The sequence below is a fragment of the Haliotis cracherodii genome, unplaced genomic scaffold, assembly GCF_022045235.1.
Source record: "Haliotis cracherodii isolate W230 unplaced genomic scaffold, xgHalCrac1.p SCAF_10, whole genome shotgun sequence".
In the NCBI taxonomy this organism is placed as follows: domain Eukaryota; kingdom Metazoa; phylum Mollusca; class Gastropoda; order Lepetellida; family Haliotidae; genus Haliotis; species Haliotis cracherodii.
The window spans coordinates 42,871,074-43,015,252 of record NW_027266265.1 but is presented as its reverse complement, the minus strand read 5'-3'; the positions used below and the strand labels follow the sequence as shown (position 1 = coordinate 43,015,252).

Sequence of the window (144,179 nt, the reverse complement as noted above, 5' to 3'; positions counted from 1 at the left end):
GGTATCACTATAAGCAGACACAAGCATATGCATGTCACTATATAGATGAGGTGAGGTGAAATTGGGTTTGACGTTATTGCACTTATATAGCGACGTGCATGTACGTGTGTGTGTTTGTGTGGCTGATTGTACTAGTCCGGACTGATGCCGATTTATAGTGCCAGCCCACTGAGATACCATGCGAGACTTTAACATGAATACCCCACTCAGACACATTATACTTACTCCGAGCCGACCAGTCCTTGTTTTTAGCCCCTTAATGCCGAGCGCCAGACAGGGTAACAACAAGTGCCATCTTTTAACGTCTTTTAGTATGACGCGGCCGGGGATCGAACCCCGGACCTTCCGCTCTCTGGGCGGACGCTCTACCACTAGACCACGGAGGCGGTCATGTCACTATATAAGTGCAATCATATTGAACGCGACGATAAATCTCACTCAACCTCACCTCACCTCACCTCACCTCACCTCATCCCCTATTTCTAGCATTAGGTTACGTCACAAAGCTATGGCATGAGGTTCTCCGTGAACAAAGTCTCTAAAATTCTATAAAAATGTGTAAATGACGCATTTTTAAATAAATGCTCAACCATGATTCACAGTTTTACATAATACAAACGGATAAATCGTGCTTTATTCGCAAAGAAAGTTGTGGTACTTAGTTACCTGCACTAGATGTCTTCCGGGAGATCTTCCTAAGAAGATAAAACACTCGTCCTTCAATACGATCCTCTTGAGAACGTATGTAACATTTTTGGGGTTTTTTTATGGGTATTAAAACTGCTTGTTCATTCGCCAGAGGTCAATCGAAGTACTTGTCATATTCGTTTTATTTTTGCAGGGATCTATCATCAGTGGAGATTTGTTTCTGTTCACGAAATATAAGAACACGTATCTCTTCGATAGAAGGTACATTTTAGTGAGTGAGTTTTGGTTTTAGGCCGCTTTTAGCAATATTCCAGCAATATGGGCTTCACACCTTGTACCAATGTTGGGAATCGAACACGGGTCTTCGGCGTGTCGAGCGAACGCTTTAACCACTAGGCTACCCCACCGCCCCTGAAGAAACATGTAACTACAGTTGAAACATATATCACGATGAGGCATTCGTTTTGGGGTTTGTAGACTTCTTTCAATTGACTGAACGGAGATGTGAAATCTGAATGAATTGCTGAAATGACATATCGTTATAATAGTGTCTTTGTCACAGGTGTGTGTTTGAACATCCTAATGTTTATCGACAGAAAGCATAGTGGTTTTTTTATGAGTGGAATAATACTTTTGTCTTACGCAAGATATATTTAAACATGTTAGAAGTAATTTAACGTCAAGTGGATATCAATTTTTATAAATATTCTAAAATAATACCATTCCAATGTACACCAAGGTGGTTTCACACATGTGCCCTTTTGGGAATCAAACATGTTGCACTGGCATGGCAAACTATCAGTTCATCCGCAGACAAATCCATTCTCCATTAAAAGTGAAGGCATTGTATGAATAGCCATAATTTACACGAAACGCTACTGGTACAAACCTATAATTTTATTTCAAAATGATCGTGATGTATAGGTAACGGATATTTTTTTAATTCCTGATGGAGGAGACATTAATATATATGCTAGCGACACAAAGCTTCCTATGTATAATGCATGCATGCAGAACTGCCAGTATGGATATTTTCCAACATTATCAGGCCATTCCTAATACCAAACAAATTCACAAACATCCCAGTTGACTTATCCAAACATTATCTCCAACTATATCAGTGCGTTCTATATAATTAGATTTAGTAATGATCGCAGGCACTAGTTAAAGTTACATCAGCAGCATTTCGCGAAGCATGCACAGTAATGATCTGTGGCATTACGTGAAGAATATGCCAAAAGGTGGGCCAAAGAGACCTGCTGAATGTGTTTCAGAGTGGGTAGAGTCGTAATGTTGTCTTTGGTAGAATGCACAACCTCAAAAGAGATAACGGAATTAGAATAAACCCCTTCAGTCCCAGCCAGCTGTCATCCAAAGTATGGCTGCCCTACATGAAAGGTTTGTAGCTGTTCCCACTGACAAGGCCACACATAACATAACCATTATATGTAAGCATCACTACATTAATTGTTTGATCAAAGAACTTTGCATAAATGACAGAAATCTGCCACAACCATGCATCAGTACTGTCAACTTTTGATTTGACTCAAAAACCTGAAGACATGCCCATTCCTCTTTTGTACTGGATTCCAAAGCTCCATAACAATCCGCACAAAGAGATATATGTTGCTGGGTCCAGCAAATGTATCACCAAATCCCTGTCTCAAAGACTAACCATAATCCTGAGTACAACCAAGGCGTTTCCTTATACTAAAATTCACAGAAAGTATTTGAGACAAGTTCAATTAATACCATGTTGATTCCCAAATACTCAAAGGATGTGCTTGACTTGACCAAGTTCCATTCTGTCAAAACATTTGATTTTTCAACTCTGTACTCCACTATCCAACATGGCAAACTTACGGGCTTTTTTACAAAACGTGGTGAATAATGATACAGATACAGTATCTATATTCAGAGGCTCAGGACAATTTGTAAAAAATGAAAGCAAATGCCATTGTGAAATGTATTGAGAAAACAATATGTGAAATGTTGGACTTCGTCATCGATAATATCTACGTAAAATGCTGGATCAAGATATTTAGGCAAGAAGTAGGCATTCCCATGGGCACCAATTGTGCTCCCCTTCTTGCGGATCTGTTTGTCTGTGCATATGAATCGGAATTTCTGCTCGGATTGGCTAAGTCACAACAAGGTAATTTGGCCAAGAAGTTCAGTTTAAGCTTTAGGTGTATCGATGTCAGATATCGTTCAATAACAATCAAATTGCCAATTCCCTTTCACTATTTATCCTCTAGGAATCAAACCAGTGAGACCGCCTCATCTGTTTCATATTTATGCATAAAGAGTCAGAGTAACAAAACACTCTCCTCAAGACTGCATGACACGAGGGAAAACTTCAACTTTGCAATAGTCAACTTTCGCTTCATGTCGAGCAATGTTCCAGCAACTCCAGCCTTTGGTGTTTACATTTTACAACTTTTGAGATACAATCGAGCATGCTCTTTCTACCACTCTACGACTATTGCTCAGAAGTTGTTTGATCAAGTGTACAACTTTCAATGCCTTAGTAAAGCTTGCAAAAGGTTTTATGGTAGACATGTGGAGAACATTTTTAAATTTGTCGCATCAGTGATAAAAGTTTCCTATTTTGATTTGTACCATATGTTTCTATGTGAACAATTGACTTGCCTCTGAATGTGTTTGTGACGGGTGCCACCAGTGGGCCAGGATACGCTCACCTTTTCGCGAACACCTGGTCTGATCACTATTTAATGGTGATTCATGGACACATGCTCCTGATAAAGTGGGAATCGTACAATCGACTCAGCTTTGTGCAGAGCTTTCTATTGGAAAGGGGTTCGTCGCTTTTTTTATTGAGTTATAAGGTAATCATTTGTAGACCCGCGTATTGGGAACCCAACAGAGGAGGGATGGGGCGATAGAATAAATGTGATGGTGTCTACGGCACAGGTGTCACAGTGAATTTATTGCACGAGTGTTTGTGAACACCTGGCATCATTTCCATTTGATAGTGATTCATAAACACATGCTCATGATATAGTCGGAATCGTACAATCGACTCACTCTGCTTTATGCAGAGATTTCTATTGGATATGGAAAGGGATTTGCGGCTTTATTATTATTATTATTTACAGATTGAAATAAAAAATGCAGCAAAGAGGGTTTTGGTGATCCTGGCACTGTCAGGCTGGTTAGGCTCATCATCAGCTCAGGGGCCTTGCCCCCTCTACACGCAGCCCAGACAGCGAATGGGACTTCTCCCAGGAAGCGTTGCCTAGTCAAACCAACCAAGAACTTTTCGGAGAATGTGAAGACTATAACACTGCAGCCTTCTGCATTACCCAGATTGTCAGAAGGGCTGTATTCCTTGTAGAAAACCCGGGTACTCACCCAATGTCGGTCAACAGATTGGGAGGTACCAAACCTCACAAAGGCACCGAGAACAATGGGGAGTCGAACAACTTGATACTTGGTAATATTAATATTCTCGAAGTATTTTTCTGTTATCGCAATTTTTGGTGATTTACAATGTCTATGATTGCGCCAATGACTCTACATGACCGAAGGCATTATATTCGTTTAGGTGTCATTAATATAGCATGACGTCCTCTTGTCTCACCACATCATGACCTCTGACATCTTGACTTTCAATTTCAGGCAATGCCTAAACATTATTGAAACACGAATCTTAAAGAGACATCTGTGGGTAATTTAAATGAGAGCTTTTTGTTCAATCTTCATCGATACAGAAAACCGGAAATGTTAATGTTATACTTAATAGCAAATGTAGTTGACGACATTCTCCAGATTTTGCATTTTCTATTTGGAAGAAACACTTCACAACCTCATTGCCAAGAAACATCAATTTTCTAATTAGTGTCGTTCTTATGAATATTGAGGTTCTGCATCACTTTTTAAGTTTTGGCCGTTAGGATTTTTGCCACTCGCAGGAACCATTTAATTGATTTCATGTCGAAATGTTGAGAGTTATGCTTTTGAGGCTTTCATCTCCTTTAAGCAACTTTGTGATAGACAACATTGAACATTTTTTTTTTAATTTCTCTATTTTTCCAACACGCCATTAACTTGTTTTGAAACATAACTATGAATCGTGGTGTCATATATTCCGTGCGCCAGGCACAATGTTCAGCTTGAAAATATTGTTTTCAAAGTTGTAGTGACACGAAAAATATTGAATAATATCACAAACATCACATGTCATGAAAAACACAGAATATGCATTCAATGAAGCCAAATGGGTGATATATAGGGACGAGATGAGATTAATAATTGCCAAACATCAGCGTTCCTTGTGTTTGACAGGAAGTCAGTCATTCGGTATGGACGAATTTCTTACACATAGCTGTCTTGTGAAACGAATATTTAAGAAGTTCAGTGAGCATTCATTATTATTTATTTCAATCGTGATCAAAAACATAGGCCATAGGCGACGGATATAACCTTCTTCAAAAATACAAATCGTGTTTTTGACAAATTATTTGTCGTAAGACATCATTCGAAAGACCTTGCCTTTCTTCAGTTTTAATATTTTCAACAATTGTATCAATAACTGTAATTTTAGGACGGGGCCAGACTCTGGCCATTGACAACAGAAATAACTGGCGGCTGTGGTACACGACACCGATAATCTTGTATTATGATCCTCAGATACATATCACTGACGTGAAGCTCTTCAGTCAATATGCCTGTACGCTGTAATAACACTAAAATACTGTGAACACCAACGTTTTGGATCGCTTCTACTTCTAGCAGCCGCTGGTTGTCTAATCCTGACATACATGTTGCTGTTTATTTATTCCCCCTCAATAAACCATTCACAAATAAAAGCAACATCCAAAGTTTCATCTGGAACACGGGTTTTGCAGAGTACGTGCCGCATGGTTGGTTGGTTTGTTGTTTAACGCCGCACTCAGCAATATTCCAGCTATATGACGGTGGTCTGTAAATAATCGAGTCTGGACCAGACAATCCAGTGATTAATATCATGGGCATCGACCCACGCAATTCGGATAAATGGCATGCTTCAACCAAGTCAGCGAGACTGACCACCCGATCCCGTTAGTCGCCTTTTACGACAAGCATAGTCACCTTTTACGGCAAGCATGGGTTGCTGAAGACGTGCCGCATGCCTGATATGTGTCATGGGTTCAAATCCTAGATTTGCCCTGATTATGACTTATGGTTCGCCAGCACGATGCCTGTTTTCCCTGGTTTCATTAAAGTGGTAACTGTCTAAGGCCTACATCACTTGACCTTTACTCCAACATTTTGCACACACGACATGCCATAATAATACTGTTTAACGGAGCGCTACACCAAAATCACTCTCGGCATCACTAGATATTTGCACGTCTTACCTGAGCAGTGTAGGCCTTCTTAACACTGATACGTGTATACACATGTTTCATGTATCAATTCCTGATAAGAAACCTTAACATTCGACACTGCACAAAAACACATGCACCCCCACATACAGTAAATATATTAAGGAACGCTACCAGTAAATTGGTTCAACATCTGATGAGACCTCGGATGGATCGTATGTCAAACAATCGATGGCTCCCAAATGCATCATTGAGAGTCTCGCAAACAACCTTGAGTGGACTTTAAGGATCTATGTCAATGACGTACATGTAGCTTGAGTAATCACGTGTGATGAGGTTCTGTGGATTACAGTACCTTGACCCATTCATCACTGGAGGGAGGACAATATTTCATATGACAGGACTTCATTACAGAAATAATTCCTTCAGAGCGGGTGTCCACGTGCCCACTTGTATTGGCTTGTTCTTGATACTCAGTATTCTTTCTTGTTGTGTAGCCAGAGAGAGCCTTTATTCCAACAGTCAGCGGTGGCGATGTGATGTAAATGGCCAATACACATTGTTCTCGTACCACCATGTTATTTATATGTATGAGTTGTGTTATGCGCTCCATTAACAACATGACACCGGGGTTTACCAAGAAAGTCCAAATACATCGAACCTGTCCACGGCGTGACGAGCCAATAGTTTAACCACTGGGCCACATCACCGCTCCAATAAGTCATCCATGTCCGTATTGATGAGTACTGGGTGTGTTGATGAAGATTAACGGGGCCCCATTTCACGAAGCGATCTTAGACTGTTAGCCTATGTTAAGTAATGGGACTTATGGCAACCGTAACGCTACGATCGCTTTGTGAAACTGGGTCCAGGTTGTTTCCAGCCAGATGCTTTGTGAAAAAGTAACTGAAACGAGCGTATGTGATGATTCGTGAGACAGATATTTGCATTCCAATGTAATTAGAGGGTAGTAGATCAACATGTAGGCTTGCTCCCCCTAAACACATGGCCCTGTGCTTGTTGAGGGATGGATCAAACTTTCGAACAAGAGTATATGCTAGGTCAATGCTGTGACGGAATGGGGCTCAAGGACCCAGGCTCAATGAATGTTAATGCTTTTGTTCTCAGTGGGAAGCTCATTGATATTAACGATGCCACAACGTCTCTTCAGTTAACGCCGAGAGACGGTGATTACAGACACTGCCAGTTTTGTTTGAATTGGACGTGAGACCTTACTGGAGGGTTCCAGTGTGTAACCTTGTCATATTACTGTGTCTGTTCCTCGTCATGCGTGGTTCTGGTGTGGCCTTGTGGAGCTGTCTGGTGAACAGTGAAAGTATCAATCAATCAGTCTGTATTCATGGTACTTATGAGGCCAAAGGCCTATAGTACATTGTCTGGGGCGTGTTTCAAATTCATACATTTTCTTAGTTTCATAGCATGATAAAAAACATTGATAAATTTCTAAAAGTTTCTGTACAACCACAAGTAATTATTTTACAAAAATTGTTACAGTTTGGGTTGCGGTAGAAATAGTAATTTAGATATTTTGCTCTTAAATCTTTATACACTGGACATACACAAAAAAAGTGATATTCATCTTCAATACAATCACATTTACAAATCCTACAAAGTCCATGTTCTCTTACAATACCTTCAAATCTGCCTGTGTCAATAAATAGATCATGTGAGCCACAACGAAATCGAGAAAGAGCTGTTCTAATCTTATGTAAATTTACACTTAATAGATAAGGCATTATAGTAGTCTTAAATGTAGTGTAGTAATTTGCTTTTCTAGAACTGGACAAAGAACCATGCCATTTTTGGATGTACATATCCAGTGGAAATATCAATTATGGACATTCACACTGCACCATGTACTACACGAATGCATGCGTACGACCCACAATGGATCCGCACGATAAGCACCCTCACAAAATAGCGAATCCTTTGCTGATTGGTTCACGGTGTGGAAAACAAATATAATAATGATCTATTTATACAGCTCCAAGTTCCGTCTGGGATGCTTATAATCGCTTCACATTAATATTATCCCGGTCAGAGGATTCGATTTTCATTCTCAGCTCCCTGGGGAGTATATATCTCAAGCGATCTGTGAGGCAGTCACATTACCATCTCATCCTGCCGGATACCCGTTCACTGCTTTGTGAACAGATACATATTTCGAACACTGTGATCCGAGATTTGTGAGGTGAGGTGTGGTGAAATTGGGTTTAACGTCGCGTCCAAGATTATTGCACTTATATAGCGACGTGCATGCACGTGTGTGTGTGTGGTTGCTTGTACCAGTCCGGACTGATGCCGATTTATAGTGCTAGCTCACTGAGATATCATGCCGCAGTTTAACATGAATACCCCACTCAGACACAGTATACTGACTCCGAGCCGACCAGTCCTTGTTTTAGCCCCTTAATGCCGAGCGCCAGACAGGGTAACAACAAGTACAATCTTTTAGCGTCTTTTTGTATGATGCGGTCGGGGATTGAACCCCGGGCGGACGCTCTACCACTAGACCACGGAGGCGGTCTCCCGAGATGTGTAGCTACAGTATTGTTACTCAGCTGGATAGTCTCTGGCTGTAAGTAGGAATTAGAATAGCGTCTAGTGTGCCAGTGTCCTTTTGTCGGCCTTGATGAATCTACTATTCGAACCTTGGGCCATAGAATAAAAGCGCGTATTAGGGACGCGACTTTACAACGCCTTTGCGAAAAGGCCAATATCCTACTTTTCGTGCACACATTTCAACCTTTACACGATCTTGTTTTTCATCCTTTCCTATTCTGGATGACATTGCTCTACATCTAGATCAGAAGATGCGATTGTTTCAGTAATCCAACTTTGCGTAGGAAATTAATTTCAGTAGTTTTTCGTCAAAATGCGCTTAGTTTCGATTTTTTAGGAGTAATTTAAAGTTCAAAATAATTACTGACCGGTTAGAACTAGGGCACACTTTATACCGCTTTTAAAGTCAGTCTGTCATTATAGTGCTTGCTGAAGATGCCAATCGGGAAATCGACGTTTTCATTTATTTTGTATTCAACTTAATTAAGAATCCCTCTTTTCGATTTAGTATTAATTTCCTATTGGGCAAAGAGAGACCTTGACATCAGAATAGGCAGTGATAACTTGAGGGATCGGTGGCTGTGTGTTGGCCAACGTGTCAGACATAACAAGATTTGGCGTTGTCTGATGGCATGCCCTGAAAGGCAGTCCCCGAGCAGCGGCCATTTCAGAAGTGGCATGAGAGTAGGCTTTGTGTAACAAAAGCAGAGGGCACTTTAAATGTATGCTCAATTAATTATTTCTTTCCGATATACTTTTATTATCTCTTTGTTTGTTATCTCTTATAACCCGTGGGGGGCACGGTTCGCCAAGTCGTCTAAGGCGCCGCGATTCGCTGTGCAGAGTTGCGTCCCTTGGACACGCCAGAAACCTATGATTGTGGGTTCGAATCCCGGTTCGCTCCGATTATGTTTCTAGGTTTGTCAGCACCATACCCGTGCTCGTGGGTTTCATCGAAGTGGTAAACGCTTGAGACCTGCATCATTTCGGGCTCCCCTCCCACATTAAGCTGACACGTCGTGATATAACTGGAATACTGTTAAAAGCGGCGTTAAACCCAACTCACTCACTCGCTCACTCACTTATAACCCGTGAAGATCCGGGGCAGAATAGGTCTTCAGCAACCCATGATTGACACTTTAGGTCTTCCAACCATTTAGTACAACTCAATGACCATCTTAAAATGCATGCCAAAATGAGTTCAAATATTATGACGACAAAAGACGGTTTTATTTTTTTCCGCTTAATTTAGGATTTGCGTGTAATATGAGATGTGCTCGTTTAAGCCTAACTGAAATAACTAAACCGTTCTATCCTAAAACAGAATGACTTTATAGAGGTTTCAATCAGTGACCTTATATGACCTCTGCTTTATGCAAAGATTTCTATTGGTTATGGAAAGGGTTTTCTCGCTTTCTTTACTTATAAGCTACACACCCTTTCCCATCCAGACTCTCAATTATGTCGTTAATTTGTCAACTATGATCTGATATCAACACTGCTAGATACACACCTAATTGTTTTAGTGCTCAATCATTGTCACATCGTGTGCTCTTTTACCATTACTTTTGGGAGGTATTTTGGTAGGGGTAGATGTCATCCTTAATACTGGAACGGGTCGCCCAAACACACCATTTTGACATGTGAAAAGCATGCCCCTGACTTGATTATATAAAGCCATGTCTTAGCAGTTTTAAGACACAGTTGACATTTCACTGTCGTGAGACCTGGCCAGGAGAAATATTGTGTTATTTCGAGGATAAATGTGTGGAATAGTTACTTCGTGTTTAATTGTAAATAAGGTTTGCTTTGCCAAAAGGATTGTCCATAATGGAAATATAGCCTGTTATATATATGTTCTTTTCAAAGTTCTTAACTTCTTGTATTGAAATACATGATAGTTGTCACCTGGTAGTTAGGCATTTTTCATGATTTCAGGCCTTAGTGTGATTGCTCCTACTTGCGGTCCCTAACTCGGACATTCATCACCGACCTTTGAATGGGACTTAACCTGATGTGAAATATTGCTGACTTAACCTGATGTGAAATATTGCTGACTTTACCTGATGTAAAATATATTGCTGACTTAACCTGATGTGAAATATTGCTGACTTAACCGGAACATGTGAAATGTATTGCTGACTTAACCTGATGTGAAATATTGCTGACTGTTATAAATGTAATCGACCTAAAGCATTCTTTTCGTTTTTGATAATGTGTGCTGTATATCCTTAGTTCTGCTTTTGATATGTGACAATCATTGACGGCGTTCTAACGTTTTTATTTTCTTGTCATTTGTTGCATGTGTTGTCCGATTCGGCGTGATAAAGGAACATGGGATATTTAGCAGTTCTAAACGACTTGCTGAGGATTATCCTTTCCAAATGCCAGATATTCAAAATGGAAAATAGTTTAGTCATTCGAATTTATCCTTTATGTCATTTGCGCTCCAGATGTACCAAACGCAATATTTCAAGAACATCATGGTCTTAAGAAAGTCAAAGGAGTTGGAAATTGGTTTCAATATCTATTCTCGAAAGGAAGTGTGGTCCCTCTGGCGAGACAAATGCGTTTGTTTTCCATGGAGAAATAATATCACCTGTTCCCGAATGTTAAGGGGATTCTTTGTAAATTCTAGTTTTTATACCTCTGAATCACTTTAAAATAGTCTTTTCGTTCCATAAAACGTTGCCTGGTTGAAAGGATTCGGAGAAACTACAATTAACCTCATGTCAGACCATAATCAATCATTCTCATTTTTTACAAATTTATTAATAATTTCTTAATGTTTTTCAGAAAACTAGGATCGTTTTAGCAATGTCACTTGTTAGATTATCGATCGGAATTTCTATTTTGATACTACTCTTTTGTAATTTTTCTTTGATCAAAATAAAAAAAGATCATTACAAATTATAGTAATGATTTCGTTTGTGACAAAATAAAGTAAAGAGTGCCACAGGATACCGCCACCTGATATCATAATGATGTAATAATGGTTCATAAACACATGCTTATGGTCCTCATAAATTAGTTCCTTAGGCAATGCTACGTGGTTAATGTGTATGTATTTATGAATGAGTATGCACAACGTAACAATCTATCATGTATATCTTTTTAATATTTATTCTATCCAGTTTGGTTTGGTTGCTGTTTAACGCCGCACTCATATTCCAGCTTTATGACGGCGGTTTGTGAATAATCGTGTCTGGACCAGACAATCCAGTGACTGTATGCTATTATGAGCATCGATCCACGAAATTCGGATCAATGGCATGTATCAACCAAGTCAGCGAGCCTGACCACCTGATCCCGTTAGTCGCTTCTTACGACAAGCATAGTCACCTTTTACGGCAGGCATGGGTTGCTGAAGACCGATTCTACCCCGGATCTTCACGGGTCTTATTTTATCCAGATTATGTCCACACATGTATGGTGAAATTGAAACCTCCGGACCAATCCCTTTAATGCATTTCCTCTTGTATTGTAATGTTTTGCTGCTGACATAGATGAAAGAGTTTATTGCAATACTGACCTCAGAAGATGAAGATGTCAATAAATGCAAAAATGCACTCTGTTTGAAATGTTAAGTAGTTTCAATTGTGTTTGTTTAGGGTAAAATGAGGATGATCGCTGAAAGGTAATTCAACTCATGAAGGAAACCATCAAATGGTAATCTAACATGAAAGTCATATATACACCTTAAAAAGGATTCGAACGAAGTACGATATGGCTTCGTCCAAAATCCTTGTCACAGAGCTTTCATACCTGTAAAATGTTTCAGGATGTTTACCATGTAGATACATTTTATGAGTCCCATGATATCATACCCCTGATGAAATAATTTTCAAACTATTGACGTTATTGATGTAACCAGCTTACTCTCAGGAACAATGACTGTATGCTGTCAACATCACAGTTTTGGGTTCGTGTTTATTTCTTGACATGAATATATAGGTAATTGAATTCATCCTTTAGCATACATGCCCATTATCTTTAATGTTTATGCCTAGAACGAGCTGGGAAACTGATGAGCTGGATTCAGTTCTTTCTTTGATTTCCAATTCAGGTCGACAAGTTGTTATGCCTGTATTATCTGTACAAGAATGTGTTGACCTGTGGTCTGCAGACACCGAGTATCATCGCAGTCATCAAAATGGGGAAAGGAGTTTCAACAATTCTCGTTGTTAGCTGGACACTGTGGCAATAATGAACCCATTTTGGCCAAGCTGTTCATGTTTAGCATTGTAATGATGTCTGAGGGTATCGAAATGTCTCATGTTTTCGACTGTGTAAGAAGCATATGTTTGTGAATCAAAAAGTCATCATACCAGGCTCTTGGTGTGACACACAGTTTGTTATATTTTCACCAAAGGTGATTAGTTTTCCTGGCATATTAGCACTATTTCTGTGCTCTGGAGTTTCATCAAAGTGGTAAACGTCCAGGCCCTGCGTCTGTTTGAACTTTCCTCCTCCGTTAAGCTAACAAAACAGGATATAACTGTTTTAGTACTACAAATAATGTTTGGCTAGGACATGTAAGTGTTATATTATCTGTCACTAAATGCCTTTATTCATACAGTTTCATAATACGATTAAGCTTTCGCAATGTTATCCGATATTTGTAGGGGCGGTCGGGTAGCCTTGTGGTTAAAGCGTTCGCTCGTCACGCCGAAAACCCGGGTTCGATTCCCGACATGGGTACAGTGTGTGAAGCCCATTTCTGGTGTCCCCCGCCGTGATATTGCTGGAATATTGCTAAAAGCAGCGTAAAGACAAAATTACTCACTCACTCCAACATCTGTGCCACGTGCCACCATCCAGATGAAGATGCCAGTATCTTCATGTTATACACGGTTCAGGAGTAGGATCCTTGGCGTATTTGCACTATACCTGTCATCTTGATTTTCAGCTACGTGGAAAAGGTCTTGACCCTGCGTCTATTAGAGTTTTTCTCCTCCATTTAGCTAACACGCCATGACACTGCTTGACTTAGACATGTACACGTAAGTGTTATGCTGTCTATCACTGAATAACCCAAAGATATACACTGAAAGTCCCAATGATATACACTGAATGTCCCAATGATATACACTGAATGTCCCAATGCTTTCCCAATGCTATCAATATTTCTCCTCCCTCCAACCATCTAATTATTTTGAAGACATGCAATGTATGCATAAACCATATGAACATATGCTATCTAATTGTCTGATCATAAAATCATATGACTTATCTCCACGAATTCAAAGGGTTTCATAAATCAATAGAACATAATTTGCATTGGAAAGATATATCACGTTGCAGCAATTAGATTGCGATTTAGAATAGAAACAACTGGGACTTCTAGATTGATTGAAAGGCGATGTGACATCAGCTGTATGATGTGTCTTTCCAATATATTATCTTTTTAACAGCTAAGTATTTGAACAGACTAGTCTTTATCTGCTGAAAATATAACGGTATTTGACATTTTCTGTACGTACAGTTTTTAGAACATCAATGAAAGAAGATCTATCATTAACAAATAAAAAGATCCTTGAACCATCCATGTATCCGTAGTTTTGGATAACGCTGTAAAGATATTGATGTTCAGATATGGAACGATAATATCACAGCTTCTCCAAGACTTTTACAGACATGTTAAAATAGAATATGGTTTGGGAGGTTATATTTGTTTGTATTCACAATATGATCTATCTGAAAGCTTTAGCTAAATTTAGATGTTCTGGTCATACTTTAATGATAGAAACAGGTCAACAGTACAATACTAACACAAATTTAAACTTCTGTCCATTTTGCATAGTCTTAATACTGTATAATCAGAATACCATTTCTGCCTCCAATGTCCATTCTATGCAGATTTAAGAGACAGCATTTGTATCCATCCAAACCAGCAACAACTTAAAATGCTATTCTCAAGCTCAAATCAGCCTTTATTTAACAGTCTAGGGAAATATATTTTCTTAGCACTTAAGAAACGCAATATATATTTTAAAGATGTCATTAATTATCCTGAGTAGTAATACGGTCCACTATTGTACACCATAAGGCAAATATATATGTGTGTGAGTATATACTTGTATAATGGGCTGGTGGCCTCATTACGGAATACACAACATCAATGTAAAAAGGAGAGTGTCGATCTCAGATACTTGGGCGAATGGTGATTTCACAATTACCATATAATTACATCGTTCTACCCAAAATATACAGATGATGTTTGCCGTAAGTAGAAGATAAACATACTGTGTTTTCAATGCAGAGCTTGATCACCAGTATATTTAGGATAAATATCATTTACTAATTCTCCTTCTTGCTGATCTGTTTCTTTATGCAAATGAATCAGAATTTCTGCTCGGGTTGGCAAAGTCAAACGAAGGTAATTTGGCCAAGAAGTTTAACTTAAGCTTCATGTATCTCGATAATCTTATATCGTTCAATAAGCATCAAATAGCCAATTCCCTTCTACTGAATTAGGGGGCGGTCGGGTAGTGTACTGGTTAAAGCGTTAGCTCGTCACGCCGAAGACCCGGGTTCGATTCTCGCCACGGGTGCATTGTGTGAAGCCCATTTCTGGCGTCCCCGCCGTGAGATTGCTGGAATAGTGCTAAAAGCAGCGTAAAACCATACTCACTCTTCTGAATTACCCACCTGAACTAGAAATATAAGAGACAGGTGAGACAGCTTCACCTGTATCAAAATAATCTTATTCAATGCTTTGGGGGGCACGGGTGGCCCAGTCGTCGCTGTGCAGAGTTGCGTCCCTTGGGCACGCCAGAAACCTATGAATGTGGGTTCGAATCCCGGTTCGACCCGATCATGTTTCTAGGTTTGTCAGCACCATATCCGTGCTCGTGGGTTTCACCGAAGTGGTAAACGTCCGAGACCTGCATCACTTCGGGCTTTCCTCCCACATTAAGCTGACACGCCGTGATATAACTGGAAAGCTGTTAAAAGCGGCGTTAAACCCAACTCACTCACTCACTATTCACTGCTTTGTCAAATTGTCATTATTGTATAAGATCAATGACACTGGGGAGATTTTCAGTTCGATCCAACATGAAGGTGCTTCAGACGCCCGTGTGTTGTTCGTGACATCCTATATTGATGCATGTACATATTAGTCATATTGTTTCTTACAACCGCAGATGGAGTAGTGTTCAGTTTCGGTGGATGCAGCAACAAGAAATGTTCATGTATCGTAAGGAGCAAAATGCAGTTGACGACAGTCTCCGTGTAGTTTTTCAATTTGTGACAAACAGCTTCTCGTCTTCGAATAAAAGTGCCAGAAACTTCAATTTACCAATTAGTGCTGTTCTTATGAATCTTGAGGCTGTGCATGGTATTTAGAGTTCAGACTCTTGTTACATTTGCACCAATGTAAAAAAGCTCGTAGGAACCATTTAATTGATTTCACGTCGGAATTTTTAGAGTTGTGGTTTTGACTTTTCCCTCCCTCGACTTTTTCTTTCATTACCCTTTAAACAACTTTGTTTATGACAACATTGAACTGTTGGAATTTTTTTCCTGTTTCCCTAACACGCCATTAGCACGTTTCTGTCAGATAGTTCTTGCTCCGAGCCCTTTTAACAGCATATTGTTTGCCAAAATATGTTGATACGAATTATAAAGATAAGTATCACAAATGTCATATGTAATTGAATTACTGTTCACAGTTGCATTAGACTCACTCATGAATGTGTCGTTTTCATTTGAATAAGTTCCAGGGCCCAGGATCCAATTGACGCTGGCATTAACGAAATGGCGAATAAAGGCACCAAACTGCTATTCCTGTGTCTTTACAGCTGGAGGTGAGGTGAGGTGAGGTGAAATTGGGTTTAACGTCGCGTCCAAGATTATTGCACTTATATAGCGACGTGCATGCACGTGTATGTGTGTGTGTGGCTGCTTGTACTAGTCCGGACTGATGCCGATTTATAGTGCTAGCTCACTGAGATACCATGCCGCAGTTTAACATGAATACCCCACTCAGACACAGTATACTGACTCCGAGCCGACCAGTCCTTGTTTTAGCCCCTTAATGCTGAGCGCCAGACAGGGTAACAGCAAGTACAATCTTTTAACGTCTTTTTGTATGACGCGGCCCGGGATCGAACCCTGCACCTTCCGCTCTCCGGGCGGACGCGGGATCGAACCCTGGACCTTCCGCTCTCCGGGCGGACGCGGGATCGAACCCTGGACCTTCCGCTCTCCGGGCGGACGCGGGATCGAACCCTGGACCTTCCGCTCTCCGGGCGGACGCTCTACCACAAGACCACGGAGGCGGTCCTACAGCTGGACAGTTCATGTCTGTTTATGTTTGTTAATATATATAATCAGTTCGAGTTGTCATATTAGCTTTCGTGATATACCATGATTCTTGGAAGTTGTTTTGAAAGGATGCATATGTTTTAGATGTGTAATAAACTTGACGGTCAATGTAGGGACTTCTCTGTTACGACAATGTGGAATAAATCGGGAAAATGACGATAATGAGTTTAAGCCTCAGTGAAATATCGAAATTATTCTGAAGGGTCACATCTCAGGAAGAATTCAATCAGAACATTTCCATAAATTTCCGTTAATTTAACCCATGAAGATCCAGGTTATAATTGGTCTTCAGGAACCCATGTTTGTCATAAGAGGCGACTAACGGGGTCGGGTGGTCAGACTCGCTGACTTTGTTGATGCATGTCATTGCATCCTAAGTGCGAAGATCGATGCTCATGTTGTCAATCACTTGATTATCTTGTCCAGACTCGATTATTTATTTAGTCATATAGCTGGAATATTGATAAAAAGGGTGTTAAACAAGGAACAAATATACAAACAAGAAACATAAAACAATTTGGAACAATTAGTTAAGGAATATATATCTGTGATACATTATATGCCAACCTCCCATGATTCATACTAAGTGTCGGTGGTAGTGGGGTAGCCTTGTGGTTACCGCAATCGATCGTCACACATTATGAGTGTTTTTACTGCATACAGTTGCAACAATGTCATGTTTTATGTATCGTTTAACGCCGCTTTTCGCAATATTCTCCAGAAATGGGCTTCACACTTCGTGCTATGTAACTATGCATTTAAAGAACGTATATTGTAGTGTGTATATGGAGTACAAAGGATCTGTGTCTAATTCTACACAAATCGTCATTTTCTGACGATATATCTTTTATATCTTGTACATGGATTGTGCTGGAGGCAAATAGCGCCAAGGCATTACCTATTCCGTGTTTTGTATTCAATTCTCTAATGGATCAACTAGAAACACTGCTTTTAGTTGTCAAATATTCTCTTATATGTAGCCAGTCATTATTAGTCATATGGTTTTTTTTAAGCTCAATGTTTTTGAGATTCAGTTCATCAGCATACCATCATACAAGGACGAGTACTAGTTTCTTATTCATCGATGGACTCTTTTTGTAATATTGACAATTTTGCAAGAAACGTCCGTTCAGAATATACATTTATCGCGTTAACCTTATCGCAGAAAGCCATTGTACTGGTTCCTCTGCACAGTAATCATCATAAAATGTTTTTTATTCAAGATGTGGCATTGTCCAACACATTCTTCTTTATTAGTTCAAAGGGATGCTTGTTTTCAATGACTCGTGATGTCTTTGTCCCCAAGAGCAATGAATCATAAATATAGAAATAACCGCAGTCTTATTGCTTCCAATAGCATTTAAAAGTAAAGATATCCGCAATATTTATGATGTGTTTGAATTCATCAGACCTATGTCCTATGAATCTATTTCGTCCGATGTTGTCATGCTATACCAATAACGAACATGAAAACACACACTTTGGCCAAATCTCTTGTTTTCGAAAACACACACCATATATCACTGCATTGTCAAATGGTACACGGAGGATTCACATTTGAATTCAATAGTTGAAACATTTTAAAATATATTTTGACACAACAAAGAACAGTGATGTTCAGATGTTGAAGTAGGCCATAGCTTCGAAATGTATACGTGTCACAGGCATACTTTTCATTTAAACATTTTAGCCTTAGTTTCATTTCATCCTTTAATAGTATACCATAGATAAGTCCCTTTGTTGGCGTTGGTTGAAGTCAGTATGGTGCCTCAATAATTTAAAGCTGTCAACATCATTCTCTGGAACATGGCAGTGCACCCCTATTTCTTGACATGAAGGGGCAGTCACCCTTTTAGTCACAAATCTCGGGGCATGTAAGACTATCGTAAAGATCCGGGGTAGAATAGGTCTTCAGCAACCCATGCTTGCCGTAAAAGGCGACTATGCTTGTCGTAAGAGGCGACTAACGGGATCGGGTGGTCAGGCTCGCTGACTTGGTTGATGCATGTCATCGATCCAAAGTGCGACAATCCTTGTCAAATTTGAGAACACTTATCTTTTCGAGTTCAACAGTTGAATAATATATCAGGACGACGCTTTTTGGGCTTTGTTGAGAATTAACTTCTTTAATATTCTGAACGGGCATGTGAATTCAGCTTTATGAGTGAAAGAATACTTTCCTATTTCGCAAGCTAATGACGTTCAGGTTAATCAGATTTACCTGTAAATTCTGTTTAGGAATACCAGAAGCCATTTCACGTAAAGTGAATATCAATGTCTAACAATATTCCAAAAGGATATCATGACAATGTACACCAGCGTGGTCTCACATATGCACCATGTTGGGAGTCCGACATGTGGCACTGGCATGACAAACGACCAGTTCATGAACAGGCTAATCTATTCTCCAGCAAATGAGGATACATTGTATGAATATCCATAATTTACACAAAGAACTACTGGTACAACCTTACAATTTTATGTCGAAATTATTGTAATGTATAGGTACCCGATATCTTTAAAATCCTCATGGATGAAACATTAATATATATCGTAGCGACACAAAGCTTCCAAATGTCGTGCATGCAACTGAAGAACTGACAATATGGAAATTATCCTACATTTGATCAGGTCATTCCTGTTACCAAACAAAACAAATATCCCAGTTGGCTTAACCAAACATTATCTCCAACTATATCAGTGCGTTCTATCAAATTGGATTTAGCAATGATAGCCGCACTAATTAAGGTTACATCAGCAGGGTTTCACGAAGCATACATACATGATCTGCAAGATTACTGGAGTAATAAGGAAATCATTTGATGACCCGCGGTATTGGGACGCCAGTGGAGGAGCGGGGAGGCGATAGAATAAATGTGATGGAGCCTACGGGACAAGTGTCAAGAAAAATTATTGAACGAGTGTTTGTACTATGACGTTTTTTTACGAAGTATGTTACGTTTATGGCAATTTTCGGTGATTCCCAAGTTTGCGCCAGTTATTCTACGTGACCGAAGGCTTCACGTTCTCTTGTCTTAGCACATCATGACCTCAGACATCTGGAGACGAAGATGTTCCTGAGATTAGGTTTTGGTTTACATGTACAAAGATCCCGATGTGCCCGGTCACCCTTCGTTTATTTCAGTGGTGTCTGTAATGCATAACATTCTCTTTATGACTTTCAATTTCAGGCAATGCCTAAACATTATTGAAACATGAATCTTTAAGAGAGGTCTGTGGGTACTTTAACTGAGAGATGATTGTTCAATCTTCATCGATACAGAAACCGGAAATGTTAATGTATCCTTAGTAGCAAATGCAGTTGATGACATTCTCCAGATTTTGCATTTTCTATTTGGAAGAAACACTTCACAACCTCATGGCCAAGAAACATCAATTTCCCAATTAGTGTTGTTCTTATGAATATTGGGGCTCTGCATCATTTTTCGTTTTTGCAATCAGGATTTTCGCCACTCGCAGGAACCATTTAATTGATTTTGTGTCGAAATGTTGAGAGTTATGCTTTTGAGGTTTCACTCCCTGAACGATTTTTTTCATTTGCTTTTTAGCAACTCTGTTTATGACAACATTAAACAATTTAAAATATGTTTTTCATTTTCCCTCACACGCCATTGGCTTGTTTTGAAACATAACTATGAAATGTGATGTCAGATAATCCGTGCGCCATGCCCAATTTTCAGCTTGCAATTATTGTTTTCAAAAGATTACTATATCTACACACCATATAATTAATAATTGCTAAACACAAACGTTCCTTGTGTTTAGGGGCGGTCGGGTAGCCTAGTGGTTAAAGCGTTTGCTCGTCACGCCGACATGGGTCAATGTGTGAAGCCCATTTCTGGTGTCCCCCGCCGTGATATTGCTGGAATATTGCTTAAAGCAATCACAATCCTTGTGTTTAACAGGGCGTCATTCAGTATGGGCGAATTCCTAATGCCTTTACGCTATATGTAACTGAAATACTGTTCACGGCGTTTTGGATCGCTTCTCATGTCATACACGTTCACGTTGTGGTCTTGCTTAATACATCATTCACAGATTAAAGTTACTTTAAACATCGAGGTGGGACACGGCCCTAACGCCCCACTATTCGTTTTACAGAGTGCGTACCTTATGCGTGCTATGTGTCATGGGTTCGAATATTAGTTTCGTCATGATTATGACTTTGGTTCGTCAACACGATGCCCGTTTTCGTGGGTTTCATTAAAATGGTAATTGTCTGAGGACTGCATCACTTGGCCTTTCCTCCAACATTTTGCTGACACGACATGCCACAATAATACTGTTTAGTAATACTGAAGCGCTACACCCAAATCACTCTCAGCATCTCTAGATATTTGCACGTCTTACCTGAGCAGTGTAGGCCTTCTTAACACTGGCATGTGCACATACATGTTTCATGTATCTCGTTTCGAAATCTTCACATTCGACACTGCACAAAAAACATGCACCCACACATACAGTTTATATATTAAGGAACGCTACCAGTAAATTGGTTCAACATCCAGATGAAACCTCGGATGGCTCCCAAATGCATCATTGATAGCTCGCAAACAACCTCTTTGAATAGACTTCAATGATCTATGTCAATGACGCACATGTAGCGTTCTATTCAGTGCAGAAAAGGACAACATTTCATGTCATCGGGCTTCATTAAAGAAATAATTCCTTCTAAACTTTTGTCATTCTTGATCTTGATTCAAAGTATTCTTTTCTTATCGTGTAGCTAGTGAAAGCCATCAATTAATCAACAAAGTCAGCGGTGGCCATGGTATGTAGATGGCCGATACCCCTTCTTAATGGGCAATCTTAGCACCACGACTGTCGAAAGTCTACGTTAAACCATCGGAGTTACGACAACCGTGGCGCTACGATCGCTATGTGAAACTGGGTCTAGGTGATGTTTCCAGCCAGGTGCATTGTAAAATAGCAACTGAAACGGCAGTATGTGATAATTCGTGAGACAGACATATGCATTCCAATGTTGGTTGGTTGGTTGGTTTGTTGTTTTACGCCACACTCAGCAATAATCTAGCTATATGACGGCGTCTGTAAATAATCGAGTCTGGACCAGACAATCCAGTGATTAAAATCATGCGCATCGATCCACGTAATTGGGATCAATGACATGCATCAACCAAGTCAGCGAGCCTGACCACCAGATCCCGTTAGTCGCCTCTTACGACAAGCATAGTCACCTTTTTACGGTAAGCATGGGTTGCTGAAGACCTATTCTACTTCGGAATTTTCACGGGTCCATTCCAATGTAATTAGATGGAAGATGATATAACCGTGTAGCCTTGCTCCCTCCAAACACATGTGGGGGAAGTGATGCTTATCGAACTTTGGAACAAGAGTATATTCAAGGTCGATGCTGTAACCGAAGGAGGATCAAGGACCTAGGTTCAATGAATGCCGATGCCTATGTTCTCAGTGGGAAGCTCATTGATATTAACGATGCCACAACGTCTTTTCTATTAACGTCGAGATACGGTGATTACAGACACTGCCAGTTTTGTTTGCATTGGACGTGAGACCTTACTGGAGGGTTCCAGTGTGTAACCTTGTCATATAACTGTGTCTGTTCCTCGTCATGCGTGGTTCTGGTGTGGCCTTGCAGAGCTGTCTGGTGAACGATTGAAATATCAATAATGGACATTATAGTGTGCTATGTCCTGGACACACGATGTGTCCGCACGATATGTACCCTAACAAAATAGCAAAGCCTTTGCTGGATTGGTTGAACTTAGAGGAAAATAATTAGATAATTTATTTATATAGCTCCGAGTTCCAGTCAGGCTGCTCACAATCGCTTTACATTGTTATTACCCCGGTCAGTAGAACAGTGTGCCCTCGATTTTCATTCTCAGCTCACATTAACAATCTCATCGTACCGGGTATCCATTCATTGCTGGGTGAACAGAGGCATATATCGACCACAGTTACTTGCCAAATGAGTCACTCCAGACAGACCTAGGCACTCCAAGGCCTCCAATCCTAATACAGTAAACTACGGTTATAACGAACTCAAAGGGACTACTTATTTTAGTTCGTTATAACCGTAGTTCGTTATAAGCATATATACAGCATAACTACAGCAAATAGTCGTGACCAAAAAGTAAGTTCGTTATATCCGTCAGTTCGTTATAAGCGTGTTCGTTTTAACCGTAGACTACTGTACTCTTTTCACCTGATTTATCACTTGTGCGCTGTACACAGACCCGCGTGCCACCAGCAGGAAATAGATAATGAGGCTGGATTTGTCTGAATTAATGTCACAATGTGGTAGTGTATAGTAGATATTGGCTCGGTGATCCGAGACTTGTGCCTGCAATATTTTCGCTCAGCTAGATTGCCTGTGGCTGTAAGAATGTAAGGGTTTGGTATAGCAATTAGAATACCAGTGTCCTCTTGAAGGCCTTAATGAATCTATGTTTTCGAACCTATGTTCATAGAATTAGGCCATTCACGAGGGACGCAACTCTGTACAGCGCCTAAGACGAAAAGCCCAATGTGTCTCTCGCCTTGTGTGAATTTGAGACATTGTCAATAAATAACTACGGTAATCTACTGTGCGTGTCTAAAATATAACACAAACCTGTGTAGGAAGTCAAGACAATTGTTGTTTGTATGACCCTGCACAGATTTCATGGGACTGCAAACTGGACCCAAGCCACGCCCTCCTTTAAACCATTTCGTTTTTCATCTTTCCATGATCTGTGATGACATCGCTCTCAATCTAGAACTGGAGATGCAGTTGATTCAGGAGGAGGCAGGTCATGTTGACCTAGAATCCTTTATATAAATCCTATTTTGCAACGGAAATTAATTTGACTATTTTTTTCGTCAAAATACGCTTAATTCCGATATTTAGTTTTAGGCCGAATTTAAAGTTCAAATTAATTACGAAGCTTGCCTGTTAGAACTAGAGCACACTTTACACTGCTTTAAAGTCAGTCTGTCTTTATAGTGCTTACTAATGGTGCCAATCGGAAAATCGATCTTTTCATGATGTTTGTATTGAACTTAAAAATCTCTTTTTTCGATTTAGTAATTTCATTTCCTTTTAGGTTGTTAAAATTGGATGGAACAAAACCAAGAGGCCTCAGAATAAGAATAGTCGTAAATGATAATGTTAAATAGAGGGGTCGGTGGTTGTGTCTTGTCCAACGTGTCAGACATAACAAGATTTGCCCTCAAGTAGTCACCTTGCATTTCACAAATAGCTTGTGTGTAGGTTTTGTGTAACAAAATAAGAGGGCACTATGAATGTACTTGTATGCCCAATTAATTATTTCGTTTGGGGATACTTTATTTATCTCTTATATCAGCATTGCTTGATTGTCTAATCCAGACTCGAATGTTAACAAGCCGCCGTCGTATTGCAGGATGATTGCTGGGTGCGGGAATTCACTTATGACGTAGTTTTACCACGTGTTACTTCATGTCTTCCAGCCACTTAGTATAACTCGATGACTATCTTCAGATCAAAGCCAATGTGAGTATGACTGTCATGCCTTGTGACGACGAAAGACTTTTTTATTTAATTTTCGGTTTAATTTAGGATTTGCGTTAAAAACTCTATGTTAGATGACGCTTATTGAAATTTCTGAAAACATCTATTCTAAAACAGAAGGATTTTGTAAACGTTCCTTTCTATGACCTCTTAAGTCACAAATCATATTTTATTTGGTGTAGCCCAGTGGTTAAAGCGTTCGCTCGACACGCTACGGGTCCGGGTTTGATTTCCCACGTGAGTACTAAGTGTGAAGGCGACTTCTGGTTTCCCCAGCTGTGATATGCCTGGAATAGTGTTGTGATATGCCTGGAATATTGCTGCGATATGTCTGGAATAGTGCTGTGATATGCCTGGAATAGTGTTGTGATATGCCTTGAATAGTGCTGTGATATGCCTTGAATAGTGCTGTGATATGCCTGGAATATTGCTGCGATATGCCTTGAATAGTGCTGTGATATGCCTGAAATAGTGCTGTGATATGCCTGGAATAGTGCTGTGATATGCCTGGAATATTGCTGTGATATGCCTTGAATATTGCTGTGATATGCCTGGAATATTGCTGTGATATGCCTGGAATATTGCTGTGATATGCCTGGAATATTGCTGTGATATGCCTTGAATAGTGTTGTGATATGCCTTGAATAGTGCTGTGATATGCCTTGAATAGTGCTGTGATATGCCTGGAATATTGCTGTGATATGCATGGAATATTGCTAAAACGGCGCAAAAACCATACTCACTCACCAGCTCCTACTTAACTGGTTTCTTTCAAAACTCGTCATTTTGTGGTTAATTTGTCAATTATGATTTTTTAAGTTTGACACTGTTGGAATTTATCCAAACATACACCTAACTGTTTAGGTGCTCAATCACTGACGATTGGTTGTTGTTTAACACCACATTCACAAATATGCCAGCCTTTTGACAGCGGTCTGTAAATAATTGAGTCTGGACCTGACAATCCAGTGACTGACATCATGAGCAACGATCCACGCAGTTGAGGTACGATGACATGCATCAACCAAGTCAGCGAGCCTGACCACCCGATCCCCATTAGTTCAATCACTGACGGCCTTTTAATGTTTTTATTTTCCTGCCATGGGTTGTATTTGTTGTCCAGCTCAGAGTAATAATGGAAAATGACATACTTAGCAGTTCTTAAAGACTTGGTCAGGATTACCTTTCCCAAATGTCATTTACTCCAAATGGAAAATAGTTTATCCATTCGAATTTATCGTTTGTGAGACTTTCGCTCCAGATGTATAAAATGTTAATGTTAATGAGAGTCTTCGTGACTTCACATTTTTTAATCACTTTAAAATGGTCCCTAAAACGTAAAACGTAGCCTGATTGAAAGTATTCGAAGAAACAACGATTAAGGTATTGTCACTACAGGGTACTGTAAATAGTGAAATTAATGCGTCTCCAAAGAATACGACCGTATATCATTCTCATACTTTTAAGAAATATTTATAATTTTTTTATTGTTTCTTGGAAAACTAACATTATATTCGTAATGTCATTTGTCATGTTATCGATCCGAGTTTCATATTTCAAACTGATCTTGATTTTTTTTTACCTTATGAATTCCTTTTAAGAAAAAAAGATTATTCAATATTAATGGTTTCATTTGTGACATAAGTGAATAAAACATAATTTATCACCGACTGAGACAACTCATGTTACTACTCATTTTTGGGCGGTCGGGTAGCCTGGTGGTTAAAGCGTTCGCTCGTCACGCCGAAGACCCGGGTTCGATTCCCGACATGGGTACAACGTGTGAAGCCCATTTCTGGTGTCCCCCGCCGTGATATTGCTGTAATATTGCTAAAAGCGGCGTAAAACCATAGTCACTCACTCACTCACTCACTATTCATTTTTTTGTAAAGTCGTTATTACTAACGATCTTCTGGTAAATATACTAGATCGATTCGGAACATATAAAACAATTGTTTTAGTGCAAACCATTTCAATACTTTTCTATAAAACTTCATTTGTCCAAAATACCTATTTGTTTCAGTGTGTTTCCAAAGGGCACCGAAATTCTATCCCTTTATATACAGCAAACATTCGTGGTATCTCCTCTAATGATAAGCCCCCACGGCAAAACCCTTAATTCCCAGCGCTATCTATAAATAGACTATATAAATGTCAGTTAACACCTCCGCACGTCGCCGGATGTGACGTATGTACATGTACGGGGGTCGGTGACCTAGCCCCACGTTACGTAATTCCTCTACCTACAAAACCTAACTGACATGGTCAATCAGAGAGTGAGTTGGGCTTAACGCCGCTTTAAACACTATTCCAGTTATATCAAGTCAAGTCTCGTTAATCCGACATTGTTGGTTGCATATGATTATGTCGGACTAACAAGTATGTCGGATAAACAAAATTAGGTAGTATCAACGTTCGTGATCGAAAATTGGACAATTACACGATAGATAATGATACGAATACGTAATAAAAAAGGAAAAAGGAAATAATCATATTGTTGTGTTACATTGTTAGCAGAATATGTTTTCTAATCATGCAACCTCTAAAGTTTAACACAAAACTACTGTTACGGACTATATGACTGATTCAAAATACTTTTTAAAGCATAATCTGGAATGGAAGTCGCTAATTTGAAACTAGTGCTGCGATGCTTAAGAAAGCTGCTTTTTTAGTGGCTAATTCCGACTTCCTGTTTGTAATTTCAATGGTCGGTCAAAGTTCGCGAAAGGTCGTTCTGACGTGACCTACAATGGGATGTCCTCAGCGATAGTGAGAACTTGTATACGATTTTAATGAGATTGAGGTAATCTAGGCATGTGATTAATCCTGTTGTGTTTATTTAAAGCAGTAATTGTTTATTGTTAAGCAAGTTTATCTCTGCAGCCGTTGAAATATGCAGCTATTCGCCGACTCGTCTCGCATCAAATCACGGGGCTGTGTACTCGCAAGCAGATGACCATGGAGTACGCTGATCACTGTGTCGGATTAACGAGACTGATTAATGAGTGATTCCAGCAATTCGTTGCAAATTAGGTGTGTCGGAGTCGGAGTGCGAGACTGTCGGATTAACGGGTCTAAATAGCACTGATTAAATAGGTTCCCATCATTTGTGTCGGATAAAGCCGATTGTCGGATTAACGAGACTTGACTTGACAGTTATATCGCGGCGTGTCAGCTTAATGTGGGAGGAAAGCCCGAAGTGATCGATGCAGGTCTCAGAGGTTTATCACTTCGGTGAAACCCGCGAGCACGGGTATGGTGCTGACAAACCTAGAAACATAATCGGGGCCAACCGGGATTCGAACCCACAATCATAGGTTTCTGGTGTGGCCAAGGGACGCAACTCTGCACAGCGAATCGCGGCGCCTTAGACGACTGGGCCATGTTCTTAAAGTGAAACACAACACTAGTCGCTGAGAAAATGGCATTACAAGTCAGTATCTCGTGTGTCCGCCATGTGCATTGATGACTGCCGTGCAACGTCAGGATGAGGCGGTTGATGAAGGCCACAGGCAAATGAGCCCACACTCTGAGGAACGCCTGAGGCGTTTCAGCTGCAGTTGTCGGCCTTGGTCGAACGTCATTCAGCCGTCTTTGAATCTCGTCCCACAGGTGCTCAATGGGATTTAAATCGGGAGAGGGCAGGCCACTGCATGGTTCTGATGCCATTCTGTTGGAGGAAGTCTCTTGTTGCTCACGCAGTGTGGGCGCAGGCGTTATCATGCTGAAACCCGTGTTTGCCGCGACGTGCCAAATGAGGTAATGATCAAGACTTGATCAGTGTACCGAGCTGCTGTGACACCATTGCCTCTCTCTGGACCGATGTGCTGGAAGACCACAGGGCCGACCCTCTGTACAAGACCAATTCCACCCAACACAATGATGCTCGGATCACCCCAAGAGTCTCTTTCAACAACACAAGCACACATATACATATTAGTTTGAAAGTCAATGATAATAATGTCCTGGACAATGTTCTTTTATAGCAGGATATAGGAGGACCAGTATGATCTAAATGCTTTATCTAAACGCCTGTGCATTATGCAATACAAAAACGAATACCTAAACAATATAAATTGGTTCTTTATGCAATACCAAGTGGTTGATGTGTACGTCATATTAATGACTAAGTATGCACAGCCTAATAATCTATCATGTATGTCTTTTTTATTCTTTAATTCATTTTTATCCCCCCGATCTTTTGGGTCGTTGTATATAGTTATACCAAGGTTCCGTCCGTCCGAAAACTTGGTCCGCGCGATTTCTCTTAAACTATTTAGAGAATTCATCTCAAACTTAGTACATATACCCTGTGTCATATGGAGGGGTGCAGTCAAAAGAAAAAAAATGTTTTTATTAATTTTCCATTTTTTTATGAATTTCTCAAACCCTATCCCTATCCATTTACTAATGAAACAGAGTGACTTCCACCAGGCATCTCACACAGGGCAAGTTGAGCGTGATGGACTGGTTCTACAGCCACCTCTACAAACTCAGGCTGTATATGGAGATGGGAACTGTGGGCAAATTCATGTATTTTATGAATATCATAGCTTGATGATAGTTTTAACCTAAAATTTGTGGATTAACAATACATTGGCAGGTGTAGACAGAATTCATGTCTTTCTTCTTTATATTGTGGTACTCTTTTTTACAATAACAGGGTAAATGTATAAAAGTTTAACAATCAAGGGTATTTGTAGGCTCGATCTGGTTACATTTTTACTAATTTATATTAGTACTGTGAAAATAGCTTGCATGACTAAAGCAGAGTTGACACTAAAAAGGTTGAAGTTGGGGATATTAATAAGCTCTGCTAACTTTTTCACTTTTTCAGTTATTTCACTGAAACTTGGTATTTCCAGGTGAGCTACAGGGCCACGCGCGGCAATATGTTTAAGCTATTTAATTTGAAACTACTGACGCACTAGGCGGGTCGGGGGTATTAGTGAGCCACGCTCACTTTTGCCCTTGTTGCTTTTGCAAAGTCGGAATAGTCAGAAAATGTATCAAAATAATTACGTCCTGGACAATGTTGTTTTGTAGCAGGATATTTATAAATATCCACGGCACGTCGCTGATAAAGACAAAGACCTAATAGATGGATCTTCAAAGACACTGCGTGGAACTGACTTGGATGGGGAACAAACTAAAGACCATTATGAAGCCAAGTTGGTGCACTGCGTATGTTTAGATGACTCCTCACGGAGGCTGTACTGGAAGATGTATCTGCGGTATGCATCGCAAGCATGCAATTGAACGGAAAATGGATGATTTCACTTGGAAAAAACGTATTCCATGTTATCCAGGGGCATTTTTTCTTTCACTAAACATGGTAATTAGATGTAATTCTCCTCGTGACTTCACCACAACAACATCCCCATCAATCTGACGGCTAAATATCAATACACTGCACGAGGGCAAATGTGAAAAAGTTTATACCAATGCCAGAAGAAATATGGTTAGACCCATGGATGCGATGCTACTTTGCAAGATTAACTTCTAGAATGATACACGTGAGAATTAGTGCAGGTTTTTGTCCAATAAGCTGCTGGCGACGTCACCAACGGTGTAGTCTGTTCAATCTTTAAAGGCAGCCAAAGGTGTGATTACGTCATAATGACTCCAGTGCATCCCTGATGGATGGTATATGTATTGAGGAGTCTGACATCTGGGTAATCAGTTGACAAAAAATATGCTACTTAATTCCCTGCTGTGTTTCTTCAACGTAATGTTTCTGGTATCTTGGTGGAGACAACGTCTTTCTGCTTAAACTACATTTCTAACGAAGGTCTGGTTTTCGCGAACACCTGGTATCATCACTGTTTGAAAATGATTCATTACACATGATATAGTCGGAATCGTACAATGGACACTGCTCTTAGCAGATATATTTTGATTATAAATCAGTTCCAAATTACCGTGTCGTTTTTAATAAATGCGCTGCTCCATCGATCACTTGATTGTCTGGTTTGTTTACAGGACGCCGTCGCATGGCAGGAGTACTGCTGTGCGGCGTCAGGCAATAAACTTTCTTTTTGGGCAATTGTGTTAGCGGTGGGTGCTACGGTAGAGCAGGACATGCATTTCACGAACACCTGGTGTCATCACTGATTTTCAGTGGTTCCTTCATATTATTTCCTTGTGCCCTTTACACCAAAATCTGGAATCTGTTTCGGCGGATAATAAAGAATGGTTATAAAATACTGGCTTCGACGTTACATATCGTACGCATGGAAAGGGCTTTGTCCCTGATTTACAATGTCAAACATTCTCGTAGTCTGTTTGTATCACTTTCATTTCTTTATCGGGTGCTTTGGAGACAGTTACGTCATATAGTTGAGATCCTGGACATCCTCTACTGTCCTGAACACCGGGCAGTTTCATGTCCTGGGCATCGCCCGCTTGGATATCCAGGCCGCCAGACACTGGATGTCATTCTTATACGGGAAAGGTTAATTTCATAGCATGTATGTCGACATGTTGGTTTATTTGAAATTTCAAGCCACGCAGTTATCGAAACGAAAATGACAAATGTGCGTGAAATGTTGATGCTATTCTTTTCAAACAATGAGAGATACTTAAAAATTCTCTTTATGTAGTAAGTTGATGTATCTGACCGTTATTGGTCATTAACTGACATTATTAAACCATTCATATGTAATCCGATTTCTTTTTTCCCCAAGGACTAATTTTCTGATTTGCACGGTGTAAACAAAAGAGGAACTGCACTCTGGACATCGTAATTAACAGCATAATATAAACTATGTTCTGAATATGCTGAACAACGACGACATCTCAAATGCCACAGTAGTTAGTGAGTAAACCCAAATGAGGATTTTACAAGTATCCCTCACAACTTTTGACAGCTAACATGTGAATAAACTCAGTTCACTGAAATTTAGATAACTAAGGCACTTAGAGTGACCAGTTAACAAGTAATCAGTGAGATAATATATAAATACTGGGAACGCCAAACAGCTTCAAAGTGAATAGGCAAAGCACCTGTGAATTGCGTGGTGGCCGTAGCCTTGTATATCAAGTTTTTAAAAGCCGAGTGAAACAAAGACGAGGTGCCTGGAAAGACACTGGAAGTACTGTATGCTGCATGTTCAGCCACCATCAACACCTCTAGTGATCTTTTCGCGATCCCGAGCCTTGCGCATAACCATTGTCATGACCTGGTTGAATGACTTCCAGCCATCAACCTGAAAGGATTACCCACAGTGAAAGAAAGGATTAAAATCTTAAAGATATCCCATCTACATGGTATAAGCACTCACAACTAATTTCCTCTTATAATAAACTCTTACCTTTGGTATCCCCAGCAATACTCACCATGGTCATTGGGCAAATTTAAAATCACAAACCCTAACGAGATTCTGTCTACATGGTCACAACCGGTGATTGTGAAGATCTCATATCCTATCAACAGTAATTCATATTCATTTCCAATATCCCTTAGAATTAGCGAAAAAGTCCCACACAAAACTTTCACTTATTAATTCTTACAAAACACAAACCAGAAAGAGGGAAGTTGGGACATTTTCCTACGTGAAATAATAAGACATTAGTAGTGGTGACTGATCTCTCATAATTGTACAATCTAAAGCATAAATAGGGCGATCGTAAAAACGAAAACGTAACAAACGGTTATATTTTCAATCACCTGGAATCACTCATGTGAGCAATACTTAAAACGAATATGTCCACAATCCAAAACCAATCACTACATTAATGGCGAACATTTACCAACCCGCGACAATCATGTCAACTCGGGGGTTCCCCCAGCAATAAACTCACATCTAAATTTACACTGTTCTACTATCGGCAAGCCACAATGGCTAGACTGGACCCTCGTGGAATGGTTGATGCCAGCAAGAGTCAAGCAAGCCAACACTAATTAAGACGGGCCGACCTTGCGTTTATGGTCTGGTGAACACAGATCAATGGCCGCTCATTAACTCAAGATTCACATGCCACTGTTTTGTTTTATCTCACTATTCATTTGATATATTTGCCAACTTCAACTGAAACCCGGTCACGTGTTACACGAACGGCACACGCGTGTGCAACGAGTGACCCGCGCGTGCTCAACGGGATGCACACGCGCTGCACACCCGTAGCACACGCGTGTTCAACGGGTGCTCATCCCGTGTGCAACTCGTTAAGCAGCCGTGTCACACGCGTGTTGGGGAATGAACTTCTAGGAATATAAGCGACAAAACCATTTCTGTGATCATACGAAATCTCTGCTAAACGTTGCACGATTCCAACAATATGGAGAGGGCACGGGTAGCCCAGTCGTCTATGGCGCCGCGATTCGCTGTGCAGAGTTGCGTCCCTTGGCCACACCAGAAACCTATGATTGTGGGTTCGAATCCCGGTTCAGCCCGATTATGTTTCTAGGTTTGTCGGCACCATACCCGTGCTCGTGGGTTTCACCGAAGTGGTAAACGTCTGAGACCTGCATCACTTCGGGGTTTCCTCCCACATAAAGCTGACACGCCGTGGTATAACTGGAATACTGTTAAAAGCGGCGTTAAACCCAGCTCACTCACTCACTCCAACAATATGTACATTTGACTCACTATCAAGTGGGCGTTGACCTTTTCTCCATTGACGGACGCGACATTGTGGTGTATGCACATTGCAGCTGTTCATTCTTAAAACATATTTTCAGAAAATCAGTAATAATCAGGGAAGACGTAATAGCCATCACACCAATGGCTCCATTCACATCAAGATTTTGTTGGCAGACACATCTCTGTTTTCTTGTACCAACAATACATGACACAAATATATAATTTCAGAGGCATGGTTTAATGGAAAACATGAAATAATAACATCCGGGCTTTACATGAACCTTTTGATTTTTTCGTTGTATTTATCTGTTTCTCAGCTCAATCAATTTTGAAGAATATTTCCCCGAATTCCATTAGTAGTCATGGAAACCTTTCAGTTTATGAATCTATAATCACTCCACCAACACGTGTTCCGAATTAGTTTCAATCACCGTTATGTGTTCTTTCCCGACAAACTGTGATTGATTATTCGGTCAAACAAATCAATGTTTTCTTATATATTGTTTAGTGCAAGTCGTGATCATTATATTATTATCATCATAGTGATTTGCAATGTATATAGATATAAACGCGGGCACGGAACAAAACGAACCACACAGACTGCGCGAATCATTTTGCGATTGTGTTTAATTCAAAATGTTCAAGAACATGCCCTACCACCTGTGACTGATTTTCTTTCAGTTATGCCAACGCATGTATCATGGCCATATCGGAATACTCGACACAAACGTTACCTATTTTCTGAGAATTCCTTTTATTGGTAGAAATGATATGCTGTTTACAACTCTCCCACTTTCGAAAAAATGATTTTAGAAACCTAAATGTTTATTCATGGGTAATTCAATGTTCTCAATAGCCAGGTGCTAGATGCATACAAGAACTGAGAGAAAATATTACCTTATAACTCTATTGTTACCTCACACTGCCACGAAGAAATGGTGAACTTGTAATGGCCCTATGAGATTGGACCACAGTGGGATGGGTGACAGTTGAAATTTTTGGAACAGACACTTATGGACAGACACAGACATTCAACCTGTGTGTGTGTGTGTGTGTGTGTGTGTGTGTGTGTGTGTGTGTGTGTGTGTGTGTGTTGTGTTGTGGTGTGTGTGTGTGTGTGTGTGTGTGTGTGTGTGTGTGTGTGTTATGTGGCATGGGCGTTTATATGTAAACTAAGCGGCAAAAGAAAGTATGGGTTGGCAATTTGTAATTTTCCTAAAAACAGCGATAACTAGTGGAAAGAGGGTAGGAACAAGTACCAAAAAACACCTCACCCGAACGCGCTCGTGCTGTGACAAAACATGGTGAAACAGGTTTCCCGCCTATGGCATAAACTGCACTTGCATGTTAGCTGTATGCGGTCGTCTGCAGGGTATAAACACACTTGATGAAAGCACACAAAAGAAATGCCACGACTGTCACAGGAGCAGAGAGAGAGAGCCATCGGTATGGCCGAAATGGGGGCAACACAGGTCCAAACTGCCAGAAGGTTTGGTTGTACACCATTGACAGTAGCCAGGCTGATTCAACGGTACAGGCAGACAGGGAGGACACAGGACAGGCCTAGAACCGGACGACCCCGAGTGACAACACCACTGGAAGACGGTCAGATACGGCTCATTCACCTGCGAAACAGATTCGTAACGGCGACGGCGACGGCAGCAACAGCGTTGGGACATCCTATTAGCCAACGTACAGTACTACGACGACTTCGTGCTGCTGGAATTCGAGCGTATCGTCCTTTCCGAGGAATGGTACTGACTGCTCAACATCGACGCCTGAGACTGCGATGGGCGAGGTCAGGTTCGACGCTGGCAAGTGAGAAATTGGCGTCGAGTGCTGTTTACAGATGAAAGTCGGTTTAACTTGTTTCGAAATGACGGAAGAGAACGAGTTTATCAACGCAGAGGGGAACGTCTGGCTCCGGCGTGTATTCGAGAGGTCCATCCATTCGGCGGGGGAGGTGTCATGGTGTGGGGCGGTATTTGTGGAGATCAGAAGACTGATTTGGTGATTATACAGGGAAACCTGATCGCTGTGTTACAGCCAGTTCTGCTTCCGTTCTTACAAAACCAACAGCAGGGGACATTTTTTCAACACGACAATGCCAGGCCCCATACTGCAAGACTTTCTAAACCAGCAGAACGTTGACGTTTTGCCCTGGCCTGCCCACTCACCCCATATGAATCCTATTGAACATCTGTGGGACCATCTTGACCATCTAGAGCACGCCATCAGCCTCCCGTCAACAGACAAGAACTGCAGCAGGCCCTGAGAGACGAGTGGCAACGGATTCCAGTCCACGTCATCAGAAGACTGACGTCATCGATGAGGCGGCGTATCACAGCATGCATTGAGGCAGCTGGACGTCATACACGCTATTGAAGGCAACTGTGTCGACAGTGAACGTGTAGTGTGTCTGACAATTTGTTGGTGACATTTCAGACAACTTTTGAAAATGAAATGTCTTACCCCACCATTGTTTACCTTGAGCTTACATTACCTGTGATTGCACAATGTCATTCAAACTGTGGTTGATCAATCATTTGTTACCCCTCCCTAGATTATATTATAATTCGCAACAAAACATCTTCTTGTTATTTTTTTATCGATCATGGAACTCGACCTATACTTTCTTTTGACGCCCAGTTTATTAATACATGTCCGTATTTGCGTGTGTTCCTGACAAACTCGTTCCTTCTTATAACAAATATGTTTTAATTTTGCTGACGTAATGTACCAAGGAACATGTGCTTTGGCTAATACGTAGGGTTGCACTCTGACTGATGGTTGTCAGGTAATGAGTTAAGTAATTACCATCATTTATCCATGCATTCATCATTATAGCATCATGTTATTCTAAACTTAGCAAGGCGCATGCTTCAAATGAGTTGAGTCAAATTGTATTCGATTTATAGCATAATCGGGGAAGAATCTGTCTGCGGATCCTGACCAGGTCAAAGGATGCAACTCTGTACAGCGAATATCGGCTTGTTGGACTACTGACCACCCGTACAACAATGAATAACAATTTGTACTAACGTGGATTGTGGATAGAAATTCTTCAAAAGAAGTTGAATGTGTTATATGGCAGTGTAATTTATTGTTAAACAATGATTACAACTGTATTACATTGTTTCTGTTCAGAGACCGCCTCCGTGGTCTAGTGGTAGAGCGTCCGCCCGGAGAGTGGAAGGTCCGGGGTTCGATCCCCGGCCGCGTCATACCAAAAGACGTTAAAAGATGGTACTTGTACTTGGGGCAAAAGATGTTGGTACCCTGTCTGGCGCTCGGCATTAAGGGGTTAAAGCAAGGACTGGTCGGCTCGGAGTCAGTATACTGTGTCTGAGTGGGGTATTCATGTTAAACTGCGGCATGGTATCTCAGTGGGCCAGCACTATAAGCGGACATCAGTCCGGTCTAGTACAAGCAGACACACACATACACGTGCATGCACGTCGCTATATAAGTGCAATAGTCGTGGACGCGACGTTAAACCCCATTTCACCTCACCTCACCTCACCTCCAGCCGAGTAGACATCGCCCTTAAGGCTGCTTATTACAATTTCCAGAAATAAAATGAAACAATTGATATTTTAAGAATTAAAAAAGCTTTAAAAAATATTCAAAATAAAATTAAATTAAATATTAATGTGGTATTTTCATCTCAGGTATTTAGTGATTGCGTATCTTTGACACCACCTTTGATAACGAATTACACACAAAGTATTGAACTGCGTCGCCATAAATGATTCATGACCAATTCTCTGGCAGATAGAAATAGTCTAGTAATTACCAGCTTGTATCGATGCATCCATTACGTCGTGTTATTCTCGGCCTATCACAGCATGGCTAATTTGAAAGCCAAACTAACATTCATAATTGCAAGATGGTTTAATGGAGCAGGTAAAAAGCTAGGTAAATAGACATAATAGGGTCAATTCACAGCGTCTTATTTAAATGGTGGAACAAAGTTGCACATACATTTAGTGTTGACACAAAACATAGAAAATGCATTAATCTGGATTTAGTTACCGCATAGTGGATAGAGAGTCGGTTCGGAGAGTTGAAGATTGTGGTTCGATCCTCGGTCGTGTCAAACCAAAAGACGTTACAATATGGGACCTGTTGTAACACTGCATGGTGCTCGGCATTAAGGGGTGTCACAAGGACTGGTCGGCTCGAAGTCAGTATACTGAGCGAGGCATTCATGTTAAACTGCAGCATGGTGTCTCTGTTGGATAGGACTATATAACCGACATTAGTCCGGGCCAGTACAAGCACACACACACACACACACGCACGCACGCGCACGCACGCACGCACACACACACGCACACACACACACACACACACACACACACACGATATATAGTTTCAGTAATCTTGGATGCGACTTTAACCCATTTCACATGAATTTCGTTGTACGTATCTACTACAATCTCAAGATGCGTCATAAAGCTCCGGTGGACGCGAAAAGAACAAGTAGAGAGAGCAAGTAGAGAGAACAAGTAGAGAGAGCAAGTAGAGAGAACAATTAGAGAGAACAATTAGAAAGAACAAGTAGAGAGAGCAAGTAGAGAGAGCAAGTAGAGAGAACAAGTAGAGAGAACAAGTAGAGAGAACAAGTAGAAAGAACAACAGCATTTACATGTAGAAGTTCGAAGTCGAAAACGTTGTGCTTTCATTGATTCAATACCTCTGTGACGGTGTTACAATTACATCACGACGTATCAGCTTTATGTGGAAGGAGAATGATTGCAGTTTCTAAGTATGGATCGGAACTTTAATGGCCGATGTGTCCATGGGCTGCCGTCAATACGGACAGATACGACTTCTTACGTCCAGGCAAGTTGTACACACCCTTTTCCCCAAACCCTAACCTAACCTTCTTTTACCACTCGTTAAGATTAATCTAATACTATTCTTCACACTCGTTATAATAGGAAACAACCCTTTATAGTTATAGTGATAGTTATGTGATTCCGGTACGATTCTATGTCATTACTGGCCACGTGTTTTGCAGTCACGTTGAGGAAGTAGGTCATACCGTATCCCATTGACAGGGACATTGTGCGATGGTATGAGTAATCGACCTCTGTATATTATCTCCAGCTCAGATTGCCGGTATTTGCTTTAAAATGTATTTTCTGCAAAAACAGTAAGCAAAAAATACCTGAAATATTGAAGTTCAGTAGCTTTAAAGCATAACATTTTGCGCAACATTCCAAGCAAATTGAATTATTGTGTGTCATTATGATACATATGTGCTTTTTTGTGTTAAGAAAAAACAATAAAACCGTATGCATCACAAAGAGTTTCGTTTAATTACATACATGCACGCGTTCCAGCTGCTAAAGAAGAACATTTGGTTATATGGAGTTGCTATATGCTGTGAGGATATATGGGGCTCGATCAGCGAACAGGGCACAATGACGTCATTGAGAACATCTGATGGTATGTATTGTTTCATACACAAAGGTCAAGTGAGTGAGTGAGTATGGTTTTACGCCGCTTTTAGCAATATTCCAGCAACATCACGGCGGGGGACACCAGAAATGGGCTTCACACATTGTACCCATGTCGGGATTTGAACCCGGGTCTTCGACATGACGAGCGAACACTTAAACCACTAGGCTACCCGACCGCCCCCATAAAGGTCAAGATTGCATATCTCATTAGTCATATTAAGACTAAGAAGATGGAAACAGTGCTTGTGGAGGGTGCCACAATTGGACCAGGACACGCTCACTTGTCCGGGAACACCTGGTGTCATCACAACTTGATGCTCAGGGTATAGTTTAAAACGTACAATCGATATAATATGGAAAGGGTTTTGTCGCTTTAATGTATACACAAAGGACTTGGCAGCATACTTCGGTAGTATCATAGTTAGACTAAGAAGTGAGTGAGTGAGTGAGTGAGTGAGTGAGTGAGTATGGTTTTACGCCGATTTTAGCAATATTCCAGCAATATTACGGCGGGGGACACCAGAAATGGGCTTCACACATTGAACCCATGTCGGGATTCGAACCCGGGTCTGCGGCGTGACGAGCGAGCGCTTTAACCACTAGGCTACCCGACCGCCCCGTGAGACGTTGTACTGTGGTCTGAAAGCTATGTTCTGTCAAAAGTGGTGTCAAAGATGACCCAACAAGCCAGAAAGCATATCAATTCTTCTTTACATGTTGTTGTTTGTCCGTGTTTCCTTCACAAGACCTGTCATGTTCGGTGATACATGGAACTCGTCACACACCTCTCTGAAATATAGGAAATATCACCCTCGTCGAGCTCAATGGTAATAGTCTGGCCAACGGCTCCCCATTAGCGTCACGGTGAAAATGGATTGAGCGAAACGTCCCAATTTTGTCTACCGAGGACGTTTGCACTTCACATCCCATACTATCAGGTTTACGTTTGTTTTAAGCGACACTTTTACGTGTCTGGTGGCTTTTAATATCTGATTGCACCCTATGTTATAAAGCTAGTACAGCGTCGCGCAATCTTTTACGTGCAATTAGGAGGGATCATAGTCTTTGACGTAATACCAACCACACCAAATAACTAAAATATTCATCCAAATATTTTTTACCACTATTTTGACTTTTAAGCTCAGTGGAATCAGTTTCGGTTGATTAGTCTCTAGCGTTGACGTTTTATATCCAGAAGACTTTCATTATGTACAGTTTTACTAAATATTACTCCTAAAGGAATCTGTTTCGGCAGATAATCGTGCTGGCTATTCTCTGGCATTGACGTTTCAACTTTACCCAAGAGGACTTATTCACCATTTCCTATTTTCAAATGTCTGCATCCTATAACCTTCAACATGGGCGAGTAAGGAGCCGAACAACTTTATGGATAACAACTTCTGGTTTATTGCCCATAGCAACATTTCGATGGAGATTCATACACCGTTATAGGGGCGGTCGGGTATTCTAGTGGTTAAAGCGTTCGCTCGTCACGCCGAAGACCCGGGTTCGAATCCCGACATGGGTACAATGTGTGAAACCCATTTCTGGTGTCCCCCGGCGTTATATTGCTGGAATATTGCTACAAGCGGCGTAAAAAAAACTCACTCACACATACATCGTTATTAAACAGTTCTACATAGGCAGTTGGTCGTCGATACTTGATGTCCCGGAGTGTGACCTACATCTTCTTCATTACATTTCCTACACTATGCAGAGATCATTGATGGTTTGGCTTGTTTGTAGTGTCACATGCACTGCTTCTTACGATTCGAAATATATTGCTTTTATCTGTAAAAATAAACTATGCTGTGATAGGCCTCGAACTACAATGAACCAAGAGTGCGGTGATAAATGTTGGTAATTACTAGACTATTGCATCTTCCATAGAACGGGACGACATGAAGGGTAAAAAGTTATCAAAGTTGATGTCAGGCATTCGCAATTAGATTCCTGCACTAAAATACCTCAGATGAAAATACTACGTTTATTTTTAATATGATTTTTACATCAATGTTGTTTTACACTTTATTTGTATTTTTTAACACTTAACGTACCAATTATGTTGCTTTATATACGAGATATTGTAATAAATAACAGGACACCGCCTACTTAGCGAAATTTAAAGGAAGATGTATGTGAGGTTGAACAAAAAAGAACCCATCCAGAAAAGAAACTTCTCCTCACACCTTCACTGCCTTAAAAAGCTTGTTTCTTAAAAGTTTGTAATTGCATTAATATTTCCCAGTCGTGTGACATTTGACACCACACAAATGGACATTCCTCTTTTGCAAGAGAACTTATATCTATCACCCTGGTAGTAAGTGAAGCTGCAATTCGCTGTACATAGTTGCATCCTTTGACCGGGCCGGAATCTGCAGACAGATCCTCCCGATTATGATATAACTCAATTGATTCGAATTACATCTTATTCAGAAAGGTGATCCAGTACGGTAATCAATGGCGATCTCAAACTCCTCAACCTGTATGAGGAAACATGCTCACCTGTTTCGTGAAAACCTGGTTTCATCACAGAATCACCCAGTTATATCATTTTCATCACAATTTTGTTCTTTTCGTCCTATAGACTGGAGATAAGCGAAACTGATAACCTCTGACGTTGACGTTAATTCACTTCAGATTCTTGCAATAATCGCTAGGCCTGCGTAGTTTATATGATGCTTGCATCTAATTTGCCGCAAGCAACTGCATGCCCAGACACCAATCTGATATACGTTTTAAGAAGTACAAACTGTAAATATTGCCATCCGAAAGTTGAGATTGGTTATTCGCCATATATAAAACAGTATGACCGATGGGACCGATATTTGGCCCCAACCTTGGTTAAATTTAGACATATTAAATACTAAAGTACAATATAGTGCAAATCGAACCTTTGTGAAGCATGTCTAGACATGTGTATGGGAATTCGAACATTGGACAATCACACAATGCAGCATCACGTGCATCTATCGTCCTTCATTGGCTATATTGATAGCACTGATGGCGAGAGGTTACGGTAGTATATGTCGTGGTGTAAAGATATTTATAGCAGATGATCTGTTACAAATAATGTCCTTGTCAGCTTGGCTCTCCTGAGTACAGTACTGGTCGTATATCACAATTAGATACTAACTAACAGACTTTGGATTATCCCACCCCAGGGAATTGGCTCCCAGAGAGATCGATCTGATAATCAAGAGATAGGCACAGTTTCGTATCAAGTGTTACTGAAACTGTGCCTTACTGCGCAAGTTACTGAGGCGTTCATTGTGATTTGTTTGTTTGTTGTTTGACGCCGCACTCAGCAATATTCCAGCTATCTGTAAATAATCGAGTCTGGACCAGACAATCCAGTGATTGACATGTTTGTCGTCTCTTACGACAAGCAAAGTCGCCTTTCACAGCAAGCATGGGTTGTGTTCATTGTGAAGAGGGTGGTCATTCAAAAGAGTTCAAAATTTTAATGACTTTGTTTTGTCCATGTATAGTGTCTGGAGGAGGGGTGATGTCCCAGAGTCTACTGCTAAACGGTTCCAATCGTTGTGCAGAGCTGGTCCCTTAGCGGCAAGAATCTGCTGCTCGTGGTTTTGAATTCGCCCCCAACTGATCCGTGCTTTGTCAGCAGCATATGTGTTCAAATCTTTCTATGAAGTGGGTCACGTTGTGCTCTCCGCCCACATTATCTGCACGACGTGATGAATTATTGAAGCACTGTTCAAAGCGAAGTTAAACCAATCATTCACATCATCACGACCAAGTCACGGCCAGACATCATACAGCCTTTGAGCGTGCAGACTTTTTCTTCTAACATTACTCGACCTGCACTGTTCTCGCTGATCCTAGAAGCGACTTGCAGCGCGTTAGGCGACTGGACCACCCGTGCCCATCTTCAGCTAATTGAATCAATCCAAATGCACAATTCTTCAACAAGTACCCTCAACTTGTAGAATTTGGGGATAAGGCGTTTAGGCATGAAGTAGGCATCCCCATGGGCAACAGTTCTGGCCCTTCTTTGCAGAACTGTTTCGTTTTGCATATTAATCGGAATTTCTGCACGGATAGGCAAAATATAAACACGGGAATGTGGCCACCAAGTGTAAACATCAGGTAGATCTATTGTACTGACATCGGTCAATAATGGTCAAACAGCCATTTCACTTTCACTGATTTATCCACCTGACATAGGAATGAAGGAGACCAGTGAGACCGCCCCATCTGTTTCATATTTGGATCCATGCATAAAGATTCAGAGTGACAAACACCATCCACGAGACTGTATGACAAGAGGGATGACTTCAACTTTCCAATAGTCACACTTTCCCTTTATGTCGATCAGTATTCCAGCTGATCAAGCCTTATCTACATTTCACAAATTTCAGGTACAATCGATCATTCCCTTTCTATGGAGAGTGTCGCACGACTCTTGTTTAAGTCGTTTGATCAGGGTTACATCATTCAAAAATCTTATGGGAGATATGTGGAGGACACTTCAAAATTTGAGAGGGGCGGTCGGGTAGCCTAGTGGTTAAAGCGTTCGCTCGTCATGCCGAAGACCCGGGTTCGATTCCCGACATAGTTACAATGTGTGAAGCCCATTTCTGGTGTCCCCCGCCGAGATATTGCTGGAATATTTCTAAAAGCGGCGTTAAGCCATACTCTCTCACTCACTCAAAATTTGAGACAAAGTGACCAAAACCATGTTCCATGCAACAATTTATTGATACTATATGTTTCCGTGTCTTTTCATGTGAACACCTGACTTGTTCATATGCCACCAGTGGGTCAGGATACACTCACCATATCGCTAACATCCAGTGTCATCTCAGAAGCACGTGACTTATAAACAGATGCCTTTTCTAAAGTAGGGATCGCACAGTGAACGTTAAGATTAGGGAAACCATTCTCACGATGAGGCATGTGTTGTCAGGTTCCACGTCAATTAGGCCTAGTAAGACATGGTAGTTGACCATTCCAGTAGAGGCTTATCTTACAAATGATGTGTCAGGACAGACTTAGATGGTTGTTGCTTTGAGTAAAGGTTGTTACATTAAGCAACACTTGTTACTGACAATATTTGTTTGTTTGTTTGTTGTTTAACGCCACGCTCAGCGATATCCCAGCTATATGACGGTCTGTAAATAATTTAACCTGGACCAGACAATCCAGTGATTGATATTATACACAATGTCACACGCTGCCGGCCTGCGATGACACCCAATATAGGAAGATAATGATAACTGATCCTTATGTTGTTCGGAACCCACGTGGTGTTAAAGACTGTCTTCTGCATGTCTCGTCAGTTTCGTTCAACACATTTGACATTCAGTATCGAGTTGGGAATATTCACAGATACGTGGGTAGTGATGGAACTGAATATTGCTCAGAATTACAATAAATTTGGTATGCTAATAAACAAGTCGTTTTCACGAATACCGACTCATGAATAATATATAAGTGATATAGGCTGCGATTGGTGTCACTGGAAGACTCGATATGTGAAGTTTAAGAACGTAAAACAGTTGTATGACTAGTAGTAGGGTAACCATGTTTTGTGGGCATCTCGGTTGATATCATTTATCTACTTGATTTAGATGCAGCTCTCAAAGACTTTTGAATGAAGTAGATAGACACAGAAACATCGAGAAATAAGAATGTGTGAGCAGTGTGATTAAAGATGAGATTTATTTTAAGTTAGTTGGTCCAATATACGACTCTCTAAGAAGTAAATACCCAGAACTGCCATTGTATGTTAACCCATCAAACAAACAAACAAACATCGATCATGTCAACAAGTGATAATTACACTCATAAAAACTATCAATGTTCATTTATCATGCTATGTTAATTAGAATATGAACTGTTAAGCATACTTGCAACCACTCCCGAAAACAGAATCGTACTATGGGCCTGTTGCCTTTCAGTGTGGAATAAAACTTATCCAATTCTGCTGAATTATATCAGCACGCCCTCTCTGTATTTTGGCAAAACTTACTATTTTCGAAAAAGAACATACTTTCATTTAGTAAAATTATGTCATGTACAAGATTAGGATGTGATGCTTGGGATAACAAGAACATCTCTTTGATAATGGCACTGGAGACGCCTCCGGAAATGCACTAACTCTTCAATCAATAACATTTTAACCACGTGATACTTCCCTCTGTGTGAGGCATACATCCATTATTTCAGATGCTGCAATTTCGGCCGCAAGAACAACGCCGACAACACAATCACAATTTATTATACAAAACACGACAAAAAATTCAGCAATGATAATATAATTACTGCGACAAAATCATTTCCATATTCATAAGAATTCTCTGATAGAGAAGCAGGGCCCATCGTACAATTCCGACCAATCATGTGTTTATAAATCATTTATCAAATAGTGATGACACCAAGAGTTAGCGAAACGGTTATAGTATCCTGTCCCACCGGTGGCACCGTCACAAACACATGCAAAGGCAAGACAAGTCAATTAAGAAAATCAGCCTAAACAATTCCACAATCACAACCTCCGCAAATGAAACCACAACAGCCACACGACTTCATCAACACAACCTCAACAACCAAACATTTACAACCTAGACAACCTCACAATTACAACCCAAATGAACAAATAATGGCTGTAACATTTGTTTCAGACAGATTGTGTCCACGAGTTTGTTGAAATGCCTGGATTGAGATTAACCAAGTATACATAATCAACCGTTTCAGCTAACATGGTTTCTGTTCATTTAGTGCATCGAAAAAACATCTGACTTCTTCATCTTGAATATGAGCCAAACTAACCTCTTGAGCCCCGCTCCACAGAGCGATATTAGCGCTACGGTGATCGCATCTCCCATACAGTAACATAGGCTCACGATAGTCGTAGCGGTAAGATCACTTTGTGGAACAGGACCCTGATCGCAGTTTGTTCACATGGAGTACATATCCAGCTTGATTGATATACTGCAAACTAATTGTTTGTTTGTTATTTATTTTCAAGTAGGTGACATTTGGTGCGAAACTGGGGCTGGTGTGTTTAGCTTCCGGTAATCGGAAAAGGAGCTAGCTAAGCTAGTCATTTTTTTATATTTTTTATTGCTGCTCTAAGGCCAAACTGTGCACACACGTACAGGTAATAGCTGTTGAATGCTTAGTTATATTTAAAAAAAATATAACGTTACTATAGAAGTCTATGGGAAAACATTTGGTTGTGTGTAACCTGTAAACCCTCAAGACGCATCCAGAATCAGTCATTTCCGACACAATTACTGCGTTAAACTGTCAGGTGGCCAGCACAAGGTTTATCACAATGGTTTCACATACACGGCCGTGTGCCCAGTTCAATTTTCACTCAACAATGCAAACAAAATACGATATTGTTAATAAAATCCGTTTAAAATTAATCAGAGTAGAAAAGCCAAATTGCGTGAAAGCCACGCGTGTGTTATTTGTAAACTCTTTGTAGCCTGCCACCAATGTGTGGTCTCCTATTTAATTAACTCGGCCATTTTTATATCTCCTGTTCAAAAACACACCATAACAACCGATCTAATCACGTTGTTTTCAGAACAAAAAATAAAGAAAGAATGTTTTGAAAAAATCGATACGAAAACAGGTACAAAAGGCACAAAGATTCTCTCTGTATAGTATAAATCCACAAGAGTTTAATTACAATCTGTAGTTATCTTTTTAACTCCCTCTCCGAAACCATTTCAGATTCGCTAATATAATAACACGTACCGGCACAGTCAGTGCTGTGACAGCTGCTTATTCATACTTCCCTTGGCCCGTCTGCGATCGGTCCTCTGCTCAGCATTCCGCCGTTCCTGGTTCATTGTCACAGAAGGCGCAGCGCGGTCGGTCGGCTGCCAAGAACGCTGATCGAAACTCTATCAATCTGAGCAAGTAAGGGGGAGTATTTTGAGAACTCATTGGCGTTTTAATACGTTAGAGCGTCGTGATATAAAAAATCGAAAACAAACAGTCGGTGGATTAATCAAGAGGACAAACTATTTTCTTATTGACACAAGACGTCCTAATCGTCGTTTCAGTTCAGGCAATGCGGTTTCGTTCAAGTTCTGACGGTTTTGGTGATTGTGGAAACTTATGAAGAAGTTATTGATCGCTTGCACGGAAGGTTTTTCACTTTTTTCACGTGCAAGGTAGTTTCTTGGAAGACAGATTGAAGAAACCGGTGTGCGGGAACGATTTTTCTCTGCGGTCTGAAGGATAAATCTAAAGTTACAAGTTCTGCCAGTGTGGGGTATCGGCGAATGTGATTCGGGGTTTGTTCTCCGGAGATTTTCTTGAGTGGGAATTCTTGTTATGCAACGTCGTTGTTTGTGGCAACAGCTGATACGTTAGGTTGTTGTGTGGACAACACTACCTCTTTCACAATGGATAACCGAGCGCGGGATTTTGCCAGGCTCAATTTCTCAAGTAAGTACAGGGTCTCGAAACTAAAAACACTGAATCACCCAATGGTAACAGGAAAACATATTTAATGTGATTTCTAAACTGATTGTGTCTTTTTAAGAATGTTTTGTTGCCCGCGCGCGTGCTTGCGCGTTTGTGTCTGTGTGTGGTTGGTGGATTTGTACAAAAGATCAACAAACATAATTCGGTCACTGCTGACACTAACATTTTTGAACGTGTCTGAGTGTGTCGTGGGTAATTACTCAATTACTTGTGTTATATGATCCCCATGTTCCTCATATAATCATCTCAGATATGTCCCACAGCGTATCAGTTTGGCATCAAGTATAAAACTAAATTCTGAAGAGGTAAGGCAACCAAGTGGCTACTACATAACTGAACCTTTCTGGTATCTCAAATTATAAGTATGTACCTCCATGAGATGTCAAATCTCTTCACACTCCATCAGTATTAGATTACCCCACTTTGTGATTTAACATTTTAAACCAGAGTTGAACATTTCGTCACATGATATACATTAAGACATGTTGTAAACTGAAAATAATAAAAGACTTAAAGGGGGGCTAGACTCACGCCAGTTGGCAATCCCAGCCTGTTTGATTCAAAACATTCCAAACCCATATTTTTGTCTGCTGAGTTTTGTCAAACTCCATGAGGCATATGAATCTAGAAGTGTCCTTACAACGAAAAGAAAATATCTCAATATTACACATGGCACCACAAACAATATCTGGAGGTAGACGTTTTGTCTTCAAAATGGGTTTATCTCAACTCCTCTTATGTTTTTTTAATAGACAGCAATAATACAATCCAAACCTGACCAATATCTATCACACCCACCAGCATTACTTAGGACGACGTTCCTGTATGCCTTGCTCTGTCTTTACAAGCAGCCGCTTAGACCCTACGTCTCGACTCGGTGTGCAAATTATTTTTTCACTTCAGACACGTAATTTCCTTACCGAAACATGACATCGTCTAGAAAGGATCATAAGGGCCTTCATATGTAAATGTTGGACCAAGAAAGCCCGAGTAGAAACAGTTGTTATCAGCGAATCATGAATAAAAGATAGGTAATATAGTATATAGATCGTTTCATAGGACGAGGGGCGTGTGATGGTAATGTTTAGATAGTATAGAGTTTAGGAGGAATGAACGAATATTGGTATGGCTTCCAGTAGGTTAGTCACAATGGCAAGGTACACATTCCCGAAGACATTCTTAACTGTCCATCGGCCCATAGGTCGTTCGTTTAGAATACACAGTGCTGAAGCAACACATACGAATTCAGACGAGAATATACCCGTGTGCTCATTATTAAATGGTAGGTTGTGACAATTGTTAAAATAGTTGTTATGAAATGTATACATGGTTCCTTTAAAGGACATTTCAGTAACTAATCAATCAAGGGTGATCCCACGGTTAAGTGAAGGATAATTGAGACTAAATATAATTTGAGGTAATGGAAAATGAATTCTGTCAAACGTGTTTCTTACAGTTACTGTAGGCTTGTTCTCATACAGGCTTGATATGGCTGGTCTGGTGTAAATCACATTTCGAGGTTTCGTCTCTAACGGGATCCGGTAAGTGTGGGTTCAACTTCCAGATCAATCCTGATTGATTACTGGTTTGTCAGCACCTTACCCGTGCTCGTGAGTTTAACCGAAGAGGAAAACTGCTTCACTTTGTTCCTCAAACATGAAGCTGACCCCCGTGATATTACTGAGATACTTCTCAACTAACATTTAAACATCTGGGTATTTAGGCGAACAATTGACTTACCTTTGCATGTGTTTGTGTCTCCCAACGGTGGGGCAGGATCCGCTCACCTTTTCGCGAAAATCTGGTTTCATTACTATTTGATAGCATTCATTAACACATACTTACCATATTGCCGTACAGTGGACAGCTTTCAGTGGTATTTTTCTGATCCTTTCACATAAACTGCACCAATTTTTTGTCTTTTACACCCAGTGGAAAGTTTCGTCGGACAATCGAGACGAGTTATATTCCATGATTATGAAAAGGATTTTGTCGCATTTATTTAAACAAAACTCCAGCGATCCATTTCCATCGTTCAGCCGAATGTTCAGTTTTGCATGTACAGTTTAATCATTATTTTCGTACAATCGACACTTTTGGCAGAGTTTTTAAATGACTTTGGAAAGGGCTTTGTGGCTTTTATTTCACTTATCCAAACCTCTCCGCTTCAGGATGAATTACCCCTGTGGATCCTGTCGAGTGTTGAATAAATGATCCTATATGTGTTCATCTCGTGTTAAAGCGGCACTAATTATCACGACAAAAAAAATGCATCAATCAGAATTTGCATTAATAATGTATATATCACCCCTGTCTCCCTGACGCCCATTGGATACCATCTACAACTGAAATGAAATTAACACGGTGTGCAGACGCTTTACTTCAAAAAGTCACAAGTAGGCTGACCTCCCTCCAGTATTAAGACTCTCATAGTCGAATATGCCCTGATTCTTTACATAATTCAGCGCCAAGTGTCTTGTAGTCTTCCCAAAGGGTCAACATCAGAACCGACGAGGGAATACAGGTTGAATCTCACAGCGAGTCAGAGAGTCTAAGTCAGGAAAAAACTAATAAACCAGTATGGTAACCTTTGTAATATTGGATTAATATTTCACATTGTGAGTAGCTTGTGAAAATTCAAACAGATATTATAATATAAGGGACGTGACTTTATGTTGAGTTGATGATGCATTTAATGAGAACAATAAATTCATCTTTCGTTGGCATTGACTGAAACAAATGTGATAGCCAGAGTTTTGTTTGTTTCTTGTTTAACGCCGCACTCAGCAATATTCCAGATGTATGGCGGCGGTCTGTAAATAATCGAGTCCGGACCAGACAATACGGGTATTGACATCTTAGAATCGATCTACCTTGTGTAAGCCTCATATATGTAAACTACACACAGAATCATCGTTATTTGTTAACCCTTATATGTGTCAAGGGAGGACAACATTATAACAATAATCTGCAGAAAGGACTTATTATTCACTTATTGCTTCAAAGCCAAATTGATGATGTTTCTTTTTGTTTACTTGTTTGTTAACGCCGTATATAGTAATATTCTAACTGTATGACAGCGGTCTGTAATTATTCAAGTCGGGACCAGAAAATCAAGTTATTGGCATCATGAGCATCGATCTATGCAACTGGGATACGATGACATGCATCAACCAAGACAGCGCGCCTGACCACCCGATCCTGTTGGTCGCTCACAAGTATAGGTTGTTGAAGACCAGTTCTAACCCGGATCTTCACGGGATGGCCAAAGGGATTCAGGTCATTAACATTACCACTTTGGTGAATGACAAGAGTAAAGATATAATGTGGCCAAACCTAACCGCGAATCTGACTCGAATCCATCACGTCTAAGGGACGCAACTCCGAACGGCTGGTTGCGTCGCCTTACACCTAAACACTTCCGGTCTTCTCGGCCTTAAGAACACTTTTCTGAGAGAGGTTTGAAGCAGGCGCTCTCTTCATTACACATGTAATCAGATCTATATCATTATTATACACAGGCAGCCGTACGTAAGCCATGCTGTGCAGCTATTACAGACAGGCTGTTCCCAAAATAGAAGCTATGCATGAATTACATGCTTGTAAATGTATGCAATGCAACGAGCTAAAGAAACTTTGGGTTTTTATTCCACTTTTATACACATTTCAAGATTGCTACACTCATTTTATGGCATCATCGACTGGCCCCATGTCTGTGTTACCTTCGACTTTGTCTGAAGTCACATATTCGATCGCCCAATTATACACGAATACCCATATGTATTGTCATGATAATTTTTGAATATTAATATGATGTCATATAAATGCCAGACTGATCTCATCTGTAGTTTCCCCCATTGGGACTTGACATTTCGAGGACGGATATTTCATTAATATATATGACCCTTTTCTTAAACCGAGCTACAAATGGCTCATTACGAAGTGTTACCATCAGTCCTGTGTCTAATCTATTACCAAGATGCCATGTTTTCCAAGTAAATGTAACATTAAAGACGCCTCCATGAAAACAGACCGTTGTCATTAGCACGACGCCAATGTTAGGAAGCACACGTCCATCTCCTTTCAACGTTGCCGGCCTCAGATTTGAGTTTTTGTTTACTCGGCGTCCAATTACAGCTATCTATTGAATCTGGTCCTTGCATCTATCAGTTACATCCAATTCCTTTCTTATGCCTGCTGTTTTTATTCTACTAAATTAGAACAGGCAGCCAACGATTGATCTGACAGAGATATGAGGCAAATGAAGGATGCTACCTTGGATGTATCTCACGGAGGTGGTAGGTGTTCCTGCGCAAGTCAGTGTCAAGTCAGCGTCATTGTTCCAGCCACCAAGATACGGATAGAGTTTCTGTTTTAACCTATTTACAAAAATTCGATTACGGTCTATCAATGGAACTATAGATCTTCCTCTTCCCATACGAACCGCATATATGTGTAGGTATCGCGGGACTGTTTCACGTTCACAATGTATGCCCAAACCATTGGCAAAACTACGTCAGATATTTTACCGATCCATTGTTTTGAAAATTAAGAACAATTAGTTTAGTAGATTTAATTTATGAAAAATCACCTTTGCTAAATTCTTTAGAGTGCGTGGATCCCGGAATAAATTTGCATTCTTATTTGACAATACAAGGCCGTGAACGAACATGCCATAACTATTCATCAGCGGCACCTTTGTCTCGTGTAAAATATTTTAACGGTATCTTCGTCGTGTGCGACCGTGAATATCCGGGGTAGAAGAGGTCTTCATCAACCCATGCTTGCCGTAAAAGGCGACTATGCTTGTCGTAAGAGGCGACTAACGGGATCGGGTGGTCAGGCTCGCTGACTTGGTTGATGCATGTCATCGTATCCCAATTGCGTGGATCAATGCTCATGATATCAGTCATGATATATGTCTGGTCCAAACTCTATTATTTAGAGACCGTTGTCAGATAGCTGGAATATTGTTGAGTGCGGCGTTAAATAACAACAAACAAACAAACTTCGTGGCGTGCGACAGATTATATAATAGATCCATCTGTCGATTAACAGATTTCATTTCGTGTGACAGATTCTGAAAAGGTGCCCATGCCTCGTGTGACAGATGATGTAGTGTCTGCCAAATTCTATGTGCCAGAGTAAGGTCTACAAAACAATGTGGTGATTTAAGACGCTGGGTTGTTAAATTGAGCAGGTATTTCCCTTAGAAGCCGTGGTATACATATATACACACATCGTCCGAGAGTAACGACAGTGACAGCACAGTGTCCATCAAGCGAGAAGCGCGCACGAAGACCTGCATGTTGTGTCTGAAGACGCTGTATGTCATCCCTGCTTGTGGAACCGTGGGGCATAAAACATAGGTCATAGGGACTGCGAATATTGGTTCACATGTCAGTGGAAACATCCATTAGCATTGCGGCTTCGTGTCTACAGAATGCTGTCATGGTGTTGGCACTGCAGGCATATATTGCTGTTTTACTAATGGACTAAACAAGGTACACACCTCCCAAAAGGTGGTCATTAAGACCATTTCAGGCACAGGACCGTCACGACCATCTCAGGCAAAGGACCGTCACGACCATCACTGGAAAAGGACCGTCACGACCACCACAGGCAGAGGACCCACACGATCACCACAGGCACAGGACCTACACGACCACCACAGGCACAGGACCGTCACGACCATAACAGACACAGGACCGTCACGACCATCATAGACACAGGACCTACACGACTACCACAGGCACAGGACCTACACGACTCCGACAGGCACAGGACCGTCACGACCATAACAGACACAGGACCGTCACGACCATCACAGACACAGGACCTACACGACTACCACAGGCACAGGACCGTCAAGACCATAACAGACACAGGACCGTCACGACCATCATAGACACAGGACCTACACGACTACCACAGGCACAGGACCGTCAAGACCATAACAGACACAGGACCGTCACGACCACCACAGGCACAGGACCTACACGACTACCACAGGCACAGGACCGTCACGGCCATCACAGACACAGGCCAGTCACGACCATCATAGACACAGGACCTACACGACTACCACAGGCAGAGGACCCTCACGACCACCACAGGCACAGGACCTACACGACTACCACAGGCACAGGACCGTCACGACCATCACAGGCACAGGACCGTCACGACCATCACAGGCACAGGACCTACACGAGCACCACAGGCAGATGACCGTCACGACCATCACAGGTACATGACCTACACGACTACCACAGGCAGAGGACCGTCACGACCATCACAGGCACAGGACCGTCACGACCATCACAGGTACATGACCTACACGACTACCACAGGCAGAGGACCGTCACGACCATCACAGACACAGGACCGTCACGGCCATCACAGACACAGGACCGACACGACCATCACAGGTACAGGACCTACACGACCATCACAGGCACAGGACCGTCACGACCATCACAGACACAGGACCTACACGACTATCACAGGCACAGGCCCTACACGACCATGGTTTTGTAGGCAGGATCGTGATACGGTGGCATCCGTGTAAATACCATACATTAATACATTAATCTTGAGTCACGACCATCACAGACACAGGACCGTCACGACCATCACAGGTACATGACCTACACGACTACCACAGGCAGAGGACCGTCACGACCATCACAGACACAGGACCGTCACGGCCACCACAGACACAGGACCGACACGACCATCACAGGTACAGGACCTACACGACCATCACAGGCACAGGACCGTCACGACCATCACAGGCACAGGCCCTACACGACTATCACAGGCACAGGCCCTACACGACCATGGTTTTGTAGGCAGGATCGTGATACGGTGGCATCCGTGTAAATACCATACATTAATCTTGAGTCTGCAGGACTGTCTCTGCCTGTCTGTGATCTACGAGTAGGAACTCTCTTAGACCTTTTGAAAATGTGCTAAGTGACGCAGGATTTACCAAACTAGTGAAACCCACATTAGCTGTATAAGGATAATAATCGAGACGGCTATGGATTCTCTTAAAAGGACATACATGGTCATTTGTCTCCCCTGTTTTAAAAGCGTGTCATACGACTTTTCCTCAACTTAGTAAAGCTTTCAATAAGATTTATGGTCGACATGTGAATGATAAAAATGATATCTGTTCCCATGTGTTTTACAGGTGAACACTTGCTTTGCCTTTACATGTGTTTGTGACGGGTGGCGCCGGTGGGGCAGGATACGCTTACCGTTTCGCGAACACCTGGTATCATCACAATTGGAAAGCGATTCATAAACGCGTGGTTATGTCGGAATCTGTCGGTGACATTAAAGAAACTGTTTTGTCGTTTTTACTTGGAACAGAACTGTATTTCGCTCAAGTCGAGAACCTGATTGTGCGAGTTGCTGCCCCGTCTACCGGAAACGACAATTGAACAGATTTAAAGTTTACCTCTTATCGGCAATATCTCGACCATGTAACGCTGAGAACAGAAATATAATCTATCGCGCTTCTGGCACAGCTTCTGCATAAGTGCTATGGAACATCTTAATTGGCTGCATTATCATATGTATGCGCTCAAACAGTCTCTAACACACAAGTGTGTTCGCATGTTGAGACGTCACTATCACGTTACAGTGTGATCCTACGTCACTATCAAGTGCCAATGTGTTGAGACGTCACTATCACGTGACAATGTGTTAGAACGTCACTATCACGTGGCAATGTGTTGAGACGACACTATCACGTGGCAGTGTGTAGAGACGTCACTTTCACGTGACGGTGTGTAAAGACGTCACTATTACGTAAGTTTGTTAATACGTCGCTATCACTTGACAGTGTGTAGAGACGTCACGTCACGTGACAGTGTGTTTGGACGTTACTGTCACGTGACTATATGTTGAGATGTCACCATCACGTGACAATGTTTACTGACGTCACTATCATGTGACAGTATGTTTAGACGTCGCCATCACATGATAATTTGTAGAGACGTCACTGTCACATGACTATGTATAGACGTCGCCATCACATGATAATGTGTAGAGACGTCACTAACACGTGACTGTAGAGACGTCGCCATCACTTGACAGTGTGTAGAGACGTCGCCATCACGTGATAGTATGTAGAGACGTCACTGTCAGCAGTTGTGTGTAGAGGCGACACTATCACGTAGCAATGCTGCAATTCCACAATTTCACACCTCACGACATTTTAATCTGAATCGCATTAATGGGAGAGTTCTAACAATTGAGCGTGCTTCATTGTATAATGGAACTGAATACGATCGGCCTTCGGTAACAGTGCACTGTATCGAGTTCGAGATAAGCGGACATAATACATGTTACAAGTATTGAGGCAGTCAACGAATTATGGGGACATTCAAATACTGATAAATAATGAAGAGCGATGAAAATCGAGTTATCAGTGTTCGAGATAACACGGTTTCGCTAAATATGTCTGACAGTGAGGCGTGTTTGCGCCAGTGCTCGAGAGAGCGTAATGTGTCTCTCTAACTAACCACGGAGACTGAAGCCATCGTACAGAAACGTATATCAAGTCCTGAATGTGGGAACCAGATAACAACAGAAAATGGGGCGGCGGGGTAGCCTAGTGGTTAAAGCGTTCGCTCGTCACGCTGAAGACCCAGGTTCGATTCCCCACATGAGCACAATATGTGAAGCCCATTTCTGGTGTTCCCCGCCGTGATATTGCTGGAATATAGCTAAAAAGCGGGTTGAAGCCATACTCACTCACTCATGAGAAAAAATGTGTAACAAATGTTGAAAATGTATTTTATATCATGATGAAAAGGGGCATTTGATCAAGTAATTTATTTTTGTAGTCATTATGATGCGTCAAGCCCAAAAAGTGGATCCACGTAATCCTTCATAACATATGGTCATACTCAACTTCACAAGTAATAAGCACATTTGATAGGGCACACTGCTGTTGTATGAGATTCAGTATTGATTTCACAGACGTTGTGAACAATTTGATAGAGCATGCATCTATAATCAAGTTACTAATGCTCGCCACATGAATAAAAGATAGACATACACAAATTCGCGGATGTTCATGTTAGCTTCAGAAATGTTGGAGTGGCTCAATTGGATGCGATAAAATGCACTCTTCTCTATAAAATGCACTCTATATATAAACTTTCATGCTGTTAACGAGAAGGACAGTTATCTGAATCAAAATATTCTGTTGACTCTGCACATTGCATTCCGAAACACTCTGAAAACTGCTGGTATATTTAATGTTGAAAGTTTTTTTAATTGATATGTTTTGTGAATTTCAATTTTTGACTTGGTTTGTTTATTGTTTTTGTTTGTAACAACTAAAACGTCCAATGAATGGGTATATGCGTAGATTCATGGCGCGTTTGTGTTCTATTCGGACGACGGTTGTTGTCATTATTGGTTTTAATATTTTTATGAAATTAGCTGTGCGTCGCATCTACCAGAATCATCAACATACATCACAACCTACAGTACGCCTCGTTCCATACCCGATCGATCCCCATATTAATGTTCTGTTGCTGTAAAACATATTCTTGAAATGAAAGCGACAACACGGTTTCCATATACATAAGAAATCTCCGCTGAAAGCAGAGTCGATTGTATCGCCGAATATATCTTGGGCATGTTTTTTATAACTATCAAATAGTGATGACCGGATTTTTTCGCGAAAAGTTTAGCGTATCCTGCCCCAGTGGTGACACCCGTCATAAACACACGTAAAGGCAAGTCAACTGTTCACCTGGCAAAGCATATGGTCAAAATAAAGAATTGCATCAGACATAATTTTTGTCAATGACGCGTCAAACTTGAAAATGTCCTCCACGTGTTTACCATAAAACATTTTAAAGCTTTACTGAGGCCTAGAATGTCGTATCCTTAATCAAACAACGTCTGAGGAAGAGTCGTACGACGTAAAACTAATTAAAACGATAATGACATCACCCACACGCTCGTCCGAACAGAAAACAAACGTGCAAAGAATCTACGCATATGTCTATTCATGTTACGTTTTCTGTTTAACGGCGTATTCAGCAACAGTGCTGTTATATGACGGCATCCTGTAAATAATCGAATTTGACCAAACAAAATGATTGATATTACATGCAACGATCAACGCCCTCGAGGTACCGAGACAGGCAATCAACCAAGTCACCGATCATGACCACCCGTTCCATTGAGTCGCCTCTCCGACCAATTCTAACCCGCTATCCCCACTGGTGTTATGTCCGCCCATTCAGACCTAGACGCTGGGTGGGGTGAGGAGAAATGGCGTTTAACGTTGCGTGTGACTGCTTTTATCAGTCCTGTCTTGTATTAGTTTTGAAGTTCTAGTCCACTGAGATACCATGTCGCAGCTTAACATGGATACCCCACGCAGACACATATGCTGACTCTGAGCGTCAGCTGACTTTATCCCGAGTGACAGGCAGGGAAACACAAGTACCATCTTTTACCGTATTTTGGTATGACGCGGCTTGGGATCAACCACCGTCCTTCAGTTCTCCGGGCAGACGTTCTATCCACTAGCCCAGGGATGCGGTCCTAGACATATAGAAATGAACTAGATACATGACTATAAAACAAGATGAGAAAGTACGATAACATGCAGTAGATGGCAGCTGCATTTATGAATTAAACACGTTACTATGCAACAGTATTCACATCTCCTATCCCAACAAACGCACAATGACTATAGAGGTGCCGTGGTCTAATGGCGTCCGCCCGGAGAGTGGAAGGTTCGGAGTTCGATCCCTGGCCACGTCATACCAAACGACGTTAAACCATGGTACTTGTTGTTACCCTGTCTGGCGCTCGGCATTAAGGGGCTAAAACAAGGACTGGTCGGCTCGGAGTCTGCGGTTTCTGCGAATGGTATTTCAGTGGACCAGCACTATAAAATCGGCATCAGTCCGGACTAGTACAAGCAGACACACACACACACACACACACACACACACACACACGTGCATGCGCGTCGCTATATAAGTGCGAGGCGTGATACCCCATTTCACCTCACCTTTAAAGAGACGGACGTTCAGGCGACTTGAGAGGAAATAGAGACATGACTGACAAACAGTCTGGAAAATGACACAAAAAGCAGCAGTTGGTGACGTAAAATACATCAGTTATAGGAGACCTGGTTTACCTGTGTTGTCTGTGTGTTATCCTTCAATGATTAATGTACTACGCACTAACTAAAAGCTATGATAACAATACAAACATGGGCAAGAACACAAACCCTTACAACTGATTTATTCGTTGTGTCAGCATTGTTCTGAATCATTTAACCATATTGGTTTTCCTAGTGACGGTTATTGAGGGACGAGGGGTTCAACGAGGATTGTAGATCAAATATTGATATCACTGCATTAAGCAAAGAATGCGCTGGCAAAAATAAACTATGACCACTCAGAAATGCAAGATGATAAATTAGAAAACTATCTATCAGTTATATACACTAGAATGCCTATGATAATTAAGTGTCGTTACCTTAGTGGAAATATATAATGTGCGCGTTAAATGATCCATAACATGGCCCCCAGTTGGCGCTAATGGTCCGAAGTGTACTTGTGTTAATTATCAAACATGGACGGACACATCGAATAACCATTATCTACATTTTATTCATCAGGTTGATGTTACAGTCAGCTGCTCAGTTTGTTTACCTTTGATATATTTACATACAGAGTATTAAGGTAACTTATTTATGTTTTGTTGTGCATTATATCATGGCTCGGTTTGAAAGAACGGTTTCAAATTGTTTCATCTTTAACTATGAATCTTGATGCTAACATCGCAGCCTGCTTCATTGTCATGCCTTTGTCTGTGTGTGTTCAGGTGAACACTTGACTTGCTTTACATTGTGTTTACAGGTGGGTCAGGATACGCTCACCTTTATGAGAAGACCCATATCATCATTATTTGATAGTGATTCATAGACAGATGGTATGGTTGGTGATTTTGGGTGAAATTGGGTTTAACGTCGCGTCAAAGATAATTGCACTTATATAGCGACGTGCATGCACGTATGTGTGTATGTGTGGCTGCTTGTACTAGTCCGGACTGATGCCGATTTATAGTGCTAGCTCACTGAGATACCATGCTGCAGTTTAACATTAATGCCCCACTCAGACACAGTATACTGACTCCGAGCCGACAAGTCCTTGTTTTAGCCCCTCAATGCCGAGCACCAGACAGGGTAACAACAAGTACCATCTTTTAACGTCTTTTGGTATGACGCGGCCGGGGATCGAACCCCGGACCTTCCGCTCTCCGGGCGGACGCTCTACCACTAGACCACGGAATCGGTCTGGTATGGTTGGAATAGTACAAAGCACTCTGCTTTTAGTAGAGATTTCTTATGATTATGGAAATATTTTTGTAGGTTTTATTTATTTCCGATGTGTGTATCGGCTTACAGTACTCCATAGCGCCACTGACGTAGCCCTGCATATTGTAAGCAAGGTACCAGACATTGTCTTACTTTATAATAACCGTTAAAATTGAAATATTGAAAAATCTTCTTTAAAATGATTGCTAGGTTTTAATCACCATTGTTATGAGATCAAAGTGAGAATGAGAGAGAGAGAGAGAGAGAGAGAGAGAGAGGAAGGGGAATCCGAGGGTTCTAATACATCACCTGGTGACGTCACTATTTGAAAGTGATTCATCTTATTCATCAAGATATCCTCGGAATCGTACAATAGATTCTACTTTTATAAAATTCTTATGAATATGGTCAGGGTTTTGTCGCTTTTATCTATACATCTGTATGTTTTTGCATGAATTATTTTTCAACTTTTCTTGATGGTGCACATTGGTCCTGTGGTACCACATTCGTGAAATCCCTGTCACGGACATAGTGCCAACCAAGGGCCACAATCGGCCGATCTTGGATTCAAACTCGCAACCAGTGAGTTCTGGTTTCGGACCGAGTTTCAGAAGCTCTGTACCGCCACGCTCCGTCAAACTCACTAGAGACTAATGTGAAAAAAATTCCAAACCACATTGCAGCCAGAATTATATCGTTAATTCAAACTAAAAGTCTCCATGATGAAGCCCGATCACATAACCATATCAGAGGCGCCTTCTTCATCGAGTTTGTTGACGGAACCCGCTATGGCAATACCACTGTAATTGTGTTTCTCTTTATTAACCACTTTCTGAGATATCAAAGCCCCGCAGCAGTACAATTTAGAAATATAAATCCCTCTGTCAAATACAGAGTGTGACAGTAAACGATCAATTTCAGAATATAAATATAACCTAGCGTTTAAACCGATAAATGGGTCCAGTTGCTCTCAACACGTATTTTCAATTTTCTATTGTGTGGTTTCTAAATTGTTCGACAGAGTGCTACATAGAGGGTTTAAACAGAGAGATTACGATCGCGTGTGTGTGTGATCAGGCAGATCTATTCCCGGGGGGATCGATACGTTCCGAACGCTGTAACCCCCGCCAGCAGAACTTAACACAGAATAGTTATCGTTATGGATCCGAGTCGACTCTTCATTTAGCCTAAGTTCATAAAAACAAATGGTAAACCGTTCTGGTGCCATGTTGGTTAACGTTATATGTTCTTGTGTCCCAACTTAACAACGGTTCTTGGGTGTAAGTGAGTCCGGGGCGGTCGGGTAGCCTAGTGGTTAAAGCGTTCGTTCGTCACGCCGAAGACCCGGGTTCGATTCCCGACATGGGTACAATGTGTGAAGCCCATTTCTGGTGTCCCCCGCCGTGATATTGCTAGAATATTGCTAAAAGCGGCGTAAATCCATACTCAGTCAGTCAGTCAGTCAGTCAGTGAGTTCTCGTTGATGGCAGCGAACGTAGTATTGGTGGTTGGCTGTTTGGGGTTTTTTTGTTTAACGCGGCACTCAGCAATATTACACCTATATGGCGGCGGTCTGTAAATAATCGAGTCTGGACCAGACAATCCAGTGATCAATATCATGAGCATCGATCCACGAAAGTGGGATACGATGACATGCATCAACTAAGTCAGCGAGTCTGACCTCCCGATCCCGTTAGTTGCCTCTTACGACAACCATGGGTTGCTGAACACGTATTCTAACCAGGATTTCACGATTCGTATTAGTGACAGTATTATCTTGTAAGTTTTAACAAATTGTTCGAGTAATTTTGCGTCTTAATGCAGTACAATAGTTGACTAAATACACAGCCGGGCAAAAGAAAGTATACTCTTGAAACTTCACACATCATTCTGCTCATTACTGTGTACCGTGACATTGCGAACCCCATGTTCCTTGAGACGTCATGTGCACGTCACCTGTTGTGATATACTCATTAATATGAAGGATGTAATATCGCTTATAATACCCTATCAAATACATCACCATCGAATAACCATTTCTTGTTTCTAGCCACGATCCAACATGTGTTATACTTTCTTTGACTGTTACTTACATGTAGTTAATGTACCATCCTAACGAGGGACAGTGGTAGCCCAACTGATAAAGTGTTCTCTGATCACGCCGCATGCCTGGGTTCAAGTCCACATAGTGCCAATACTCATTCTTGCAGTGACATAGCTGGAATGTCTTCCTTAATCACTCAGTATTGAAACAAAATATCTTTGTATGTTCAATTGTTTAAATAGAGAATTTTAGAGACACGTTTTTCGTCATTGACATATGCCATATTACATGTTAAATTAGGTATAACATTAACGAGCACAAATGAGTGTTTTCTTTAGCTAAGATGTGCACTTTAGTCTTACCCGTTGTGGAATATTAAAGGAGGGGCGATGCGGCATTGCTGGGTCGTGTACATTGCCTCAGGCTCCCGTGGATTTAGGGTTAGAAGCCCCCAGCAACCAAATCTTGTACGAGGCGTCCTAGTGGATCGAGAGGTCAGGCTCGGTAACTTGGTTGATAGCGTGTCATCGTACCCAACGGCGTGGATTACTGGAGTGTCTGACTCGATTATTACAGGTGCCGTCAAATGGCTGGAATATTGCAGACACAAAACAGACAAAGAAAACATTGCATCAAGTGCAGGTCTAGATGTTGTAACTGACATCGTCCCTATGTAATTAGTGTTATCACTAACTGATAGATCCATGTCCATCAAAACTGATTAAAACACAAACTACGTGGCTTTTGAATTCCAAAAATTTACATGTGCTTCCGCGACCGAGATCCATCCTTTACCCATTCAGGTATTTTTTTTATAATATCTCTACAATCTGTAGCATGAACTTCAAAGCGAGGCGATAACATTATATGTGACATCCACTGAATTCTACAAAATTAAATCTGCTTTGAGATAAATGCATCTCGGGAGTTGAGCACCTGTCGCTCAATTACAACTACAGGATCGATACTAGCCTGTACAACAAGGGTCAATAGAGAAAGTGTAAATCACGATCGCTTCCCTGGCAGATGTGAATGACAAATATAGAGTCTACAAAATCAAATACCATCACACTTGAATTACCGCCTTTGATGTCAGGGCGTGTATTCCGACACACAAATATACCATCTGTGATCAATGATTGTGAGCCAGAGTTGAATGCTTTCAAGCCGTTGGGCTTTTGCTTAATCTACCCTGTACCAAACCCAATCACCATAAGCTTTGTGTGTTTCCCTGGTGAGGGCAAGAGTGGTTCAATCCGGCCACAATCCACTGTATAAGTAACAGTGACGACACCCTTTCCATAATCGTTTGAAGTCTCTGCTAAAATAATTGTAACCATCATTTAGCTGTGACACTAGGTGTTCGCAAAACCCAGCTTCCGAATACCTGATTAGTTCTAGGTTTTTCAGCGCTTTACCCGTGCTCGTGGTTTTCACGAATGTGGTAAACTATACTCACGAATGGCCGCCATGTTGGTGACGTCGTCCTCACTTCAACAAAGGCCTTTCTAACTAACACACACACACACGCGCGCACGCGCGCGCGCGCGCACTGCGGTTCATGAAGAACGGCTGTCATCACTATATCTTTTACGGCGATATCTTCAAATCTAAAGAAACTATCGTTTCAATTTTGTTTTCTTACTCTTAGTTTTCTGAATACATTGTCGACTCGTACTCAACCCAGCGAATAGTTTTAGTGATGACACCAGACGTTCGCGAAAGGCTTGAGCGTATAATGTCCCACTGGCGACACAGGTCGGAAACACATGAAAGGCAAGACACTGACTCCCCTGGGGGAACACGCGGAAATGTGGTACCAGTCAAATATACGGAATTACATCGGACATCATTTTGGTCATTGGTGCGTCAAATTTGGAAATGTCCTCAACATTTATGAAAGCTTTACTAAGGTTTTGAATGCTGTAACACTGATCAAACAACGTTTGTGCAGGAGTCGTATGATGCTCTTTGAAAACTTCGTAGAAAGCACACGCTCGATTGTACCTCAAATGTAGTTAAATGTAAACACCAAGGGCTGGAGCTGCTGGAATATTGCTCGACATAAAAGTAAAACTGATGGTTGGAAAGTTGAGTGAGTATGGTTTTACGCCGTTTTTAGCTATATTCCAGCAATATCACGGCGGTGGACACCAGAAATGGACTTCACACATTGTACCCATGTCGGGAATCGAAATCGAACCCGGGTCTTCGGCGTGACGAGCGAACGCTTTAACCACTAGGCTACCCGACCGCCCCTTGGAAAGTTGAATTCACCCCTGTTATATTGTTGATATTTCTTGTCACCCGGAATCTCTATGCATAGATCTGCATATGCAATAGACGAGACTGTATAACTGATCTCTTTTATTTCTGGCTCAGGTAAGGGGCACGGGTGGCCCAGTCTTCTAAGGCGCCGCGATTCGCTGTGCAGAGTTGCGTCCCTTGTGCACGCCAGAAATCTATGATTGTGGGTTGGAATCCCGATTCGCCCCGATTATGTTTCTTGGTTTGTCGCCACCATACCCGTGTTCGTGGGTTTCACCGAAGTGGTAAACGTCTGAGACCTGTATCACTTGGGGTTTTCCTCCAACATTAAGCTGACACGCCGCCATATAACTGGAATACTGTTAAAAGCGGCGTTAAAAACCAAACTCACCCACGCACTCTGGCTCAGGTGGATAAATCAGTGGAACGGAAATATAAAAAGTCAACGCCAGAGGAAAACAAGTCTCGATTATCCGCCGAAATAGATTCCATTGGACATAAAAGGCGAAAAATCAGACAGTTTGCCTAAACAGGTAAGTGTTTGTTTGAGAAGTGACGCCGCACACAATTATTCGACGACTGCCTGTAAACAAACCAGAAAATCAAGGGATATACAAAAATGGCCCCAAATGACAGACCAAGCGTCACCACGGCGCATATACTGATTTTGTTGAAACTAAACGCGATATCTTAATTTGAATTATAAGTCCAGCATTTTACATGTAAACAGTAAACTTCAGATGACAGTTTGTTTCATTTCTGACAGATTGTCGTCCCTCTTGCCATGCAGTCCTGTGCCCCGTAGTTGATGGGATCCGTTGTGCTATGAGTCCAGTGCTCGTAGGTTCCATCAAAATAAGCTTCAGTTTTGCTGGGTTGCTGACACCGCGTAATATAACCACAATACTGTATCTCAGTATATTCATGTCGACCCAATAGCCTAGTGGTTAAAGCGTTCGCTCGTCACGCCGAAGACCCGGGTTCGATTCCCGACATGGGTACAATGTGTGAAGCTCATTCCTGGTGTCCCCCGCCGTGATATTGCTAAAAGTGGCGTCGATACGTTCCGAACGCTGTAACCCCCGCCAGCAGAACTTAACACAGAATAGTTATCGTTATGGATCCGAGTCGACTCTTCATTTAGCCTAAGTTCATAAAAACAAATGGTAAACCGTTCTGGTGCCATGTTGGTTAACGTTATATGTTCTTGTGTCCCAACTTAACAACGGTTCTTGGGTGTAAGTGAGTTCGGGGCGGTCGGGTAGCCTAGTGGTTAAAGCGTTCGCTCGTCACGCCGAAGACCCGGGTTCGATTCCCGACATGGGTACAATGTGTGAAGCTCATTCCTGGTGTCCCCCGCAGTGATATTGCTGGAATGTTGCTAAAAGTGGCGTAAAACAAAACTCACTCACTCACTCTTTATGTCCACCATTTCATCAATTCTTCACCAACATATGTATTTTTTTATCCATTCTTTCATTTGTCAACACATAATTTCAAAAGAACCATTGACCTTGTTCCTGATCGTGAAGCCTTCAACTTGTCATCATGGTTCATTATGTAGACTCATTGGTAGTCCCCATCTCTTAGGTTCATTAGTACTTCCTGTGCAGCACTGACCATCTACCCGCTAAAGGCAACAATTATCACCAATGTTCCTGTCATGCCTAAAAGCTTTGGCTTTCCCTAATAACTCTCGTTATATTTGCCACCAGACAAATGGAGAGATAATATGATTGTCACTGTCATCATGGAATGAAATATGGCGGGATGGCTTCTTTGACTTATCACGGGTGTATTTAGGCCAGCGACACTTTCGTTGGCGGACCGGTATTAGTTCCGGCTTAATTGCAATGCCCGGAAATAAGCCTTAGTAATACCTATAATTTTTGGCTCAGAAATATAATCCTTTTCATATATATCACTGGGCCTTTGTACTGAATATTCTCGGGGCACGGTTAGCTCAGTGATCTAAGTAGTGGTTGGTAACAGGTTCGAATCTGAGAAATATAATCAATTTCATATAAACTATTCGACTTGTGTGCTGTATATTCTGGATCCCGGACAGCTCAGTGGTCTAAGTAGAACTTCCCCACGGGTTCGAATCTCAGAAACATTAATCTTTTTCACATCAACCCAGATTCCGAACAATGATTAGTTCTAGTTTTTTTCTGCGCTATACCCGTGCTCGTGGGTTTCACGAATGTGGTAAACTATACTTCCTTCTGTTGCTTATATTGAAGGTGCCGTTGAACGTATCTGGGTTATATTTTATATTTTGAAATTGATCGTTTACTGTCACACTCTGTATTTGACAGAGGGATTTATATTTGGAAGGCGCCTCTGATATGGCCAAGATCGGCCGATTGTGTCCCTTGGTTGGCACTATGTCCGTGACAGGGATTTCACGAATGTGGTACCACAGGACCAAGGTGCACCATCAAGAAAAGTTGAAAAATAATTCATGCAAAAACATATAGATAAAGGCGACAAAACCCTGACCATATTCATAAGAATTTTATAAAAGTAGAATCTATTGTACGATTCCGAGGATATCTTGATGATTAAGATGAATCGCTTTCAAATAGTGATGACACCATGTGATTGTATTAGACCCCTCGGATTCCCCCTCCTCTCTCTCTCCTCTGTAGCTTCTCATTCTTCTCTCTCTCACACTCTTTCTCTCTCACTCTCTCTCTCTCTCTCTGAATGTTTGTCATCACATCACTGTCTCTTTAACGGCGATATCTTCGAATCTAAAGGAACTATCGTTTCAGTTTTGTTTACTTAGTCTTCGTTTTCTGAATACATTGTCGATTCGTGCTCCACCCAGCGAGTTTTTGTTTGCAAAATGTGCTCATGTTGCAACTAGTCGATATTTCAGTGTACGAAACAGGCAAATAGCATACACATTTCTATAATTTGGAAGACACGTTAGTTTTTTTCTTTGGTAGGCCTGGTACTCGGGTATTCTCCTTGTCAGGTATGAATACCCCAATACCTCTGTTTACAGCTTTCAAAAGGTTTTATGGTAGACATGTGGAGGACATTTACAAATTTGACGCATCAGTAACAAATATGATGTCCGATGCAAATTCCATATTTTGACTTATGTTTCCGTGTTACTTCAGGTGAACAATTGATTTGCCTTTGCATGTATTTGTGACGGTGCCACCGGTGGTGCAGGATACACTCGCCTTTTCGCGAACACCTGGTATCATCACTATTTGATAGTGATTCATAAAAACATGCTCACGATATAGTCGGTTTCGTACAATCGACATTTCTATTGGATGTGGAAAGGTTTTTGTCGCTGTATTTACGTATAGAATTAAGACACACCTCGAAAGCATCAGTGTCTATTCTGTCACGTTCAAATTAACACTCACAGCGCCAAAAGTGATCTATAACGTAATGTTATCGTTCACACATCCCTATAAATTCACATGATTTGGATTGGTTGAATTGAACTTTTACACACCATCATTTAGCAGCGAATTGAATCGAACATAACAATACTGTCTGGGATATATTGAGTCCTAGTGCGGTTAGCAACCCCAGTTATTTCGCCAGTCCTTTTTTAAAGTAGAAGATGAAATTGATTGAACCATTTCCCACCGACACTATGGCTTCCATATGAGACTAGTTGCCTTTGGTAACTACTAAGTGTGTTGTTTACGTGGGGCAGTGGTTTGGATAATGTTTACACTTGATAGGAACAGCCCTAGTTGAGAGCAATTTATTGAAAATACGCTGACATCCCGACACCCAGTAGATTGGATGACGGCCAGTCCTTCAGTGGACTAACACAGGATATGTTTATGACCATCTGCTGATCGGGATGGTTAGCTAGGGCGACAATCTGATTGGTCCGGAGAGATTTATCCGTTGCTTACAAAATAATGCGCCCAGTGCATTCAGACTTGAACAGTGAATCGTGCATGATGGTGATTTTAGTTGCTTGCTTTTGTTTGGATGTTTGTTTGTTGTTTTACGCCGCACTCAGCAATATTCGACAACCAAGCTAGCGACAGCAATATCACGGCGGGGGACATCAGAAATGGGCTTCACACATTGTACCCATGTCGGGAATCGAACCCGGGTCTTCGGCGTGACGAGCGAAAGCTTTAATCGCTAGGCCACCCGGCCGCCCCTAAACAACAAACAGACAATCTTAGTGTGTCTAACGGTATATGTGTGTAGAGTGATACCGTTACGAATTGATCCTAAACATAACACTGTGCTTGAGTGGAAATGTTGGTTATTTTTAGTATACTAATACTTTGAATGGCCCTGTGAACAGCCGCGCCCCTTAGCCTAGTGAGGATCCGCTGGTTCGAATTCCAAATTTGGTCTCTTATCAGTCTCTTGACGTCAACGTCAACGACAAGTAAAGCTCTCTTCCTAGCTAAATCTAGAATGCTACTGTATATAGAGATTGTTAGCACTATGTTTGATGGGGTATTATTAATATCACATATTAGGGGGAATCGTTTCATGAGCGCCTTTGATGGGCACAATACATGTGTGTTATTCCTTATGTATAGTTTTGGAAACACAGGTAATTCGATTTGATATTCGTATTCATCTTCAATTTGAGATATTTGATGTGATATCGCATTGATTCGTATGCCTATTCAATTTATTATTCGTGTCGCTTCGATTTAATATTCGTATGCATCTTCGATTTGAGATTCGTATGCATCTTCGATTTGAGATTCGTATGTTTTTTTCGATTTGAAATTCATATGCATCTTCGATTTGAGAATCGTATGCATCTTCGATTTGAGACTCGTATTCATCTTCGATTTGAGATTCGTATGCATCTTCGATTTGACATTCGTATGCATCTTCGATTTGAGACTCGTATGCATCTTCGATTTGAAACTCGTATGCATCTTCGATTTGAAACTCGTATGCATCTTCGATTTGAGACTCGTATGCATCTTTGATTTGAGATTCGTAAGCATCTTCGATTTGAGATTCGTATGCATCTTCGATTTGAGATTCGTATGCATCTTAGGTATCATGTCCTGTACATATTTGTATAATGGTTTTCTCACGACTTACAGACCAAGAACGAAGAGCTCAATGATATGTTTTTACCAACTCAAATACGTCTCTTTGTGGCTTCTATTTCAAATCCATGTTAGGTATCATGTCCTGTACATATTTGTATAATGGTTTTCTCACGACTTACAGACCAAGAACGAAGAGCTCAATGATACGTTTGTACCAACTCAAATACGTCCCAATGAGGCTTCCATTTCACAGACTCCCATCAGAACAAACAGAATTACCAAGCGGGAGGTTTAAAGATCTCTTTATAAGACAAATCCTTGTAAATAGTAACAGTGGTTGAACTTTTATTATTTCGTTTACTCACTCAAACAAAGATGCAAGTTTCGAGGTATTTAATCATCTGAACATCTGTTAATGTCTTCTAGAAACTCCGACCTTAATTCTGTAACCGATTCCAGTTTATTGGTTCTTCGCGTGCAGCATCTGAATTTTACGACAATGGGAAATAAGATTAGATATTGCGACAAGCCAAAAACTACCATTAATACTCTCTTAGGCAGAGAGCTTATTCCCAGCACGTCATTATCTGAAAATCATTATGAGCATTTCCAAAGACCACAATTATTTCTCAAGGCTTTAACGTCTTTATTCCGCCTGCAAAAGAAAAGCGCTGGGTGAAGTATATATGTGTTGCGCAAGGCCCAAGATAAGAATGAACCATCAGAAAGCGCGTAATCTACAGGGAAAAGTTACGTCTTTCTAAGCGCCTTATGCGCCCCACAGACATCGTCATAGTCTTGTTTTATTGTCAAATATTTTCGTGTATGGCTTCTTAAACGAGACTGTTGGGAAAGCGATAACAGTTCAAATCATATAGGTGGCGGTCGGTGATTATGTCAGGAATAGGTATTAAATCCGATAATTGTGAAAAAAAATAATTGGTTGTTTGAGAATGATGACGTTTCTTGTCATCAGGTTAGATCATTGCCTGGTAATGAATGTTTTATGAGAAACGATATCGATAGTTGAAGCGTTCCGGCGTTACTGAACAATAAAATGACATCTTGGCTCAGAGGGTGTTAGCATTATGTGTTTATTGCCGTAACATCGTTGTCAAAATGGGGATGAGAATAAGTGCATGACCCCACCGAGACGTCATCACAACTTCCTGCCACTTTACAGTATATTGAGAATCTCGCCGAGTGTCAATAGGCACGAGAGTAAGATTCTATTTTTCATCCAAAAATTATTCTTTCATCATTTTCAGTTTGAAAACAGCAATAACCAATATCTTGGTCGTAAAAAATACAAATAACAAGCTTCGGTGGTAGAAAAAATAATGCAATCTGCCAACATATGGCGTTGACATAACCAGTGTCGTTTTCCCAGGATTAACAGAAATAGCCGAATGTGAGATTGAGGATAGTGGTGTCATTTGATTGTGACGTCATGGAAACCGATGACAATCACGACGGTCTGCTTGATCTCAGCAAAGCGACATCGCCTGAGGAACATATTTGTTTATGACAGAATGTACATTGATTGATTCTAAGGTTTATCATAATGATAATTTACTGGTTACAGGTTTCATGTGACATTTATGAAAGTTATGATTTGTCATAAGCTATCGCGTTAACTGCCACACCGTCTGTGATATTGTTGTGTCTGGTGCTGGTATTTAACTTTGTCATACAAACCTGATTCACTAGAAGATATGCTTCAAGTCCCTTACCAGTCATAGCATGCAACTGTAAGGATGTGTATGTGTTGAAAAGCCGCTGACTTAATAATGTGCATATGTGTAATTCGCCAAATCCATACCCTAGAGCATGCTCAAAGTGCAACATTATTACACGTTCAAAGGATCAGTGTGCACTCGATTTTCGTTCTCAGCTCCTTGGGGAGTATACAACCCAAGAAGCCTGTGAGGCACGAGAAGGTTCACAGTCACATTACCATCTCATCCTACCGGGTACCCATTCACTGCTTGGTGAACAGAGGCACATTTCTAATAAAGTCACTTGTCTATGGAGACACCACATGACATTTTGTGCTACATGTGCTTCAGTATGGGGCAGGACCCAAGCCCTTGAAACTCCCAGGAGTTTGTTCTATCCTACCTGGAATGGTTAGCTTCCTCCAAATATTAAGGGGCGGTCGGGTAGCCTAGTGGTTAAAGCGTTCGCTCGTCACGCCGAAGACCCGGGTTCGTTTCCCGACATGGGTACAATGTGTGAAGCCCATTTCTGGTGTCCCCCGCCGTGATATTGCTGGAATATTGCTAAAAGCGGCGTAAAACCATACTCACTCACTCCAAATAATAATGTCCACGTCAGACCTCTGTTGTTGTTTTGTTGTTGTTGTTTTTGTTTGTTTGTTGTTGTAGGTTTGTTGTTTTGTGTGTGTGTGTTTTTGTTGTTGTTGTTTTGTTTTTGTTGTTGTTGTTGTTGTTGTTTTGTTGTTGTTTTGGGGGGGGGGTTGGTGTGTGTGTGTTGTTTTTTTTGGGGGGTGGGGTGGCGTCATATGTAAATTCCATTAAATTCTATCATAGTTTAAAAACAAGGCCAAAAGTAGAGTGTTTTCCTATAACTATTAAGGGGGTTGAGTAGCACCATGGTCAAAGAATTAGCCCACTATGTGTTTGACTGGGTTCGATGTTTACAAAGGGTAAAGCTGGTTAATGAAGGCCCTGACTGCCCCTCATGGATTAGCACGCACGTTAATCAACCCGCGCATCGAGTTGTCGTGATTCAGATCAATGGTTTATTAAGAAGCCATCACCAGGATTCGTCATGACGTGCCGCGCCCTGTTCAGTAAATCGATGATACTTTGCATTACCTCCATCTATCAAAACAGACTGGGTGCTCGTAATATCAACATACAACATTGAACACAGTGGCTTTCACCACCGCACTGCAATCTTAGCCCTTTATCTCCAGCTGTTTTGAATTTTGAATCTGTTATAACAGAGAAGCATATGACAGCATAATGTCTTGTACAGTAAAGTACGGTTATAACGAACACGCTTATAACGAACTGACTGATATATAGAGGTTATCACGCGAGTGTGTTTGGGGGTGGTAAATATCCTGCAGTAGGAATAAACATTGTATTTAGCGAGCCTTGGCGAGCTAAATACATAGTGTTTATTCCTAATGCAGGATATTTACCATCCCCAAACACACAAGCGTGATAACCTCTTTATCATATAATGTCATTCTTTAATTCTGTGTTTCAAAATCGCTTTCCCTCTCTCACAAACATTACCGAAACATTGCGAGTTTTACTGGAATGCGCGCATTAATATTTATTACGTCACAGGGTAAGTGATGTGTCAGTCGGACAGTGACAGTAGCCAGTATAGTTCCAACTAAAATCTGTTTCTTATACAGTGGCGAAGCAACATATACGCAAAACAACAGTTGTTTTAAATTGCCTTTCGCGGCAATCCATCGGTCTATTCGCTAGAGAAACTGCCCTTTGTCAAAGGGAAACTACTCTAAACCTAGTCTATGAGACGTCACGGCCACAGTCAGATGTTGTTGACAGTCGGTCTGTTCTGTCATAACGTTAAGAAGTGTAGTCAGATGTACACACGGCGACAAAACGAAACAAGGTAACAATTCAAACATATTTCGGCTAAATACAACTATTTTAATTTGGGGAGAAGGTTTCAAGCCGCAGAGGTCTACAAGCACAGATATGGCTACTGATCCCGCTTGGCTCGGCCTCGTGCCCTCGCAAAATTGTTTCGAAATTTATATCTCCAAAGTTTCCAAAACTTATAAAATGCCTTAGCTACGTCACAGTTAGACACTGATTTTCAGTATGTTAGACTGTTTTTTTGATAATGATAGCAATTATCTCTGTAGTTTATCCAGATTCCCGATGGTTAATTCTGACTCGATCGCCGAATGACGAGGGCGACGCCATGTTTGTTTATAAACAGTGAAAGTGGTCCTACTTGACCTTTGATATTTGCATCTCTATCCGAAATATGACCCCAACGGATATCGTTTTTATCCGTTGGCTTTATCCTGTCGAGAAACCTACCCATTATATGATAAAACGAACTATATTTTTGGTCCTGTCTATTTGCTGTATATATTTCGTGCATTTGCTTATAACGAACTACGGTTTGACGAATTAAAATTTGTGGTCCCTTTGAGTTCGTTAAAACCGTAGTTTACTGTATTGTATCTGTGGAAACTACACAGCAACTAAGGAGACGCGTGGCCCAGGCCTCCAAGGCGCCGCAATTCGTTGTGGAGAGTTGCGTCCCTTGAGCACGCCAGAAACCAATGGTTTTGGGTTTGAATCCCTGGTCGACGCGATTATGTTTCTAGGTTTGTCAGACCCGTGCTCTTGGGTTTCAATGTGGTAAACGTCTGAGACTTGCATATCACTGGGCTTTCCTCACACATTAAGCTGGCACGCCCTGATATAACTGGAATACTGATAAACCCAGTTAGTAACGTGTTCTTCGAATCTTTATTCCAAACGGTGGACAGGACAAGGAGTAACATCACTGACTTGGTAGATGCATGTCATCGTATCCCTATTACAGAGATAGATGATCATGATGTCAATCACTGGGTTGTCTGGTTCAGACTCGATTAATTACAGACCGCCGTCATATAGCTGGAATATTGTTGAGTGCGGCGTTAAACAACAAACAGATTTCGATCGGTACTTATTATGAGAAGCGAACCTACATCTAAATAGTCTTTAATGATCGCAGTGTCTGTTTTAGCTACAAAGAAGGTTGTTTAGGTCTTGTAAGCTGGCATTGATAAATTATTCAGGAGACACATGGGCCTACTTCAAGTCCAAGAATCTCCATTTTTTACCGCTGCAACATTACAGACAAGACATGGTTGGATATTGCATTATTGATTGTTGTGTTTTATACAAGATCCCCTTTTCTTACATATATCTCTCATTTCATAATGACTTGAAGTCTGTTCTTTTCTCATACTTCACTGCACAACAGTTTTACATTCAGGTTATACAGCCCTTTCACTGTTAGCTGGTTTATGAGTGAGTGAGTGAGTTTAACGCCGCTTTGTTAAGTCCGAAGGGATTCGGGTTTTACATGTTTACGACTTCAGAGAATCTTAAAAGCGTGCATGGTGCTCACAAACCTATAAACATAATCAGGGTAATACGGGATTCGAACCCACAATCATAGTTTTCTGGCGTGCTAAAGGGACGCACCTCTGCACAACGAATTGCAGCGCAGTTGGTTCATACTAATATGACATTTGTTCAGAAAAGCCATCACTTTGCATGAACTAGTAAAGACACTTGGATTTCCTCGAGACTTTGATTGCCCCTCATCCCTGGCATTAGATCCCCCCCACGACCCAGTAGGACACAATGACGTGATTTTGAAAAAAAAAATATTTCCAATTTAAATTAAAAAAGATTAGATGTATGGCCTATCTCCGAAACCGTTTGAAGATTTCTAAGAAAAACCAAGCCTACTGCAAAGTCTTCGGATCTGCAATTAATTTGTCTCTTTCTGTCCGACATGACGAACAGTCGTCCTCTCGATTCAGCTATTCCAACCAAAGAGCGGTTGGTTTTCATGAAACGCAAATGAAGAGCCTGTTAGTTACGTGATAGCCTTTTTCAAAGGGGAGATAATAAGAGGCGCTTTCAGCATCAAAGACTTTACAGGCAAATCGTTTACATCAACATAAACACTGCACTCGAGAGGAACAATTACGGAACGCCGCATCAAACAAACAGCAATCGTTTGCATTTCATCCGAGTAACGATTACTCCTGATCCGGAATTTATTTTTTTGTGAAAAATGCATTACATTCATTCTTTTTTACGAAGACATACCAATTCCAATTTGATAGAAAAGGCAAGGCGGTACAAAATGGTTCAGTAGATATTATAGCTTGTTTGACTGAACCTGGACCTGGCTGTAAGCCAACAGAGTTTAAAGTTGCTGAAGTCCTTCCCAACGAATGCAATTCAATTGTCATACTTTGATTACGCTTGAAGAAATATGTATTTAACTGTCAGCTGAGAAGGCTAAGGCCCAGTCGTGTTCAAATGTTGCGGCCTTTCAACATGCAAGTAGACCAAAAACTATTCTCATCAATTCCAATTTTGAAAATGGCAAGATGAGGCCAAAAAATTATGTTTCTTGTCAAGGCAATGTGACCAGGCTTTGTTTTATTGCTTTTAACCACATTTTTGTGCACATGCTCTTGTTTTTTAACTGCGAATGAAAGAAGACAACCAGAGACACTCAAAGGAAAGTTTTAAAGTACATTAATTCCAATTACTTTGACACAACCTCATGGCGGGTATACAATAAGGGAAAGATAACTCTAATCTAACACCCTTATCTAAAATGCGGAAAATTAGGAATGGTTGAATTCGGAAACAGGGAAAAAAACATTGACCCGCTGGGTTTGAAATGACCAGCACGACGATGAGAAACATTTGTTTTTCTTTCTTCTTTTTTGGCCTCATCCTTGATGTGATCGTGGCTCCTATTTATGATCCTTGATTAGGATCATTGCTTTGTCAGCAGCATTTAATGACTCGTGGAATTCACCGAAGTATTAAAGGTCGAAGCTTTATCGTTTCGGGTTTTCATGCAAGGTTGAGCTCATATGCTGTTATGAAACTGAAATACTGTTCAAAGCGGCATAAAACACAACTCACCCCAATAATATAATGCTACAGTAAGATACACTACTGATATATCTCATGTGTCTAGTGAAATAGAATGTATCTCCCATCGAGTGACGTGGAAAAGGCGTGGACCGTTTCACGAGTTGCGCAAAATATAAAAGTATTATTCTGTTTAATTTTTATATTTAAAACATGTTGCGTCATATTATTTGATTTTCTGATAATTTCAAGCTAGTATAACTGTGTTTTCTTGTGTTCTCTCCTAGTTCGTGGTATAAAGCGTTATTCTCCTGTGCTATTTGATAGTCCTCCGTGACTCTGAAGAATCCTTGATTCTGATTGGTTAATATTATTTTGACCAAAATGTACAGCCTTTTGACACAAAAAGCTTGCGAATGAATATATCGATCTATCGATAGCCTACATATCTTTGCACAAAAATGATGAAATCTATTTTTCAGAGTCCGCACAAGTTTGTAAACCATACACCAACCGGTCACACCTTTTTAACCATTCGTCACCACTCGCCCCTTTCCGTAACCTGCAAGAAGACTCGTCCCCCTATCGATGAATGTTATGTACGAAAATACGACAAACCAATCAGAATGCGCTTACGATTTCAAGTTCTTCGTCAAAGAATCCCTCAGAAATAATTTTTGATTTTACATATGTCTTGCATCTAAAATATACCCAAGACACAGGTAAATGTGTTCAATCATACTGTATAATTCCGCACGTCCCGATGTGCTTTAAATTGCATCTGGAATATATATAATATATGGGGAAATATATGTGAACCATTGCGCAACGAGTTGACAATTGTTTTAGGTATGCCCGTTTGCGCTAAGACGGTACCCGGTCGCAAAAATGGCCATGAGAGGGGCACAAGGCGTTGAAAGCCCCGAAAATCATGAAAATTACAGATCACGAAATTGAACATCTCTCTTGTCGTACAAAACCGACTAGACTTCAGCTAAAAACGGCAGTATTTAGCCATACGTCATGGTGATTCCGGAATAATTGAGTGAGTGAGTATGGTTTTACGCCGCTTTTAGCAATATTCCAGGAATATCACGCCGGGGGACACCAGAAATGGACTTCACACATTGTACCCATGTCGGGAATCGAACCCGGGTCTTCGGCGTGACGAGCGAACACTTTAACCACTTGGCTACCCGACCGACCCGAATCCGGAATAAGGTTGTGGCAACAGCATAATTTGCGATAGTTAGTCATCATTTGTTTGGTTGTTTATTTTTCTGTTTGTTGTTTAACGCCGCAGTTAGCAATATTCCGGCAATGTGACGGCGGTCTGTAAATAAAAAAGACAAGACCAGACAATCCAGTGAATGACATCATGAGCATCGATCCACGCAATTGGGATCGATGACATGCATCAACCAAGTCGGCGAGCCTGATCACCCGATCCAGTTTGTCGCCTCTTGCGAAGAGAACAGGCTGCTGAAAATCTATTTTGACCCGGATCCTCACGGGTCAGTACATCATGACGTTATTGTTGAACGTAATTACAGGTCGAGGTTGTCATCTGGGTTCATGCAATTTGTAACCGGAATACTTTGGCAGCCATTGGCAGCGAAAGTGACAGAGACCACCTCCGTGGTCTTGTGGTAGAGCGTCCGCCCGGAGAGCGGAAGGTCCGCAGTTCGATCCCCGACCGCGTCATACCAAAAGACGTTAAAAGATGGTACTTGTTGTTACCCTGTCTGGCGATCGGCATTAAGGACAAGGACTGGTCGGATCGGAGTCAGTATACTGTGTCTGGGTGAGGTATTCATGTTATCTCAGTGAGCTAGGACTATAAATCGGCACCAGTCCGGACTAGTACAAACACACATACATGCTCGTCGCTATATAAGAGTAATAATCTTGGACGCCACGTTAAACCCCATTTCAACTCACCTGAGATTAGAATCATTAAACATTATGTTTAAAGCGTTCTTGGTACCATGGTAGAATGGATATGCACCTACGCTCGGCTTGAAATGAAAATGAGATTTATGTATTCTACAGTGAGACTAAACTGCCAGGCAAAAGAAAGTATTCACTCAGTTTGATGGTGGCTAAAAATGAAACAAATGGTGATGTATTCGATACGGGTATCATTGTTGTGTTTTGGACCTTAAGTTTGCAGTGTTTCAGCGATTGTTTTTTACAGCCTTATAACGTTTGTATTGTTTGGTGAGATCCAATTTTCAAAGCGTAAAATTCAAAATGGTAGGTTTATTTCCTAATTTGTGCTCTGTTTTAGGATTATGATGCTGAATTATAAAACATCACAGTTTCTTGGGTTGTTTTCTGCATACATTGGCCTTAGTAGGCGTCCTTTAGGGGTTACTGGGATATGAATACATAGGTCCCAAGCACTGCATGCTTGTCGTAAGAGTCAACTGAAATGAGGAACTGTCGCCCATGTTTCCCGGACTGACTGTGTCACATCCAGACCTGGCCCCGTGAATCGTGGCCGATGTTATCAACGCCTTGCTGACATGGCCGAGACTCGATTATTTACAGGTTGCCGTGATGTATCTGCAATATTGACTGTGGTTTTAGCAACTCTAACTTTACTTCTTAGGTAAATGCTAGATAAAGATTCACACTATTCTCAGTGTGTGTGTGTGTGTGTGTGTGTGTGTGTGTCCGTGTGTGTCCGTGTGTGTGTCCGTGTGTGTGTGTGTGTCCGTGTGTAGCGACTTGTGCTCTTGTAATGCCGGTTTCAGAATGCTAGCCCACCAAGATACCGTCCTGCAGTTTGACATGAATACTGACACATTATACTGACTCCTAGCCGGGCAGTTCGTGATGCCGATCATCAGGCACCACGAAACACAGCGTTCCTCAATGGCCAGTTGGTACCTTGAACCCTCTACTAGAGAACCGGACCCTCCCATATATGGATCCACATGGGACAGAAAGGGTGTGCAACCTCCTTCTTGAAGTATAACAGTCATTTACACTTTCAGATATACCAAAAGTAAACGTTAACACTACGATTGACACATTTGATGAATATTTTTTTAGAAAATTACACGTTCAATGAAGGCGCGCACACACACACGCACACACACGCACATACACACACACAACCTCACAAGCACACACACACACGCACACACGCACCACATCCTCACACACACCTTTCCTAAAAGCTGATTCCATCGCAAGTTCATTCATAGGCCATTTACAAACAACTGTCAAATTGTTTACGTTATTTTATGTCCTCTAGTGATCCAGGCGTAATCTCTATTGGAAGACGTCCAAGGACCTAATTGTTTCCTCCAGAACTCCAGCAATATCATACACCCATTACCCAGTTTTATTGCATGCCATTTACCACGGGCAAGTCTATGCCAATAGCCTTCTGCAGCGAGTGTCCGAGTTACTGCGGTATCGATGTTGTATTGAAACAACGGTGACTTGTATGGGCGTATCGTGTGACACTGGATGATAGATTATCATTGATAAATGACCCATTGTACCATTACGTAATACCGTGGTTGCTATCAACAAACTATGTCTCTGCCCGTTAAAGATATTGATTTATTTATTAGAAGCTTTAGAATCCTGCGACTTGCGTAACAAGGCCTGCCTATCGAGGTTATTGTTCTTATTGTGGGCCACAAGCAACATGCCTATGCTGCAAGCGTAACAATGATTTGTATGTTACAGCTTATTGAAATTAGACTCACTTAAAGAAAGTATTTCTTTTTTTTAATCAGAGATATATTTTATATTCCATCAATGGGACCGCCTCCGTAGTACAGTGTATAGAGTGTCTGTCCGGAGGGCGGAAGTTCGGTGATTCGATCTGCGGACGTGTCAAAAGATGTTAAAATACGGTACATCTTGTTACACTGCCTGTCGTTCGGCATTAAGGATATAAACAAGAACTGGTTGGCTTAGGATCAGTATGCTGTGTCCTAGTGGGGTATTCGTGTTCAAACTGCGGCATGGTACCTCAGTGGACTAGCACTGTACAACCGACATTAGTCTTGGCGTGTTCGAGTCATCTTCCCGAGGCAAGGGAGTTAACTGACTATAAAAGTCCTGTTTCCACCCTTGCCGAAATAGGCTGGAATTTATGTGCTCGATCGTAGCGCCACCATTGGCTATTACGAGTTATGTCCCTTCTATGTACCTCCTATTGACAAATCAGGTTCCACCTCTTATATCACTTGCATTTGCTTCAAACAAAATTGCGGCGCATAGGTCAAGACGATCTAACCGATAATCAAGATATATATTGTAATAAAACGGGTCTTACCTCGCGAAGTGCATCAAATCACGTGAACACTTGACATGCCATGAAAAGTTTGGGAAAATTGAAGGTGTCCCTTTTTCTGATCCTGAGGTCGATCGAAATCTGCACTTTGAAATCCATGTCGAACCGGATTTCGATTTAGTTACGCGATTTTGATTGGACTATGCATAGACTCGTTAGTCCAGCCAAAATATAACTCAATAATTGCAGCCTAGTTCGGCAAGGGTGGAAACTGGACTTTTACAGTCACTTAACTCCCTTGACTCGGGAAGACGCGTTCAAGTAGACACACATACACGCACTCACGCACGCGCGTGCTATGAAAGTGTAAAAATCGAAAATGCGACGTTAAATCCCAATTTCACCTCACCTCACCTCACCTCACCTCACCTCACCTCACCTCGGGACGGTCGGGTAGCCTAGTGGTTAAAGCGTTCGCTCGTCATGCCGAAGACCCGGGTTCGATTCCCAACATGGGTACAATGTGTGAATACCATTTCTGGTGTACCCCGCCATGATATTGCTGGAATATTGCTAAAAGCGGCGTAAAACCTTACTCACTCACTCACTCACTCACTCACTCATCACTGGTTTGTCTGGTCGAGACTCGAGTATATACAGACCGCCACCATATAGCAGGACAAGTGTTGGCTGTAACGTGAAACAAACAGAAGGTGTTTAAGGTACAGTAAACTACGATTATAACGAACTCAAAGGGACTACTAATTTTAGATCGTTATAACCGTAGTTCGTTATAAGCATATATACAGCATAACTACAGCAAATAGTCGGGACCAAAAAGTGAGTTCGTTATATCCGTCAGTTCGTTATTAGCGTGTTCGTTTTATCCGTAGTCTACTGTACTATCAGACCTATTTGTATCTTTGTTGTTTAACGCCGCAGTCAGTAATATTCGATCTGGGTGACGACGACCTGCATATAGTCGAATCTGGAGCAGAGAATCCAGTGATTGACATCAAGAGCATCAATCCACGCAAATGGGATAGGATAACATGCATTAACCAATTCAGCGAGCCTCACCACCCGATCCCGTTTGTTTAACACAACCTGGAATCCCCTCAGGTCTTTTTGTATCATAATGAAATGGAGAGTCGGTCTGTTCAGAAGAGCAGCTGATCTAACCACGTCATCATCCAAGATGGTGCCATGTACGAGTGAGTGAGTTGGGTTTAACGCCGCTTTTAACAGTATTCCAGTTATATCACGGCGTGTCAGCTTTATGTGGGAGGAAACCCCGAAGTGATGCAGGTCTCAGACGTTTACCACTTCGGTGAAACCAACGAGCACGGGTTTGGTGCCGACAAACCTAGAAACCTAATCGGGCTGAACCGGGATTCGAACTCACAATCATAGTTTTCTGGCGTGCCAAAGGGACGCAACTCTGCACAGCGAATTGACGCGCCTTAGACGACTGGGCCACCCGTGGCCCCGCCATGAACGAAGGACATCAAACAGTTATTTTGTCTTTCATTTCACGAGTAAGGACATGTGCGGGTACTTGTGAGATTCAAAAAATGATCACCCTATAACACAAACTGTGATTATTATGTTGGCTTGTACGACACACTATAATGGGCACGACACACTATGTATGTATGTGGTTCCGTCTCGTCAGCATTGTAATTCTAATGAAGGGAGATGCGTCATACGTTGATACACCTTGGTAAACAGCCCATGAAAGTATAATAGAACTCGTGATGAAAACGGTGTTCCACACCTTTCTGTCCAGTAATTATGGTTCCTAATTATTATATCGGCCAACATAATTAGCACAGTCATTGACATCTTGTTATCACATTTATCATTCGGATGTACAGCGAGATAGCAATTAACACTACACCTGACGTAAAGTCAAAGCTTTCTTTCTGAACCAGCATCTCACCTTATTTCAAATTAGTAGTCGGTATATACGTTGTCATCGATACGCGATGTTAATGGAGAAAATGATAGTGCTGATTAATGTAATTTGTGGAAAGCAGTTTCGCGTACAATGCTGAATAGGCTGTTAACGATTTAATGAAGTGCCTACCTACGTTTGAAGGCGTATTGTCGCCAAAACATAATGTACTCAGGAAATGTCCTTGAGGTGTATTCACCTCTGATGGCAGCCTGGTTCGCTGGGTGAGCTGCGCTGCCGCATACCCAGCGAACCAGATGATAACGAATGTCACAGAGTCGCCGTGAATTTCTATTTGTCTTTAATAACTAACTCACGTGTCCTTAATTGTTATTCCCGCGTGCGTCCTTGACGCGGTTGTCGGTATAGCATGGCGTGTGGTGAGAATTGTTTTCTGGGAATAACAAGATGTTCAGGTGACATTGTGGTCAAAGGCGCTGTGATTCGTTGTCGCCCCTTAGCCGTGGAAGGTCGTTGGCCCAGGGTTCGAATTCCAGATTCGGCCTTGTTCTATCAGCGCCATACTAGTCCTCGTTTGTTTCCTCCTACCTTAAGCTAAATGCACAGGAACTTGTTATTGGTCAGTAAATAAACATAAACACCTTTTTTTATATAAGTAGAGAAAAGGGGCGTCACTCGTCATCTTGCCGATTTCTCTACGTATACATTGGGGGTATATATTTTTATTTACTGTCCAATGACGAGTTCCTGTGGCTAACTGCTGGGTTACATGAATAACCGCATTACTGTTAAAAGCGCTTGTAAACCAAACTATCACACTGTTGGCGAACAATGAACTATTTGGATAAATAAGATATCATATGATGGGCCGGTTTCTCGGTAGGATAAAAACAACGGGTGAATACAATACCTTTGGGGTCGTTTACAGATAAATATGAAAAAAAGAAAGATCGGTTAGGTACTACGTTCAGTGTTTACAACATGGCGTCAATCGGCAATCGAGTTAGAATCAACCATCGGTCATCTGGACAACTTACCGGGACAATAAATCACAGTTCAGTTAAGAAGTCATTCTTAGTTCAGACCGGTGTGACTGAACACAAATGACATCTTGAACGTCTATTAAGTTGTTGTTTTGGGGGGTTTGTTTTGTTTTTTATAAACGTTTATATTGTTCCCAGAGTTGTAGATTAATACAGTATTCCGTCAAAGACATATTTCGGATTGCATAGAATGGCACTATACACTCTTTAGAAAATAAAAGGGTTGGAAACAAACATTGTCCTATTTCAAACCAACATGGTTGCAACACACAGTCAGACTCAAACATATCATGTATCAAGAGAGAGCTATGAACGTGTATTAAGTTGTTTAACTAAGATGCACCTTCCATCAACGTAATACGTTGTGATTGTTATAATTATCAAAATAATAGTCTAGATACCGAAAATCTGTGTTTAAAAACACATTTCTGTTGGAACTATTTTGCCTGTTGTCACTGTTCGACTTACTAATCAGTGACCTTGTGACGTAATATATTCATGCGCACATTCTAGGAATCGTTCCAATCCTTTGGTACCGTTTGTGCGAGATGATCATAATTTTTTTGTATTCTCATGTTAAATAAAATATTTAAATGAGCACCAACAATCAGTTTACTGAGGCGCGGACTGGTACTAAAGTGAGTGAGTGAGTTGGGTTTAACGCATCTTCTAACAGTATTCCAGTTATATCGCGGCGTGTCAGCTTAATGTGGGAGGAAAGCCCGAAGTAATGCAGGTCTCAGACGTTTACCACGTCGGTGAAACCCACGAGCACGGGTATGGTGCCGACAAACCTAGAAACATAATCGGGGCGAACCGGGATTCGAACCCACAATCATAGGTTTCTGGTGCGACCAAGGCTGGTACTAAAAGTGTGGTAATGTATGATTGTGCGATGCTTGGCGTTCACAGACATGGCAGGGTTGGCGTATGAATTTCATATTCTTTATTCCTTCACAGCGACCATGAATCCGTAAATATACCGTCTTCTCTGATGTTATAACTTGTAAGGGCCTCTAAAAGATATTCGATGACTTTGAGTATCTCAGGTGTTGGTTTAAAAACGGTATTTGCATCCCTGATACCACCATCTCATAAAACAAGGTAAAGCTACTTGCGAGCAAGGATCAGACATGCAGCTGGTAGAGCGCTTACGTCAATAAATAATTAGATTTTTTTGTAAACGGAAGTGTAATCAATATGATCGGTTCGTTTACAAACCTTCAATAATATCCTTGAGTTTAACTGCCCAGTAACAATAAATCTATTAACAGCTTATTATTCAGTTTGTTACAAGCAGCGATATATGGCACATTACCATGGCTGTGGTGTTTGTTATTCAGCATGTGCTGACGTTCATTGGCCTATTTATTGGGGAGCATATGGGTGATCCAGTCATCTACGGCGCAGAAGTTCTCTGTGTAGACTTGCACAAGTCTCTAAAGCAATGGTTATTGGTTTAGATAATAATTTCTAGAATATGTAAATAATAAAATGAACAAGTTGTCCCTATAAGAGACTGGAGTCATTGAACTGTCCATATTGAACTTGCCTATTAGAACATCCATGGACTTTTCTTTCAGTACAGCATTGGAGCAAAGCTATTCGCTGTGTAGAGTTGTTTCCCTTGTTCGTTCCAGGAACCAACGGTTGTGGGTTTGAATCCCGGTACCTGACTGTTTCTAGGTTTGACGCGTTCTCACGGGTTTCACCAAAGTGGTAAACGTCTGAGATCTGCATCACTTCGGTCCTTCCTCCGTCATTAAGCTGAAACGCCGTGATAGAACTGGAATCAAACCAAACTCACTCACTCACTAACTCACCGTATTACTGATTTGACGTGGATGTTTTGTAAGTGATCTTACCTTCAAATATGCGTGTGCAACAATAAATTGACTCTTATTTCAAGAAACCAACGTATACCGAATAGATTGTGTGTGTTTGTGTGTGCCTATGCGTGTGTGTGTTTTCTGGGTTATATGTGGTATTTGTAAGTGTGTTTCTATATTTCTGTATAAGATAGCTACGCGATAAATCGCAAATAACAATGAAGAACGAAATATTTCACGATAAAACATTGTTCTATCCTGACGTCGTTTCTGAAGATTCGAACATGCGCTCGCAACTTGATGACTTCGTATATTGGACGACGTTATTTGTGAGAGGGGAGTGTCGGGTGAATTGTTCCCCATAGATCTAACTGGGCAGCGCAGATAAACGGGATGGCTGAACGCACGCATCCAAAAGCGGGAGAGATATGACAATCGGTAATGGGAGAAAAGGTAGAGGTAATCGACGTTAGACTTGTGGGAATATGCGGGAAATACCCACCCGTATAGAAAATGGACTTGTCCGACATTACCGGGGTCGGATTCTTTTGAGGAAGTCATCATTATTTAAATACGGATAAATATTTTTAAATCTTGTACATTTTATCATCATCCTTAACGAGGCCGTACATCATGTTGCTATCTCATACAATGCGCCCCGGTTGTTTTTTTTTTCTCCCTGCAGTGTTTTATTGTGCGATAAATAACGACCACGAGTCGTTTATTTTCTTAAATATTTGTATATGTCCGTATATGTAGCATATAAATATCGAGGAACATGCCCCTATGTCTGCCCATACACAAGAAATGTGGATGAGGTAATCCAGATACTACACATGCCCACACGGGACACCGATCGTCTGGTCAGGTCTGGAATCTGTATGAATTTCAGAGATAGCATCATGAGTGAGTGAGTTGGTGGGGTTTACGTCGCTTTCAACAGTATTGCAGTTAAACAAGAACGCAATCCGTAAGGCCCGAGCACGTTATGGCGCTGACGGACCAAGGACCACAACTAGAGTGAATCTAGCATCCTGGAGCGTGTTTAGAAGGTCCTGGAGTCCTGCACCTTGGCTGTGAAACATCTGCATTTTTATATTCTTGGTCACTTAGCAAGACTAGATGCTAGAAATAGGCTGCCCAGAAAGTTTGAGTCAGTGTTTGTGGAATACCTGTGACAGAGATTACTTTTAAACGGTTCTACAAGTGTCTCGCGTCCTTGTAATTTGAATAAGGGACATGGAGAAAATTTATACAGTACCACAAACCACAACGTTTGGATCAGGCGCGTTAGTTGCCCGTGTCAGGCCACCGACGTTACAGCATGAGCATCAGTCCATCAAGACTATAACATGCTCAGGTATCAAACCGCCGATGTCATCAGTACACCGATGCTGTTTCTTAGGTTATCATTCCCCGGTGCTATAATTTGAATATCAGGCCACCAATGGTATAACATGAGTATCAATCAACCGATATCAGTCCCCCGGTGCTATAACATGAGTATCAATCAACCGATATCAGTCCACCGGTGCTATAACATGAGTATCAATCAACCGATATCAGTTCACCGAAGCAATGGTATGGTTATCAGTCCACCGGTGCTGTATCTTGAATACCAGACCACCGATGCTATAACATGAGTATCAATCAACCGATATCAGTCCACCGGTGCTATAACATGAGTATCAATCAACCGATATCAGTTCACCGAAGCAATGGTATGGTTATCAGTCCACCGGTGCTGTAACTTGAATACCAGACCACCGATGCTATAACTTGAATATCAGTCCACCGATATCAGTTCACCGTAGCTATGGTATGGTTATCAGTCCACCGGCGCTATAACTTGAATACCAGTCCACCGATGCTATAATTTGAATATCAGTCCACCGAAGCTATTACTTGAATATCAATCCACTGGTGCTAAAACTTGAATATCAGTCCACCGGTGCTATAACTTGAATATCAGTCCATGAGCCTGTACCGGTTCACCCATCTGAAGTATGTTTGTTTGTTTTTTAACGCCCCACTCAGCAATATTTCAGCTATATGACGGTGGTCTGTAATTAATAGAGCCTGGACAAGACAATCCAGTGATTGACATCATAAGCATCGATCCACGCAATTGGGATCGATGACATGCGTCGACCAAGTCAGCGAATCTGACCACCGATCCCGTTAGTCGCCTCCTACGACCAGGATAGTCGCCTTATACGACAAACATGGGTTGCTGAAGACCTATTCTACCCCGGATCTTCACGGGTCGTCTGTATAATGAAGTGATTGTTGCCCATGATATTACTCCATTTCCAGGTCACCGTACGGAATAAAGATTCGAAGAACACGTTACTAGCTGGGTTTAACAGAGTTCTATTCTACCCCGGATCTTCACGGGTCGGTCTGTAGTATGAGTAAATGTCCAAAGAACAAAGCAGTTCAAACTGGACCACTCAGTCTCACTGTCGACATCGGCCCTAGGAGCCTGGGTCTGAACCAAGTTTCGTGCAAGCTACATACACACGGCTTCATCTGCTCAATCAAATTGCATGATAAAATACGGTTCGAGCGGCGTTAAACACCACTCACTCACTACCTCTTAAGTCCATAAAGATTCCTGGCCAGACGACCAGCCCTCCATCTAGGGCGTATGCAGTAAATGGATTAATGGTAATGGCAGCTTGTCAATTGAGCGCTGATTAACACTGTTTAGTGGAATCGAAGCTGGCCGACAGCTGTTGGTGTTACCACGGCCACTGTCACACCCTGGCCTTCCGTACACTTTATTGAGTGTGGGCCGACAGTGTGTTGCTTAAGGAAGGGGATATATGGATGTCAACTTATTTATTATGAGGAACACAACGTTTCGGAGTATATACTTACTCCTTCATCAGGTGAATGAATGCCATGAGGCATTACTTAGACTGATTACTTAAGTGTTGGCTTCCATTGTCTATTGCTAATCACCTTATCAGCGCCAATCATCTGTTGGCTTCCTTTGTTAGCGTGTACCCTTTGTTAGTTTCCACGTTTTGTTATCTTATTAATTCTGTTGTCCTTACATGTACATGTATATGCTCTCTGCCTCATGGCATTCATTCACCCAGAGACCATATGGTCTCTGATTCACCTGATGAAGGAGTAAGCATATACTCCGAAACGTCGTGTGCCTCATAAGAAAGAAGTTGACATCCATATATTCTCTTCTTTATGTTAATCACTTCTAAATGCCTTTCAAAGAAGTGTGTTGCCTGCTATTTAAATGCTCTAGCTACTTGGATTTTGAAAGAAAATAGTGCACATGGACCAATGACGTAGTTAACATGTAAGGTGTCTGAAAAAAGACACACACACACATCACATTCCAGCACCCCCAGCCCCAGCCCCACCCCTCACACTAAAAACGAACCCCAGCCCTCTCTTGATTCTCACGTGACGAACATAAAGAAACACCCCTGTCTTTTATATTATTTAGTCCTCGTTAGCTACAGTGAACAGTTGATTGGTCACGAGGATCTAGTCACCAATCTTAACGTTTTCAATATTGTGTTGACCCGTGAAGATCCGGGGTAGCAACCCATGCTTGTCGTAAGAGGCGGCTAACAAGATCGGGTGGTCATTCTCTCTGACTTGGTTGAAGCATATCATCGATCCCAATTGCGTGGATCGATGCTCATGATGTCAACCACTGGATTGTCTGGTCCAGACTCTATTAGTTACAGACCGCTGTCATGTAGCTGGAATGTTGCTGAGTGCGGCGTAAAACAACAAACCAACCAACCAATATTGTGTTTTCCATTGTGAAGCTTTGTGCAAATATATCTGTGTTACTGTTTAGAGAGATAATGTATGCATCCATACATGTGTTGCCTGTTGTACAACACACTATATATTGTAACAATGAATTATATTATTGAATCCTATGCAGTATATATGTGTGTGTGTGTGTGTGTGTGTGTGAGAGAGAGAGAGAGAGAGAGAGAGAGAGAGTGAGTGTGTGTCTTTCTCTGTGTGTCTGTCTGTCTGTGTCCTGTCTGATATTGTAACATATTATACACAATAAACACAGTTATACACATCTAGATACATTGATTATATAAATATATTTAAGGGAAATCAAATTCTGAGGGCGCCTCAAGTCGATATCTTCTGTCAGTGCTTCATAATAGCCCAACATCATTATTGTCTGTGGATTAAGCCGACAAACACACTGCAATGATTTCTCCCTTTCTATTTTGTTCAAGGATCGATCCCTCGCTTCAGCAGGTGCTCGCCGACAGAGGTCGCTACAACCCTGATGTTGATGTCCGAGCTTGACGAAAAAGATGCGATTAGACTCCTAAAATCGTCTGCTGGGATCTACTCTGATCACTTTTTCTCAATGGAGGTACAAAACTGTCGTTTGGAATCTATATATTTGTCAGATTTGTGAGAAATGGGTCAGTTTGTAACGTTTCAAGATACGAGTTTAACCACAGACTGACTCGATTCCGTCATTTTGGATGATTCCTGGTTATCTTAGAATGCAGGAATTTGGATATTTTTTTCTGTTTCTTTCGTATGTCGATTATTTTCTTAAGAAAAACGCATGTGAGCCAAGGGATGTTGACTAAAATCAATTATTGATCAATAAAACACGTCCTTCCGATCTAATAATGAACGTATTCGTATTATTATCAGTTGACTATAGTGCTATTCATAAAGCCTGCTTTGTAATGTAGTTCAAGTTTAATGTATTATTTTACATCATTACTGAATGGTTTGTTTGAGAAAATACTGTAACATAATATATCAAATCTCTTATGTCAAGATTTAATAGAACTTATCAGTGATTTGTCTAATTCATGTAGGTATATATATGTTTGTGATATATATGTTAGGAATAACATAAGAACTTTAAATCAACAAGTCACCTTCAATACTGACCAAATTCTGGAGCTTTAATACCAAATTCTTTATTTCTTAAGACAGATTGATAAATGAAAACATGAATCACAATATAGCAGAAAGTAACTAGCTGTACAGATACATACAGCCAGCCAACCCCCATTTGGTACCCTGGATGCAGAGCCCTGTTAAATGGCACACCAGATGCCCATATTTTTTTTATTTTTTTTATTTCAAAGAGTGACAAATCACTAAAATATAATTAGTCCAAGCATGCATGGTCATCCATTCTATGGTAAAATCCCAGTCTAATTTACTGTGTTCACTCATGTGAATCGAGAGTGCTTAAATTGGCAGCCTCTTGGTAGCAGAACACTCATATGACTCAAGAGTTCGTAAATTGGCACCCTCATGGTTGGGGTATCTAGGGCCTATGGCATGGCCCATCTATGGCCAATAGTGAGTGTGTAGCATTGTAGAAGACTCCTCCCCCTATCGATGAATGTTATGTGTGAAAATGCAACTAAACAATCAGAATGCACGTATGACTTCAAGTACTTCAGTCAAAGAATCCCTCAAGAATAATTTTTGATTTTACATGTCTTGCATCTAAAAATATACCCTAGATACAGTTAAATGTGTTCAATCATACTGTATAATACCAAAAGTCCTGATGTGTTTAAATAGCATCTGGAATATATATTATATATGGGAGAAACATACGTGAATCATTATGCAACGAGTTGACAATTCTGTTAGCTATGCCTGTTTGGGCTTAGACGGGACCCAGTCTAAAAATGGATACGAGATGGGCACGAGTCACTATCCGGCTTGTGCTGGAATTACACAAGATGGTCACAAATGATTTGTAGGTAGAGTGTAAGTAGTATTAATTGATGTGATCAGTGATTCATTGGTTTCACTTTCAGTCCCTACCAAAGTACCAGTGAAGTTCCGGGGTAGAATAGGTTTACAGCAACCCATGCTTGCCGTAAAAGGCGACTATGCTTGTCGTAAGAGGTGACTAATGGGATCGACTGGTCAGGCTCGCTGACTTGGTTGATGCATGTCATTGTATCCCAATTGCGTGGATCGATGTTCATGATGTCAATCACTGGATTGTCTGGTTTAGACTTGATTATTTACAGACCGCCATCATTTAGCTGGAATATTGCTGAGTGTGGCGTTAAACATCATACAAACAAACAAACCCTATCAAGGAATCAATCACTATATGATTGTCCTTTGGATTGTATGAACCGGATGTTGATTTTGTTACACGATTTTGATTGAACTATGCATAGACTCGTAAGTCCAGCTAAGATATAACTAAAAAATTGCAGCCTAGTTCAACAAGGGTGGAAACTGGACTTTTATGGACAGTTAATTCCCTTGCCTCAGGAAGATGCAGTTGACATGAAGGGTTGTACTGTTTTGCTGTGTTGTTATTTACATGTTAGATATGGAGGAAGAACCTGTGGTCGTGGGTTCGAATCCGGATATTACCCGATTATGTTCCCAAGTTTGTCAAAACCATACCCGTGCTTGTGGGTTTCACCAAAGTGGTAAACGTCTAAGACCTACATCACTTTGGGCTTTCCTCCGAAATTAACATGCCTAAGCTGACACGCCGTTATATAACTGGAATATTGTTCAAAGCGACAGTAAACCCAACTCACTCACTCACTGAGGTAGAATTCTCTAAGTGTACTAAGATGTATTCTAATACATCAGACCCATGAAGATCCGGGGTAGAATAGATCTTCAGCAACCCATGCTTGCCATAAAAGGCGACTATGCTTGTCATAAAAGGCGACTAACAGGATCGGGTGGTCAGGCTCGCTCACTTGGTTGATGCATGTCATCGGTCCCAATTGCTTGGATTGATGCTCATGATGTCAATCAGTGGATTGTCTGTTCCAGACTCGATTATTTACAGACCACCGTCATATAGCTGGAATATTGCTGAGTGCAGCGTTAAACAACAAACAAACTAAACCAAATCTAATGCATCAACATTCAATTCCTAACAAAAATTTTATAGTCTCCTGTTGTCATGGTTATTCAAGACAAATATCCTGCTAACAGGGTTTGGTTATCACTTATCAATATGCAAATATCAGTGTTATTTTTTAACAGCTAATGCCACGTTTGTTGTTTGTGTTCATGAGCCCACTTTTGTGCTCGTAATGAAATTAAATTTGCAGGCATGGCATAACTGTAATGAATATGTTCTGAAGCTCAGAAATAGGGAAGCTGTAATTGTCAGTGTGAAATGTAATAGCAATTTTGACAATGGCAGACATTATTTGGTTTCAGGAAGGAATGGTAGGACTATGAAAACATGGTAGTTAATATGTAAACAAATATCTGCTTCCCTATTTACCATGTTTGTGAATGCATAATTTGGTTTGCCATATTTGTCAGTGAATATGCATGCCTGTCTCAGCAATAGAAACTACTGTAAATCGACATAATAAGCGCCCAGGGCGTGCTCAAAATTAGAAATAGGGGGCTCTTAATAGAATGTTATTTTAGTGGGAAAAAAACAGAGTTGAAAGAAAAATTTGTGGTTTATGCTGCCAGCCTGAAATGAGCAGGGCGCTTATTACATCGAATACGGTTTACAGTTTTGGTCAGACCTCAAAATGATAACATATTGCAAGTGTCAAATTTCTACTAGTCCTTATGACACCTTAACTATTGGGCAGTTTGGCAATGGCTACAGCATGTACAAGAATAGTGCCAATTTCTAACGCTGTATGATGGTCATGTGTGAAAATGTCATCACATTGAGTTAGTGAGTGTGTTTTTAAATGGCTGTTAGCAATATCATGGCAGGGGGCACCAGAAATGCTTCACACATCGTACCCATGCAGGGAATCGAACCCGGGTCTTCAGTATGACGAGCGAACGCTTTACCCACTAGGCTACCCCATCGTCCCATCACCATTTGATGGGACGTCAGATATGACTGCTTTTGATGTCAAGTCAGATGTGTTAGAATGTACAAACCATCCAAACTGTGTGTGCCAGGGAAAAATGGAACCCAACTATTGGTCATCAGAGATGGATTTTGCTATACCCAAGCTGCACCAGTGCAGGTAAAACATTGGTAGTGCAGGTAACTGTTATTGCCAGGTAACATTCCCCATCACAGAAGTTATATTTTATAAAAGTGGAAAACTGAATTCTTTGAGAATTTAAAATCATTGTACCATGTAGATATAGCATAAATTAATGATGATAAAATTGTTTATTAAAATATAGAATGTATCCATTTTGCCATAAAAGTCATTCCATTGCTGTTCTTTGTGTGCAACGATACAGGATTAAGACATGAATCGGTACAGGGAAGTGTGTATCGCATATCATATCGTCTGTATCGCATATCATATAGTCTGTATCGCATATCATATAGTCTGTATCTCATATCATATCGTCTGTATCGCATATCATATCGTCTGTATCGCATATCATATCGTCTGAGAATATTACGATAATGGTAGCAACTATGTTTATCTTGATCGTTGTACTGAAACATCATCAAACTGAATTGAGGTATTATTTACGGTGGCTCATCCCAGGTAGGTAGGTTTTGGTTTGGTTCGGTTTGTTGTTTAACGCTGCACTCAGCGATATTCCAGCTATATGATGGCGGTCTGTAAATAATCGAGTCGGGACCAGACAATCTAGTGATTGATATCAAGAGCATCGACCCACGCAATTAGGATCGATGACATGCATCAACCAAGTCAGCTTGCCAGACCACCCGATCCCGTAATAATATATAAGTCGCCTTTTACGACAAGCATAGTCACCTTTAATGGCAGGCATGGGTTGCTGAGTGAGTGAGTTTAATTTTACGCCGCTTTTAGCAATATTCCAGCAATATCATGGGCTTCACACATTGTACATGGGTTGCTGAAGACCTATTCTACCCTGTATCTTCTCGGGTCTGGGGTAGGTCGGTAAAATCAGACTTGTGTATACTGATGTATGTACAAGATGTCTACTTATTTATTTGATCATGTCAGAACTTCCAAGTCTAAGAGTGAAAAAAGGGCATGCCACATGCTTTTTGTCAATCATTTGAACAAGTCTTATAATTGTTGTATCAATATTTCAAAGTATTCTGCCAAAAAGGTTGTATTTGTTTGATATATTTTTTAAGACATAATTTTTTTATGTTAACCTGCAATCAACATTATCAATGCTGACATTTTTTATTTTGCCTTCTGCTTTTTCTTGTGGCGTATTGGCAAGAAAAACATAAAACAAAAAAAATCAATTGGTCTTGCAAGTTTCTCTGATAGGAGAAAGGCTAATGTCTTACTGTGCTGTAATCAGATATGTTTGCTGAGAAAACCATCAGTGGTGGTCATTATTCTTCTTCATCTAACAGGCTAAAGATGAAACAGGACGAATCTTGTTCTACTTTTGATGTGTCTGCCACTCTTCCCTATTGTTTTAGTTGCCATATTATGATCACAGCTTCATTGAGATCAAATGGAGTATTGATTTTAAAATGAGATGCAAAACGTTGTTTATGATGAAAATTTGTAAAAAAAAATGTTTGTCTGTCAGAATGATTTTATTTGATATTTTATTGTCATTTACCAGTAGTAACTCCAGGCTTTTGTTCTGCTTTGAAAAATATGTCAGTTGTATCTATTTCAGCTTATTCCAGCATTCCCGCTGGCTTTTGAAACTGACAGGACTGGCAACTCTTAAAATTACCTCCCCCCACCCCTCAATTTTTGTCAGTCCTAATTTCACCAAGTACTAAAACATATAAAAATTACATGGTTTTAATTCTTTCAAAATCATGTTCGATTACAATGATGTCATCTCTGAAGTCACTTAGTTCAATTTACACATCATTCACCCAAGGTTCAGTCACAATTTTCTCATTTTTGTGTGAATATTTTGAGACTAAACATGCTAAATTGCTACAAATATATATTTAACCTTAAAGCACAGCAAAATGTTATTTCCTTGCGCTACAAATAGTCAACGGGAAACCCTGATGGTAACAGACAAGCTGACTTTGTTAAAAAAAATATACTTATTTGAATATCGCCAATGTTTTGTTCAACAACAAGAAAAAACTTTATTTGTCGGTCCACAGGGACTGGCAGTCACATGAATTACCGGTCCAAGCCTAATTTTACTGGTAAAAAACTGGTAATAACCGGTAAACAGGAAGACTGTTATTCATGTTCAGAGCTCCAGATAAGCTTTTGGTGTTGTGGGTATTTAAAATCATTTCTATCTGGGTATTCAAATTTCTGTTACCCACTAGTTTTTCCACATGTGGGTATTTAAGTTAAATATTTAAAAACACTATTTATCTAGTCCCTGCAAACTGGTGTCGTGTGGGTTCAAGAACTTTATCATGTTTATAGGACTCAAAAATACCACGATACTTCCTCAAGAAAGTATGATGGCAAATGATCATGATGTTACGGAATGCCCGTTTATAATTTCAAAATATGTTTCTAATCGAATACGCAGGGTTACTTCACAATATTTTGATGATACACACAAGTTTTATTTATGTAGCGTATCTGTAATGTTTGTTGCATATTAGATACGCTTGGATTTTATTATACTGCATATTTCTGCATTTCTGATGTGTATTTTACACAGATACGCAGCTTATCTGGAGCTCTGATGTTATTAGGGACGAATTTGTGGATTGAATTTGAGTGGGGCATCCATGTTAAACTACGGCATGGGCTACAAGTACAACAAGCAAAATTCTGGACAAGTCCAAGCAGCCATACACACACATGCTTCTATGTCGCTATAACCCTCATTCTGTCTCTCCCCACTCACCACATAGGGATTTATCAAGACCTGATCAGAGGCAGGTAATCAGCCCAAAGTCTGCAGCAATTGTCAGTAAAACTAGGAATCGGAACCTTCCTAATTCATGTAATAAAGTTATATCTAATGTGATGGTTTGGTCGAGGTGACCAGGAAGTGGGAGAGGCTTAGTTTTACATGATTGAATTGAGTGCTTTGTTAATATACCTCTGAATGTAAAAACCTTTAATCATGTTAATAAATCCCAATTTTGAACTGAATAACAATTCTTCCCTAATTTGCCTGCCAAGGACGCTTAGCCGTTCCAGCTGTATTCCACGGGGAATATTTGACAGAAATCCCCATTCAATGCAGAAATGTACCTGTCTTGCAGAAAATCAATTTATGTGCAGAACTCACACAAAACATACAGAATTTGTTAAATACACTACAGTATTTTAACATGAGGGTCAAAAACAGGTTATAAATACGAAAAAAAATTAACAGACAGTTATTTTAACATTATTTGAATTGTGCATTGTATTAATTAGATCATTCCAAATAATTATTTGAAGTGTTTGTGTTATATGGAAAAAAGGTAAAAAGAAAATACAAATGATCTTTCAAATATTCAATGTTTTGTATTATTGCTTTCCGAAAGTGCTGACACTAGGAATTGCTAGATTCACTTCAATAAACTATTCTAGCTGTGGATAAGTTCATCAGAAAAATGCCTGCCACAAGTCAAACAGGTTCAAAACTATGAAATTCATGAACACCAAACTTATAAGTTTGAAGAACTGATGTGCACAATTATTATAAAATGGTTGCAGAATTTACTCAAATTGACTGCAAAGTTGGATTTTTTACCCCGGATTACAGCGAGACTGACTTAGTTTGGAATCCCTGACTTCACCTCACCTCTGGGGAATCTTTTATTCAAAGCAGTGGATCCTTGCACAGCTAAGGGACTTAACTCTGCATAGCTGCTTCATGGCACCTTTGCCCACTGGGCTAACTACGCCCACTGTTGAGCAAGCAATACAGGTTTTGAAATGATCATGTATTTCACTACATATCAGTCACTGACTTGAGGAGGATTTCTCCATAACATATCAGAAATGCTGTTACCATGACAGATTCTGCTTAAGCAGCCTTGGTGTCAACACAGCTAAGATGCCGAATTAGAAGCAGAAATGAGTTTGTCAAATCTTAGCGTTGATGCCAATGTGTCGGAATGATTCTTTACCACTGTGTGCTTTTGTACTTTCAAAACTACTTGTTTGCCATTCTGATCAGAGGTTATTAAGCAGATCCTGCTTTTGCAGGCTTACAAGGATTTCATCATGTTCACCATGGCGACATATTTCTTTGCACAAGTGACCACCTCCGTGGTCTAGTGGTAGAGTGTCCGCCTAGAGAGTGGAGGGTTCGGGGTTTGGTCCCTGGCTGCGTCATACCAAAAGACGTAAAAGGTGGTACTTGTTATCCCCCGCCAACTTCGGATATAGAAACGGGCTCCGTCCGTCACGTTTCGTTTCCGGAGCATACCTCATAAACCGTTTAATGTTTTTTCATGAAACTTTACAGGTCTGTCAGGTACATGCCGAACTGGTGCCTTTTGCTATTGAGAAATTTTAGAAATTTTTATTTTTTACGTTTCCATGGCAACAAGATGGACTTAGGTTCTGTGAGGGTAGGGTTCGTTTCCGGAGCATAACTCATAAAGTGTTCAATATTTTTTCATCAAACTTTGCAGGTCTGTCAGGTACATGCTGAACTGGTGCCTTTTGCTATTGAGAAATTTTAGAAATTTTTATTTTTTACGTTTCCATTGCAACAAGATGGACTTAGGTTCTGTGAAGGTAGGGTTCGTTTCCGGAGCATAACTCATAAACTGTTCAATATTTTTTCATCAAACATTGCAGGTCTGTCAGGTATGCCTTTTGCTATTGAGAAATTTTAGAAATTTTCATTTTTTACGTTTCCATGGCAACAAGATGGACTTAGGTTCCAAACTCATCTTTTTTTTACAATTTCCATGACAAGTTCCACCTAGGTTAAAAAAGGTTAGGGTTTGTTTAGATTCAATTATGTCATAAATTCTGCAACAGGGGCGGGGGATATAGCCACGTTAGTGGCAAACTCTTGTTGTTACTCTGTCTGGCGCTCAGCATTAAGGGGCTAAAACAAGGACTGGTCGGCCCGGAGTCAGTATACTGTGTCTGAGTGGGGTATTCATGTTAAACTGCGGCATGGTATCTCAGTGAGCTAGCACCATAAATCGGCATCAGTCCGGACTAGTACAAGCAGCCACACACACATGCATGCACGTCGCTATATAAATGCAATAATCTTAGATGGACGTTAAACCCCATTTCACCTCACCTCACCTTCTTTGCACAAAAGTTTCAAGAACCAAGAGAGTGTGAAGCAGAATGTTGTTTAGATATTTTATCCAGTGGTTTCATGTTATTCAGTTTACCAGTAATTGCCAGTTATTGACCTGTGTAACAGGTTGATATATCCGCCTTGCCACTTCTTCCTGGGACTGAGGTGAACAATAGCCTGAGTATTTCAGTCAATGAAAACAGTATGGCATGTGTATTTCTCAGTATACATGGTATACATGGTATAACCACCATATTTAACACTTCAGATACTTGCATCATTGTATGTGTTAAATCATATTTCTATTCAATTGACACGTGTTAAACACTTGTCATGACATCATTATATATCTATTTTGACAAATAGTGACCTGAAATTAGTGGCTGTCAATTTTGACTTGTTCATGTTATAATTTATGTATACCGTGTTAGACGTAATAAGCGCCCCGCTCTTATAAGCGCCCACAGCGATATTTGCTAATGAACAATCCCAATTAGCACCCCTTCCGATTGATAAATGTACAGAAGACTGTTTATTCGTGCATAATACGTTTGTTATATGCACCCTTAATCATGGGCAATTAAATTCTGGAAAATATATCTATCGTATATAAACATTTCCGCATAAACCATAACGTTTACGCTCTTTGAACTCTGTAGTAGTATAGGTATTTTCACCAAAATAATATTCTAATAAGGGCCCCCTATTTCTAATTTTGAGAGCGCCCTGGGCGTTTATTACGTCGAATACGGTAATAACTTTGGGTTTGGGGGGGACAAGTTCCTATGGATTTTGACTCGTCTCGGATTAGTGACCCTGTCAAACAGAAGAGAACAAATGCTGATATTTTTCCAACATCACTTTTTGACTTTAAATGTCCATCTTATGTTCAGACAACACAAATATGTGATGTGACTGACTAATGGACCTACATGACAGGATAGCGCCATGAACACACAATGCCATTTGATCTAGACTACCAGTTGTCAGACTTTCATTTTTGTGGAAGCTTCGGTGGCTGAGTGGGTTAGATCGCTGACTTTGTGTGCTGGTTATTAGGTGCCTCATTCTGGCAGTGTGACTCAACCCTTGAAAGAACTAGAATCTGTACTTTACTGAGAAAGTGTTATCCCAAATATAACATTTGTGACAGGATAGAGCCAGAAGACAATTACTGTATTCGACGTAATAAGCGCGCAGGGCGCTCTCAAAATTAGAAATAGGGGGCTCTTATTAGAATATTATTTTGGTTAGAAAAAAAAACAGAATTGAAAGATCGTAAATTTTGTGGTTTATCCTGTCAGCCTCAAATAATACAAAAGAAAAGTCTGTGTGTACTATACATGATAGATATATTTTCCAGAACTTAATTGCATATATTTAACACACAGGTGTGTATTATACATGAATAAATAAGTGTATTAGAGAACTGTCTGGTATTAGAGACCCAGCGTGTATTAGAGGAAATATAGATATGTTTTACAGTTCATTTGGGGGTGATAGATCGGCAGCCATTTTCTGTGAATCGATATGTAGGCTATCTATGTATTCATACGCACGTTTTTTTGTGAAAAGGCTTACTATATTTGAAAGGGATTTCCGTAGCAAAAAGGAAACCTCTTTTTAACCAATCAGAATCAAGTATTCATCAATGTCATGGTAGAATGATCAATCAGAAGGGGTGCTAATTGGGATTGTTCACAAGTCAATATATTAGCAAATATCGCTGTGGGTTCTTATTAGAGTGGGTGCTTATTACATCGAATACGGTATTGTAGACAGAATGTTGATCAGTCCTAATTAGTGGATTGTTTAACATGTTGAACATGTTCTAGGTGCAGATAATAGTAATTAACATAATTTGTGAAACAATGCACAACAGAAAACATGTGAGTCAAATTGTTGACTTTTTTCACCATGATCTGCAAGACAACGGTATAAGGATGTACACTGAAATGTCGCTATTACAGTATAAAGATAAGTTGTTATCCATCAATTGTATCTGCTTAGTTATAGCCCATAGGATGAAATATTTGATAGGCATCACTTAAAAGATGACGGATGACAAAGTGGAGATAATTTATGGATAACATCTTAAAGGTGTATAAAACTCAATGTCACTCAGCGATAACATTTGTATAACCTGTCCATGTAATTGTGCATGCCCCAGCCTATAGGATGGTTATAGTGATAAAAGCAAGCTCTTCCAGGTGTATAAACTCAATGTCACTTAGCTATAACATTTATATAACCTGTCCATGTAATTGTGCATGCCCCAGCCTATAGGATGGTTATAGTGATATAAGCAAGTTCTTCCAGGTGTATAAATTAAAACTCAATGTCACTCAGCTATAACATTTGTATAACCTGTCCATGTAATTGTGCATGCCCCAGCCTATAGGATGATTATAATGATATAAGCAAGCTCTTCCAGGTGTATAAAACTCAATGTCACTCAGCTATAACATTTGTATAACCTGTCCATGTAATTGTGCATGCCCCAGCCTATAGGATGATTATAATGATATAAGCAAGCTCTTCCAGGTGTATAAAACTCAATGTCACTCAGCCATAACATTTGTATAACCTGTCCATGTAATGGTGCATGACCCAGTCTATAGGATGGTTATAATGATATAAGGAAGCTCTTCCAGGTGTATAAAACTCAATGTCACTCAGCTATAACATTTGTATAACCTGTCCATGTAATGGTGCATGACCCAGTCTATAGGATGGTTATAGTGATATAAGCAAGCTCTTCCAGGTGTATAAAACTCAATGTCACTCAGCTATAACATTTGTATAACCTGTCCATGTAATGGTGCATGCCCCAGCCTATAGGATGGTTATAGTGATATAAGCAAGCTCTTCCAGGTGTATAAAACTCAATGTCACTCAGCCATAACATTTGTATAACCTGTCCATGTAATGGTGCATGCCCCAGCCTATAGGATGGTTATAGTGATATAAGCAAGCTCTTCCAGGTGTATAAAACTCAATGTCACTCAGCTATAACATTTGTATAACCTGTCCATGTAATTGTGCATGCCCCAGCCTGTAGGATGGTTATAGTGATATAAGCAAGCTCTTCCAGGTGTATAAAACTCATTGTCACTTAGCCATAACATTTGTATAACCTGTCCATGTAATTGTGCATGCCCAAGCTTATAGGATGGTTATAGTGATATAAACAAGCTCTTCCAGGTGTATAAAACTCAATGTCACTCAGCTATAACATTTGTATAACCTGTCCATGTAATGGCACATGCCCCATTTTCCTGCTTGCCATTTGGCCTATGGAAATATAGGAGCACTTTGCATATCGCTTGCCCAGAATTAATCCCAATAGTCTACATCCCTCCGGACGAATTGATCTTGTTCTGCGATACGAGTACATCCATGAAACATTAATGATATGTTAATTAATCAACGTGTACAGACAATGGACACGCATGGTGACATGATGGTTCTGTTTCAGGAGTCTATCGAGGATGCTGTCCGGGACGTGAATCCCGACCGAGTGTTGTCCCTCATCTCACCGACCAGCTATGACATCAACTCCAACCTGCAGCTGGCCGTGAGTGCATGATGCTGTTGTCTGGATGTGCATGATGCTGTTGTCTGGATGTACATGATCCTGTTGTCTGGATGTGTATGATGCTGTTGTCTGGATGTACTTAATGCTGTTGTCTAGATGTACATGATGCTGTTGTCTAGATGTACATGATGCTGTTGTCTAGATGTACATGATGCTGTTGTCTAGATGTACATGATGCTGTTGTCTAGATGTACATGATGCTGTTGTCTGGATGTGCATGATGCTGTTGTCTAGATGTACAGGATGCTGTTGTCTGGATGTGCATGATGCTGTTGTCTAGATGTACATGATGCTGTTGTCTAGATGTACATGATGCTAGTGTCTAGATGTACATGATGCTGTTGTCTAGATGTACATGATGCTGTTGTCTGGATGTACATGATGTAGGACAGTGTTACGTTCCACTTCGCTAGCTAGAAATTAAACATCAATAATTTCAGGCTGAACATCTGGCGCCACCAGTAATGTACACTACTCCATACACATACTGAAATATTATCATCCCTCACTAAGGAGTGGAAGGGGGTATAGGAATGAGTGCTGTCTGTCCGTCCATCCATCCTTCCTTTTGTCTGTCACGTTTTGTCACCGGAGCAGAACCCCAAAACCATGAGAGATATCTTAACCAAACTTGGCTCATAGATAGGTCTAGTGGTAAACTGGTGGCTTTTGATAGTTTGGGATTTTTAAAAAAAAATTCACATTAGGCCATTTACAAAAGGTTCTAGCAAATGTAGTTCACAGGAGCTAATGCATTGCACAAAACCGGATGTATATTGGCGGGGGATACGAGTATTTCATGAGTGGCGTCAAAAGAGCAAAAAAAACCATAAATCCGATGCTCCTGATGTCAATCATTGGATTGTCTGACCCAGACTTGATAACTTGTAGGCCGCCATCATACAGCTGGAATATTAATGAGTGTGGCATTAAACAACATACAAATAAAACAAATTGACATTCCACTGACTCACTCACACGCTTCCTGTTGATACAGTTGCCGCCGGACTTATTCTTCACAGCAGTGGATGGCGTCACTGCCAAGCCGAAGGAATACCGCTGTGCCGCTCAGATGGTGTACCTTCTCCGCAACATCGGAGCAAAGATCAATGTGCAGGATGGGGTGAGCAGATGAATCAGATTATATTATTATAATATTGTTCATGCATCATCTGAGCCAAAATACCATTGAAATAAATTTTTAAAAGTTGTGGTTTTTTTTAATTTTTATCACTGCCAATCCAAATTAGAATTAAAAAAACTAAATAGATTTCTAGAATCTTGCAATGCAGTAATGAGACACGTTTGCCAAAATCTACTACTTTCCAGAGGAGATCGCTTCTGCAATGATTTCCTTGACCGTAAAGTGTTTTCAGTTAGGCTAACAAAAAAATAGTCTTGGTTCTCAGGCACCGCTGCATCATCATAAAGTTCACTACATGTTTCATTTTTATTGCCATTTTTACAACAACAACAAAAAAATCTTAAATATTCCAAATCCAACGGTAGTCAAATACTGTATTCCAGTATTTTACTCATCAAGGAATATATTTATGTAGGGAGGCCCTTTCCAAAGGTTGATTGTACACAACTGTTTATTTAGTTACACATCTGTTTATTTGGGTACATACTGGTTTGAACAACAACAAAAGAAAAACACTGCCCGCACTATATATTCAAAAGCCATTGTCTGAGTACCAATTCTTTTATTTTTCTAAGCCTAAAGTGCCAATAGAATCAACTTTCTCACTAGTTAGTCAGCGATGACAAGAAGCACCACAAAATACAGGAATATATAAATCTCTTACTGTAATCTATCTTTTTTTGTGGTCAACATGGTAGAAAGGATTGGAAGGGCACGTTTTATCGAGATATTTGCTCATGGTATTTGAAAGTTGTCAACAATCATTTTTAAATGCATAAATGTGATCCTCAAACTTCCACTGTACGCTTACCGTTTGTATCATGGGCCTATGGCCCACAATACACTTGAATAAAGAACCAGATTTGTGGGACGATACTCTTATGCATCGGTGGATCATGATTTTTCTACTTGTTGATACAAGTATCAATCACTGTCGCACACAAAGTAAAAAAAAAATTGCCTTAATAACTGTTACACTAAACAGTAATTAGTAATAAAATCACTAGTGAAAACGTAAATATTTTCATCCATTGCGCCATACTTGACACTGCCAACTGTAAATCGTCAGTGTGGTGGTATTTGGCTACCCTGTGTATAAAAAAGATGGTTCACATACCACAGATACGAGCACATGCAAGTATCGTGATACATATCGGATCATGAACAAGATATCAGGATACGTATCGGATAGCACAGCCCTAATATTTGACTGGCACCCATGCTGTGTTTGCAGAACGGAGACACGCCATTGTTGAAGTACCTGAAGACTGGCAGCGTGCAGCCCGATGTCGTGGAGGCCTTCCTCCGATGTAATGCTGATGTCTACCTGTCCAACAAGGTATGCAAGGGTACACAGGGTTAGACTATAACACATTAGATTGATCATTGGTTTTATAATGGAATAGATTGATTATAAATCAGTCGTGAATGTCAAATACATTTAGGGTAGCATCCTTCTGGAAAATGACGAAGTGGACACAATTTATGGATAACAACTTCTTTAATATACTGTTATGGCAACTTTTCGGTATATGCCCTTATGCCGTTACTGTCCCTGCATGACAACAGTCTCATTAAAATCAGAACTTAGTTTTCGCTACTGCTAAACAAAGATCTGAGGACATCCCATTACGGGTCACGTCAGATCAACCTATCGCGAATTTTGACCGACAAGAAATCAACATTAGCCGATCAGAAGGCAGCTTTCTTGAGCTTTACGACACAAGTTTCAAACTGGCGACTACGCTTCGAAACATATTTTGACGTATTCTCGATTAAAAAAATTAAAACTGATTAAGAAGAATATTCCTGAATGGCTTATAGATGGCCTACATTTTATAGATATAATCATAAAACCCGTAACTGTCGTTCAGAATACTCCGTGTTAAATAGTTCATGGTTGCATGATTAGAAAATACATTCCGACTCACTTTCATGATCTGGTAAGCGACGCTCTGATTGGTTGGATGAAAGGTCGTTCTGACGTGACCCTTAATGGGATCAGATCTTTGTTTAGCAATAGCAAGAACTAAGATCTGATTTTAATGAGATTGGCATGACAATGTTATGAGGATCTGTACTGATATGTCACAACAGCAGTACAGAGGGTATATCATAGAAGTGTTGTGGAGAAATTGTGTCCAGGGTGTCATCTTTCAACTCACTCATGTCTTGTTGTGCTGCTGCAGGTAGGCGAGTACCCCCTGGAAGTGGTCACAGTGTGTCCTGACATCCCCAAGTCGGTCAAAGACGTCTTCATGAAATATGTGGTAGGTAACCATGGTTACTCATACTTCCAAAATGTTGGTTGTTTGGTATGTTACTGGAATGCCAGTATGGATTCGTTGTGGCTAATTGTAAGTATCAGGGTCACCAATGACACGTGACTTGACAGGCTTATGTTCGTGTGAGAGCGGAAGATGGGTAGTTTGATCACCTGGCCACGTTTTACTAGAAGACGGTAAAAGTTAGTATTTGTTGTTACCCTGTCTGGCGCTCAGCAATAAGGGGAACAATTAGGACTGGTCATCTCGGAGTCAGTATACTGTGTCCGAGTGCGGTATCCATGTTAAACTGGTCAGCTCGGAGTCAGTATACTGTGTCCGAGTGAGGTATCCATGTTAAACTGCTCAGCTCGGAGTCAGTATACTGTGTCCGAGTGCGGTATCCATGTTAAACTGCTCAGCTCGGAGTCAGTATACTGTGTCCGAGTGCGGTATCCATGTTAAACTGGTCAGCTCAGTCAGGATACTGTGTCCGAGTGAGGTATCCATGTTAAACTGGTCAGCTCGGAGTCAGTATACTGTGTCAATGTGAGGTATCCATGTTAAACTGGTCATCTCGGAGTCAGTATACTGTGTCAATGTGAGGTATCCATGTTAAACTGGTCAGCTCGGAGTCAGTATACTGTGTCAATGTGAGGTATCCATGTTAAACTGGTCATCTCGGAGTCAGTATACTGTGTCAATGTGAGGTATCCATGTTAAACTGGTCATCTCGGAGTCAGTATACTGTGTCAATGTGAGGTATCCATGTTAAACTGGTCAGCTCGGAGTCAGTATACTGTGTCCGAGTGAGGTATCCATGTTAAACTGGTCAGCTCGGAGTCAGTATACTGTGTCCGAGTGCGGTATCCATGTTAAACTGGTCAGCTCGGAGTCAGTATACTGTGTCCGAGTGAGGTATCCATGTTAAACTGGTCAGCTCGGAGTCAGTATACTGCGTCCGAGTGAGGTATCCATGTTAAACTGGTCAGCTCGGAGTCAGGATACTGTGTCCGAGTGAGGTATCCATGTTAAACTGGTCAGCTCGGAGTCAGGATACTGTGTCAATGTGAGGTATCCATGTTAAACTGGTCAGCTCGGAGTCAGTATACTGCGTCCGAGTGAGGTATCCATGTTAAACTGGTCAGCTCGGAGTCAGGATACTGTGTCCGAGTGAGGTATCCATGTTAAACTGGTCAGCTCAGTCAGGATACTGTGTCCGAGTGCGGTATCCATGTTAAACTGGTCAGCTCGGAGTCAGGATACTGTGTCCGAGTGAGGTATCCATGTTAAACTGGTCAGCTCAGTCAGGATACTGCGTCCGAGTGAGGTATCCATGTAAACTGGTCAGCTCAGTCAGGATACTGTGTCCGAGTCAGGTATCCATGTTAAACTGGTCAGCTCAGTCAGGATACTGCGTCCGAGTCAGGTATCCATGTTAAACTGGTCAGCTCAGTCAGGATACTGTGTCCGAGTGAGGTATCCATGTTAAACTGGTCAGCTCGGAGTCAGGATACTGTGTCCGAGTGAGGTATCCATGTTAAACTGGTCAGCTCAGTCAGGATACTGTGTCCGAGTGAGGTATCCATGTTAAACTGGTCAGCTCGGAGTCAGGATACTGTGTCCGAGTGAGGTATCCATGTTAAACTGGTCACCTCGGAGTCAGGATACTGTGTCCAAGTGAGGTATCCATGTTAAACTGGTCAGCTCAGTCAGGATACTGTGTCCGAGTGAGGTATCCATGTTAAACTGGTCAGCTCGGAGTCAGGATACTGTGTCCAAGTGAGGTATCCATGTTAAACTGGTCAGCTCGGAGTCAGGATACTGTGTCCAAGTGAGGTATCCATGTTAAACTGGTCAGCTCGGAATCAGGATACCGCGTCCAAGTGAGGTATCCATGTTAAACTGGTCAGCTCGGAGTCAGGATACTGTGTCCGAGTGAGGTATCCATGTTAAACTGGTCAGCTCAGTCAGGATACTGTGTCCGAGTGCGGTATCCATGTTAAACTGGTCAGCTCGGAGTCAGGATACTGTGTCCGAGTGAGGTATCCATGTTAAACTGGTCAGCTCAGTCAGGATACTGCGTCCGAGTGAGGTATCCATGTAAACTGGTCAGCTCAGTCAGGATACTGTGTCCGAGTCAGGTATCCATGTTAAACTGGTCAGCTCAGTCAGGATACTGCGTCCGAGTCAGGTATCCATGTTAAACTGGTCAGCTCAGTCAGGATACTGTGTCCGAGTGAGGTATCCATGTTAAACTGGTCAGCTCGGAGTCAGGATACTGTGTCCGAGTGAGGTATCCATGTTAAACTGGTCAGCTCAGTCAGGATACTGTGTCCGAGTGAGGTATCCATGTTAAACTGGTCAGCTCGGAGTCAGGATACTGTGTCCGAGTGAGGTATCCATGTTAAACTGGTCACCTCGGAGTCAGGATACTGTGTCCAAGTGAGGTATCCATGTTAAACTGGTCAGCTCAGTCAGGATACTGTGTCCGAGTGAGGTATCCATGTTAAACTGGTCAGCTCGGAGTCAGGATACTGTGTCCAAGTGAAGTATCCATGTTAAACTGGTCAGCTCGGAGTCAGGATACTGTGTCCAAGTGAGGTATCCATGTTAAACTGGTCAGCTCGGAATCAGGATACCGCGTCCAAGTGAGGTATCCATGTTAAACTTGTCAGCTCGGAGTGAGGATACTGCGTCCAAGTGAGGTATCCATGTTAAACTGGTCAGCTCGGAGTCAGGATACTGTGTCCTAGTGAGGTATCCATGTTAAACTGTGGCATGGTATCTCAGGAGGCTAGCACTAAAGAACTGGCATACGTCCGGACTAGTACAAACACAAACACACATATATGCATGGATGTTGCTATACAAGCATAATAATCTTGAAGCAACGATAAACCGCATTTTAGTTCTCCTGAGACATGTTGATGAACCATTGAGTGTCCTTGCAGTCAGTAGAGGAGGCTCTGATTTCTGTTACCGTGTAGTTTTGTTTTTTTTCACCACTTCAGGACATGCATTTTCTTTCTTTGAAAGCCAATTCATTTTGAGTATCGTATTCGACGTTATAAGCACCCAAGGCGCTCTCAAAATAAGAAATAGGGGGCTTTTATTAGAATATTATTTTGGTGGAAAAAAACAGAGTTGAAAGATAAATTTCGTGGTTTATGCTGACAGCCTGAAATGTTTATGTATGACAGATATATTTTTCCAGAATTTAATTGCCCATAGATAAGAGTGCATATAACATACGTGTACGTATTATACGGAATAAATAAGTCTTGTGTACATTGGTCAATCGGAAGGGATGCTAATTGGGCTTGTTCACTTGCCAATATATCAGCAGATATCGCCATGGGCGCTTATTAGAGCGGGGCGCTTATTACTTTAAGTGAACAATTCATAGCTTTTATAGAATTTGCAGCAAAATTATTTTAGAGAATATTAAATGGTTGGTCCCAAGTAAATGGATCAACATGTGACCCCGAAGGAGAGAAGGGACCTTATGGGTTCTAGGATACAATTGTACTGTGACGTCATAAAGACGTTTGACGTCAACTTACTTCAGTGAAGGTAGCCATGTGTGATGTCATGTATCCCTGTAATAAATATGAACTGAAGCTTGTGAATTGTAGTTTTGTGTTCCGAAGATGCTTTAGTTTTAAAATATAATGAAAAGTCTAAATGTGATTTTTCACCTATAAGGTTTCTTCTTTCATGGTTGGTCACATTTAGTGTTTTGAACAATGTCTTGTTAATCCACGCTTGCTGTAAAAGGCGACTATGCTTGTCGTAAGATGGGTGGTGGGGTGGTCAGGCTTGCTGACTTTGTTGATGCATATCCTTGTATCCGAAATACTTGGATCGATGCTCATGATGTCAATCTCTGGATTGTCTGGTCCAGACTGGATTATTTACAGACCGCCCTCATATAGCTGGAATATTGCTGAGTGCGGCTCTAAACAACAAACAAACAAATAAAAGCAATAACATGATCTGTGGAAAAATGCACCTGTTTCCGCCAGTGTCGGCTCAAACCATTCCCATGTTTTAGCCTGGAATCTGGGAGGCTGTGGAGGGGGACGATGCCATGAATGTCCGGAAGCTCATCAACCAGTGGTGTCGCGTGGACATTGAGAAGGTAAGCAGTGGAACTTCATGACCCGGGGCGTCTTCAAAACCTAGTTTCTACCCTTGCTAAGTCAAGGCCACTTTTCTTGGCTCGACCCTGGCACCACCTCACATAGATCACGAATTGTGCCCCTTGTTATGAAGCACGATATCCAGTCAGATTGCTGTTCTTATCTCATATAGCTTTATAAAGATGGCGACTACCATAGGCGACAACCTAGTTGATCAGATAACGAAAACATTCATGATTTCATCCCTGACACATGGGCAATCGTTGGGGGGTTTAAAAGATGAAAAAGACATATTCGTGTCAACAAAGACAGGCAGCGGCAAATCACTTTCATACGAAGGTGTACCCGTCGTGTATGTTGATTTTGTGAAACATTCTCTGATTGGACTATCGACATATGCAATAGTCCAGTCATATTTAGCACAGGAAAGTTGGCTGGATTTGGCAAGTGTGGAAACAAGACTTTGATAGAGAGCCTAGTGGGCACTCTTGACTCGGGGAAGTCGGGGCTGGAACTGGCCCCCTGCTACCCATGCTTGTCATGAGAGGCGAGACAGTGGATACGGTGGTCGGGCGAATGGGTACCCGGTAGGCTGAGATGGTAATGTGACGCCAAATTATTATGGTGTTCATGGCGGTTTGAACCATAAAATCACATGGTGGTCGGGTTATTTGTAGTGTGAGGTTCAACACATGTTATTTTATGGTTCAAACCACCATGAACACCATAACCATTTGGAGTCGCATTACCATCTCAGCCTACCGGGTACCCATTCACTACTGGGTGGACAGGTGCATGATTGACATGAAGTCACTTGCCTTGGGTGATTTGTAGTGTAAGGCTCAACACATGTGATTTTAGGGTTCAAACCACCATGAATACCATAATCATTTGGAAAAACGTGAAAAGAAAATAGGAATTATCTATATCCCAGTCTGCTGGGAAACATGTAACAAGTACGTATTTCTCTTTCAGAATGGCAAGAGCTTGCTGCAGCTGTCTCTGGACATCGGGACTGAGAGCATTATCCGAGTCATCAGCGGGATCCGGCCCTCCATGGTGAGTCTGTACACTGACACCTGCAGGCAGACACACGCGCACACACACACACACACGCGCACACACACTCACACTCACACTAACACACACACCACACCGCGCACGCACACCTTACCACACACACCACACCATGCACACACACACACACACACACACACCACACACACACACCACACCACACCACACCACACACACACACACACACACACACACACACACACACACCACACACACACACACACACACCACACCACACCACACACAAACACCACACCACACACACACACACCACACCACACACACCACACCACACATACACACACACCACACCACACACACACGCACACCACCACACACACACACACACACACACACACACACACACACACACACACACACACACACCATGCACATGCACACGCACACCACACCACACCACACACACACACACACACACACACACAAATACACCAGGCACGCATGCACTCACGCAAGCACACCACACACCCACACACACAACACCACACCACACCACACACACACACCACACGCACGCGCGCGCGCCACGCCACGCCACGCCACACACAAGACAGAGCAATGATGGCCACATCACACAGATCTACTGATCATGAGCTTTTTGTTTGTCATTTGTTAAGTATTACCCCAATCAGTTTTCTAGCAGAAATTAAAAAATAAACTAAAAAACTTGAAAGTTGAAATAGTTAAGGCATTATTAATTTATTTATTTAAATTGGCATTGTGACAATGTAAACAGTCCTAGAGGACTGCTTAACCAATGGTTTTCTTTATATACTCCACTGCATCTGACATTGCTAAACCCATGTCACAATAGGGTCAGTACACCAGTGTGGTTTAGGTCTTCAGAAACCCATGCTTGCCGTATGCAGCGGCTGTGCTTGACATAAGAAGTGATTACTAGGGTAGTGTGATCAAGATATTACTTGTTTTACTAAGTGTGCGACTCCTGAAAATTTTGGGTTAGAATTGATCTTCAGCATCTCATGTTTGTCTTAAGAGACGACTAACGTGATTGGATGGTCAGGTTCGCTGTCTTGGTTGATGCATGTCATCGTATCCCAATTGCGTGGATCAATGCTCGTGATGTCAATCGCTAGATTGTCTCATCTAGACTCGACTATTTACAGACCGCCGTCATATATATCTGCTAGTGAACAATCCCAATTAGCACCCCTTCGGATTGATCAATGTACACAAGACATATTTATTCGCGTATAATACGCACTCATGTGTTATATGCACCTTAATTATAGGCAATTAAATTCTTGAAAATTATATATGTCGTATATAAGCATTTCAGGCTGTCAGCATAAACCACGAAATTTACCTTTCAACTCTGTATTTTCCACCAAAATGATATTCTAATAAGAGCCCCCTATTTCTAATTTTGAGAGCACCCTGAATGCTTATTACGTCAAATACAGTAATATGAAGCAGCATTAAACTCAACTCATTCACTGACTCTATGCAGGAGTTTGCCCACGGAGTGCTGGCTGGTGACACTCTGACTGTGAAGAAACTGCTGTCCACCAGGAAAAAACACATCAACCTTAACTTCAGAAACATGGTGAGTCCGCAAGACACAGCTTCACAAGACAAGAGCGTCCACTAGCCCATTTATCAAAGTCTAGTTTCCACCCTTGCCACATCAAGCCCACTTTCCTGTGCTGAATATAGCTAAGAACAAAGATCTCTTTGGATATCGCATTTTCATTACAAAGGGCACAACTCATGACCTACGCATGATGGCGCCACGATCAACCCGAGAAAAGTGGCCTTGATGTGGCAAAGGTAGAAACTAGGCTCTGATATAGGTTAGTGGACACGCTTGCCTCGGATAGATGACAAGACATGACCTTTTGTTCATTGGTTTAAGATTTCCGCCTACCTTTGTAAAATGAGAAGTGAGAATAAAATTTGAAATTCTGCAGGCAATACAATTAATTGCAAGGCAGTACCAGGTAGGTTACAATTACTTAAACGTTATGCATTGAGACAAGGTTAACTAACACTTTTATATTCAGATAACTTTTTGAAGAACAAGATGTTACCTATCACCTATCTGTCTGATTTTAAAAGTAAATGCATAAATTCTGCAAATCAAGAAGGATAAAGGTTATGCCTAAAGACAGATCAGACAGATCGGCAGTCCTAGCAGTTTCCAATCAAAATGCAGATATTAATGTACCCCGGTACATGTCTGCTAACTCAGATTTGATCATTGAGGCCAGACTGGTAAGCTTGATAAAGGATTCACCTACATACAAGAATAATGCTTCAATCTGCTCACCCCGCTAACTACAGTAGACCCTAAGGGACATGGTGTTGTCATCCTTTAACAGTCGCAGACGTAACGTGTACGCGAGATGGCTCTGCCGTCTCTTTACGCGAGACAGGCGCGGTCCGCAGTACTCAGTGAAGCACTTGATACTGAGTATTGATATGTTAAAGTAGCCTGTTAGCTGCTACAAGTGTCTCTATGACAATCTTATTTTTATGCTGCAACTTTTCAAACTGATCTGAAGTTAGATGTAGTACAGCTCTGGTCAAGCTAACTATGACATTAGAATTGTAGGCTGATTTCTTATCTCCTTAAGTCAGAGGTGCTGAGGTGAAATGGGGTTTAACGTCGCGTCCAAGATTTTTGCACTTAAATAGGAACGTGCTTGCACTTGTATGTGTGTGTGGCTGCTTGTACTAGTCCGGACTGATGCCGATTTATAGTGCTAGCACACTGAGATACCATGCCGCATTTTAACATGAATACCCCACTTAGACACAGTATGCTGACTCCGAGCCGACCAGTCCTTGTTTTAGCCCCTTAATGCCGAGCGCCAGACAGGGTGACAACAAGTACCATCTTTTAACGTCTTTTGGTATGACGCGGTCGGGGATCGAACCCCGGACCTTCCGCTCTCGGGGCGGATGCTCTACCATTAGACCTCGGAGGCGGTCACCTTAAGTCAGAATTCCCTGACACACTTCTGTGCCTCGTCAGTAGTGAGTACTTCACAGGTTTGTCTACACTATGTTCCTCCATCACCTGTTAAAACATAATCCACTTTGCAGTGTAGTCGCTTAGTTTAACCAACATATCAAGCCTTGGACTGGTTCCAGTACTAAAGAGGAGACCCATGAAGATCCGGGGTAGAATAGGTCTTCAGCAACCCATGCTTGCCGTAAAAGACGACTATGCTTGTCGTAAGAAGTAACTATCATGATCAAGTGGTCAGGTTCGCTGACTTGGTTGATGCATGTCATTGTATCCCAATTACATGGATAGATGCTTCTGATGTGAATCTCTGGATTGTCTGGTCCAGACTCGATTATTTACAGACCGCCGTCATATAGCTGGAATATTGCTGAGTGCGGCGTTAAACAAAAAACAACAAATAAACCAAAGAGAAAACCAGCAAGTGTTTACACCATTCCCACGACATTGGTGATATTTCTTGAGCAACATGACCTGTATGCATTGCTTCAATGTCTTTCAACAGAAGGTTTTGTACCATCTATTTGAATCCTGTGAGCTATATGTAGCAGGGCGTGACATCCTCACCTTGTCAGCTTGCTGACAGGGTTAACCTCTTTGGTCATGTGGACAAGGCGCCGGGCCTCTGATCTGAAGGTCCGTGGTTCGAATCACATCACGGGACTCGGAAATTTTATGGCCGCTACATTGGCGCCCATTGAGCACGTTCATATTAAATTTGAGCAAAATAAGCCTCAGTACCCTACTATGCGGCCCGGGAAGTGCCTTCTGTTGACGGGGGAGTATGTAGCAGGGTGTGGAATCATCCCACAGATGACATCCTTACCTTGTCAGCTTGCTGACGGGGTTAACCTCTTTGGTCATGTGGACAAGGCGCCTGACCTCTGATCAGAAGGTCTGTGGTTCGAATCCCATAACGCACTCAGAAATTTTATGGCCGCTACATACACATGGCCTCATTACATCACCTGACTTAAACAAGACTCACGTCACGGCATAGCCAAACAGGTATTGATGGGTGAATGTAGAATATCGTGTATAAACACCTGTGAAGTATTGAGTTCTATATCTTTGGCTCTCAAAGGGTGTTTATGTGGTTTCTGCAAAGTCATTGTACAGCTGTTCAAGATTTCAATACCAAAAGGAGTTGCATGGCTTTTTAGTAGCTGTTTGGATGATAAATAATTCAAAGACATGTTCAGAAGTATTGATTGCTGTTGAAGACGTTTGGAATAGATTCACCTGTTAGCTGGGAGCAGGTAAAGTGTGAATGCTGATGGTAATGATAGTAGATGTCATGCTGACCTGTTCTGTGATCTCCAGGGTGACCGCGGTGCCACGCCCCTCCTCTATGCACTGGTCCAGGGCCACAGCGACATGGTGCAGGTCCTCCAGGACCACGGAGCTCGGGTCGACCTTGGCATGCGAGGCGATGAGGAGGTCAGTGTCTGTATTCTTTGTGTTCAGTCTGTGTGAGTGAGTTGGGTTTAACGCCGCTTTTAACAGTATTCCAGTTATATCACGGTGTGTCAGCTTTATGTGGGAGGAAAGCCCGAAATGATGCAGGTCTCAGACGTTTACCACTTCGGTGAAACCCACGAGCACGGGTATGGTGCTGACAAACCTTGAAACATAATCAGGGCGAACCGGGATTCGAACCCACAAACATAGGTTTCTGGCTTACCCAAGGGACGCAACTCTGCACAGCGAATCACGGTGCCTTAGACGACTGGGCCACCCATTCCCCCTCAGTCTGTGTGAGCATGGTGGGGTAGCTTAGTGGTTAATGCTCACTCACTCACTCACTCACTCACCCACTCACTCACCCACTCACTCACTCACTCACTCACTCACTCACATGATCCGGGGTAGAAATGGTCTTCAGCAACCCATGCTTGTCCTAAGGGGCTACTAACAGGCTCGCTGACTTGATTGATGAATGTCATTGTATCCCAATTAAACAACAAACAAACGAAACAAACAAACATTCATATGATCTCCATGGCATGTTCGTCTTGTGAGGATTCCACATCAGGCCATAAGCCTCGTGCTTGTCCTGAGAGCCTCTCCCCTCCTATGTGACTCCCCATATGAGGGATCAGGAGATAAGCCTCGCGCTTGTCCTGAGAGCCTCTCCCCTCCTATGTGACTCCCCATATGAGGGATCAGGCCATAAGCCTCGCGCTTGTCCTGAGAGCCTCTCCCCTCCTTTGTGACTCCCCATATGATGGACAGGCCATAAGCCTCGCACTTGTCCTGAGAGCCTCTCCCCTCCTATGTGACTCCCCATATGAGGGATCAGGCCATAAGCCTCGCACTTGTCCTGGGAGCCTCTCCCCTCCTATGTGACTCCCCATATGAGGGATCAGGCCATAAGCCTCGCACTTGTCCTGAGAGCCTCTCCCCTCCTATGTGACTCCCCATATGAGGGATCAGGCCATAAGCCTCGCACTTGTCCTGAGAGCCTCTCCCCTCCTATGTAACTCCCCATATGAGGGAACAGGCCATAAGCCTCGCGCTTGTCCTGAGAGCCTCTCCCCTCTTATGTGACTCCCCATATGAGGGATCAGGCCATAAGCCTCGCACTTGTCCTGAGAGCCTCTCCCCTCCTTTGTGACTCCCCATATGAGGGATCAGGCCATAAGCCTCGCGCTTGTCCTGAGAGCCTCTCCCCTCCTATGTGACTCCCCATATGAGGGATCAGGGGATAAGCCTCGCGCTTGTCCTGAGAGCCTCTCCCCTCCTATGTGACTCCCCATATGAGGGATCAGGCCATAAGCCTCGCGCTTGTCCTGAGAGCCTCTCCCCTATGAGGGATCGGGGGATAAGGCTCTGTGAGTCCTCACATTAGCATGGTAAGGGATGGGGACATCTGTCTCTGTGATCTCAGAGATTTACCTTGTGGTCAGTATTCAGCCCAAAATTTGCAGCAAACGTTGGTTAAAATATCCTTAACTGGAATACAACACGTTCAGATTATAATATATATTATGTTGATATTAATATTTAAATTTGGCAACATCAAAGATCAATGATTTTGTTCAAAGGCCCATTAAATAGGAAATGACTTTAATACTATCTATGTAAGGGAGATAACTCTCACCCCGGAAGTTCTGGTGTAGTTATGATAGCGTGTGAACTGTATCAGAAATGTTGACAGTTGTACATGGTTGTAAGTATAGAATGTTACCTTGATTGTGTTGTCTGTTGTCATAATGTTTATAGAATGACTGCGTGTGTGTGGAGACTATTGTTTTGTCAGTTGTATAATGAAAGTCTAACAAATAACAATGTTTGACCCGAAGCAACGAGTTCTGTTGCCTATCAATATGTTATACGTTATTGCTTTAACCAATCATGTCATTTTTGTCATTTTTATCAGAGCATATCAATGCCATTCTGTTGTAGACGGACATTCCACTGTACTTTGCTGCCTTGGGTTGTGACCCTCCGATCTGCCCCAGCCTGTTGATACAGATCCTGCCCCTAGGACCCATCAATATAGACAATCTCTTCTATAAGGTACGTTGTTAGTTGAACATTTATCAATGGCCCATAGAGTAAAATTTATGGCTCATACCTGCCAAAAATGGCCCCTAAGATTTATAAACATGGGGCTTAAGGCACATGAAGAATGTTTCCTTCCCAATTGCTGAAAGAATTACTGAATTAGCAACTCCAGTGCAGATGTTTATTACGATTATTCCTGTAAATAAATGCCTCTTTTTCAAAAGGGTTATCTCTGAGATGGCCAGAAGTAGACGCCACTAGTTTCCATGATGTTCTGTGTGGGTGGGTGGGTGGGTGGGGTGTGGGGCCTTGAGTTAGTTGGCCATGTTTTACTGCAGTCCATATGCTATGTAATGGTATTCTGAATAATGTTGTCAGCAATTGCTTTTTATGAAATTGTTTTCAATGTTTAAGGATTTGGCTACACAAATTAATTTCATGACCAAAAAGGCTCAAGGTTTGCACTTACATTGATTTGGTGATACCCTGGTACACTGCCTCTATAATTTACGACCCGTAAAGATCTGAGTTAAAATAGGTCTTCAGCAACCAATGCTTGCCATCAAAGGCGACTATGCTTGTCGTAAGTGGCGACTAACGGGATCAGGTAGTCAGGCTTGCTGACTTAGTTGATGCATGTCATTGTATCCCAATTGCATAGATCGATGCCCTTGATATCAATCACTGGATTGTCTGGTCTAGATTCAATAATTTACGACGTTAAACAACCAACAAACAAACAAACATGATTTACAGTATTGGACTGATGGCAAGTAGTTACAGCATACTTTTCAAGGACAGTGTGAAAGGTATGTCAACTGTAGAATGACATAAGTGTGGCCTAAGACCTGCCCCTTGTTTCAGGGCAAGAACGTGTTGTTCCACTGTATTGACATGGATGTGCGGCCGGAGGTCGTGGAGGGCATCCTCATGAAGGGCTCAGCGTATCTCGTCACACAGAGGATCAAGGTCAGTGGGACACAAGCTTTCACATTCTGTAAATCTTGAAATTAAGACAACTGCTGACTCCTAGCCAAAAATGCGACTCAAAATTAATGCAACTCCCCCCTATCCCATCCCCAGTGGTATGATACATATTTGTACCTTAATCCAACCATTTTTCACATTTAATTCACGCTTACAGTATTACTATTGAGGACTTTGCACAAACTTCTTTGCCCCCCTCCCCCTAGAGTTGTAACAGCAGAAGCCCTTTTAGAAAAGTACAGTGGAAACGTATCTGAGAGAAGTGATCACCTGTATAATGGTTTTATTGTAAGATCAGCTTGGTGTCTCACTTTGCACAAATCTCACAGACCTGTGAAGATCCGGGTTAGAATAGGTCTTCAGCAACCCATGCTTACTATAAAAGGTGACAATGCTTGTTGTAAAAAGGCAACTAACGGGGACCGTGTGGTCAGGCTTTCTGACTTGGATAATGCATGTCATCGTATCCCATAACGTCGTATTGCTGGAATATCGGTGAGTGTGGCGTCTGAAACAACAAACAAACCAAACGAACAAACAAAATGAGTCCAACCTGTCACTGTCTTCATGTTATTCCTTGGAGGATGGATGACTGCAGTTTGTGTAGAGTTGCCTCCCTTAGGCATGCCAGGATTCTATGATCCTGGTTTCATGAAAGAGGGTGATGTCTAAGATTTGCATCACTGTTTCATTTCCTCCTTTATTATGTTGATGCTGTGAATTTACTGAAATACGGAAATCGGCATTAACCCCAACTCACTGACCCCCTGATGTCATACCTAATGAATGTATACTTGCAGGACAACATCACTCCAAGACAATATGCCTACCAGATGTCGTGTGACCCCATCGCAGAGGTCATGGATAAGGTTGGTTTGCGTTTATTATGGCTGACTAACAAGACTCTCCCAGCCAAGCCTGTAATACTGACAGTATTTCTGATAGGCGGGCACAAAATAATCTGTACGGCTGGGACGAGTCCAAATTTACTCCCTTGGTACCCACTGTAGGTCTCAAGAGATGTGTATAAAAAGTCTGATTGGGACTCCACTCACTCACTCACTCACACATCCACTCACTCACTCACTCACTCACTCACTCACCCACTCACTCACCCACTCACTTACTCACTCACTCACTCACTCACTCACTCACCCACTCACTTACTCACTCACTCACTCACTTACCCACTCACTCACTCACTTACCCACTCACTCACTCACTTACCCATCCACCCACTCACTCACTCACTCACTCACTCACCCACTCACTCACCCACTCACTTACTCACTCACTCACCCACTCACTCACTCACCCACTCACTTACTCACTCACTCACTCACTTACCCACTCACTCACTCACTTACCCATCCACCCACCCACTCACTCACTCACTCACTCACTCACTCACTCACTCACTCACTCACCCATCCACTCACTCACTCACCCATCCACTCACTCACTCACACATCCACTCACTCACTCACATCCACTCTCTCATTCACTCAACTTGAAAAACTTTGAAGCTCAGGTAGGATAAGTAGCACCACAATGGGAAGTAATTATGACCAAGGCTATGCATATTGACAGATCAACTCTCTGATATAGTTTCAGTGTTTGTCATGCAACATATTAAAAGAAAGTTATACTTTCAGATTGTTCTTCGGTGGATATTTCATGAAAACGGTCCCAATAGGAAGATCCTGGCTCTCCATGGCTACGAATACCTGCCCATGGCTGTGAAGGTGGGCTGCTGATTCTGTGGATGTTAAAATTGGTCCGCAGCAATCTATGTAAACTAATAAGTCAACATCGAGCGCCAACATAAGAGCCAGTGTCTCAATGACTTGGTTAATTGCATGTTAATGCACCCCAGCGGCATGGATTGTTGCTCATAACATCAATCAATGGTTTGTCTTGTCCAGACTTGATTTAAAGACAGCCGTCATGTAGCTTGAATATTGCCAACAAACAGTGCTTGCTCTATCTCTATAAGGGGCGGTCGGGTAGCCTTGTGGTTAAAGCGGTCACTCGTCACGCCAAAGACCCAAGTTCAATTCCCGACAAGGGTACAATGTGTGAAGCCCATTTCTGGTGTCCCCTGCCGTGATATTGCTGGAATATTGCTAAAAGTGGCGTAAAACCATACTCACTCACTCACTCACTATCTCTATCAAGGATATGTATACTGATATATTTGTCTGGAGCATTATTTGTATTCTGTTTCAGGATCTGTCCCATGCAGACTCTGAAGAATCCCCCGGTGACGCCTTCTTTAGAATACTTCCGATATACCAGGTGAGAGACAAGAAGGCCATAGATAGTTTCTCCATCTTGTCAGACTTCAGTTTTAATTTATTCTCAACAAACCACCAGATGTATACCATAGCAGTTGTTTGAATTAAAACTGGTTTGCCAAGTTTGAGTATTCACTGGATTGTCTGGTCCAGACTCGATTATTTACAGACCACCGTCATATAGCTGCAATATTGCTGAGTGCGGCGTTAAACAACAAACAACATCAACAACTCCTAACTTACGTTGAGAAAATTTTGTGTAGACTTGCGTTTTCCAGAACCTTAGGCTTGTAGGTTTAGTCCGAGGGTATGGTTCTTGGTTTGTCAGCACAGTGATGTAATTGACATACTGTTGCAAGCAGTGTTAGAGCCAGCTCACTTCTGTGTCTTGTGTCTTCCTAAACAGCACCGGATTGTACAGTTCCACGAGTCGGTCGAGGACTGCGACGTGGATGCTGTCCGCATGCTGCTATACTTCTCATCACCGGACTACAACCCAGAGTTTGAGTGCTGCCTAGCGGACTCACGCACACACGTAAGTTCTACAACATTGGAACATTCTCCTGATTATCTCCACCTGCTCTTCAGCCCCATTGACATTTTAGGGATAGCCCCAAGTAGTCAAAGCTTGTCGTAACAGCCAAGTAACTTGAGAATCAGGTGCTTTAAAGTGTGACCTGAAAGATGGCATCATCGTACACCAAGGACTCCTACATGGGTGTGATGCCCATTTCTGATGTCCATTTCTGATGTCCCCCGCCGTCAAATGGAAGGAATATTGCTGAAAGTGGCATAAACCTAATTAATGTGAGGTGACAATCTCCCATCTAAGATTCTTGCACGTATATAGCAACATGCATGCATGGGTGTGTGTGTGGCTGCTTGTACTGGTCCAGACTAATGTCAATTTTATAGTGCTATCTCACCGAGATACCATGCCACAGTTTAACATGAATACCCCTTTTAGACACAGTATGCTGACTCTGAGCCAGCCAGTCCTTGTTTTAGCCCTTTAATGGCAAGGGCCAGGCGGGGTAACAACAAGTACCCCCAACCTTTCTCTCACCGGGTAGATGACCCACCACTAGACCAGTCGGCAGCAACTAGACTAACCCGCTCACTTGATGCCTTCCATATGATTTAACGTTCATTTGTGTCTTCTGCCTTTTATAGTGATAACAAGTATCATTGACTTGAGGTTTGTTTAGAACAGCTGATCTGATTACTAGGGTAGTGTGATCAAGATATTACTTGTTTTACTAAATGCGACCCACGAACATTTAGGATAGAATTGATCTTCAGCAACCCATGTTTGTCTTAGGAGATGGGATCGGGTGGTAAGCTCACTGGCTTGGTTGATGCATGTCATCATATCCCAAATGTGTAGATTGATGCTCATGATGTCAATCACTGGATTGTCTGGTCCAGGCTTGATTATTTACAGACTGTCATCTTATAGCTGGAATATTGCTAAGTGCGACATTTAACAAACAAATAATACTAGATGTTCAACCGCCCTCACAAGATAACAAGCTAGTCCATACTTCTGTACTCTTTGAAGCTTTGACCTTTACAGTACTGTTGATGATGTTAAAATCTCCCTCCCTTCATCTGTTGATGTGTTGCCATGGATACAGGGTGAGGGACAACCTCCACTCCACAAGGCTGTACTTCGAGGCTGCTACGAAATTGTGGAATTACTAGCGGAGACTCTGGTATACGAGAAGAAGACCAGGCTGGACTCCATCAGGGATCAGGTTAGGAAGCACTTTTCTTTTCTTTTTTTCGGATTACAGTAATAATAAAGTGTATGCAGTATATGGTTTTAGTATGCAGCCAGGTTTTAGGAAACATGAGTCAAATTGTATGATGATTATTTTATTTACAATCGTTTTCATGATAAGCATTAAAATTGCAAAGTTAAGGCTCAAAGAAAAATAATCTAGGTTCTCAGGCACTGCCAGGCTTGTTTTATTTTTAGGATTACAGAATTTTTAGCCCAAAGCCCAGGGTTGCAGAATGCCTCTGGCATACTTTGTGAACATATTGTGTGCTCAATAGGCCGCCATTTGTGATGATAAAGCCCCTTGTAGCAATACAAATTCTACCACCTAAAACACGGACAATTGTCAAGGGAGGCTATTCATGTTCGGCTTCGAGATCATCAAAAATCTATTATGTACCTCTTTACTAGTTTACAATGGTAAATTCATGTGTTTTTTATTAAAAGGTGATGATAACAAATAAAGGAAGGAAAAAAATGGAAATCTGATGTTTTGTTTTTTTACATTTTCACAAAAATTAGACTCGATGGGTCCGTAATCCAAAAAATATAAAACGCCTGGCCTAAAGTCTGCCGCATGTTTCATTTTTATTTCCATAGCGGCAGAAGGAGTTTGTGCCCTTGTTTATGTAGGGAGGCCCTTGCACAGGTTGATGGTACACAACTGATTATCTAGTAACATACTAGTTTGAACAAGCCCAAATAAAAACACTGCCTGCCCACTCTATATTTTCAAAAGTCATTGCCATGAGGACTAATTCTATATAATTATTTTTTAGCCTTAGCTTGGTTGATTGCATGTCATCATACCCCAACCAACTGAGGTGGTGCTCATGATATCAACCACTGGTTTGTTTGGTGCCGTTTATCTACAGGCCACCTTGATACAGCATTAATATTGCTAAACATGGACTAAAACAACAAACAAGCAAAAAATGTAGAAATATATCTTTTACTCCTGGGCCCCGTTCCACAAAGCAATTGTAGCACTACAACTGTCGTAGGTCTATGTTAAAGTATGGGAGTTACGATTGTCTTAGCACTGCGATCGCTTTATGGAACGGGGCCCTGTAATGGCCCAAGAGTGTATGTGCCAATTGCTGGAAGTGTCTAATGGTAGTGTTCCCTGCAGTCTTTCAGAACAGCTCTACACTATGCATATGCCATGGAGAACGGCAAAGAACTGGTGGACTTGCTGCTGGACTACGGAGCGTCCGAGTTCACCATGGACAAGGTACCGTGTTACAGGGGTACCACATAGGGAGTCAGGATACACCCTCCTCATGTACATCTTCCCGAACTAGGCTGGAATTCCTGGGCTTGTTCATAGCGCCACTAGTGGCTATTACAAGTTATGTCCAATTCTATGTCGCTCGTATTGACCAATCAGATTCCACCTCACATATCACTTGCATTTGCCATGTTTGCTTCAGACAAGATTGTGGTGCCCGGTCAAGATGATCTGATCGAAATTCAAGATCATTATTGTAAGAAAATGGGTCTTAGCTCACCAAGTGCATCAGATCACTTGAGCACCTTGATTAAAAACATGAAAAGATTTGAAGAATAACTGTCAACGCCCAGTTGATGGTACACATGCTCTGCAAATCTTGCAATAGACCGATATCTGCATGGTAAACATCATGTTGTTTATTAACCGGATGTCGAATCATTATGCGATTGTGATTGGACCACACATAGACTCGTTAGTCCAGCCAAAATATAACTCCACAATTCCAGCCTAGTTCGGCAAGGATGGAAACTAGATGTATATAGTCAGTTAACAATGTTGCCTCGGGAAGATGCCCCATGTATCGATACATACTGAGATACTTAAGGTACGAACATATCATGATTCTTACATGGGACCATTTTGTGTGAACTAGCATGTGGTCCTGGTAACAAGGTTGTTACTTTCAACCAGTATGTGTTTTAATGATTTGTGAACTTATGCTCACTCTAATAAGGGGAGGTGGAGAAGCCTAGTGGTTAAAGCGTTGGCTCGTCACATCGAAGACCGGGGTTCGATTCCCAACAGGGGTACAATGTGTGAAGCTCATTTTCCAGCGTCCCCTGACGTGATATTGCTGGAATATTGCTAAAAGCGGCTTAAAACCATACTTACTCACTCACTCTAATAATATGCTATCAAAAAAGCTACTTTTACTTGGACAGTATTGTGCATCACAATATATCTTTATACATGAAAGACTGTATCACTAGCTCCCTGCAGTGTTTTTAAGACAGCATGTGGAGTATTTACAAATGTAAACAAAGGATAAATACACAAATGGAATTAGTTTTTCACGTTTAAGGATATTTTTCTCATTGAAAGTTAAATGTTTCATGACTTTTATGTTTATTATAAATGTGTAGACTCATCAAAACTTAAACAGAAGAGGAACACATGCAATTTGTTGAATGGACCGGGTAAGACGTGGTCAGTAGCCGATGTAATAGGTTACAATACGGTTTTATTTCATAGGAAGGACGATCCCCCTTGGCTTTCAAAGATCGCCGAGGCCAGCATCTCATGGAAGCTTTACTGGGCTACCAGTTACTGCAGGTTAGTGCGCATGTTCTATTTTGGACTTAATTTTTGAAAAACACTTCCTTAAAAAAACACCTGTGAAGATCCATGTTGGAATTGGTCTTCAACACATGCTGTTAGAGACGACAAACAGGATCAGGTGGTCAGGTTGCTGACTTGGTTGCTAACAGAAGCGTAAAACTAGACTTACTCTTAACTCATAAGCAACCCATGCTTGTCGTAAAAGGAGACTATGCTTGTCGTAAGAGGCGACTAACGGGATCGGATGGTCAGGCTCACAGACTTAGTTGATGAATGTCATCGTATCCCAACTGTGTAGACCGATGCTCATGATGTCAATCACTGGATTGTCTGGTCCAGACTTGATTATTTACAGACCGCCGTCATATAGCTGGAAAGTTGCTGAGTGCGGCGTTAAACAACAAACAAACAAACAAAAATCCACCTTTCATTTACTTGTTGATCCTTCTATAGAAAAATTCTAAGTTGTCAGTGTGAATATTAGTTCTGAATCATCTGGGTGATTTGTGATATAACCTGAGAAGATTATCTTTGTTGGCATTAAACCCAACTCACTTTCTCCTGCGACCCGTGAAGATTCCGGGATAGAATAGGTCTTCAGCAACCCATGCTTGCCGTAAAAGGTGACTATGCTTGTCGTAAAAGGCGACTAACGGGATCGGGTGGTCAGGTTCGCTGACTTAGTTGATGCATGTCATAGATCCCAATTGCGTGGATCGATGAGCATGATATTAATCACTGGATTGTCTGGTCCAGACTGGATTATTTACAGACCGCGGTCATATAGCTGGAATATTGCTGAGTGCGGCGTTAAACAACAAATCAACCAATCAATCGCTTTCTCCTGCAGGATTTTACTACTCCAGAACCAGACCCTTTTGCAGTCTCCATGCCAATCCCCATCATCGGGTACCTCCTCAACTGCACGCACACCCATCACCGCCCCAGCCAGCTCACCCACAAGCTGGCTGCACTTCCAAGTTCCACCACTCCGCGCCGACGCTCACTTCCTGATGCAAAGATCAACAAGGTGATCAGCAAGTCGGCCACCATAGCGTCTCACATCGCCAGTCTGCCCGACACAGTGAAGGCCAAGCTGGCCACGAGGGCTTACAACAAGTGCTCCGCGCTGCCCAGGGAATACAACCCCCTGCCGACGGATGACTTTGACAGGTACGACTTCGAAGAGGAGGGATTCGAGACAGGGGGTGAAAATGATGACTTGCTTCATGAACGAGAAATCAAGAAGTCCTCTTCCTGTGTTGTGCAGTGATATCATGGTGGATGGTTACTTGGCCAGAGCAATTCCTTTATTTGTTTTACAGAGTTTCATGTTCAATATGATCTTGTGGTAAAAGGCAAAATAAGAATATATGTGAAATGTTTCATTGATTTGAAGTTAAAAAGTTTAAGCAAAACCAACTTTAAATTGAGTTTTTATGGAATAAGAAAATGTGTTTAAGAAAAAGCATTTTTTATATCAAATGCATCATTTACGTAAAATACTTGTTTTGTAAATGTTAAGCTTGTATCAAAGAAATAACTTTTTTTTAATATTTTGTATTAGAGGTGAAACGATACAGGAAGGTTATGATACGATATATATCACGATACACATATTTATGTCATAGCGCATGGAAACTTCTTGACAATAAATATTTTAGAGCAGGTTCAAAAGGAAAAGCTAGCTGAAGACACATGTTCGTAATGGCTATTTTTAGTAGTGAACTTAAAATGCTAATTACAACATTTTCCTATATCTGACTGATGAAAACGCCAGGGGTCATAAAACGAGTAGTAAGTAATTTATTTCAGCAAGTGTATGTCTTGTATCGATACAGAGAAAAACGTATCGTGTATTGTATAGATGCACCAGTGCACCGATGTATCGTTTCACCAATATTTGGTATCCTTGGTGAAAATACTGATGTGCATGATGAGTCATTGTCAGGACTGCGCGGGAATGTATATACTATGTTCTTCTGTCACCCATGCATACATACATCCTAAGTGACGTGGTAGTCACGTGTCTATTTTGCATAACTCCTTCAACAAGTCTGTTTATGATTCACTGTAAAATGGATGGGAGTGTGTTCTGCAATGTGATTGGTTGAAAAACATTGTAAAATGGGGTTGAAAATAAACTTTTCATGAATTGCATGCTCAAAAACACCCTCCAATCATAAAACACATACTGTTTATATCCTATTTGAAGGTTACTCTGTGCATGAATTTTGTCTGAACCCTGTCGTTAAAGCAATGTTTAGGGCACACAGACACAAGGTTATTGTTCAGAGCACACAGACACAAGGTTATTGTTCAGAGCACACAGACACAAGGTTATTGCGCATGGATGTATATTTATCACAGGCGTGTGTTTCCATGGATGATGGTTGGTTGGTTGGTTTGTTGTTTAACGCCGTGCTCAGCAATATTCCAGCTATATGACAGCGGTCTGTAAATAATCGAGCCTGGACCAGACAATCCAGTGATTAGTATCATGAGCATCGATCCACGCAATTGGGATCGATGACATGCATCAACCAAGTCAGCGAGCCTGACCACCCGATCCCGTTAGTCGCCTTTCACGACAAGCATCGTCGCCTTTTACGGCAAGCATGGGTTGCTAAAGACCTATTCTACCCCGGAATCTTCACGGGTTCCAAGGATGATGGAGGAACATAGTGGACACAAACACAAGCATTACCTTGGCTCTTATTTTCGATGAACCTAACTTTGGCATAGAATATCTATTCATATTTGAGTTTTGATAATTAAAAATGAAATGGGGGTAATTTACAAGAAAGATTTCTTTTGATCCTAAAGCTTCTTACATATTCCACAGGAATAGGAAGTTCTGAGTTCGAGTTGAGATCTTATTCCTACTTATGTAGAATGAATATAAATATTGTCTTTGGATATAAATTGGTCGGTATCAGTGTTCCTGTTTACTGGTAATTTCCAGTTTTTTACCAGTAAAATTAGGCTTGGACCGGTAATTCATGTGACTGGCAGTCCTTGTGGACTGGCAAATAAAGTACCTTATGAATCGTTGTTGTTGAACAAAAAATCAGGGATATTCATATATTCAGATATAAGTACATTTTTTTAACAAAGTCAGCTTGTCTGTTACCATCAGGGTTTCCCCTTGTCTATTTCTAGGTTAAATATCCAGTTGTAGCGACTTTGTCTGAAAATATTAAAAAATAAAGAGACTGCAGAGATGGCATCTTTGCACTGAACATGAAGTTGAAAGAATTAAAACCAAATAATTTTAATATGTTTTTTAATTGTTGAAAGTTGGGACTGGCATAAATTAGGGGGGACTGGTAATTTTTAGAGTTGCCAGTCCACTAGGAACAAAAAGCCAGCAGGAACAATGTCGGTATATACCAACAGGGCTAATATAGTGTCCTATATGTCATTTCAAGATCTCTGATTTCTGTGCATGTACACAATCTTAACAATGTATTCAACAATACACCTAGCTGTGTTCTAATACACCTGCCATCAGATTTATCTGACTGTTATTTTTACACAATGAGTCCCACTGTCTGAGGTGCAATACTGTAGATATTGGTCTATGGGTGCGTTATACAAGATATGTCCATATGTAGATAAGACATTAGAGGTTAGTTAACACCAGATGTTTGTTTACCGATGCTCTGTTTCAACACTGTTTGTATATGTGGGATGAGTGTGAATGGTATACATTATTTATTGTATTTACCGCCAGATATGATATGTACTAAAGGTTTGATGGTTTGATTGGTCCCTTTGTTTTATCACATTGATAGTGAGAGTACCATGTTGAACTTGAACATCTTTGGACAATATTTGACAATCCTAACAAGTGCCCCTACACCTTTTTACCCAAACACAAAAACCTCAATGTCATTATATATACTACTCAAAACAAGTTGAGCAACACCACTACTTGGCGGCTGTGTGTTGCAATACCAAGTGTTCTTTCACTTCTTTTGAGTGGTATATGTTTTTTTATGAGATTGAGTACTCTTGTCGCGCTGGCTATATCCTAGGGCTTGTCCAACGGATCTATCCAAGGGCTTGTCCAACGGATCTATCCTAGGACTTCTCCAACAGATCTATCCTAGGGCTTGTTGCACTGGCTACATCCTAGGGCTTGTTGCACTGGCTATAACCTAGGGCTTGTTGCACTGGCTATATCCTATGGCTTGTTGCACTGGCTATATCTTGGGGCTTGTTGCACTGGCTATACCCTATGGCTTGTTGCACTGGCTATATCCTATGGCTTGTTTCACTGGCTATATCCTATGGCTTGTTCCACTGGCTATATCCTGGGGCTTTTTACACTGGCTATATTCTATGGCTTGTTGCACTGGCTATATCCTATGGCTTGTTGCACTGGCTACATCCTGGGGCGTGTTGCACTGGCTATATCCTGGGGCTTGTTGCACTGGCTATATCCTGGGGCTTGTTGCACTGGCTATATCTTACGGCTTGTTGTACTGGCTATATCCTAGGGCTTGTTGCACTGGCTATATCTTACGGCTTGTTGCACTGGCTTTATCCTGGGGCTTGTTGCACTGGCTATATCCTATGGCTTGTTTCACTGGCTATATCCTACGGCTTGTTGCACTGGCTATATCCTACGGCTTGTTACACTGGCTATATCCTAGGGCTTGTTTCACTGGCTATATCCTATGGCTTGTTCCACTGGCTATATCCTGGGGCTTGTTACACTGGCTATATTCTATGGCTTGTAGCACTGGCTATATCCTATGGCTTGTTGCACTGGCTACATCCTGGGGCTTGTTGCACTGGCTACATCCTAGGGCTTGTTGCACTGGCTTTATCCTATAGCTTGTTGCACTGGCTTTATCCTATGGCTTGTTCCACTGGCTATATCCTAGGGCTTGTTTCACTGGCTATATCCTATGGCTTGTTCCACTGGCTATATCCTATGGCTTGTTACACTGGCTATATTCTATGGCTTGTAGCACTGGCTATATCCTATGGCTTGTTGCACTGGCTACATCCTGGGGCTTGTTGCACTGGCTATATCCTAGGGCTTGTTGCACTGGCTTTATCCTATAGCTTGTTGCACTGGCTTTATCCTATGGCTTGTTCCACTGGCTATATCCTACGGCTTGTTGCACTGGCTTTATCCTATAGCTTGTTGCACTGGCTTTATCCTGGGGCTTGTTCCACTGGCTATATCCTACGGCTTGTTGCACTGGCTTTATCCTATAGCTTGTTGCACTGGCTATATCCTATGGCTTGTTGCACTGGCTTTATCCTGGGGCTTGTTCCACTGGCAATATCCTATGGCCTGTTGCACTGGCTATATCTTGGGCTTGTTTCACTGGCTATATCCTACAGCTTGTTGCACTGGCTTTATCCTGGGGCTTGTTTCACTGGCTATATCCTATGGCTTGTTGCACTGGCTTTATCCTGGGGCTTGTTCCACTGGCTATATCCTATGGCTTGTTGCACTGGCTATATCCTACGGCTTTTTGCACTGGCTATATCCTGGGGCTTCTTGTACTGGCTATATCCTAGGACTTGTTGCACTGGCTATATCCTACGGCTTTTTGCACTGGCTATATCCTGGGGCTTCTTGTACTGGCTATATCCTATGGCTTGTTGCACTGGCTAAACCTAAAATAATGTAGACAGTTTTAACAAGAGTGTGATTACCTGCTGTGCATGCAGGCTATGCTGGTTCAAGATAAGATATCCCAATTTGACATATATGTGATTAAAAAAACTGTTGTCAGAAGCACTATAGAGACCCTACTGTTCACGTCTACTGTACAACAGGTGAAAGAACAGGTGGGGGAAACACACATCACTGTTCAGTAAATAATTATAATCTTTTTCTGTCGGTGGCAGACTAAAATGCAATTTCCCAAGTCAGTATTATGAGTAAATCCTGGTTTGAACAACCATTAATTTTTAAATGCCAAATTAGGTCGAATGATTTTGAGTAAATATTCTTACTTGAACTGCTAGTTATCTTGTCCCAGCCCATTTTCTTTCTGTTTCTGACACCGCTTAACTTGAACTATCCAAATGAAGTCATCAACGCACAATATCAAATGCATTAAAAGGATGGCAGTGACCTTTGTATTGCAAATGCATAAGTCCTGTGGGCTCTAGTTATGCAGTGACACTAGGTCTTGCCTTGTGTGTTTGGGATTACGTTCTAATAACATTTGCAGACCCAATCTGTGACATATTATATGAAATAATTGCTTTGAACATAGCTTTAATATTTACTCCTGTTATATGAATGTTTTGCAATATTATTTGCAGTAGTTGAAGTATTATGAATGTCTGAAGATCTGTTTTGTTCTCATTGAATTTATTAATACAAGTTGACTTTTCACTTGTTGGGTATATCCGTGGGCTTGTGCAATCATACAGATGGATGTTCTGTCTGTCCTAGTCATGGATGTTGGATCTCTAACAAAGCAATGATCTTGTGAGATTATTTAATTAATTATTTAAAACAAGGTGAGGTTGCTTGTGGTTCTGTTGTGGGTTGTCAATTCGATGAGGTGAGGTTAATGTGGTTGAACATCGTATTGAAGATTACTGCACACATATAGCTACGAGGGCTGCTTGGACTAGTCCAGACTAATGCCAGTTCTACTGGTAGGGTTGCGACGGGTACTCGAGTACCCGATAACGGGTCGGGTAGCTTAGGACTCGAGTCTAATTTTCAGGACTCGAGTACCCGTTCAGGGGAGATAACTCTAATCGCCTTTCGTAACTCGTAAGTCACTTCAAAATGGACGACAAAGCAGACAAACGTTCAAATGTTTTAGGTAAGCCATGCAGGCATTTAATAACAAACATAATACCTTAGAATAGATCAATAGATGTTTGATGACCTTTTATTCGCAAAAGCATTACAAACAAGTGAGACAACATTGAACTACGGGTACTCGAGTCCGGTTCGGGTATTGTCTGACGGGTACTCGAGTTCAGTTTTCGTACCCAGTCACAACCCTATCTACTGGTGCTAGCACACTAAGATACCATGCCACAGTTTAGCATGCAGCAATTGTCTATCCGAATTTAAAATATTGTTTCCTGTGTTCATAAAAGTTACGGTAAGAATGGATGCCAGTAATATCCACTGAGTCCCTTTGGATGTATAAAAGCATGGATGTTGGAATGGTTAGAACTAAATAAATTGAAGTGGTTTTGTTATCTAAGATTGTTGACAAATACAATCAATGTTCAGACAGTCCATGTCAGATTTTCTATTCCGTCAATAATTTTGTTTCAAGCAACAACAAAAAAATGAAAGACACTGCAAAAATATATTTTATTTGGATACATGCATACTTTGCCCAATAATTAGGGGGAAAAAAGAATATTATCTGCTTCATGATATGGGTTAAAACCTCGACCAGACACTTTCATTTTTTAAATATGAGATATTTCCGAATAAAAAAGCAGTAAATCAGCATATCGAGAGAATGTAAAGATGATTTAAATATTGTGGATATGGCCACCATGGAGGGTAGTCTCCCTTTGATGTGGATGGTCTCCCTTTTATATGGACGCAAGCAAGCTCCTTCCCAGCGCGTGACACCTTCATTACACTCTCGGTAGTATAGAGAGCTCCGCGAAGGGCTGTCACTGTGAGGAGCTTGTGGACGCAAGCTCAAAGTGACACAGACCTCACACATTTTCAGCAAGGGTAAAATCTACGAGAATTGAGATAATGTTGACAGACATCAGTCATCATCAGGACAAGTTCTGGATTGGATCCTATGACCAGCAGATCTTGTAGCAATGTATATATGAGGAACTATTTTGGTAGAGATATATTAATTTATGGAGACTATTTATGTGAAAAATGTTACTATTCTTTCTGTGTATGTCCACTTCCCAGTATTCAGGCTTTAGCCGTGTATATTGTAAACCCATGTACAGGAATGTATGGCTGACTGAACCAGGTTTGAATGAATTCAATCTCTTTAAGCCAGGTCTCCTTAAATATCTGACAGCCATCGTATTGGCGTTAACGATCGGATTAGGAATAAGTTGAGAGTGCACAGTTTCAGTCTAGGGCTCTGTTCCACAAAGCGATCGTAGCGCTACGACTGTCGTAAATCTATGTTTAAGAATGGGAATTACGATCGTCTTAGCCCTGGGTCAGCTTTGTGGAATGGGGCCCAGGTTCTCGTTCCACAAATCTAACCTGACCAACGATGAAAGTATTAATATTGAAAGTCTTATGAAGTTTGACAGTCATAGCGCTGTGATTGCTTTATGGAAGGAGTCCTAAGATATTACTTTTAAGATATTTCATTCACCTTTACAGTACTAATATCTGTTAAACAGATTGCTGTGGATATTTTGTTATTCTCATCATGTCTTCATTTCTATGTAAAATACAGTGATACCTTCTTATCTGTAACTCCGTTGGGGGCACGGGTGGCCCAGTCGTCTAAGGCGCCGCGATTCGCTGTGCAGAGTTGCGTCCCTTGGATTGTGGGATCGAATCCCAGTTCGCCCCGATTATGTTTCTAGGTTTGTGAGCACCATACCCGTGCTCGTGGGTTTCACCGAAAGTGGTAAACGTCTGAGACCTGCATCATTTCGGGCTTTCCTCCAACATTAAGCTGACACGCCGTGATATAACTGGAATAATGTTAAAAGCGGTGTAAAACCCAACTCACTCACTCACTAACTCTGTTAATTAATTCTTGTATATCATTCAAGATGCTGACAGAATCTTTATCTGTTTGTTTGTTGTTTAACGCAGCAGTCAGCAATATTCCAGCTATATGACGACAGTCTGTAAATAATCGAGTCTGGACCAGACAATCCAGTGATTGATATTGTGAGCATCGATCCACACAATTGGGATACAATGATATGCATCAACTGAGTCGGCGAGCCTGACCACCTGATTCCATTAGTCACCTCTTACAAAAAAGCATGTGTTACGGAAGACCTATCATCACTTTTGTCAAATATCTGCTTGACCTATGGATAAGTGGACATATTGGCCAAAGTGTTTATGAGGTTTCACTGTATTACAACCATAACATCGGTAATGGCAAGATTCACAGGTTAGAGGGGATGGTTTGTCTGGAACTACTTTTTACCAATTTTGTTAAACCATAGGTCCATCCCTTACACCAACCAGTCTTCATTGGCTTCTGGGGGGGCACAGGCGGCCCAGCCGTCTAAGGCGTGTGCAGAGTGGCATCCCTGGGGCATGCCAGAAACCTATGATTGTGGGTTCGAATCCCGATTCGACTCGATTGTGTTTCTAGGTTTGTCAGCACCATACCTGTGCTCATGGGTTTCACCGAAGTGATAAACGTCTAAGATCTGTATCACTCGGTGCTTTCCTCCCACATCAAGCTGACACGCCTTGATATAACTGGAATTCTGTTAAACCCAACTCACTCACTCACTCACACATTGGCTTCTGGTGACCCTCACATTGAATATAGCTGGGAAATGTACATGTATATACATGTACCTTTAGTGCTGGGTATCAAAGCATCAAATATGGTCTTTTGCCTCAAAATGAGGTCTTGACTCTTGCACAATACCTGCATCAGCAAATGCCTGTATTTTATTTTAGCTTCAGGCAAAAATATATATTCTCACACCTTGCATAAACCAGTTTGCATGAGAACCAATTGGGTTTTTTTGAGACTTTTCCTTTGTGAAAATGTTCGATTAATCAAAGGAATATACATCTGTACTAACAAGTGTTTACATATTTGTACAATAATACATTGATAATTAGTTGTGCTGGTTGTTCTGTTATGAATATATCCATGACAATGAGTAATGACAACAGTTCATGGCAAACTGTAAAACAGGCCTTTATTTATTGGAGACAGCATCATGATATCTGTGTTACATAGCAAGTGTAACGGAGTAGCTGGTCAGCTCTCAAACACTGGACAGTTGCAGCGATCACATAAAAGTTCAAGATTAGCTGAATACAGATGGTCATATGTTTAAAAATCACAGTACGGCTTAATTACCATAGCCTTGTCATTTTAGGAATCTTTTGTCGCTATATATGTCAATACTCACAAAGAATATCTGTAATGTCTGCTAATTTGTAGAATAAATTTGACTGCTGTCTCCCAAGTTTGGAGACAGAGGAGAAGATGGTTGACATATATATCTTTCTAACTTGTGTGGAAAGGCCTTCTGTGTTGTGTGCAAAGATACATTGAGCATTTGTGCCAAGCACACTTTGTGACCAATAAAGTTTTACTTATTAACATGACCTTGTTTTTTTGTTTATTTGTGAGACCAGACAAAATAGGACAAAGTAGATAAGCGTTTGCAAGTACTTGCTGAAAAGGAAGCAGCTTCGTCACCACTATTTCCAGAAAGCCCCGGAGTGAGTGAGTGAGTTTGATTTTACGCTGCTTTTAGCAATATTCCAGCAATATCACGGCAGGGGACACCAGAAATGGGCTTCACACATTGTACCCATGTCAGGAATCTAACCCGGGTCTTCAGCGTGACGAGCGAACGCTTTAACCACCAGGCTACCCGACTGCCCAGAAAGCCCCTGAAATACCTACATATCACCTTGCATTTCCAGTTTAATATGGGTGGTTGGGAAGCCTTGTGGAAAAAGCATTCGCTCCTCATGCCTGGGTTCGATTCCCTTCATGGGTACAATGCGTGGAGCACATGATATTGCTGGAATATTGCTGAAAGAGGCTTAAAACAATACTCACTCAATCACACTATATGGTGGGTTTCACTCGAATCTCATACATTCCTCTACATGTAGTAGACACAAACCCATGAAATAATGACGATAATTTTGTTTGTTTGTTGTTTATCGACACACTTAGCAATCAATATTACAGCTGTTTGACGGCGGTCTGTAAATAATTGAGTCCGGACAAGACAATCCAGTGAATGCTGACTACCATCAACAGCATTGATTTATCTACGCAATTGGGATATGATGACATGCATCAAACAAGTCAGTCAGCCTGACCACCTGATTCCTTTAGTTGCCTCTTAGCACTAGCATGGAAGACCTATTCTATGATGATCCCGATCCAACTCCACACAAAGGAATACATGTGAAGCCCCCTTCACCTTCCTGTGTCCAGACAAACAACCAACACTGTTTCACAAATGACTCAGTTTATATAGACAATAACATAGTACATGAATGAGAAGTTGGTGAATCCTTCATACAGAGAGGGGAAATGTTGTTCCCTCGATAACGTGACAAGGAGAGTTGTCTCCCCTACATGATGAAACGTCAATGTGTCCTAATGGGCCTATTTCTTCTCTGCTTGATATTTGAAGTGCAGTTCCTTGACATCTGTCTGAGATACCTTGATCCAGCCTGTCTCCTTCATGTGGTACACTGAAGATAACAAACATGCATGCAGTTTGACAACAGAACATGATCTATAAGTACTGTATTTCCTCGATTAAATGTCAAATAAATGCTTGGGCCTCAATTAATAGCTGGGTCTTGATTAATCACTGGGTTGTGATCATGCACAGAATTCTTCCCATTATTACCTTTGCGATTAAACGCCAGGTGTAAAGAGTGCCTGAAAGAAATGTATGCCCGGGCATCTAATCGAGGACATATGGTACTAAAAATCATGATCAAAAAAGTTATTTTGACATATGATTTCTGAACATGCCGGAAAAAAAAAACATCTTAGTTACCAATTACTAATGACTGATTCCTAATAATCAATGACTGATGGGTTGAAACAAACCATTTGTCAATGACTAATGAAAACATATTTTCCATATACCTGAAACAGACATTACTGCTGCAGATTAATATTTTGGAGGGGAGTCAGTAACATTCAAGTCATATTGCGACTGCCTGTCGATTATAAAGTTAGAGCAAGTCAAATCAGTGGTCAATAGCAATCCATGCTTTTTCACTGCATATCAAAATTTAAGGACGCTTCAAGGCAAGTGAATCTTATTTAACACTGCAGTCAAATTGTCCAGGAAAATCACATCTGTCCGTAAATCAAGTCTGGAGCAGACAAACAAGTGACTGAAAACAAAAAATGATGCATGTTGTTCAGTACGATGACACAATGAATTAATCGCTTCTTACGACCAACAACAGATTGCTGGGGAACTGATCTAATCAAGGGATGGACTTCAAAATGCAGCATTGAATTTTCATGGGACTCTTCAAAATTGGTCATCAAAATTTAATGCCTTGCCTCTGCAAACAGTGCATATTGAGAGTGAGTGAGCATAGGTATACACTGCTTTTAGCAATATTCCAGCAATATCACGGCAGGGGACACCACACTGTACCCATGTGGGGATCGAACCCGGGTCTTCAACGTGACAAGTGAACTCGGGCTGGGACGGATAAATCAGGTACTCGGGGCGGATGGGTACTGAGTAGGACCCGTGTACCCCCAGGACTACCTGGTCACGTGATATATTGTTTAATGACAAAAATCATCTAAAACTCAATGGTTACACTATAAGTCACTAATGTTCCCATTTCTTTCTGACAATGCACCCAGTCCTTCTGACTTTCATATGTCTGAATAAAGATAAAAACTTCATGCAGTAAACTTGAGTGTATGCATGAAAAGATTTTTCTAAACATTTATCTAAATACATTTTGCCAGGGCTACGCTCAAACTTTTCCCAATCGGACAGTTTGTACCTATCTCTTGATATCTACAGAAGGTACCAGGGTAGGATCGGGTAATAGGGTGGTGGGTACCCGGGTAGAAAATATGGACTCGTCCCAGCCCTTGAGTGAACACTTTAACCACTGGGCTACCCCACCAGCCCTGCTTGTTGAGAATATGTCCTTCTAGTTGTACTTACGGTTGACCACACCACCACTGTAAGCATCCCTGTGAGTAGCATGGTAGATGGACCTCATCCCCAGGTCATAGGCCGCCTCCACTGACATGTCGTTGCTGTGACCACTGTCCAGCACACCATATGCATACACTGACCCAGACCCCACGGAGAACATGTCCCCGGTCAGCCGCTCTCCGTCGCTGTCCACGTAGTACAGACCAGGCCCCTGGACAACAAACAATATTACATTTTTGTTTGATGGTTAAAGCTGCGCTCAGCAATATTCCAGCTGTATCACGTGGACTGTGAATAATCGAGTCACCAGAGAATTCAGTGATTGATATCATGAACATCTATTCACGCAATCGGGATACCATGAATTTGCAATCAAGCAAGTCACTATGCCTGACCACCCCATTCAATATCAGTCGCTATATGATATATCGATACAAAATTAATTCACTTCAGAAAATTTTATATTTATCAAGATTACAATGTTTAGATGAACATTGGGAAGGTAGAAAATTTAATTTTAAACATTCAATGGATCAGTCTAGATCTAATTGATCTTTTCACAGACATAATATTTAATTTATATATTATCCAGTATATATCATGATACATTTGAGTTGATATATCAATACTTTATCAATACTACCTGCAGTTGTATAGCCATTGCATGCATCCTATTACCAGATTACTCTGATTTACATGATCATGATTAATCTCATAAAATCCTGCATGCACTGAGATTGACTCCTGCAATACCAGTTCATATAGTTCTGGTTCTTGCTACTTATCCAGAATTTCCTGGCTGAAGCACGTATTGTCACTTGTGTTCATGTTGTACCATGACTACTGACTGATATGCATTGTGACCAACCTTGAGACAAAAATGTTTACAATGTTTGTAGCAAAATTAAACAGGTTCAGAGTTAGAGCCCTAAAATGCATCACTTGTCTTCAGCACCATTTAGTAGTCTCTGGCTAGCGGAGTAGTGAGGACAACGAAGGCTGGCGATGCCTATCCAGATTGTAGCATTGACAGGGATCGTTTTTAAATACCACCAGACATGTATCCCACACTCCTAGTCACTGATCATTTGTAAACTCACCCTCTTGTCCCAGCCCACAATCATGGTTCCCTGAAATATGAGAGCATTTCATTTAAACATTTATTGCATAAAAATATTAAAATGAGAGAAGAGTCGGCAAGAGTGATACACATTACCTGTCATATTACACAAAATTACAGAAAGACATTACAGTGGACAAGTAACACATTGGCACTAGTTCTATAGGCCTTGACTAGCTGCCCAATAGTTAAAGTATCATAAGGACAAGTAGAAATGTTACAATTTTAAGGGTTTTGCTATATATGTACTCATTATAAGGCGTAGTAGACAAAAATGTTTAGCATTATCATATTTGCTTGTTTGTTGTGTAACACCACACTCAGCAATGTTCCAGCTATATGATGGCAGTCTGTCAATAATTGAATATGGACCAGACAATCCAGTGATTGACATCAAGAGCATCAATCCGAGCACTTGGGATACGATGACATGTATCGACGAAGTCGACAAGCCTGACCACTCGATCCTGTCAGTCGCCTCGTATGACAAGCACAGTTGCCTTTTTACCGCAAGCATGGGTTGCTTAAGACCTATTCTACCCCAGATCTTCATGGGTCAGTTACATTTTGAAATTATCCCGAGTTACTCAAGCATATAGAAACATTAGAATACCAGAATATATTCTCTATTTAATTCTTAACCTGGATTACATTATGCATATTGTTGCTTTCAGGTCGAAAGTGGAAAGAGGACTCAGAGTCAGAGGATTGTATTGTTGATATAAATACAGTTGTTGAACCAGTAGTATCCCAATGACCGCTCCCAGGAGTTACCTCCCATGCCCCTCTGCAATCATTGAGTTTCTTGAGCCCACCTGAAGTATGAGTGAGAAGGAAATACCCAAGTCCAAGGAAGGGCGGGCACTGAGACATGTAATGCAGGCTGTGTATAAAATAGAGAATATATGATAGAAGCAGAAGGGTTAGGTCCAGTAGGGACTCCCTAACAGTACTGTAAACTGGCATAGCGATGGTGGATCGGATAGAGCACAAGATCCTGCCATCTGTCTCGGGAGAAACGCAGGAGACCAAGAGAGCTGTTGAAGATGTCCCCCGATGAAAGTAGGACTGTGGGCCGGTATGAGTTCTGATGTTGCTCGAAGACAATCCAGCACAGCAGGCTGAGGAGTCAGCAAGTGAAAGCCAGCTGCAGCAGGAGTACGGGGGCCAGCTGATCATTCATCAGGCAGTCGGCGATGTAGGAGGCAAACCTGGTCCCTTGGAATGTAGATAGCTGACGATTGGCTTGGTAATGTGTGTGATTACCCACGGGCCGTGGAAAGTCCAAACGGGAGCACCCTACACTGATGATGACCGTGAAAGACGAAGTACAGTAACTTCCTGTCTTGGGGATGTATCGCGATAGGGATGTCAGAGGTCTGCAGATCGAGGTTGGTGTTAAATAAGCTGAGTCTACTGTGTCTATGGCTTGCTTCTCCAAGAGCGTGGCTCTGTGAGCAGCGAAAGGATGACCGTACTCCGGGTTGCATTCTCCACGCTTCAGTGGAGAGCAGTATTTCTCTCAATTGGAGCAAGCAAGCGTAGAGTTGTCTGACACTGCTCGACTAGCTCGAGATCAGTGATCATGTAGGTACTGATTGAAGTCTGGGTCCCACAATGATGCAGCCAGAAGACCCTGGCGCCTCATGATGTCGACTGATGCAGTAATGTGGATAAGGGTCTCAAGGGAATTAAGTAGGTTTGCCTGTCAAGTAAACACAGATTGTAACTGCAACAACTAGAGTTCCCTGGGTTGGTTGAGGTTTAAATCCATAGATGACTGGGACGATGTAAGAGCAGGGACGAAGTAAAAACTCTCCGATCTTTACATTGATGGATGATAACTGGGATAACACTAATAAAGGCAAGGGATATGAAACCTAGGCCTCAAACCAAAGGTGGGAGAACAAATTTGAAAAAAAACAGAGCATGACGTCGTGTACAGCTGAACACGTGGCTGGAAAATCCCAATACACAGAATAAATATGTAGTATAATCCGTGGGAATGGTGCATATTGTGAAATATAAGGCACCAAGTTGAAACCCTAATAAGAAAGGATTAGGGTATAGTTAAACAATCTTTCTGAGCTCCGTGATCAAGATGGTCTCACCACGGCAATAGAAACAACAATGACTACAGAGGGGCATGGGCGGTCATTGGGATACAAGGGGTTCAACAACTTCAACAATTCAATCCTCAAAGTCTTCTTTCTATGGATACTTTTGACCTGAAAGCAACAGTATGCATAATGTAACACAGGCTAAGGACCTGAAAGCAACAGTATGCATAATGTAACACAGGCTAAGTAAACATTTTGTATGTATGTCTGGTAATGCCATCCACTGACCATGGACAAGCCCATTCCCTTGTAGTTGTACACAATGTTGGCCAGCAGCTTGGAGGCGGCTGCAACAGAGATACGCTCCTTGTTCCTCAGCTCGTAGATTCTGGAAGAACACAACAACATACTGTAGGAAAACCACTCTTCTATATGCAGTCTCACTACTGTCTAACTTTGTTTCTTTTGTTTGTTTGTTTGTTTGTTTGTTTGTTTGTCGTTTAACGCCGCATTCAGCAATATTCCAGCTATTTGACAGTGGGCCGTAACCAATCTAGTCTGGACCAGACAATCTAGTGATTGAGCATCAGGCATCAATCTAAGCAATTGGGATACTATGATATGCATCAACCAGGTCAGCAAGCCTGTTAGTAGTGAGTGAGTGAGTGAGTTGGGTTTAACGCCGCTTTTAACAGTATTCCAGTTATATCGCGGCGTGTCAGCTTCATGTGGGAGGAAAGCCCAAAGTGATGCAGGTCTCAGACGTTTACCACTTCGGTGAAACCCACGAGCACGGGTATGGTGCTGACAAACCTAGAAACATAATCGGGGCGAACTGGGATTCGAACCCACAATCATAGGTTTCTGGCGTGCCCAAGGGACCCTGTTAGTAGCCTCCATGACAAGCATGGGTTGCTGAAGACCTCTGAATCGGCTAGCAGGCTGGTGCCAATAGTTAAACAGTCTCCTGTGGTAAGGTATTAGTTGTCCATTGTTAAGGTATCCTGTGATGGACACATGGTATCTCCTATCTCTATTCAAGCTAACAAGTGTTTCAGGCTCATTCTTACTTCAGTCGACATGGTAGACTACATCATGTGTACATGAATCTAACAGATGCTAACACAGTAACATGCAAAATGTGACATGTCAAGTAATTTTGATGGTTGCAGGTGTTACTTTAGGTAACATTATTATTGAAAAATATATAAAACTTGCCAATAAGCATGGTAATAACAAAAAGAATAATATGGCCATTTATTTTGTGCTACGCTTCCAGTTCCACAACAGACAGGGGCATGCTCAAAGCCCACACAAGTTGCAGAACAGCTGATCACGGTTTGCTCTAAATGCGCGTATCGACCAGAACTGCAGAGTCATGGGGAATTGGGCTAGAAGAGATTTGTTTTAGGTGAGGTGAAATTGGGTTTAACGTCGCGTCCAAGATTATTGCACTTATATAGCGACGTGCATGCACGTGTATGTGTGTGTGTGGCTGCTTGTACTAGTCCGGACTGATGCCGATTTATAGTGCTAGCTCACTGAGATACCATGCCGCAGTTTAACACGAATACCCCACTCAGACACAGTATACTGACTCCGAGCCGACCAGTCCTTGTTTTAGCCCCTTAATGCCGAGCGCCAGACAGGGTAACAACAAGTACAATCTTTTAACGTCTTTTTGTATGACGCGGCCCGGGATCGAACCCCGGACCTTCCGCTCTCCGGGCGGACGCTCTACCAGATTTGTTTTAAGCCTAATCTTGAAGGATTGAAGTGTTTGCACTGATTTCAGTGTGAAAGGGAATAAGTTCCGCAAAGAAGCGACAGCAATGCTGTATGATCTGGAGTCTTTGGTTTTGGATCCTCCAGCAGGAATAATTGTTGATTTGACAGAGCGCTATTGCTGGGACACACTGGCTTGTGAAATTCTTGAGATATGAGGGAGCAGTTCCATGATAGTGAGTGAGTATGGTTTTACACCGCTTTTAGCAATATTCCAGCAATATCACAGCGGGGGACACCAGAAATGGCCTAAATACATTGTACCGATGTCGGGATTCGAACACGGGTCTTCGGCGTGACGAGCTAACGCCTTTAACCACTAGGCTACCCGACCGCCCCCAGTTCCATGATAAATATTGTGCAATATGATGTAGCATACTGCAATGACTAGTACAAGGTGTTGTTCCTATGCTGACCTGCATTGTCTGGCCAGGACCCTCTCCCAGTAGGAGCAGTCAGCGGCACCTCCCGCCATGGTGCCCAGCAGGTAGGGGTTGATCTCAATCACCTTCTTAACTGTCTGTGAGGCTGAAGTAGAAAATACACAAGTCCAACATCCCATCACAGAAACAGCAGTGTCAGGATTAACATATGTAAGTCTGCATAACCTACAGCATGATCAAGTAGAGATATCTGAAGGCACTATTTCTTTATGGATTCTTGTAAGTTATGAAGGTGGTTTTCGTGATCAAAATATGAATCTGGGATTTACCTGGGTCTATTTTCGAGCCCAGGGAACTTTTTTGGTCCTGAACCTTTACGTCCCAACCTGGTGACGTGCGTTATGCTTCTGATGCTTGCTTTCCAAGACTTTTACTGATGTTGCATCATTGCACGTGCTAAGAAGCTTTAAGCCTATTTATAGATAGGGACTAAGTTAGTTTGAAGAAAATCAACTACAAACACACTGAGGTTTGAGTGTAATATTCTTTACCAGAATAGAAATGTCAGTCTTTGATAACTGCAATCTACATTTTTGGTAACATAACAGCCATACAGCCATTTTGGATCACATAGAACTAACAATATAAATTATTTGCATCCTTTCTCAATTTGTAGGCATATTGGTATCATGGGTACACAACCATACATGGTGTAGGATGCAAAACCATCGCTCAGCTGAACATGCTGAAAGTACAAACTTAACAACCTGCTTAATATACTTAAGTGAGTTTTGGCGAACACATACTGCTGGCAATATGTTCAGTGATGCTCTCCTGACCACTGTAGAGAAAGGTTACAACCCATCCCTGCTCACCTATGAAAGGTCCTGCAGTTGCCCTGGAGTCAACAGCCACAATGACACCTTGGTTGAATTTGAAAGCCAGGGTGGTTGTTCCATGATTAAAGTGAATCTTGACGTCACTTTCACCATCAGCCATTTGCTTCACAGTGTCTGTAGGCTGCAAAATACAAGAAGCATGTGAGTGAGTCATTCATAATGCCCTTAACGCAATTCAACAACTACAACTCACTACAGTCCTGAACAAAGTCCTATGCAACTTTGACATGCTTGCATTTGCCCACTATCCTGAGTCACCTTGTCTTATCTTAAACATGTTAAACACTCAGGGTGGCCTCTTGCCTATGCGGCAATTTAATTCCCGTAACTCTGTGTAGAAATTCAATTTGGTCTGTTTTTGCATTTTTTTCCCATTTTGTTATAAAAAAGCATTAACTTGCATGAACATGATGAAGAAAGACACAAATAGTAACCTACATTCATTATGATTGTATTAATGTACTTTTGAAAAATAATTAACAGTAATCTTGACCTAGAAAGGGAAAATGTTTTAAAAAATCATGCAAAACAGTAGGGTAATTTCAACTGGCAACTGCAAATTTCATATGCTGAATTACGTTATAAAGGTATCCCAAGGGCTAGCAGAATTTGTCAGGGTTTTTGTCAGTGTCCATATGTTATCACTACAGTAGCAATAGTAAGGTGATAACCTGTGGATCATTTTACTTTATTTGAAAATATTAAGTGGATAGTCGCTCGAAACTAAGGAGTGAAAATGGAATAGATTTAATTTGATATACCTGGTATATGAGCAGGACTCATTGCATATTATATGGTTATAATTCAGTGATTAATATCATACGACATGTACTATTTTAAGGTAACCTCCTCATATTCTTAACATACTAAATAATCTTTTTTCTTTGCATACAACCATGTTGTTGTTCAATCAATTACAAAATGCACCACATGCATGTTTAGAAAACAATGCATTTTATATTTAAATTATTGTTAAGATTCAAATTTTACATAAGTATTGCCAACAGATTTCTGGATTTCACTCTGGCGAGTGTGGGTTCGAATCCCGGACGGGACTCAACCCCAAAATGTACGAGGATCTGTACTTTACTCAGAAAGTGCTATCCCAAATATAAAATTTGTTAGATTCAGTGTTGATGTCTTTCATGTTAAGTCCCAATGCATGACTCGAATGTGCTAAATATATCCTGGGGAATGACTTCAAATCAGTGGCAGTCCAGCATTGACTGTAGTTTACGGAATTCATTTAACAATGCATCGCATT

At 41.3% G+C, this 144,179-nt stretch overlaps 2 protein-coding genes across 2 annotated transcripts in view; one reads left to right on the top strand and one right to left on the bottom strand.

Annotated features, from left to right (window-relative positions):
* The first annotated feature begins 46,869 nt into the window (after positions 1–46,869).
* On the top strand, positions 46,870–127,996 carry LOC139450982 (serine/threonine-protein phosphatase 6 regulatory ankyrin repeat subunit A-like). Its single transcript, XM_071232806.1, has 20 exons — positions 46,870–46,918; positions 88,597–88,739; positions 100,920–101,018; positions 102,037–102,162; positions 103,418–103,522; positions 104,373–104,453; positions 108,505–108,591; positions 109,568–109,651; positions 111,162–111,257; positions 114,006–114,122; positions 116,091–116,204; positions 117,057–117,161; positions 117,980–118,048; positions 118,835–118,924; positions 119,409–119,477; positions 119,883–120,011; positions 121,114–121,233; positions 122,392–122,493; positions 123,745–123,825; positions 124,682–127,996. The coding sequence occupies exons 1-20, from the start codon at positions 46,876–46,878 to the stop codon at positions 125,102–125,104; spliced, it is 2,283 nt and encodes a 760-aa protein (XP_071088907.1). The 5' UTR covers positions 46,870–46,875; the 3' UTR covers positions 125,105–127,996.
* A 6,969-nt stretch (positions 127,997–134,965) lies between these two features.
* LOC139450971 (proteasome subunit beta type-5-like) overlaps positions 134,966–144,179 on the bottom strand; it is a 9,545-nt gene continuing 331 nt past the window's right edge. The window contains exons 2-7 of the mRNA XM_071232797.1: positions 142,892–143,036; positions 142,050–142,161; positions 140,137–140,236; positions 137,769–137,798; positions 136,675–136,879; positions 134,966–135,211 (exon numbers count right to left, since the gene is read on the bottom strand). Of these exons, the coding sequence (XP_071088898.1) occupies positions 135,123–135,211; positions 136,675–136,879; positions 137,769–137,798; positions 140,137–140,236; positions 142,050–142,161; positions 142,892–143,036 (681 nt within the window). The 3' untranslated portion in view covers positions 134,966–135,122. The remainder of the gene's footprint in view (positions 135,212–136,674; positions 136,880–137,768; positions 137,799–140,136; positions 140,237–142,049; positions 142,162–142,891; positions 143,037–144,179) is intronic.

What these genes read in the sequence shown, in the direction of transcription:
- LOC139450982 (XM_071232806.1), top strand. Translation starts at nt 46,876, where the DNA reads ATGGATAACCGAGCGCGGGATTTTGCCAGGCTCAATTTCTCAA. An exon ending in ATGTCTACCTGTCCAACAAG is followed by an intron (nt 103,523 to 104,372) that starts GTATGCAAGGGT and finishes GTGCTGCTGCAG; the next exon opens with GTAGGCGAGTACCCCCTGGA. An exon ending in TGGGCTACCAGTTACTGCAG is followed by an intron (nt 123,826 to 124,681) that starts GTTAGTGCGCAT and finishes TTTCTCCTGCAG; the next exon opens with GATTTTACTACTCCAGAACC.